Source organism: Podarcis melisellensis, assembly GCF_964234715.1.
Source record: "Podarcis melisellensis genome assembly, chromosome: 13".
Classification (NCBI taxonomy): domain Eukaryota; kingdom Metazoa; phylum Chordata; class Lepidosauria; order Squamata; family Lacertidae; genus Podarcis; species Podarcis melisellensis.
In genome coordinates this window covers 14,095,998-14,219,185 of record NC_138545.1, presented here as the reverse complement: position 1 = coordinate 14,219,185, position 123,188 = coordinate 14,095,998, and the positions used below count along the sequence as shown (strand labels likewise).

At 46.8% G+C, this 123,188-nt stretch overlaps 5 protein-coding genes across 13 annotated transcripts; 1 reads left to right on the top strand and 4 right to left on the bottom strand.

Moving 5' to 3' along the window:
* Positions 1-1,548: 1,548 nt before the first annotated feature.
* TEP1 (telomerase associated protein 1) lies at positions 1,549-52,874 on the top strand. 5 transcript variants are annotated; one of them, XM_081883566.1, is made up of 55 exons: positions 1,549-1,713; positions 4,792-5,070; positions 6,050-6,370; positions 7,681-7,833; positions 9,300-9,434; positions 10,804-10,965; positions 11,085-11,240; positions 11,950-12,036; positions 12,192-12,322; positions 13,350-13,507; positions 14,131-14,240; positions 14,719-14,809; positions 16,225-16,402; positions 17,409-17,628; positions 19,039-19,185; positions 20,547-20,621; positions 21,810-21,931; positions 23,127-23,189; positions 23,504-23,647; positions 24,263-24,439; positions 25,162-25,282; positions 26,345-26,469; positions 28,832-28,948; positions 29,046-29,163; positions 29,603-29,797; positions 31,004-31,194; positions 31,301-31,454; positions 31,594-31,773; positions 32,584-32,676; positions 32,821-32,953; positions 34,018-34,168; positions 34,413-34,552; positions 34,788-34,873; positions 35,488-35,602; positions 35,875-36,100; positions 36,210-36,327; positions 36,643-36,767; positions 37,764-37,863; positions 38,307-38,462; positions 39,050-39,259; positions 40,551-40,704; positions 41,013-41,225; positions 42,118-42,284; positions 43,025-43,141; positions 43,796-43,903; positions 45,036-45,162; positions 45,824-45,891; positions 46,813-46,945; positions 47,630-47,772; positions 48,126-48,238; positions 48,459-48,608; positions 48,718-48,844; positions 50,115-50,220; positions 50,856-51,877; positions 52,678-52,874. In XM_081883566.1, the coding sequence occupies exons 2-54, from the start codon at positions 4,828-4,830 to the stop codon at positions 50,990-50,992; spliced, it is 7,590 nt and encodes a 2,529-aa protein (XP_081739692.1). In that variant the 5' UTR covers positions 1,549-1,713; positions 4,792-4,827; the 3' UTR covers positions 50,993-51,877; positions 52,678-52,874. The 5 variants fall into 5 exon arrangements, with proteins under 5 accessions (XP_081739692.1, XP_081739690.1, XP_081739691.1 ...); XM_081883564.1 differs by lacking the exon at positions 1,549-1,713 and adding an exon at positions 1,779-1,878; XM_081883565.1 differs by lacking the exon at positions 1,549-1,713 and adding an exon at positions 1,815-1,920.
* A 366-nt stretch (positions 52,875-53,240) lies between these two features.
* PARP2 (poly(ADP-ribose) polymerase 2) lies at positions 53,241-74,450 on the bottom strand. Of its 2 annotated transcripts, none has more exons than XM_081883632.1 (19): positions 74,294-74,450; positions 72,523-72,731; positions 71,819-71,940; positions 70,319-70,531; positions 68,939-69,070; positions 68,516-68,586; positions 67,397-67,447; positions 66,726-66,822; positions 65,780-65,855; positions 65,579-65,681; positions 65,327-65,486; positions 64,565-64,703; positions 63,869-63,932; positions 63,205-63,339; positions 62,943-63,076; positions 62,148-62,247; positions 61,947-62,045; positions 54,886-55,010; positions 53,241-54,514 (listed from the first exon to the last, which is right to left on the bottom strand). In XM_081883632.1, the coding sequence occupies exons 2-19, from the start codon at positions 72,672-72,674 to the stop codon at positions 54,355-54,357; spliced, it is 2,133 nt and encodes a 710-aa protein (XP_081739758.1). In that variant the 5' UTR covers positions 72,675-72,731; positions 74,294-74,450; the 3' UTR covers positions 53,241-54,354. The 2 variants fall into 2 exon arrangements, with proteins under 2 accessions (XP_081739758.1, XP_081739759.1); XM_081883633.1 differs by lacking the exon at positions 74,294-74,450 and adding an exon at positions 73,794-74,043.
* A 1,006-nt stretch (positions 74,451-75,456) lies between these two features.
* On the bottom strand, positions 75,457-83,984 carry LOC309354731 (perforin-1-like; the record flags this gene model as incomplete). The annotated part of the gene is made up of 4 exons (XM_081884994.1): positions 75,457-77,347; positions 79,379-79,888; positions 82,747-82,812; positions 83,947-83,984. The coding sequence occupies 4 exons, from the start codon at positions 83,982-83,984 to the stop codon at positions 76,252-76,254; spliced, it is 1,710 nt and encodes a 569-aa protein (XP_081741120.1). The 3' UTR covers positions 75,457-76,251.
* Positions 83,876-90,293, bottom strand: LOC309354503 (perforin-1-like). 4 transcript variants are annotated; one of them, XM_081884673.1, is made up of 3 exons: positions 89,968-90,293; positions 87,634-88,258; positions 83,876-86,651 (listed from the first exon to the last, which is right to left on the bottom strand). In XM_081884673.1, exons 2-3 carry the CDS (start codon positions 88,203-88,205, stop codon positions 85,556-85,558), a joined length of 1,668 nt encoding a protein of 555 aa, XP_081740799.1. In that variant the 5' UTR covers positions 88,206-88,258; positions 89,968-90,293; the 3' UTR covers positions 83,876-85,555. The 4 variants fall into 4 exon arrangements, with proteins under 4 accessions (XP_081740799.1, XP_081740797.1, XP_081740800.1 ...); XM_081884671.1 differs by lacking the exon at positions 89,968-90,293 and adding an exon at positions 89,533-89,749; XM_081884674.1 differs by lacking the exon at positions 89,968-90,293 and adding an exon at positions 89,572-89,749.
* Positions 90,294-95,136: 4,843 nt separating this feature from the next.
* Positions 95,137-99,348, bottom strand: LOC309355198 (perforin-1-like). The gene is made up of 3 exons (XM_081885784.1): positions 99,121-99,348; positions 98,227-98,818; positions 95,137-96,861 (listed from the first exon to the last, which is right to left on the bottom strand). The coding sequence occupies exons 2-3, from the start codon at positions 98,784-98,786 to the stop codon at positions 95,766-95,768; spliced, it is 1,656 nt and encodes a 551-aa protein (XP_081741910.1). The 5' UTR covers positions 98,787-98,818; positions 99,121-99,348; the 3' UTR covers positions 95,137-95,765.
* Positions 99,349-123,188: the final 23,840 nt, after the last annotated feature.

The following is a 123,188-nucleotide window of genomic DNA, read 5'->3' as shown; positions in this document are numbered from 1 at the left end:
TATAACACATGTTATCGTAGGCGGTGTTTTGCTTGTTTTAAAAAATCAAGGCTGTGATTAATCCTGCTCTTAAGGCACATTACTTCACTTTCCCATTGGGGTTGCCAGCTTTTCTTCCTGGATTTTATAATGCTATTGCAAGGCCCTTGCCAGATTTTCAAACAGGCCACTGCAGCTTTAAAGGCAGTCTGCAGACAATGCTTGTGTTCCTGCTGGTGGAAACCTTAACCTGCTGATTCATGCATATCAAACATCTGCTAAAGGGCCACCCTCTGCTATACATTTAAAGCAATATCATACCACTTTAAACAAGAATCTTCTGAAGTTTTCTCAGTGAGCCAGTACATAGATTCATTTATCAGTGAATTGTTACATTTGGTATTGTGCAGCAGCAAAGGCCCTTTGAATAGACAGGAAGAAACTGTGATGAAGTGTTTTGTGGGGACAAATCACAAAAGTCACAAAAGTGATTGTGCTGATTTTGGTAGTGGGTTGCATGTGCATGATATCTGCTGGAGGGGCAACCCCCCCCCAACCTATACATAAATTCCTGCAGCAAAGGCTTCTTTGTATTGATGAGATGAGAGTTTGTTTCAGATTAGACTGAATAAATAAATGAGTTTACCCTGCGAAAGCAAGCTCACACCTCTCATTGAGTCTGTATACATACCACTTAAGGGACATATGTAAGAGGCTTGTTTATATTTTGGCAATGTTTTCGCCAAATGTAGCTGCATTGTTGCATACTTTATGGATGTCCCACAATCATTATTGTTGTTGTTATTATTATTATTATTATTTTATAAAGTAGCTGTTTTTCTCTGCTACAAACCAAGCACTGCTAGGAGTTTTTTCTTTCTTTTTGTTTTCTAATGCATTACTTATCAATAAAAAAATCAGTGTGGTGTGAGCAAATTTTTTATTCTGAAAATGTGGCCCAGAGAAAAAGTGTGGGGAACTGTATACTATAATACGATTGAGAGGGAGGGGCCTCTCAAGTAAAGCTTCATGCCTCTGATACCTCACCCCCCCCAATTCTTTAATTGTGGGCTTAATTTTACAGGGCTCTCTTCCAATCAAGGTCTGATTATATCCCTTTCCTACTGACCTCTCCACACCTAACAAAGACTTAAAAAAAAAAGTTGGGGAAGAGGGGTTATTGGGCTGTTTTTGTTTTTATTATGTATTTTGTGTTTTTATATGGTGATTTTCTGTTGTAACCACCCTGAGACCTGGGGGTTCAAGGCTGTATACAAATTATTATTAATAATAATACAGCAACCCATTAGTTATATTAATTGGCATTTGATTTTATAGTCATAACTGATTCATTTTTTAAAATTATTTTTTGTATCCCATCTTTGTGAACTGCATGGACGCTCTTGCAGTCGAGTGATTTATAAACAAAACGACTAAGTCGAAGCTGGAGCCAGGACTCCCGCTTCCTCCCTTTCCAACTCCTTGAATGGTGAGTGCGCTCTCCGGATTCAAGAGCCAGGACTCCTGGGTTCTTCTCGTGCAACATGAACTCTAACGGGTTAAAAGCCGTGGCGCACCAGAGAGGTCAGGCTTCCCGGGTTTCCTTGCCCAAAGCCTCTTTCTGAAACGTGACGCCTTATAAGCCACCAACCGGGATCGCCTCCTTTCTCCGGGGGCTCTAGCGCGGACGCGTGGAACAAATCTGGTGACTTGGACACCTGGGTCCCTCCGGAGGTGCGTGGGATTTTGCTGCCGGGAGGGAGGCAGGGAGGGAGACGCTTCTTGGGCGCAGTCCAGGCTCCGCCTAGGCGGTGCTTACGCCGGCGGTGGTTTCTCCGCTTGAGCTTCCGCGTCCGGGAAGGGCTGGCTGGAGGCGTGCAGGCGACTCGGTTTTCTGGGGTGGGTGAGCACCGACCTCTCCAAGAAAACCGACAAAACAGGGTCTGTTGGTGGGGCTGACCTCCCACCCCGTACCACTCCAAAGGCGGTTAGGGGGTGGCGCCGGCTAATATTTCAAGGAAAGAGGCTGTAGGTTGCAGCAGAGGCGGACCTCGCCTTGAGAGTCCTTTTGCAAATTTCGCAGAAGAGGGGGGGGAATCCCTGATAGGAGGAAAGAGAAAGAGAAAGATTGTGGAATGCGAGAAAGAGAAAGATTGTGATCAGCTCAGGTGGTTGGTATAATAATAATAATAACTAAATGCAGGGAGGAAGCAGTTTATAGCGGTGGCTCTTTGGCCAACGTGTACCGAATTTGCAAGCCTGGATGAATTTGGGTGGAATTGGTTTCCTGCAACGCGCGCAAACCATGGTTTCTGGTTGCCGACTGGCAAGCGGCGATAAGGGGCTGCTGGGTGTGTGTGTGGCTCCTGTGCCTTTAACATTCATTGACTTAAAGCTTCTCCGAGCCATGGGTGTGGCTCAGTGGCATGTATAGGTTGCCAGGTTCAGTTGCAGGTATATCCGCTTTGGGGCTGCGGGAGAGAGATCGATCACTGCATGAAACCCGGAAGAGTCGCTGCAGGTCAGTGTATGTATTACTGAGCCAGATGGACCCAGTGGTCTGGCTTTGGTATATATGGCAGATCCCTATGGATGTTTGCCCAACGCGTTTGTTTGTTAAATGAGCAGAATAGGAGATAAGGGAGGGAGTTTCATTGTGGCGGGCGCCAATAATGCAGGGAAATACAGGAACTGAAAGCAGGAACCGAGAGACAGTGGCTTCAGATAAACAAGGGAATTAACTGAATTAACCAGGAGGCAGGAAGAGCCTGGGGGTTGCAGCTAGGGGTGGTTGTGCAAGGCTTTGTGACTCAGTGAACATTTGGATAGGGTGGAATGCTGTGACTGCAGCTATGAGTGGCACAGTGGGCCTGGGCCTTCGGACTTCTAGGGAATCTTCCAATTTCATTCCCTCAAATTTTCTGCTTTTCCAAAAAAATAAAATAAAAAAATAATGCTAGTTATTTTCACCATATTACGGTGCCACAAGGGGGTGCTGTGCTAAAAGGATGCATAACCCTAAACCTGGGGTCTTTTACACCCCAAGTGTTGAAAGGATACCGCCCCACAACTGCAATATTTCTCTCTGAGAGCCTGTGTGAAGCGTTTCCTCAGATCTGTTGAGACCCGACAACATTGGGAGAGCCATAGGTTTCTCGTTCCTGGATGAAACCCAGCAACGTTTGCTTAAAGAAGTGGCAGTATGGGGGTTTAAGAAATGCTTCATTAAAACACCAGCATGTTAAATTCACACTAACAGATGCCTAGTTTGTTCATTAACATGTGCAGCTGATTTGCAGAAAGCTTTCTAGGTGAGCTCCCGTTGCTCGGTCCCTGCTCCTGCCAACCTAGCAGTTCGAAAGCACGTCAAAATGCAAGTAGATAAATAGGTACCGCTCCGGCGGGAAGGTAAACGGCGTTTCTGTGCACTGCTCTGGTTTTCTGGTAAGAAGCGGCTTAGTCATGCTGCCCACATGACCCGGAAGCTGTACGCCGGCTCCCTTGGCCAATGAAGCGAGATGAGTGCCACAACTCCAAAGTCAGTCATGACTGGACCTAATGGTCAGGGGTCCCTTTACCTTTTTTCTACATGCTATGTGCAACTTAAAAGTACAAAGGTAGAAACACAGGAATTGGGAAAGCACCTCAGTGGTCATCTTAGCCCATGCAGGTATTCCACTTCTACAGCAGCCTTCATAAGGTGACCAGCCAGCCTTTTAATAAAAACTTTTGAGCAGCCACTGCAAATCTTGCCACTCTTATCTGACACAAATCTGTTGAAGAGTTGCAGAGCAAATACAGTGGGACCTCTGGTTACATACTTCATTTGTTCCGGAGGTCTGTTCTTAACCTGAAACCGTTCTTAACCTGAAGCACCACTTTAACTAATGGGGCTGCCGTGCCGCCGCAGCGCGATTTCTGTTCTTATCATGAAGCAAAGTTCTTAATCCGAGGTACTATTTCTGGGTTAGCAGTCTTGGTAACCTGAAGCGTATGTAACCCGAGGTACCACTGTATATGATTTTGCTTGATCGCCATTGGGTATCCTGCTTAACAAATTCAGAATAAACTTTCCCTTGGTTCAGAATGCCAAAAACAGTGTAATAAACAATGATAATGATCTTCCACTTATTGAGCACCAGAGATGCAGTTCTGCAAGAATTTTATGCCCCTCTAAGTATTCCGAAGGCATCGTCCGGAATTGCAAAGTCATGAAAACAATTACAAATCCAATACGGGTACTGAGTGGGCTGAAGATCTCCACTTAAGACAGCTGGTTAGAAAAGAAATTATTTTAAATACAATGAAGTTCCTGTCTAATAAATAATGGTGGGGTGGTGGTGGTTTTCCAACAAGTAGGTGCCACGACACCAAAGGCCCGATTATGACATAGTGTGGGGCTGACCCCCATGAGGTGGTGGCATGTGCAGCATAGCCTTCTCCTGCAGAGTAGTAATAATAATAATAATAATAATAATAATAATAATAATTTATGTCTTTCTTTAATGTGGTTTCCCCAATCACTCTGGGTGGCTTCCAACAAAAGATTAAAAATGCATTAAGAGTGTAGCATTCAGCTGGTTTTATAAGGGATGAGATGCAGTGGCGTAGCGTGGGTTGTCAGCACCCGGGGCAAGGCAAGTAATTTGCACCCCCTAACCCTAACCCCCAGATGTTGCGCCCAGTGCAGCCGGCCCCCCCTGCACCCCCCACGCTATGCCACTGATGAGATGCTCTTTCAGATATCCTGGTCTCAAATCTGCATAGGGCTTGTTCGTGTTGAGTTCCAAAGTCTATTCTTTCTCTTTGCAGACGTCCAAGCACCCAGCGGCCTTCCCAGTGAAGTCCATGGATTTCTCTGCCTCTCTCTTTGGGGAGAAGCCCTTGCTTCATGCTTGCGCCCCTGCTTCTCTCACCCTTCCAAAGCTGGAGGAAGTCCAGGCCCGACTCTTGCAGCCCATTACCCCGTCTGCTTCATGGCTAGCCTCGCTGAAGCCCCTCAGTGCCCAGAGCCAGGTCATGGCAGGCTCCTTGACAACGCCAAATGCTCTGGATGTCAAATGGCTCGACTCAGTCCTTGAGCAGACCCAGGTAAGCATGGCTGTGGTAATGCTAGTAGCAATAACACCACCACCAATAACTATTTCACAAGAGATGGTTTATTTGGATGCATGTCTGATCCATGATGGGGTTAATGGTCAAAGCAAAGCCCTCCCCACCCAAAGAATCCTGGGGAAGACACTTTTGTGACCATGCTAGAAAGGCAGGTTTTTCACAAAATGATAATTCTTAGGTGTGCTCTGAAGCGGAAGCCACAAGGCGTCGTCACTAGGAGTTGATTCAAACGTAGCTGGGTTTTTTCCCCCTTTCCCCCCTTTGGGTGCTCCCAGATGGGTGGGTGTTGTGGGATCAGTTCAGTTCCTGCACATCCCTACAGTGGGTGGGGAGATTTTGATGCAGGAAAAAGGTTTCGACATTTCAGAAGCAGCGTAGTACCAGGAAATAGGCCCTGTGTGATCTACACCTGAATGTGTAGATCTGCGCTGCAGGCCAGTGTGCTGCTGCTGCTATACCTCCTTTCCTTCCCCAGTGTACTGTCCCCAGCCAAGGGAAGTCAGAGTTGTATGGCAGATGTAAAGGCGAATGGGATTCTACTTGGTGTTAAGCTTGTTCATGTGTTACGCTGAACACAGGTGCAGGCTGCCTATATAGGTACATGTGTTTGTGCGAAAGAGTGTACACTTGCTGATTTGTACAGTGGTACTAATTCGTTCTGGAGGTCTGTACTTAACCTGAAACTGTTCTTAACCTGAAGCACCACTTTAGCTAATGGGGCCTCCTGCTGCTGCCGCGCTGCCGGAGCACGATTTCTGTTCTCATCCTGAAGCAAAGTTCTTAACCTGAAGCACTATTTCTGGGTTAGCGGAGTCTGTAGCCTGAAGCGTATGTAACCCGAGGTACCACTATACAGCCAAGTGTATTCCACACACTGTATATACACTTGTGGGTGGTATTGCATGAACACCCTCATTCCTGCCACTAATTGTTCCTTTATTGTTCCCTACTCCAGGCAAGGCAGCCTGCAGCATCCGAGGCGAAGAAACTTGTGTCGTATTCTGCCTTCTCTGAACCAAGGCTGCTCTGGTTGGAGAATTCCCTTCTGAAGCAGCCTGCCCACTTGGCTGTTCAGGGGCTGGAGGAATCCAAGGCTCGTCTGCTGCGCCCTATTTCCACCGATGTTGCTTTATCAAAGCCTTTGGACGTGCAGTTCTCTCCCCGATTGGATCCTCAGGAAAAAACCTGTGCCTCGACAGCCTTGGGGTTGCCACCGGGTTACACAGCTCAGGATGAGGCTTTTGGACCAAGCACTAAACTGGAACCACAGTTGCAAGTAAGACTTCAGTTGGACAAGGGCCTATGCAGGCTAGGCCCAGTTGCTGGAGTATTGTCATGGCAACAGGATATTGCATGAGAGAGGTTTCAGCAGGAACTTTGGCCTGCTGGAGAAGGTTGGGACTTGGCAAAGGGAATGGAGGAAAGTTTTATAGCAGAAAGAAAACACATCTAGGCAGTTAGGAAAACCTGAATTTTAAGAGTTTTCCTTCCGTAAGTTCGGGCCAGCAGCCAAAGCAGTGGCCCTCCACTGGACCACAAATCCCATCATCCCTGATCGTTTGCTGGGGTTGATGGGATTTGAAGTCCGAAAACATCTGCAGGGTCACAGGTTCCCCATCCCTGAGCTTGAGGGGGAATCCTCAGTCATAGTCCACACACGTTCATTGCTGTTTTTACTTCGGTGAAGGGTTCTTGGTAGTGGCGCTCGCCCTGTGGAACACCCTGCCACCAGATGTCAAAGGAAAAAACAACTACCAGACTTTTAGGAGACATCCGAAGGCAGCCCTGTTCAGGGAAGCTTTTAATATTTGAAGGACTATTGTATTTTAATATTTTGTTGGAAGCCACCCAGAGTGGCTGGGGAAACCCAGCCAGATGGGCAGGGTATAAATAAAAAAATATTATTATTATTATTTACAAACTACAGTGGTGCCCTGCAAGACGAACGCCTCGCAAGACGAAAAACCCGCTAGACGAAAGGGTTTTCCGTTTTGGAGGCGTTTCGCAAAACGAATGTCCTGGACCTCTTCTGAAGGCTGGCGGGGGGCAAAAGTCTTTGCTCCCCCCGCCTGCCTTCCCGGGAAAGCGGGAAGGCAGCGCTGCGTTTCTCCGCTCTCCCGGGAAGGCAGGCGGGGGGGAAGCAAAGACTTTTGCCCCCCGCTGGCCTTCAGAAGAGGTCGGGGGACAGACTGTCCCCGGACCTGGTCTGAAGGCGGTTTCCATAGGAACACATTAATTGATTTTTAATGCATTCCTATGGGAAACCGTGCTTCGCAAGACAAAAAACTCGCAAGACGAAAAGACTTGCGGAACAAATTAATTTCGTCTTGCGAGGCACCACTGTACATCTGAGGAGTGTAGCCAGATGTGGCCACAATTAATACACACTTTAACATTCCTGGTTGTGGACGCTTTTTTTTGTTTTCAGGGGTTTCAGATGAAGCATTTGCACGGGTCTTGTGCCTGAGAACTTTGCTGGTGTTTCTATACTCATTGGTAAAAGACACCTGGAAAATGAATATTGGATAATGCTTGTAGGGTGGTTACAACTTTGACTAAGGGACAGTGGGGTTTCTTCCCCTGCAGGAGGAAAGGGATGAGGCAGAAGCTGCTGGCGCCATCCCAGAGTATGTTCTGACTTTGCCTGAAGATGACCTGAAAGTGCAGTCGGAAGAGGACGATTCTTTGGCTGATGAGCTGCCTGTGGAGAGCAAAGAGCAGCAAGTGAAAGATCAAAAGGTGAGAGGTGTTGTGCTGGTAGGAACTAGGGATTGGGGAGACTTTGGATTCACCTTGCAATTAAAAACAAATTGCCTATTTTGCAATTTCCAAAGTGTTATGTGAACTGGAATACTGTATTTTTCCTTCTAAGTTCACTTTGCTCCAAATTTTGCAGTACAGTTCTCCAGCCAAATAACAGATTGGTATGGGTTGGGGGTCAGTCTGGATGACCATACACCCTTCCAAACCTGTGATTCTGTGCATCTGATTTTAGAATCTATCAGAGTTAACTTGCAGAACAAGTCAGACTAGCTCCTTTGTGGCAGCTTAGCTAATTTTACCCATCACTTGTTTCTTAGAGTGAGTTCTATTGCTATAGAGACAAATGGGTGGGTCTTCTTCCACCACGCTTGGCTGGATACTGGGTCATTCTGGGATGGAGAAGAATAGGCTAAACATGTACACGTGTGTGTGTGTGTGTGTGTGTGTGAATGAATGAATGAATGTGAAAGTGTGTGTGAGAGAGAGACAGAAGGTGTTATGCTGACCCTGGAGAGATGGAGACATGTCTTGTTCTGTGTTGGATCCAGAACTGAGTTTGCAACTTCCTTGGAAACGTAACGGGAAAGAAAGATCTGCTGGGATGTTAATGCTGTGTTGATCTCCTCCATCCTATGCTCGGGTTGTGTTGATAAAACCAAAATATCCCAAAGAAACTGCAGTTTCCATTGACCTTCATTTCAAGGGATCTAAACCCCAGGAAAGCAGAGGCCACCCCTCGAGTCTCTCACCACAAAGAGATTAGAGTGCACACAACCGTATATGAAAAAAGCATATAATAGGGTCAAGTTGCATAAAACTGCATATATTTGTGAAATTAACACGGAATGCATTTTTGTGTATGGAAATAATTGCTTTGCAAAAAAAATAATAATGTGTATGGTAGGTGAAACGGCATACAGACAGGTGTATATTAGGAGAAATTTGCACTGGAATGTATATGAACTTTCATGAGTGTTTTTTCTTAACTTGCAAACTGATGTTGGGAGCCGAGTTTGGAGAAACAAAAGAAACTGGAATGGAGAAAATTGGCTTGTTCCTAGTAGGAACACAGTGGTTTTGGATGGGCACTTGAAAATAGTGCACACAATACAACATGGGCCATGCAGCCGAGTGTTCCTAGATATAGAGGCGAAGATTTGCTGTTAGTATTAGGTTTCCGTTTCAACTGCTGAGTTGATAGGGGCTTCTTGTAATGGGCAAACTGGAACCAGCACCCACCCACCAAGCCCAAGGCAGTCACCTGCCCCTAAATCTAGCCCTAAGTGAATCCAGAGCTTCCAGATTTTCATCCAGTTCCAGTGGTGGATTCTTAGAAGCTTAAGAGTGTTGGTGTCCACTGGACTAGAACCTTGAAATTTGAAGGGAACTCACATAAGAGGCTTCCTAAGGCTTTCTCCTTTAACCCCTTCCCCCTTTTTTAGTTGATGTTGTTGAGCCTGGCCTGCTGTTCGCTGGTGGAAGGGCCGAAGTTTGGAAATCCTCCTGGTGAGCTTCAGCAGGCATTGATGCAAGTGTGTGAGAGCCTAGCAGAGCACGATCCTGAATTCATTCTCAAGGTACGAGGGGGCAGTTAACTGGGAGCCTGGATTTCTGGGGGTTGCACCCAAAAAGTCACAAGGGTGTGTGTGAGAGGCACTGAAGTGCAATCATTGGGCCAGAAAGAAAAGCTTGCCTGTTCTCAATGTGTGTTTAATATTTACCTAGATTGTTTTCATGAATGCCATTGAATTCCCCAAGTGCTGACGGCACTCTTGTTGCAAAATGTCATTATAATAATTCTTTCTCTAAAAAAACAAACAAACTGAGGATACTGTCAGTTATATAGTGGACTGGCTGTTAATTTGTTGGTGGCAATGTGACTGAATGCCAGTTGTTGAGAATTGCAAGTGGGAGAATTTCTTCCAATAGGGTACCTAAATTATTGCATAAGGATAAATGCGAATTAAAGTGCAGAAGAACGTGGCTCTTTTTATCTGTACGCTAGTCTCTTTTGTGTCCTTTTAATGTTGACTCTTATTTTATTATTTATTTTATTTTATTTTGTGTTTTTATGTTCTGTACTGTCTCCCCTAGGATCAGAGTGGCATGCAGCAGTTTTTCTAAATGTTGTTAGGCCACATCTCTGTAAACAGCAGTGGCTTCCCCCAAGGAATCTGGAGAACTCTGGTTTATTAAGTGTGCTGAAAGTTGATTGGAAACTTCTCTTGCCTTCGCAGAGCTACAATTCCCAGAGCAGTTAAACAACATTTTCCCCCAGGAACTCTGAGAATGTTAAAAGAAATTTTGCAGAGTTCATTTCATTTCTCTAGAGCTCTTCCCTGGAGGTAGATCTTCTTTCCTAGGCTCCCGGATGCTGTTCCTTTCCAGAAGCTACCATTGTCCTTGGCAAATTATCTGGTTGTAACAAATTAAAATAGACTGGTTCTGAAACTGTCTCCAGGTGGGAACTGGTACTTGAAAGATCTTGAGCTGCAGAAGGAATGTGGAAATTAAAGGACAGCAAAAAAAAAAAAATCCTCATATCGATTTGTGTCATTTTTGCTTTTGTTCCTTCTATCGTGTGATCACAGAGGGCTAGAAACTTGCATCTCCAAAAGCATGGAATCTGTGCTAAGAGCATTATCTGCATTGGAGCTTTCAGTGCTAACCTGGAATTGCTGGGTGCAGTTGCTTGCCCAACAAAAATGATGGTGTTCTATGTCAGATTTGGCACAGTAGTTGTGCCATTGTCCTTCTTGTGTCAGAACCTGAGAGGTGTGACAAACACAGGATACGAATGAGGTCTACCTTTCTAGGAAAAAGTCCAGACCAGCTGCCTCATCTTTGTGTAGTCGTGTCCTCATATTCACTTCAACATCTCTAGAAACCTCCCTGGGTTCTCCTTGACATACTTTTATGTGCACGTTCTCTCTCCCTCAATGACAGGTTGCCCTGTACACTCGCCAGGAACTGAATATCCGCAGTACGGCCAATTTTCTCCTGGCACTCTCTGCCCGCCTTTTGCCCTGCCGGCCACATCTGCGACGGTATTTCTGCCACACTGTGCAGCTTCCCTCTGACTGGAAGGAGGTGGCCAAACTCTATCAGGTAAGGAGAGAATGGCCGCACAAAATCCATTAGCAGAGAGTTCCGGTGGTAATCCAGGATGCAGCACTGTTTCTCGTCCTGGTGATCACACGGTGCTATTATTTTTCTCTTGCATGCAGAGCCTAGCAGGGGAAGGAAAAGCTCTGGCTCCAATGCCTTGCTGCCTTCGTGCTGCGATGGCTGATAAGTTCCGGCAGTTTGACATGTACCAGTTGGCCAAATACAATAACCGCAAGAGCCAGGGGAAGAGAAGCCGTCGGCCGAAACCCAGGAAGGTGGGTGCTTTGATTTCAGAGTTCCTGATCATCTTTGTACTTTCTAATATAGGCTAAACATGAGCTGACTTGATGTGATATTCAGAAACATTCTAACGGCTTGGAGGAAGGTTTCTGCAGCAGGGAATACTCTTAGTGTGAGGGAGGCATGCTGCAATTTTGATGGTTGGGTGGGGACAGAGCCTGCATCACTGGGCTGGAAGAGTTGAGAGGTTTTGAGCCCGGGGCCAGGAAGTGGCTATAGGGCTAAATATGCAAAGGTCTTGTTTTTTGCTTTTTTTGGTTTGGAAAGAACTAATCTATAGCTACTCCTATGTAAGATGCAGGAATCGCTCATTGAAAAAATCTTCATGTGGAACGTGACAAACACTTGTGCTGGAAAAATGTACAGAAATGTCTTGCTCCCTTGTACAGGTATCTAACCTGAGTACAAGGGTTCTTTCTTTCTTTCTTTCTTTCTTTCTTTCTTTCTTTCTTTCTTTCTTTCTTTCTTTCTTTCTTTCTTTCTTGGTGAAGGCTCCAATTGGGTATTTATCTTCTGCTTTGTGAGCTTTGAGCGCCAGAAACTGTAAAATGCAGACACCAGGCTTATAGAAGCTTATCCATATTGGGGCATATCTGTAGTACCAGGTGTATTTGTGATGTGTAGTTGGCCTAGGGACCCTGCACTTTTGTTTGTGGCTAATGCTTGTTCATTTCGTTTCTTCAGCAAGAGCCAAGAGCTTCTCACTGGGAAGAGCACTGGCCTGGTCGGAACACATTATTTGCAACAAAAGCCAGATTGCTCCAGAGCAAGGTAAGTCTCTAATTGTGTATAGCTCAGGGGGTAGGAAACTTTGAAGTGTTGTGTCGAGGTCTCCTGTCTTCAAAGAAAGGGCTTTCAAAACTTCCCTGAAGAAGTAAAGTGGCTTTTGAGATTTCTTAGTCCTCTTGTCAATTGCTTCCCACCAGTTTGAAGAGGAATTGAAAAAGGAAAAGGTGTGTCCAGCAGCCCCCAAGGACCTTTTCTCCCTAAAGGCTTTGATCCAGCGCCTTCACATCTCTGAGCCGGCCCAGCTTGTAATGAGTGTCCTGGGACGCAGGTGAGGCTTCCTGGGTAGCATTGAATCCCCCCTCCTCCTGGCCAATGGTAGCCTTTCGGTTTCTGAAGTGTGAGCAGGTAAGGTCTATGTATTCTCTACTCTGACTGGCAGTGGCTCTTGGAAGCTTTTGGGCAGGAGTTTCTTTCCACCTGATTTAAACGGCCTCGGGCCAGTATACCTGAAGGAGATTCTCCATCTCCATCGTTCTGCCCGGACACTGAGGTCCAGTGCCGAGGGCCTTCTGGTGGTTCCCTCGCTGCGAGAAGCCAAGTTACAGGGAACCAGGCAGAGGGCCTTCTCGGTAGTGGTGTCCTCCCTGTGGAATGCCCTCCCACCAGATGTCAAAGAGAAAAACTACCAGACTTTTAGAAGACATCTGAAGGCAGCCCTGTTTAGGGAAGCTTTTAATGTTTAATAGGTTATTGTATTTTAGTGTTCTGTTGGAACGCCCCGAGTGGCTGGGGAAACCCAGCCAGATGGGCGGGGGTATAAATAATAAATTATTATTATTATTATTATTATTATTATTATTATTATTATTATTATTACTTCATCTAGAGATGCCACGGATTGAACCTGTGGACCTTCCGAATGTTAAAAGGAATGCTCTGCCACTGAACCCACTCCTTCCGAAAGGAAGTATGTGGCTTGGACTGAACAGCAGGTTCCGAGGATGGGGCTTTTATAGGGCCTGGTGGGCAGGGATTGGCCCTTGGAGGGGGTCAGCTGACGGAATGCTTCAGCTGGTTGTTGAACTGCATCCTAGATGGCGCTGTTGAGCCCCAGAGCTGTGTCAAGCTTGCAGTGGAAGCAGAGGCATGCATGACAAATAAATAAACCTTGGTTTGACAAACCCACCTACCCTGTTAAATTTCACGGTTGAGCTAATAAAACATTTTGCAAGAATTCCAGCAATCAGCACATACTAAGTGATCCACATGGGCCATGATTCACCAGTGGGCTTCAAATCAGCCTTCAGCCAGCCCACCTTTGCCCTAAATCTCCTTCTCTTGCTTGAACTCTCCAGGTACCCTTCGGATTTAAGTGCCTTCTCTCGAAGTCGCCTCCCCGGGCCCTGGGACTCCAGCCTTGCTGGCACTCGCATGAGGCTGCCGAAGCCTCAGACCTGGGAGCGGGACCTTAGCCAATTGGGGAACAAGGCCAAGGCCTGGGAACAGCTGATTGGTAGGTGTGAGAGAGAAGATGATTTTTGTTGTGGTTGTTTCCCCATCTGCTGAAAGTGGTGCCCCAATATCCCAGTTCACACCTGTTGCGAGTGAGGAAAATAATTATTTTGTTCGCTGACATACGTTTTTGTGGGAGAAGCAGGACTCGGTTCAGTTGGGTCCCCTGAGCAGACCAGATCCATCTGGCTTTCCCCAGACCCTCAGTTGCTTCTGTTCCAGCCGGTCATGATACAGAAATACTATTTAACTTTCAAGAATCAGCAGCTGTTTCCCCCCCCCCTTGTCTTCTTTCCCCCCTTTTGCACGTTATTGATTGCTTACATGCTGTTCTGGGAACCATTTTGGTGGAACAGTGAGGTACAAATGCTTTAAGTATGTTGTGTTTCTGCTTACCACCAGACCCCTAGGATTCTGCCTGTAGAAGGAGCATGCCTTCCGCGATGTGAAAACTTTGGCCTGGTTTCAAAATTGGGGAACCCTCCAAATCTCGAATGTTAACTAGGCTCTAGGTTGCAGAAAATCTCTAGCTTCAGCATGAGAGGCAGGGGGTGTTGGTGCAGAGTTCTGACTTTGGCCCAAAGTTTGAGTCCCTTCCAAGCTTCAGTTGTTGGCCTTTTGCAGATGCAGGCAAGCTGCCTTTCATGGCCATGCTGCGGAATCTGCGCAACATCTTGCGGACCGGGGTCAGCGATCGACACCACATGCAACTGTTGAAGCGCCTGGAGGACAAGGTGAGGCCCTCGTACAGATTTTATTTTTTAACAGCAGCTTAGGAAGGTGCTCAGGGGATTTGTCTTTCTAACCCAGGATTATGGGGTTAAACTCTCCAGGTTCTTTCCTAGAGAAACGTCACTTGCTACCTGAATCTCAAGCTTCTAATCCCTTTTCTGCCACATTTTTAGACATAGGTATGTGCTTTAGAGCTCCGTGTCTGAGCGCTGTTTTATTTTTATTTTTGCCTTGGCGCTTTGACCATTCTTGTGTTGCAACAAGAGTATGGCTTCCATTTGCACCTATGGAAGAAATGTTGAAGTATTTTTTTTTGGGGGGGGGGCGGGAACTATTGGCACGACAGCAAAATCTGCCCCTGATGGACAGCCTTAATTTTCAGTACCTCGGTTGTAATAGCAACTTTAATGCGCAGTGCATTGATTTTATCTGCAAGCACTGCCCTTGCTTCCCCTGTTGACATTTTTCTGCCCCTCCCAGGAATCCATCATTCGCAGCAGGCAGCTCCCTTTCCGATTCCTTTCGGCCTTCAAGGTCCTGAAAGATCTGGAAAATGAACGCAGAGAGGCGGGTAAGGCCTGCACACTACCCAGGTTGCACTAGAGGGCATTTTTGAAAGGCACCAGTGGGAATTGGATAGAAAACAGGGGTGAGGATCCTTGGGCTTGGAACTACGTGTGGCCCTCCAGGCCTCTCTGTATGGCCCTCAGAGATCTCTCCAGGCCACACCCACCAGCAGCTCTGTCCTACACTCGTCTAGAGTGCATTTGCCTGACTGGAATGTGACCTTAGGCTATGCTGGTACCTCTTGCCTTGCCCAGGAGGGGTGTGTGTGTGTGTGTGTGTGTGTGTGTGTGTGTGTAAACCTGACTTCTGCATTGCTGTCATGTAGCGTACAGTACAAAAGTAACGGTCCTTTCCATTGCTCCTCCCACTTCTGCCTCTGCCACCAGGGGCCACTGGCATGTAGGCCCTGTAACAGGGCAGTCCAGCTTTGCATACCAAGCGGTCCACAACAGTACTTTGGCACGGAGCCCATGGCCTGCACACACTGCCTTGTTGCACTTGTGGGGTGGGTGGGAGAAAGCAAGCCCCAAATTTGATGCCCCTCCAGCTATTGTGCTGCCTTCCCAGAGCTGGATAAGTGAGGCACCCGACTATTCTAGGATCCTGTCAGAGCCCTCACGCCTCCTTCCCAAAGCCTAGCAGCTTGCTTACCTGGCTTTGGGAAGGCAGTGCAAGGGCTGGGTGTGTGTGAAATGTTGCTGAGGGCCGCCAGTGAAGTACTCAGGGCTGCATGCGGCCCTTGGGCTGTGTATTAGACTGTCCCTCGGCCTAAATAAGGCTTCCTCAATGGACTGCAAGAAGATCAAACCTATCCATTCTTAAGGAAATCAGCCCTGAGTGCTCACTGGGAGGACAGATTGTGAAGCTGAGGCTCCAATACTTTGGCCACCTCATGAGAAGAGAAGACTCCCTGGAAAAGACCCTGATGTTGGGAAAGATGGAGGGCACAAGGAGAAGGGGACGACAGAGGACAAGATGGTTGGACAGTGTTCTTGAAGCTACCAGCATGAGTTTGACCAAACTGCGGGAGGCAGTGGAAGCCTGGCGTGCTCTGGTCCATGGGGTCATGAAGAGTCGGACATGACTAAACAACAACACCCTAGATATGAAATGCAACACTGCTGGCCTCAGGTGTTGGTGATCTGACTGCGGCACAGGGAAAATAGCAGAGAGGGAAGGTTGATGGTGAGGGGGACTTCTATGAAAGTGAGAACAGCAGAAGGGATTGATGAAGGAGTTTGGCTGAGTGACTTTCAAGGCACCTGAGTGGGGTGGGTGAGTTAGTATGACAGCAAGGGCAGCTAGGTTTTCTGTAGGTTGTACAAATTTGCAGCAGCCTTCGGAGGGAGCGGGTGGGCTAGAAGTTGCTGGCTGGGATAAACACCTTACCAGCCCCCTCTCTTTCCCCCTTCCCTACAGAGACCCCCTTCCCTAGCAACAAAGACATCATCCTCAAGATCATACAGCGACATGGGCTGAACATCTCCTATGGGAGGTCATCGCTATCTTGGACACGGCGAAGCCTGCGTGGGTGTCTGGAGATCCCTGTTATCTTCAGTATGGTGAAGCGCGAGAAGAGGAAACTACTGAAGGCCAGGTATTGATGGGGTTGGCTGTGTGGTGAGAAGTGAGAGGCGGTCTGTTCACATCAGAAGTGCAGGGAAGCAAGAGGGGAAGTACGTGCTTCCACAAGGAGGCAAAATGTCACTCTTGCCCAGCATCCTGCCAACAGCAGCCAATCAAATGCTTCCGAGATGCTTGGAGGCGGGGCCTTCTGTCTCCAGCCTCTTTGACCCAGAGATGCATTGCAATGGAATATGGGAGTTTCATTTTTAGCTATCAACAGGATTAGACAAATCCTGGAGGGGGATAATGCTATGTTACTCCCTTCACTGTTGGAAGAAGTATACCTCTGGATATCAGTTGCTGGGAATTACAGGAGGGGAGAGGGGTTTTGTGCGTGGGTGGCACTGTGGTCTAAATCACTGAGCTTCTTGGGCTTGCTGATCGGAAGGTCGGCGGTTCAAATCCCCGTGATGGGTTGAGCTCCTGTTGCTCTGTCTCAGCTCCTGCCAACCTAGCAGTTCGAAAGCACACCAGTGCAAGTAGATAAATAGGTACCGCTGCAGCGGGAAGGTAAATGGCATTTCCATACGCTCTGGTTTCCGTCACAGTGTTCCGTTGCGCCAGAAGTGGTTTAGTCATGACCTGGAAAGCTGTCTGTGGACAAATGCCGGCTCCCTCGGCCTGAAAGCGAGATGAGCGCCGCAATCCCGTAGTCACCCTTGACTGGATTTAACCATCCAGTGGGCGTCTGTCTGGTCAGCCGCTGTGAGAAAAGGATGCTGGAATAGATGTGGATGTGAGGTCCGATATAGAGGGGTACTTGGAGTGAAGAGTACTGTGGCATAGCTATTGTCTTTTTTTTGTTAATAGACACATTCAAGGTTGTTTATACATTTCACCTACTCTTTTAAATAAAAAAAACCACTCCATCTCACTTTGCTGCAAAACACTACAGAGGAAGCTTCCATCATTGCAGTGGTGGCTCAGGTGTTGACTGGCATGTGTGTGTTCATTTGTTGGTCTGTCTTCCTTTACAGAGAGATTCGCTGCAGCCACGCTCTCCTGCAACGCTACCAGGAGGCTCTGGAGAAAGCAATCCACATTGCCGTTCGGCACAATCTGCCCCCCATCCCTGGCCGTACCCTCATCCTGATAAAAAACTCAGACATGTTTCAGCCCTACGTGAAGGCCCAGGGTCTCTGCTGCCCCAACACCAATGGGCAGGATGACACTGGACGGGCCTCTCTCCCCCTTACGGTTTGTTCATCTTAAAAGCAACCTTTCTCTCTGTTTTCCCTTCCCTGTTGACTCGTTCCACAACAGGAGCTGCGTTAGGGCAAATGGGACACTTCCTTGCCAACCTCGCTTGTCCCTCCCACTTGCCTATTTCCTTTCTTAAAACCAGCCTAGAGGGTGTCCCTGGCTGCCACCTTCCTTCTGAATTCTCTATATTGCCCTCGTAGAACTCAGGAGGGAGGGGAAACCTTTAACTAGTTGACTCTGCTTGTCGTTGGCTTCGGATCCACTGATTATTATTAATTCATTTGTATGCCGCTTTCATACCGAATGGCTTCTAAAGCGGTTTACAAATGTAAAATCAATCCTAAAACCCATACCTGATTGAAATGCATAATACTAATTCATCAGAGCATTAAAACATCTTTAGTTTAAAATGTGTAAATGAACTAGTTTAAAAGCATGACAAATCAGGTAAAACAATAAGAAATCCTAAGTTCGGGCAACTGCTTGGCTGAACAGGTGTGTCTCTCCCCCCCCCCCCCCCCGGTACTACCAGATTTCCAGCAAAATGTACCAGTTTTTTGCAGGAACTGTACATTCGATTCATTTAATCTTCAAATATTTATTATTTTAGTATTTGTACCCCCTCTGTTTGACTTAAAAATAATTGCAGATGGTGGCTTATAACCTAATTTTTAAAACAGCTGTAATCCTCAGTTGTTACATTTTTGTTGTTGTTTATCAATAAAAGAAAATAATAATTAAAAAATGAAACGGTACAGGAAAAGGTAATGTTGATTGATGAGTAATAAAATCCTCTGGTCAGTAAAAGAGAATTTTCAGCTTGGTAGGCCCAAAAACTTCTTATTTTTCACACAACACCAGCTCAGAGGCCAGTTTCTGCAGCAAAATGATTCCTGCCAGTCCCTTAATTTAAAAACCTGTGTCTGGAAGCTGCAAGATTATCACGTGTAAAACGGACTCCTGAAATTTCTTCCTGGCAAATCCACTGGCAATTTGAGCTTGCCTCTGGCAGATATAATTATATCTAGGATAATTGAGGGTTGCTTCCAGACTGCAGCTGCTTTTAGGTGGGATTCAGTCACGTGCCAATACCAGCAATTAAAGTAGGTTTGGAGTGTTGCAGACGTGCTTCACTCCCCTCCCCTCCCCCCAAAATCCTTGTGTGACAAGGGAAGTGTGGAATAAGGGCTCCTTAGTTGCTTGACACGACTTCGTCTTGTCAGACTCCCCAGAAGCAAATAAATGTGGGTGCTCAGTGAACAGATCTCCTGGAAGCCGTTTGGCTTTTTCCGCATTAGAGCCAAACGAATATTGGGCATGTTGAGGCGACTGCTTCTCCAGCCATAAGGGAGGCCTTCAAAAGGACCAGAGCTTTAAAGGAAAGACTTACTGTCTCTCCTCCAGAAGCTGGACGTGGCCATGCTGTTGGGTTCCATGGTGCATTTTGCGTCGGAGGAAGCCCAGATTCTCTTCAGCTACGAAGGACAAGAATTCAGGCCTGCTGCCATGACGGGCTCTGTGCTGACGGATGTGCAAGCTCTGCGAGATTTGGTAAGACCTGGAATTGGGGTCTGTGTGGAGTTCATTTTCCTGGTCCAAGGGTGTGACTCCCCAAGGCAGCCTTAATCCTCTTCCTTCCCCCAGGTCCTGAATCATAACAGATGAGGAAGATAGGAAACTGAGTCAGCCCATTGATCCACCTGCTGATTGGCAGATAGCAGTTCATAGAGGGTCCTCTCCTAGCCCTTCTGGGAGAGCCCAGGCTGGAACCTGGGACCTTCTGCATACCAAGCATGTGTTCTGCCACTGAGCTGCAATTGCCTCGTTGCAAAATAGAATTAAGCAAATCATAATATGGGAGAGAATCGGTCACATCTCCCTACCCCTTTCTGTACTTACCTGGCATTTTCAGTTTCTTAAGGGGATGTTCTTTACGAACTTTGCATCCCAGATCACAAGGGATAAGTTTAAAATGGAGCTGAGCTGTTTGCGTTTGAGCTTGCAAAGAGGAAGTGTTCCATATATTTATTTATTTTTTAAAAAAGGAGGGATGACAAACCTTAGGCCCCTGTTGCAGCCTCCCTTTTTTGTTTTGGCAAAATGCCACCACTGAGCATAGCACCTGAACAACATTTAAAAAAGAAAAAATAGATGCAAATTAGCTGAGAAAGAGGACAGTCTCTCTCTAGGTGTGTGTGTGTGCACGCACCTGGGTTTTTGTTTTTTGTTTTGGACACGACTGCTTTAGTGCAGCATGTAGAAGGTTGGCCAAGGGTGACCCTCTGACCCAACCAAAAGTTTAGTCAACTTCCCTCTCTCCCCACCTTTCTTCTCCCCCAACTTTGTACTGTATACAGCATCTTAAGCATTACAGCATTATTCAATATCTCACATTGAATGTAACTGATCTGTAGAAGCTCTTACGACCTGAAAATGGAGACAATGCACATACTTTTTAATAAAACTATTTTTTCAACAACAAAAACGTGCACAGGAGCCCTCAAAAAGCACTCCGTCTGTGCTGGTTTTGCAATGTATGTTTTTTTATTGCGCCCCCCCCCAAATTATAAAACATCATGGGAGTTTGTGCTTGCAGTATTTCCTGTGTGAGAGTCTTTTTCAACTGGGTTTCCCTTTTCTCACAAGGAAGGCTTGCCCGCTGCTTCTAGGCGCAACAGGCCTTACCTCAGGAACCCAAGAAGCATCTCTTAACACTGAGCCCCCAGACCGTTGTTCCATCTAGCTAAGGTTGTCCACAGTAGTGACTGGCAACAGCTCTCCAGGATTTCAGATGGGGAGCCGGGCCGGGGGGGGGGTGTGTCTCTCCCAGCCCTACCCAGAGATGCCAAGGCTTGAATCTGGGGCTTTCTGCACCTGCTCACTGTCCCTGTTTTGTTTGCTTCCACTGCTAGAATGCATACTACAACTACGAAGAGGATCACAGAGCCAGAGACGTCATCATGGACCTCATCGCTCGCCGCCAAAAGGTGAGTCTCTGGGCTTGCACTGTGGATGAATTAATTGACTACAACCTCTTTATTTGGGTGGCTACCTTAAGAATGAAAGGAAGGGGTTAGCTAATTGATTTGAATTTGAACACGACTCAATAGAGCAGTCCTTCATTTACTTTATAAGTGGTACGTATATCTGTTACAGCAAATACAGCATTGGAATTCATTTATATGCAGCCTTTCAGAGTGAAAATCTCTGAAAGGTGGCGCACATTGAAACCATAATGCACAGTATCTCTTCCAGGCAACAATACAAAGCTTTTAGTATTGCCAACAAATGAATCTTATTGGATGGAGTCTGCCATTTGCAATTTTTATAACATATATAATAAAACATGCTGCCTGCTTTAACGGCGGGTGCTTTTTAAATGGTTGCGTCTGAACCTACCTTGTACCACACCAGACATTAGTTTGTGCTTTTAGTGCTAGGTGAAGACCCATTTATTCACCTAGGCATTTAAAAATAATTTGGGATCCTCTTCATATGAGGACTTACATTTCTCTCTTTGGGTTAAAAAAGTGTCACACTTCCATTTATTGATCAAATTTATATCCTTCTTTCGAAAGGAGCTCCTTTTGGGCTTTGTTTTTTGCATTTTAAAGCTCTGCTTTATTCTTCTGTCACTTGTGATGTGCCCAGAGAACTATGTTGTTGGGCAGCCTGTATAAATGGGAGGAGGTGGGTTTATGAACAGTGCTGAGAGGGCAGCCCACTTCTGACTTCAGGAGTGATGCTGCCAAACAGCAACAGCCACTCCCCTTGTGCAGTGAGCCTCCCCAAGGCTGTCCTCTTTTGGAAGCAGCGTGCTGGGCTGTAGAATGATGACCCTTTGGGCAGTGACAGCGAGGGGGTGGTGTGGCCCTGATGCAATGAACCATAGACAATGCTCTTCTAGGGTAGTGTTAGCAGATCTGTGTATCTCCTTTGGCAACAGAGAGCCTTGGTGTGGTGTCCCAACTCCTCCGTGCTTTCCATGCTTTTGCAGAGCGCAGCTGCTGAATGATTTAATTTCAGTTCACCAGTGAACACTGCCGGTTAATGGGGAAGGCCCTGTGGAGATGAGTCATGCGCTCAGGCGATTTGCTTTGGGCTGCTGATGGGGTTTCTGGTTTCCTACAAGTTCCTGATTCCTGCTTGCTTGCTTCTCACTTCTCCCACGCCAGGTGGACAGAATTCTTCTTCTGAGCGCTGAGCCCCACGTCCCGCTCCTTGGCTCTGCCCTTTGGCTGTATCGCCACCATGTGTCCTCCGACTGCCTCTTTGTCAATGTCTGTGCGAATGCAGCGTAAGTGGGGGAGAAATCGCGGGGACTAGGAAAGCTGCCTTATACTGAACCGGAGCATATAATCAATCTTAGAACTGTAGGGTTGGATGGGGGGACCCTAAGAATTATCTAGTTCAATTCCCCCCCCCCTCCAATGCAGGAATCTCAACATGTGGTTCCCCCATCCATTTTGAAACCATAACATACCCTGCTTAGCTTTGGAAATCTGCTTCAGCTATTAGTCTTTCCCAATCCCATCCACTTAATCCAGTGCTCTTGGGAAGAGTGATAGCATCATGTTCTTAAGTAAATGTATCCAAGTTCTTCATGTACATTACTGGCCAATAGGAGCTTTCCCCCCCCCCCATATCACTGCCTCTCCCCTGCCCCCCGCCTTGGTAGAGAGAGCTGCAACCCTTCTTTGAAGATAATTATTATATATTTATTTTTTCCCCTGACGGGACTCAAGACATCTTACAGGAACTGCTAAAAACATAGAAAAATCAGTCATTTTTAATTGTATCATTTCATTCAGTTAATTAATCAATCAATCAGTCATTTAATTCTATCACTGTTTAATTGTATCTCAAACTATTTATTAACTAATGAGGTCATTTATTGAAATACTTTCTGCCCTTATGTAGTAGGCAGCTTCCCATTAATATACCGTATTTTTTCCGTGTATAACACGACCCCTATTTCTGGGGGAAGATTGCCCAGAGTTATTGAGCTTTTTTTGGGGGGGAGATTGCCCACAGTTGTTGAGCTTGGGGGGGGGGGATTGCAGACAATTGCTCACCCACCAAACCGCCGCTGCCAATCACACACATCCACGAAGCCAGTAGCCGCCAATCGCACGCCCGGTTGCCTCAGCAGCAGCAAATCGCAAACAGAGCTTGCCGCAGCCACCATTCACCCCCTTAAACACCGCTGACAATCTCCTGCTCGAGGCACCCACGAATCGCCTGTCCCATCCTTCACTATCCATGTATAAGACGACCCCAAATTTTTAGCATTTTTTTCTAATAAAATAACCTCGTCTTATACACGGAAATATACGGTACTTGCATTTCCCACTTTTATTTTTATTTTTTAAAGCTCTGCCTGGGTTTGGAGCATTAGAAAGAGTGGGGGGGGGGAAGCATGGGGGGGGGATCTGGTGGAACACACCCCATAAACTTTACTGAGTACTGTTCCTTCCCCTATTCAATTTTAGGAATCCAAGTACGTCCGGTTCCAGGAATGTTGTGATAAGCGGGTTCAATGAGCAAGTGCTCAGGTGAGTCTCAGAACTGAGCAAATGCAGAGGAAATGCTGGCTGGCAGGACACTATTTACCAATGTGTATTTACTGAGAGAACTTCAGCCGTCTTTGTTCCTTTGGATAGCTGAGGATTAATTCTGCTGAAAGCCAGAAAATGATTTTTTTAAAGTGTGTGTTTATGAGCATTGAAGGCTGGTGGCTACTAGCAGTTTGGCATGCAGCCAGCCATGGAAACAGAAACCTGAGAAGCACCTTGTTCATTTTGGGTTTTGTGGGGGGGGGTTTTTTGCATTTTGTGCTGGATTAATAACCCCTTTCTGTATTTTGCAGGTTTATGGCCGAATGTGGCAACTCCCGGTTCCTAGAGCACGTTGGGAAGGCCGACGAGCTCCATGGCCTGCCCAAGAAGCAGAGGGCGGTGGCGGCTGAGGTGGAAACTGGGGTTGCCTCCTTGATACCACCCCCCAAGAGCAGGTAACTGTGAACTGAGGTTTATGTATGGGTTGCCCTACAAGTGGAGCTTCGTAAAATTTATATACTGCTTGATTGTAAAAAAAACCAACAGCAACCTCGAAGCTGTTCACAGGAGGAATAGCAGGTTAAAAACAACTATTTAAAACATCCAAAAAATTTAAAATCAACTATAAGTTAAAATCCACATTAAATGCTAGTCCACATTCTACAAACTGAACAGGCTAAACAAAAATGTATTTAGCAGGCAGCAAAAACAGTACAGTCATACCTTGGTTTTCAAACAGCTTAGTTCTCAAATGTTTTGGCTCCCAAACGCCACAAACCTGGAAGTGACTGTTCTGGTTCGCGAACTATTTTTGGAAGCTGAACATCCAGCAGGGTTTCCATGGCTTCCAATTGGCAGCAGGAGCTTCCTGCAGCCAATCGGAAGCTGCGCCTTGGTTCCCGGATGTTTTTGAAGTCAAAAGGACGTCCAGAATGGATTTTGTTCGCCTTCCAAGGTACAACTGTACAGCAAAGGCACATGCCTGATCAAAATGGCTGAGTGGGCACTTGTGGTGTTTAGACCTCTCAGGGTTATAACTCCTTTTGTATCCTGAATCATTTCCCTCACAGGTGGCGCTCCATCAAGATTTTTGTCTCCTCCACCTTCCGCGACATGCACGGCGAACGGGACCTGCTGATCCGCTCCGTCTTCCCTGAGCTACGAGCCCGGGCAGCCCAGTTCTGCCTGGCGATAGAGGACATCGACCTCCGCTGGGGGATCACTGAGCATGAGAGCCAGCAGAACAAGTATGAGGAGAGGAGGGGAAAGACCAGGGTTATTTGGGGGTGCTCCAAACTTCCTCAGTTGTAAGTCAGCTTGTCTGATAGTTGAATTTTAGTTTAGCACAGGACCCTTTGACTACACTTGGAGAGTAGTAGCCTAGCTTACAGGGTAGAGGGCAGGCCATGTGGTACATACACAGTTCTACTCCTCCAGTCCTTCTTTCCTTCTGCCTGAGGCAGCTGCATCACTTTGCCTAATGTTTGGGCCGGAGCCTGATGCCCACCCCCAGTCTCATGTCCGTAATTTCTCTTGTGCAGTTGGGGAGATCTTTTTGAATTTGTTCTTTGGAAAAGTGACATGGGGAGCTGCCTTATACTGAGCCACACCTTTGGTCCTCTAACTTAGTACAGTCTACACTGACTTGGCAGCAGCTCTCCAGGGTTTGGGGCAGGAAGTCTCTCCAGCCCTCCCTGGAGATGCCAGGGTTGAACTTGGGACCTTCTGCACACAAAACTGGTGCCCTACCACTGGACTGTGGCCTTTCCCCTATTGACTGAGCGAATAAAGAAAACACAGCAGCAAAAATTTCTGTGCATCGGAAGCAAGGCAGCATGGGAGTTCTTTCAGAACACCTTGACCTGTTTTTCTTCCCTGTGTAACTGTCTCCTATAAATGCATTTAGGAAGGCGGCGGTGGGATTGGAGGTTCAGCAGACAGATGTTCTAAAGGTTCATTATCTCTCTAGGCAGCTGGAGCTCTGCTTGTCAGAAGTCTGTCGGAGTCAGCTGTTCATTGGGATCCTTGGGGAGCGGTACGGCCACGTCCCTACGGAGTATTCCTTGCCAGATGAAGCCCATTTTGAGTGGGTGAGTGAAGAGACTGTGAGTTAGCCAGTTCTAGTGCTGCTCAGTAGCACTTAGGGACCAGGAGGAAGCATTCTTTCCCAAACAAAATGGGCACAGGCTGGTTAGCAGTTTTCTCCTTTTCATACACAAGATAGAAATTTTGCTGCTTGTCCCATGAATAGCATTCTGGTATGTGCATGTCTGTTCCTGAAGGGTTTTCCCAGCATAGCTTACAGAACTGTGAAAAGAATACACTCCCTATTCTTAGCCTTGGAAAGGCATGGCACAGAAAGAATACTAATTGGGAGAGGGAGAAGGAACCACGTATTTTTCCATGTATAAGACTAGGTCCCCCCCCCTTAAAAATGTCGAAAATTAGGGGGCGTCTTATACTCTGGGTCATCTCCCCCCATTTTCTTAAATCTGAGTCCCCCAAAATAGAGGGCATCTTATACATGAGGGCATCTTATAGATGGAAAAATACAGTAAGTAAACTCTGGTATCAATTCTTAGTTTTCGAATGACCGTGTGGAATGGGAACAGTAAGCAAGGAAGTGGCAAAAGATGCTGATCTCTCTTGGCGTGTCCCTGCTTCCCTCATTCTGTTAGCAACCTTCTCAGTATTCCCTATCAAAGGGAATACTGTCCATGGATATAACACATTGCAGGATAAATATATATATATTTTAATGAATTTGCTGCCCCAGGAGACTTAGGGTTGTTTCTAATGCAGCTCTATATTAAAGTCACTTTGGGGGATACTTGTACCACCGTGAAAATGTTTTGCTCCAGTGGAACATTGTCACACGAGAGAATGCATAGTAGTCAGGTAGCTGGTAACTTTGCACAGCCTGTTGTTCGATTATTTCCTGCAAGCACAGCCGTTGCACATTAGAATCCACCCTTGCGCTAGCAGGCAGAGAATGTTGAATCCGACTAAACTTCAATGGGAAGGGGAAGAGGATGTGAGGGAGAACCTGACATTAAAAGAGCAAGAATGCAGTCAAAGAGAAGATGACCTCAAACTGGCTCTTAGGAGTCCTTCAGGTTGCGTGTTGCAAAGATTGTATGTTGTCTCTGCAGGTGAAGTCTTACCCAGTGGGCCGCTCCATCACTGAGCTGGAGGTGGTTCAGTTCCTGAACGGTTGTGAGAACCCTGCTGCACCGTCCAGGAGCTTCTTCTACCTCCGGCAGCCAGACTTTCTTGAGTAATGCATTTTGTTTTAAAATATTTCCATATGCCTGTAATGTAGTGTAGCTTAATGTTTGTTTTTTAAAAAATCAATTAACCTGCCATAACCTATGATAGTTATTGCTCAAAAGCACCATTAGTTTCGTTCTGCTTTATAGTTCAGTCGGCAGAGCATGACACTCTTAATCTCAGGGTCACGGGTTCGAGTTCCGTGTTGGGCAAAAGATTCCTGCATTGCAGAGCGGGTTGGACTCGATGACCCTCGTGGTACTTTCCAACTCTGGTTATTTGCTGATCCCAATGGAAATTGCACTTGGTTTTGGTGCAACATTTTCCAGATGCCACGTTGGGCTGAAATTTGGCATTCTGGAGGAGAATCGTGCATCCTGAAGATTCATGTGTTTCTTTTGAGTAAAGTAAGCCCGTCAGATCTCTAGTCTTCTTTGTTGGCTGTAGACAAAATGCTTTGAATTGTGTGAGCGTCTGGTGAAACTGTAGGATTGGGCTTGTGGATGGGGCTGTGTTCCATTGATCCCTCCCTTTTGGTCTTCCTGTGAGTTGTGCTTAACAGAATCTTGATTTTATTCATTTACTCTGTTTCTCTAAGGACATCGGGATTAGAGATGTGTAGACCTGTGGGGGAAGGGATCAGAAAAATTTTTGGGGGGATGTTAAGAGCAGTAGACTCGTAATGTGGTGAACTGGGTTCGCGTATCCGCTCCTCCACATGCAGCTGCTGGGTGACCTCACTCACTTCACAGAGTGTTTGTTGTGGAGGAGGAAGGGAAAGGAGATTGTTAGCCGCTTTGAGACTCCTTCGGGTAGTGATAAAGCGGGGTATCAAATCCAAATTCTTCTTATTATTCTTAGTAAGTTTTTGTGGGCCCCGCAGGCCTTCTCTTCTCTACTCTGGGTACCAAGTTCAAAATCTTCATAACAGCCCTGCAAAGTAGGTCTGGGCGAGAGATAGCAACTGGCTCAAGAGCATTGTGGTTGAGTGGGGATTTGAATCCCATGTTTCCCTGATCTTACTCTGTCTCCACTACAACACTCAAGCTTTACATCTGACATACATTATGGACATTAAAAACACACTTGTGCATATGTGCATACCATTTTTAGTGCTTCTGCTGGGAGGCAAGGAGCTGTCCAGGGTCCTGAAGCTCCACTCCCTACAGAGTACAGTACTGTACTGTGACAACACCTCTGCTCTAAACATACACTCTGGTTATAGCTATGCTGTTTGTGCTAGTCTCAGAGGATTGCAACTCTTGTGAGAGGTGCTGAGAATTTAATTCATTGGCTTTCTTGTCTCTTGGGTATCTCTTGTTTTGCATGTGCTTGCAGAATCACATTTTTCCAGTATCCCTTGGTATGCAACCATGATATGTACAAGCAAAGCTACAAAATGGTTTGGAAAGATGTTAAATCTGATTTGTAACATGGCCTGAGATTCCTCTAGCTGTAGGCCCACAAGAAGAGAATGAAAGACATCTGAAATAATTGGGGTGACAAATTTCCCTTCCATTGTTAAATTGCATATATGGTGTGACTGTAGAATTGCTGATCACAAGCAACTCCCATCATAAAAGGGAGATTGAACCGGTACATGTTTGTTGCAAAGCAAACTGTTTTCCTGACTGGTTCCTTTGAAGGAAGGCATGGCTTAGGAGGAACAATGGATTATAGTCATCATCATTATAATTTTGTTTGTATGCCGCCTTTCCATAGTTGCAACTGCGCTCAAGGCAGCTTACAACATGACAAGAGTTACATAATTACAAGATTACAAACATAACAGAAGTCATAAACAATAAAACACATCAAAACGTACACAACCAGATGGAAACAATTTCCATGTAAATCATAAGATCTAAAACTAAAGATACAACAATATCAATAACACCAACGAGCTCTCTCAACCCTCTATAACCCCCCCCCCCAATAAACATAGTCTTACCTCGGAAGTCGAATGGAATCAGTTCCAGAAGTCCATTTGACTTCCAAAGCGCAGCTTCTGGTTGGCTGCAGGAAGCTCCTGCAGCCAATCAGAAGCCGACGAAGTCCCATTGGACGGTCGGCTTCCCAAAGAAAGTTGAAAAGCCAGAACACGCACTTCCAATTTTCTATTGTTTGGGAGCCAAAACGTGCGAGTTCTGGGGCATTCAAGAACCAAGGTACGACTGTATATGCATATATGTATAACTCGTATCCAAACTTCTTGGTTGTCCAGCTTTGGATTTTCAACCAAAACACCCAGGTTCTTTTGAAAACATGCATCTTGAAAGCAAATCTCACAGAATGTGGGTTTCCCTTTGATTCAGAATTGTGGTCTGTCGTAATCTAGTGCCTCTTTGCTCCTCTGTCACTCTTGGCAGCTCCGTGCCAGAAACGTGGAGGGCGGATTTCGTGGCTGAGTCAGAGGAGGCCAAGCGCCGGCTGGGAGACCTGAAGGAGAGCATTGAGAATCATGGCAGCTTGGCTTCATGTAGCAGGTGATGGGAAGGTGATATTGGTGGGGGCAGTGAGAGATCCCATAACCCTTCCGCAAACGTTTTCATTATTTGTGGGTTCTCTCTTCTTCTGTTTTAGATACGTTTGTCAATGGGGCGGGGTAGCCCAGGGCAGGCCGTACGTCAAGGGGCTTGAGGATTTCGGTGTCAAGGTACTGCAGGATGTATGGGAATGCCTCCGGCGCCAGTTTATAGAGGTAAGGACTGAAAAAAGCAAAGACTGGGCAAGCGTGTTTGGTTTTTTTCTTAACGGACTTTTTGTGTAGAGGGAAGCTTGTTCCCAGCAGTTATGTCTACAAGCATCCTCTGTAATCGTGAGTTTATGGAGTGGGAAGAGTTCCCCAATATCCCCCTTCCCAACATCATCAACAACATGCCCAGCAAGAAATATAATATGTTTTGATCTCAAGGTCATGAGTTCCAGTCCATGTTAGCTGAAAGCTTCCTGCATTGCAGGGGGATGGACTAAATGAGTAAAGAGAGAAATATAATGGAGGCTTTTCAGAGGCACAGTGAAGAACATCAACCACTCTTGTAAATTTTTATTTTGAAGCCACAGGTGTTTGTTTTTAAACCAATCACCCTTGGGTGCCTGTCTGCCTTTCTTATCATTCCCATCCCTGCTTACCCCCTCAGGGAGATGGCTCCACTCTGGCCGATGACGAACCAGAAAAGGAGGAAGAAATTGGCCTGCAAGACTCTTTCCAGGAGTTGCAGCAGAGGAGGTTTTGTGCCCGGGCAAAACTCGTCCATGCTGTGGCTGCCCAGCTGCGTGGAGGAAAGCTCTGTATTGTGAGCGGAGAGCCTGGCCAAGGGAAGACTGTCTTCCTGGTAAGTAAAGGAAGCAAGATTTGGAGGTGGGAAGGAGTCACTAGATACTAATAGTGAACTCGATTCTCAAAGTGTGTAGGTAGCCAGAACACCATCCGTGCACCAAGAAGATACATTTGCAGGGTCGGGGAAATGCCTTGGTTTGCGGTAGTACAAAAAATGAGACTTTAAGAACAATAAACCAAAAAATGCTGGAGGGGAGGACCTCAATATGTCCTAACAGGAACTGAGCATGTTCATTGAATGCTGGGTAGGGGTTGGAGATGGAGTGGAGACTGGGTTGATAGAGGAACTGGAATGGAATGGCTGGCTAGAATCTGCTGGTGTGGTTAGCTACCTTTTAAATTAAATTAAATTTTTGTTTACTGGCATTGTCCCTGGGAATGACGGCATGCTATTTGCAGGATCATTCCACTGGGATGCTTGCAGTGGGGAATGTTAATTGCTGCTGGGCTTTACAGCTCTGCCACTCTTTTCAAGCAGCAGTAAAGTTTTCATCAAAAGTGGGTCAGTGTTGAAGAGGGTTTGACTAGGACCTCACAGACCAGAGTTCAAATCTTGCTCTTGGCCCTGAAAGTTCACTGGGTTGACTTTGGGTCAGTCATCCCCTTCTCCACCCTCTTGTCTTTCGGCCTAACCTCTACTTCACAGGGTTGTTGTGAGGATAAAGTAGGGAGGGGAAAACACATGTTTATCACCTTGAGCTGCTTGAAGGAAAGGTGAGATATAAATGAATTAAGAAACCTGAGAGCGGAGGGAATAGTGACTTCCTCAACCCATGGAAAGCACATATTTGTCATGACTAAGGGCAGAAACTACTAGAAAATACTGGAAGTTTATAGAAGATTCTGGACTGTACTGGAAGACTCTGGAAGCTTTATATTGTTTTGACTAACTCAGGGTCACGTGGAGCCAGGAGAGATAAATTCCTGGACTCAGCAAGCTGCTTTATCTCTTTGCTCTCTTACTCTGCTTGTGCATTGTATGGAACGAAGTTTTTGCCTCAATAAAGTTTTTCTTTTAAAATGGATCTTTGACTCTGCATGGTTCCTTTTCATTTACTGCATGACACTGCTGTTTGTCAATATTAGCAGGGACTAAAAACTAGGAGAATGAGTTATGGGGTTGACACTAGCCAGGTCTGATTTGGCTCGACTCGGACCTGTTGCTGAATCCTCCTCTCCTGCTGTCTTCCTTTTACCTCAGGCAGCCCTTTCCCAGGTGCTCAGAGCAAAGGCCCCGCAGCAGAAAGAAGACCCTGCTCCCAGTTACCATGTTGTGACCCACTTCACCCAAGCCCGGCCCGATCAGGCCGAAGCCCAGGTCATGTTGGGCCACCTGTGTGCCCAGCTGAGGAAATTGCTGGCGCATCCTCCAGCCCCGCCCAAAAGCTACAGGTTAGCATGGCGGCCATTTTGAGGAGCCTGGTTTATCAGGGGTGACGTTGCTTCAGCTGCAAGTTTCTGTGTAAGAGAATAAGAAGGCTGCTCTGTTTCCTTTCAGGGGGCTGGTTGGCCAGTTTGATTCCCTCCTCCATTCTGTGGCCCTGTCTTTGAAGCGACGCCAATCTCTGGTGGTTTTGGTGGATGGCGCTGACCTTACCTACACGGCCGGTGGGCAGCTGGTTTCTGATTGGCTGCCCGAGGAGCTGCCCCAGGTGAGCTTTATATCTAACCTCACCTGTGTGAATATAGCATGCATCCTTTCCCACCAGCCACATTCAGATGATGGCCCAAAGTTCCCTTGCACCTCCTCTTTGCATGAACCTTCTGTCTTTTCTCTGACTCTCCCTGCAGCGAGTCAGCCTTGTCCTCAGCATCTCTGAGGAATCTGTACTCCTTGGGTCTCTCAAGCGGCGGAAGGACGCCTTCTCCGTTCCCCTTGGACCTCTGGACCCCCCTGACCGAGTTGCCATGGTCCGCAAAGACCTGGCCTTGTATGGCAAAAAGTTGGAGGAGTCGGCTTTCAACAACCAAGTAAATGGAAAAATGAAATGTTGTGTTTGCACATAATTTCGCTCCTTGCACCGTGTTCACTCTTGAGCACCACCTATATCCCAGTGCAGGTTCCAGATCAGCTGTGAAGTGGTTGGTCTTTGCTTGTTGCTCCACCTGTGTTTCTTCCTGATTATTAATGAGAAAGAAGCAGGGAAGAAAAGGAGTGGTTTTCCTGGGCTATTCGGAGCCAGAGGATGGCTAGTAGTGGCTGGAGAACTACCGAGTCCTGGATTCAAATCCAGACCCTGCCGTGTAACTCTCTGGGTGACGTTGGGGCCAGCCACTGTCTCTCCTTGGCCTAACCTACCTTGCAAGGATGGTTGCGAGGATAAAAGGGGCCACCTTGAGCTTGGAGGAACGGTTGGGGTAAAACGTACTAAAATGTCGTGCCCATGCTTTCCCCCTCCAGTGATATATTATCCAGTGGTTAGAATGGAAATGGGGAGCCTTTTTTAGATTCAAGGGCTGCATCACTACCTGGTCAGTCTCCCGGGTCCCACATGACACTGGTGGGCGGGGAAAGTGGGCAGAGTGGACTGTACATGTTGTATAGTAGGCTGGTTCGTTCACACAATCACATGTTCCTTCTGTAGGCAAACAAAGGGCATTATTGGAGTTGAAGCACACATTTTAGCTAGGTAAAAACAGCCGGAGGGGCTGGTAAAGGCCCCAAGGGATAAATACAAAGGCTTGGGAGCTGCTTTTTTGGGGGGGGCTGGGGCCTGAGGTCGTCCCCCTGCCCAAGTAGAGGACTCTTTGAGACTCTTGATTCCGCCTGTTTCCCTACAGATGCGGCTGGTGCTCCTGAAACGAGGCTCGCGGCAACCTCTGTACCTGACCCTGCTGACTCAGGACCTGCGGCTCTTTGCCCTGTATGAGAAGGTGAGGCAGCTGTTGAGACGGATCATGGGTTGGGGAGGAGGAGGAGGAGTGACAAGGCATCACATAGCTCCAGACCTCACAGTTGGTCTTTCTGCACAGTTCGATCATATGTTTCTTCTCCTTCTTCCCCCCCTTATCCACAAGCTCTCGGAGAGGATCCAGAAACTGCCTGTGTCACTTCCTTTGCTGCTGCAGCATCTGCTGGGCTGCCTGGAGCAAGATCACGGGGAGGAGATGGTTTCTGTTGCCCTCGTGTGTCTCTGGGCCAGCAGAGACGGTAAGTCCTGTGCAAGGGGGAAATTCAACGGTGACATTGGGCACAGACCAGAGGCTATTGGGCCTGTGAGGGCCACACCAGATATCCTTTCCTTGGTGCCATTTGGGATGATTTGTGTTTGTGATGGTCTCTGGGCGATTGTCTGCTTTCGATAATTCCTCTACCTGTAAATATTTCAGGAAAGACACATTGCTTTGTTTCCAATCTGAAATCCTTTCAACTTTTCAAATACCACAGATGTGACAGGGGAGGCGGTGGGTTATTGTTTTTCTGTTGCACTATAGCACAAGAATACCCCTCCAGACTTCAGCAATGGATTCACCCTTGCTATCATTTGGCTGGGTTGTCCCAGCCATTCTGGACAGCTTCCAATGCATCAACATCTGATGGGAGGTTGTTCCACAGGGCGGGCACCACTACCCAGAAGGCCCTCTGCCTGGTTCCCTGTAACTTCACTTCTCGCAGTGAGGGAACCGCCAGAAGGCCCTCAGAGCTGGACCTCAGTGTCCAGGCTTGGGTAGCAATGTAGAATGACAAACAAAAGCAGGATGTTGTTTGGATGGTCTGGTGTAAATCACCACTAATGCACTATTATCAGCAAAATCCACCCGCAACACACACACACACACACACACACCAGTCTGCAGGGTCCTACTGTGATGTATCTGAGGCAGAGATGGCCAGTGTTTCTGATTATATTTATCTGATGGCCTGCCTTCCAGTTAAATGATTCTCAGAGTAGCTTACAGGCTACATAGTCCTCTGGTTGATGCATGAGGCCAGGCCATGCTTCTCTTCAGCTCTACAACCCCAGAGCAGGCAACCTCCAGTTGGATCTGAGTGTTCCTTCTAATGCAGGAATATGCAGCTGTCTCATACGGGGATCGACCTTGCAACCTTGGCATTACCAGCACCATGCTTTAACCAACTGAGCTATTCGGGTTCCAGTGGCACTTGCTCTACATCAGGCCAGTTGTTGGGGGATGCTGGGAATCATAGGCCTGGAAGGCGCAGATTCCCCCGCCTACTCTTAGATAGATGACTGTGGTCGTGACCTTCTGCAGGTCTCATGGAGCGAGATCTCTACGCCATCCTTGCTGACTTGAAGGACCTGAATGGGACTGACTTCACCATGGAGCACGCCATCTGTGTCGAAAGACAAGCCAGGAGCCAACCCATGGCCCCCTTCTTTGACTTCTTGCGGAGCCTGAGAGGGTGAGTAGTGATATTAAATTCCCCAGAATAATCTTTTGGAGAATTTTCTTGAGAAATGGATGCTTCTTTGAGGGGTGGGATAACAACAACAACAACAACAACAAATTTATTATTATTATTAATGTCATTGGGGAGTTGCAACTCAGGCTCCCATCCTTGGCCCTATGTAGTTTTTGAGAGCAAAAAATCCTGGCTCTGTTTTTGGGGAGCGCTGGGTTTATCACTCTCTGCTGTCACCCCACAGCTTGCTTGGGGCATGTGGCTCCCCCTCAGGGCCTTCAGGCTCTCGGCTGCATCTCTCCAGCGCCCCCTTGAGGATGGCAGTAGAACGGCGCTATCTGAAGAATTCAGGCTTGGACTACACAGCTCATATGCTCTTGGCAGGTAACCCTTCCCACCTTTTTGGTACTATGGAATTCTTGGTCTTTGGCTGCTTTTTCCTTTATTTTTTAATCAGCGGGTTGAAATGTGCCACCTTTCAGCAGACCTTGGTAGTACTCCAACCAATCTCTAGGTGGCAGCAGGCTCAATAGGTCAGCAAGGGGTGTTGCAGTTCAGCCAAGTGGCCTGTAGTGGGTGCTAACAGAGCTGTTGTCTCGCATCTCTTTTGTTCTTACAGCTCATTGGTGGAAACTGGTAGGCTTGGACGATTCCTGGAACCAGAACTGTGAGGCAGAGGCCTTGATGGCCCTCCCCTATCACATGGTAAGTGATGACTCTGCTAGCCATTGACGACTGGGGAACTAAGAGGCCATGTTGAATAATATTGAGACTGGAGAAGCCAGTATAAGTTGCATTTTCAGCTGAATTTAGGGAAGCCACTTGAAGCATCTGCTGTGTTGAGCTATTTCATTGATGCTTTTGTTTGATTTGCTCATTGCAAATAGCTCAGTCTGTAAATATTGATAATATTTGCAATGGGAGTTGAATAATTTTGATTGCAACTGTAGATCTCAAGATTACCAAGACGAAAATTGGGGACGGGGTGGAGAGACTTGAGAATAGAGCTGTTGTATGGCGGTGTGGATCTGAACTGTATCCTTCAGCGAAATGAACATCCTCCCGTTTATTTATCAAGATTATTTGTATGCCACGCTCTTGCAAAACCTGAGAGTGGTGTGCGGCAACATAAAAGCAATGTTTTATTTTTAAAAGCAATAATTGCTCTCCATTGTGGAAGGAATTTTGATCCTCAACCTACCTGTTCCAGTCACCCAGTCTTTTTATGTGCGGTTATTATTAGCTTACGGCCTAGAACTGTCAAGTAAATTTGTGAGCTCTGCAGATGCCTTCTTAAACCACACTCTTTTGTCCATTAGGCCCAAAGTGAAAACTTTGAAGTGCTGGGTTCTCTGCTGACGGACCTGAGCTTTGTGAGCGCTCATGTCCGGCTGGGTCTCCTCCACAGCCTCTCTGAGGCCTACGCACTCTATGGTGAGCCACTGATGCCCCCTAGTAGTTGGAATGGAGGTAGCAGTTCATAAAGTGCCATTGCCCCCTGTTGGATTAGAGGTTTGAAGACTAAGCTGCTCTCTTCCTGACCGAGATGAGAAATTTGCAGGCTGGGTATTGGCAAAGCTGCTCCTGGGCTGGGCCAGAATGCAAGGCAGCACTGCGGAAACGCAAAGGGTCGTTTCAGGTCAGATGGGCATACTGAGATGTGAATTCATCCAGTCCGTTGAAAAAGGATTCTTTGGCCTTTTCAGAGACTGCGTCTGACTTGGAGGTCGATGAGACTGTGAGGACCTTCCGGGCTTTCCTGCAAAGAAACATGGGGCTGCTTTCCCAGAATCCTCTGCTGCTTCTGCAGCAGGCAGCCAACGAACCACACGGCTCGTCGCTGTGTGTTCAGGCTATGAATGAGCTCATTGACAATGGGAGGCCTATCCTGAAATGGGCTAACAAGCCCCAGGAAGCTCAGAAGACCAATAGGTAATTCTGCAAAGTATTCTCTGTACTTCATCTTTTCCTTTTTCTGCAAGGCTCACGGATCTTATTTTGGTTCTCTCTCTCCCCCCCTCCCACCTCTGATGCCCATCAGCCTTGTCCTGAGCCTGCCTGCCACTCCTTCTTGTGTCTCCATTGCCCCTTCTGGAAAACTGGCTGCTGTGGGCACTGCTGATGGAATCCTGCACCTCCTGGATGTAGAGACTGGGCAGGTAAAAACCTGGTTTGATGTGTCCCACTTAATAGCACCCCCTCACATAACACACACCAAGTAGCTGCCAGGCCTAAATTGGCGCTTTGCGGAGAACATAAAAACCACTGGCCCATCTTGTCTGCACTTGATGGGCTGCAGTTATTCAGGGCTTCAGACAGTGGCATTCCCAGCCAGGGAATGCTGGGACCTTCTGCATTTTCTACCTGTGAGCCCAGGAGCTTGATTGACGTGTGTGTGGGTGTGGGTGTGTGATGGTTTACAAAGACTGTTCTGAAGTTCTGACGTGCTCCACATCCCTTCCCCAAATACCTAGGAACTGAAGTCCTTGCTGAGTGCTTGTGATGGGATCTCAGCCTGTGAGTTCCTGTCGGAGGTAACAGTCTGCCTCGGGGCCTTTAACGGACGCTTGGAGCTGTGGAGCCTGAGGGAAGGATGCAGGTAAGCCTCTCCAAAATGGTGGTCTGCGCCGGCTCCACAGCACAGATGGTGACGGCTGCTCATTATTTACCTGTGAGGCAAAATGAGCAGCGGTGGTCTGACATGAGGTTGGCTGGAGGGAAATGTCTCCCATGGATTTGTAGTGCTGGAACAGCAGGCAGGGCACCCAGATTTAGATGTTCCTGACAAGGATCTGGCAGTCCACGTACCAATTAATGGCAGACCCAGGAACAATGTATGCTGCAAGTTTCTTCCTCATGATGTTTATTTTCCTTTCCATTATCAACATCCAAATGGTGTTTAAAAACATTCCTGTTCACTCAAGGATTTGATGATGATGATAATTTTATTATACCCTGCCCACCAGGCTAGGTTTCCCCAGCCACTCTGGGTGGCTCCCAACAGAATATTAAAAACATGTTAAGACATCAAACATTAAAATCTTCCCTAAACAGGGCTTCCTTCAGATGTCTTCTAAAAGTCAGATAGTTGTTTGTTTCTTTGACATCTGATGGGAGGGCATTCCACAGGGCTGGCGCCACCACCGAGAAGGCCCTCTGCCTGGTTCCCTGTAACTTCGCTTCTCACAGTGAGGGAACCTCCAGAAGGCCCTTGGAGCTGGACCTCAGTGTCCAGGCTGAACAATGGTGGTGGAGATGCTCCTTCAGGGATACTGGGCTGAGGCTGTTTAAAATGTATTTTTATTTATTCATTCATTATAGTGGGATAGAAATTTTGAGGAGAGCATTCCTGGGTCAGGCCCGAGTCCAGCATCCTGTTCTCCACATTGACCAAATAGATGCATGGCTCTAGGAAGTTTGCAAGCAAGACCTGAGGATAATCGAATCCAAAATGGCTGCTGTAGCTAATTTGCTAATTCTTAATTTTTCCAGTATCTTCCATCCTGCTTCTTGCTTAATATTGCTTGACTAGCTCAGCTGGGTGCCAGCTTTAAGTGACATGTTCTTCTTTTCGTTTTGCTCGCGGGGTGTTTAGGCTGATGGGCACAGATGCCCATAAGACCCAGATCACGGATTGCTGCACCAACGCTGGCTGCAAGCTGCTCGCTACTGTCTCCCTGGATGGCCACCTCAAGGTATTTGCTCTCTTCCAAACTTTTCTTTCCAACTTATTTCTGTCCCAGCTTTGAGGGGGATGATGGCCATTTTGACAAAGGCCACATGCTAGAGCACTATTACACTGCTTTAAACAGTTTGAAAGGTTGAAGAATTCTGGAAACTGTAGTTTAAGAGTGCTGAGAGTTGTTAGGAAACCCCTACACACCTCACAGAGCTACAGTTTCCAGAGTCCCCTGGGAATGTGGATTGATTGATAAACCACTTTGGGGATTGTAGTTCTGCCAGCAGTTTACTTGCATAATCAGGGTATGTCGTGTGATAAGTAATTACAGAACGCTTCCTTAAGGGGATGGGAAAAACTTATGGATTGCCAGTAGTGACACACTTTTATTTTTTAACAGGGAAGGAATCCTTTTAGTATGCAGTAGTGATAATGCTTGTTTGTAATTTTCTTTTTCAGCTCTGGGAATCTACTCATGGTCAGCTGACACATGAACGAGACTGCTTGTGTCCTTTGAACTGTGTGGCCTTTCACCCCGAGGGTCAATTGGTCGCTACCGGAGGGTGGGACAGAACTGTCACTGTCCTGGATGCTAATGAGATGAGTGTGACCTCGGTGAGGAAGGGGGAAATATTCTAAATATTGTTGGTTAGGGGTGGGTTAAAGAGATCAAGACAATGAAAACAGAGGCAGCTTTCAGATTTAGTCTATTTCAGAGATGGGAGAATCTGTGATCTTCAGATGTTGCAGAACTCCTATTAGCAAAGTCATTTAAATAACACAGCTGGAGTCTGGAGAGAAAAGTCCTGATAACACTTGACTGAGGAAAATGAACAAAGCAGCATATAATTTGAGAAACAGAAAATAGGGAGATATTCAGCCAAATATACAGGGGAAAACTCTCTCAGAACTACACAGCCAATCAGAGCATGTGCTACCTCACTAGAAATCATGTCACCCTGCTAAGCCTCCTCCTTACCTGGTTAGCTGTCTTATTGATAACAGAATTAACCTTTAAGTTACAAATTGAAGCATCCCTGCTATTTCACTTCTGACAACCACAACTCCCCTGATTGCCTCTGCTGGCAGAAGGGGCAGATGAGAGTTGCACTCCAGCCACATCTGCTGAGTCACAGGTTCCCCATCTTGATGCACCTCCTACAGAACGGAGCAGCTTTTTTGACTCCTGTTTCCCCTTACAGGTGATGAAAGGCCACGATGCCTCTATCCATTCCATTTCCTTCTCCTCGGCTGGAAATGTTTTGGCAGCAGGAACCCTGATGGGATCTGTCCATCTCTGGTCGTGGCAGGAGGCTGTTGTCTTGAAAACATTCTCAAGTCACTCGGGTTGTGTCTCTGTTGCTCTGTTCCTCCCAGGGGGCGAACTGCTCACAGCAGGAGAAGATTGCAAGGTGGTATTATTATTATTATTATTATTAATACTGTATTGATTGGGAATGGGTGGAATGTTGGGAAGAAGTATACGGAGAATTGGGTGTATCATTTCCAGAATCTTGGGAATTGTAGCTCCATGGCGTGGTCACTCTTAACAAACTACAGTTCTCAAGATACTTCGGGATGGCAGCAGGGAAGCTATGACTGTTCATACAAGGTGTGACCGGAAAGTACGGTGAATGGTCACAAAAATCGGACAGCGAGAAATATTTGAACGTACATTCGGCATTGGAAACCCACAAAATGCTCACAATTGTGCATGGAGATGAAGCTGTAACTTGAAAGGCAGTGTGTGAGTGGTTTAAGCATTTCTGTGAAGGGCGGCAAACCATCAAAAATGACCCCCGGTCTGGCAGACCGTCGACGAGCAGAACCTCGGCAAACGTCGACAGAGTTTGTGGGTTATTGATGTGGGATCGGCGTTTGTCTGTTCAAATGATGGCGGAAGAATTGTATATTCTGTGTGAAATCATTACTGAGGTTACAGGGTTGTCCCACCCTCCATATTCTCCCCATCTGGCCCCAACAGATTTCTTTTCTCCCCAAACTGAAATCTGCACTGAAAGGGCACAGATTTTCCAACATTTCACACGTCCAAAGTGCTGTGACAAGGGAACTGAAAGCAGTACGAAAAGAGGACTTCTCCAGAAGCTTTCAACAGTTCTACGGACGTTGTCAATGGAGCATTGTATCAGAGGGGGGCTACATTGAAGGCCTGTAAGGCATGTACATTCGAATATTTCTCGCTGTCCGATTTCTGTGACCATTCACCGAATTTTCCGGTCACACCTTGTGGAATCACAGAATTACAGAGTTGGAAGGGACCCCTGAAGTGTTTAAGTGGGATAATAATGCTTTAAACAGTGTGGATGTGGCCACTGAAGAGAGAGAGAGTGTTAACATTGCAGGAGGGATCTCTTCTCAGTATGACGTGTGCATGTCTTTGTGCCTAGCTTAACTGACTTTGTGCGTTCTGAGTTGCACAGTGAGAGCCGGTGTGGTATAGTGGTTAAGAGTGGTGGACTCGTAATCTGGTGAACTGGGTTCGATTCCCCACTCCTCCACATGCAGCTGTTGGGTGACCTTGGGCTAATCGCACTTCTCTGGAGTCTCTCAGCCCCACTCACCTCACAGAGTGTTTGTTGTGGGGGAGGAAGGGAAAGGAGATTGTTAGCCGCTTTGAGACTCCTTCGGGTAGTGATAAAGCGGGATATCAAATCCAAACTCCTCCTCTTCTTCTTCTTGCAGGTCCAGCTTTGGGCAGGTCACCAGGGGCAACTGTGGAATACCTTGCGGTCAGGAGTCTCCTCCCCAGCTCTGTGCACTGCAGCCAATCCCGATTGCAGCCGCTTGGCTGTGGGGCACCATTCGGGAGACCTCCGGGTCTTCATAAATCTTTGGCGTACGTTTTGCATTTGTCTCCTTAAGCCATTTGAATCCTCGACGAAACCCTGCGGCCTCCCATATGTTGTTGGATTTCCGCTCCCATCAGCCTTGGCAAGAGCAGGGAATATGGGAGGTGCAGTCCAACAAAATCTGAAGGGCACCATATTGGCTGTTCCTGGTGTTAATAATAATAATAATGATGATGTATGTGCTGCCCATCTTACTTGGTTCCCCAGTAAGAATTGCTGCCCAGGTGCAATTCTATCCTGGAGGACTGGTCTTCAGCGCTCCCAAGTTCTTCCATTTTATTTCTGTCTCTCTTAGACACTCCACTGACCCACGGTGCTGCAACGGGGGTTGCTTTCTGTAGCCTGGCCTGGCTGGACAGCCTCCACCTGGTTGGGGGCAGCAGCGACGGGTCCCTGTACGTCACAAACACCTCCCAGTACAGCCGCCTTTGCCTCCGTAAGCTGCAAGGCCACAAAGGAGCCGTGACGGGCCTCGCCGTCTTCGAGAAGCTGGTGGCGTCGGTGTCAGGTGATTTGGAGAAGAAGCCCCTGGTGGGAGGCGTTACGTTGCTTGCCTTTCTCCATCCTTGCCTCTCCTTAGGGCTTCAGCCAGAAGCTGTAGATGAAAGGAAGGGAAAGTTTGCAGGGCTGGATAATGCAGGGGTTGATTTAGACGACCTAAGTAGCTTCTCTTTTGCCTTGCAAACTGCATGACAGTGGAAGGAGAGAGGGAAGCTTGTAGTAAGAGGCAGAGCTGATGCGGGCTTTGGGCTTAGGCTCCAGTTATCATGTGGGCCCATTGTGTTTCCCCCCCCCCCCCGTCTGAAAAACCTTGGCGACCCACTTTCAGTCATTGTAGGACTATATTGAGTTTAGATGGACCCAATACTCTTGGTAAGAGCTTCCTATCTTCCTTCCTTTTTTCTCCCTCTCCCTCTCTCATTGTATTCTGGCTATACCAGCCTACTCGAGAACCGCTTGTGTTGAGATTTCTCCAGAGCCTAGGAAGTGATTGGTGCCTCAGGGAAGGGTGCCCTTCCCTGGCTTGCTTCTGCACTTTCTAGAGTAGGCCTTCAAAAAGTTGGCTTTCTTTGCTGGTGCCCAGTGACTTGGCTGGTCATGAAAGTGGAGCAACTTCTATCATAGCAACTAGGGCCCTGCATTGTCAAAGTCTGTCGGAAGAGCAAAGGCCAGAGACCTAGACGGAAGCAGCTTGCTGCAGTCGCCATGTTGTTAGGGGTGTCCATGGCAAAGGAGAAGCTGGCTGCACAGCCCTGTCTTCCATCTGGGTCAGTGAGGACTGAGTAGAGTCCCGAGGGTCAGACATAGAGGCCTGGAGGCCTCCCCTCCTGATCCCTCAGTCTGAGGCATGCATTCTTTCACCAGAATTTTCCCCCTCATATTCTTTTTCTCTTTTCTAGAGGATTTCACTGTCCAGCTGTGGCTTTCAGAGACTCTGAGACCAACAGATCCTGCTGCAGATTCTGACATCCTGCCCCTTGCTGTCCTCCGGGGTCACACCGGGGGGGTTACATGCTGTGCCTTCAGCCTTGACGGCCGCTACCTTGCCACAGGAGGCAAAGACCGGGTGAGTAAGGCAGCCTTGTCTTGAGGAGAGGGCTCCTCCGCAAGGCCCAGCAGTGGTGGCACAGAGCAGCTTCCTTGATCTTCCCCTTGCAATGCACACCTTTGAATTGATGTTGATATGCTCTCAGAGCAATTGTGAGGCTCAGCTGGCCTAACTAATATCTCAGTGGGCAAGCCTGTGCACCAAACGAGATGCCCCAGAATCCTTTGCAACATACTTCTTGGCAGAGGAGATGCTGTGGCAGAGGCTGGAAACCTTTTTCAGCCTGAGGAGCTGCATTGCCTCTGGGGCAACCTTTTGAGGGACCCATGCCAGTAATGTGCAAGGCCTGAAGTAAGCAGAGCAACAGATGCGAATTTTGCCTCTTGTGCAGTGGGCAAGTGTCTGCACCCCACCCCTTCCTACATACAGGCAAGCAAGCAACCAACACTATCGGAGTTCAGTGACGCACATTCTAGCCAGGCAAAAGTATTCAAGGGATGGTGCAGAGCAGGGACATGTAGTGGGCATGGCCTGAGGAGAGTCCTGAGGGCCACACAGAAAAACCTAGAGGGCCACATTCAGCTTCCAAGCCAGAAGTTGGTCATCCCTGTGATATGAAAAGGCAGAAAGTGGGGGGGGGGGAATTAATGCTTTTGGAGGCAGAGCAGAGTAAGGAACAGGGCAAAAGACTGGTGTAATGTTAACAAAACGTAGATTCTTATTTTATTTTTTTCACTGTGTTCTGCTCCGGTTTTCAGGCCTTGTTTCTCTGGGATGTCAGGGACCCCTCCCAGAAGACCCCTTCCCTCTGGCGCTCCATGCTTTTCTGCCACCAAGACTGGATCTCCTGCTGCACCTGGGCAGGCCCCATGTTGGTGAGTTTGGACGGCCACTGCACGGAGTGGGTGGGTAGGTGGGCTTTTCATGCACGAAAAATCCCAGAAACGGAGGGGGGAGGACCAAACAGAGCCAGCTTATGGCCCTTCCCAAAGGGCAGGTCTGGACACCCACCTATTTAACCTAGTAGCTCTTTGCAGTACATAACTTACGTAACTTACATTCCTTTGAGTGTCAAGGTAACATCAAAACTACGGCAAAAAGTTGTCTATTACATATCCTTTGCGAACTTTCAAACAAATGAATCCCATTTGACTAATTTCTGTTCCTGACAACAGGCGGACATGTGAATTGCAGCATTTGTTCACTTCCTTTTCTACGTTCCTCTGAATTCTCTGGCATCCCCAGGCCCCGGAGCAGGCACCAGTGAAGGGCCCTTGTCAGGGTGTTGAGACGGTGGCAGCAGCAAGGATGCTATGTGCTGATACTGGCTTTGATGCATTTGGTACCCTGGTGATAACTTGCCAGTTGATTATTCGGAACATCAGATTCCTCCTGTCGTCTTCCAAACTGAGGTGGTTGGGAGTATCACTCACATCAGGCCTCCTAAATCTAGCAGCCTTTGCTGTCTTGTGACACACACCCCACCATTTCTAACCTCCTGCCTGTCCTTTGCATTGTTCCCCAAACAGCTCACTGGCTCCAACGACTGCACCGTCTGCCTCTGGGATCCCAAAACTGGCCAGCGCCTCCAGGAATTCCTGGGCCACCAAAGCCCAGTATGCAGTGTCATGAGTGAGGTAGGCAATGGAATCCTTCTGAGGCTTCGTCCTTCATTTTCCTACCTTGGCCCTAGACGCTTTCCTGAATTCTGCAAAGCACGCTACGTTGGGCTTTGCGGATTCTAAAATGAAGAGGCGGCAAGTCACAGAACATCCTCTTCTTCATCTGCCTGAAATGGCACCTGAGGGGACAAACCAGATGTCGCGTTAAAGACATGTTTGCTTTTAATGTGCATATTTTTCTGGGTGGGGCTGGAGGGAGTTGTACTCCAAAACCTCTGGGGAGCACCAGGGTGGGTGAAGGCTGCAAATAGCAACGGCGGTGGGTGGGAGAAAAACCTATCTAGGTTGCCTTCTCTTCCCCTCCTGAAGAGAATCCCTCCTTTTTTGGAAAATGCCATATTTGCATTGGGAGGAAATCTCCCACAGATACCAGCCGCCGCAGCGAATCCTTACATTAAATAGCGAAAACAAAGAAACACTGCTGTACAGGTTAAATCAGAGCATTGCAGAGTTGGAAGGCACCAGGAGCTGGTTTATCTAGTGCAGCCCCTGTCAGTGCAGGAATTTCTTGTCCAGCGTGGGCCTGAGCTATCCCAGCTGAGTACAGATACATCTTATCATCTTGCATAGTTTGGCCTTGAGTGTCTTATGGATGCCATTAAAAAAACCTCAGTGCTGTTCCCAGGTCCTCCCAGGTCTATTCTAGTCTCCCCAACTCTATTATTGACCTTGTGTCTGTGGCCTATCCTGCCTTGGCTCCCCTTTTTCATCCTGGGTACCACATTCCATTCTGGGCAGGCTTCCTGGGGCCACATGCCAGTGGTGGGTGGGGCCAGAGGCAAAAGTGGGTGGAGCAACAAATGTAAATGTTCCCTGCACAACGCCCTCTTCTCCATCCATGCAAGCAAGAAGCATTATCAGAATGCAAAGGCCTGTTCCATCCAGGCAAAACCACTTGGGGCAGTGAAGTGAGGCGTGCGGCCTGCAGGGAGGAATCCGACGGCCGGATGCGGCCCCTGGCCCGGAGGTTCCCCATCCTTGCCTTAACTCTGTGCATGGAACGCTTGTTGCAGTTGTCCTCTGGATAAATATGCATGGCCTTGGTTCATCCCTTGTTGACCGCTACTCTTTCTGGTTCCTGTGACAGAAAGAACACGTGTTCTCCGTGGGCAGGGATGGGATGCTGGTGGCGTGGAACCGACAGGGGCTGGAGATGACTCGCTTCCTGGCTCACCCTGACCGGGCCAACCACTGTGCAGGCTTCAGAGATCCACGTAAGATACTTCAGCCACCACTTTTTGAAAATCCAGGGAAGGGAAATGAGCTCTGAAATTCTGGTCTCTGTTACTTGACCATATGATACATATGATAAATGCATATTTGCATTTATTTTAGATGAGCATATGGTTAAGGTTCACATGAATATGTACAAGTTTAAATGCTCAAATTGTTCACTGTCCAAGTAAGGTATTGAAGCAGCCCTTTCAAGACTGTAGATCCGAGCTGTCTAGCAGATTTTGAGCTTGGTAATGTAAGAATACCAAGGTCTGAAATGGGGACTGTGGGTTGCTGAGCAGTTTGGCCTCGCTGAAGAAGCTTAGATTACCGGGTAATTACGTGACTGAAGACCTTTCTTTGCTTCCTGCAAAGTCACCTCCCGGTGAGAAAGTTGGCTGTTTTTAGTTGCCAGTTAGATGAGGAAGATTTTAGTGAATGTGGAAATAATAATAATTTTATTATTGGTCAGATATGATTTTATAAATAGGCAGAATTAAAGAAAAAAATGTGAAAACAGATTTTCAAAGTGGGGAAGTATTGCCCTTAAAGTTGGGGAGTGAGGGGTATTGTCACTTGGAACAGCTGACCTGCTTTTTGCCCTCTACCCTACCTTCATAAGCATTCTGTTAGTACATTTCTTTCTTTCTTTTTTCACAGGGGAAAAAGAGTTTATTTTGGCTGCAGCTGGCGGTGATGGCACAGTGAAACTTTGGAAGCCCCTGAAGGTGAGAGATGGGGAGAGTGTGTGTGTGTGTGTGTGTAGATTTAATGTACTAAACTAACATTCACCAACCTTGTTCTCTCCAGATGTTTTGACTACAACTCCCACCAGCCCCTAGCCAGTGCCCTGTGCTGTCTGATGGGAGTTGTAGTCCAGAACATCTGGGGAGAGCACCATGTTGGCAAAGGCTGCCCTAAACAAAAATGCCCTTGGAAATTTGGCTGGATGACTCAAAGACTCTGCAGTTACTTGCGTTAAGGGCAGCCTGTTATCCATAGTTGCCTAATAAATATCTTAACGTTTACCTGTTAGGCTCTATTCCCACCCACCCCAAAAAAAACAACCCACAACCTCTTGGCTACACTTCTAAGGCTGGGCAAACCAGCCACAGCAGCAATTTAAATGTCTCCTGAATGTTACACACATCACCTCTTCTGAGGCTGTGTACCCAATACAGCTTTTAAAGCACATTCCAAGCACACTCTTTCCCTCAAAGGATTCTGGGCACTGTAGTTTACCCCTTGCAGAGGGACAAGTCCCAGCAGCCCTTAAACTACAGGGCCCAGAATCCTCCGAGGGAAAGAGTGTTCTTGGCATGCGCTTCAAAGGTACAGCTTAGGCACACCCTGGGCTTGTCGGCCTCTCACAAATAGGGCATGCATGAGGGGGAAGTGACAAAAGTTGGCTGAACTTGAGAGCTGCTGGAACACTTACTGAGAACTTGGTTAAAATAGGGCTTGAGGTCTTCTTACCTGGTGGATCAACGTTTAGGTATCATTCTTGTTGTTAGTGGATAGGAGCCAACCTGGTCTGCCCTGGACCTACACCATAATAATCTCTCCCACATGGGCAACTCTTGGCACCTAGACCCAAGCCCTGTTCTGCCTCCCAGCTCCTTGCTCACTCGTTTCCCGTTTCCTCGCAGCTGGCAGAACCTGACGTCTTCCCTGGCCACTGCGCTGCCATCTGTGGGGCTGCTGCTTCCCCAGCATCTTCCTCTTTCCTGACAATATCCAAAGACAACACAGTCCGAGTGTGGGCCGTCCCTAAGGGAAAGGGTTAGTATCTGGGGGGGGGGGGGCGGGCCCTGCTCACGGCTCCCTGCTCTTCCTGCATTTGTGGGTCAAACCAAAAGGTGGGCTGGGTCAGAGGAACCCAGTTGCTTGTGTTTTCATCCGTTACCATCTGCCTTATACCGAGGGAGGCCATTGGTCACGTAGCTCATTATTGTCTATGTGGATTGGCTCTGGGCTCTCCAGAAATTCAGGCAGATTCTTCCTAGCCCTCCTTGGCAATTGAAACCGGGAGCCTTCTGCATGCAAGCCAGTTAAACTCTCCCACTGAGCTTACAGGCCTCCCCACGCTTAATGACCAATTTGGGTGTGTTCGTTTGTTGTCAGAATTTTGTGTCCACATGATTAAACCAGCTGTGTTTGGAGTGGAGGGTGGAGAGATTTCCAGCTGACCTCTCATGACGACACACTGTGGCTCCACCCTTTCCCCTCACTGTGCACATTAGGGTCGCACAAACACCATCCATTTCAAGCACACACCCCAAGAATCCTGCGAACTACCCCCTCACAGAGCTACAATTCCCAGTGCCCTAGACAAACTACGGTTCTCAGCATTCTTGGGGGAAAGTTGCATGTGTGCATGTGACCAAATATGCTTTTAAAAACTGCAAATTGGTTGGTCCCAGCTGATCGTTGTCTTGCTGAGCTGTTTCCCCCCTTGCTCACCAGCAGGAGCCACCAAAGACCTTCCCTCTCACCACGGTGCCGTCACGGCCTTGGCCTGGTCCCCCGATGGCGACTTCGTTGTGTCTGGTGGGGAACGCGGAGACCTGGTCCTCTGGCACAAAGCCAAGGCAGTGGAGAAAGTGAAGGTAAGCCCAAGGGTACTGGACTCCCCAACATCATCTGAAGGGCCACAGCTTCCTCACCCCTCACCTCTCCAGTGCCGGAAAGCAGGCTTGGAGGGAGAAGCCGCCACCTGGTGGCCAGAAGAGGGACTTGCAAACTGAGAATCATAGAGTTGGAATGGATTTTTGAGGGTCATTCGGTCCCAACCCCCTGCAGTACAAGGATCTTTTGCCCATCGTGGGGCTCGAACCCACGGCCCCAAGATTGAGAGTCTTGTGCTCTACCAACTGAGCTATCCAAATGCACCTTAGGCTTCGTCCGGCCCTTCGGTATAGCAAACCATTGCATGAGTGGCTTTGCTTCTTTCACCATCCAGGCTGGCCAGCGTTGCATCAGTGCCTTAGCCTTCACTTCCAGCCGCACCATCCTTGTGGCAGCTGATGGGATCAACCTCTGGTACATAAGCAGGCAGCGCGATGGAACCATCAGGTAAGTTTGCACAAACCGTCCCAGGACTGCTGGGTCTCCATTGTGAGCCACTCACCCTGGGAGTGCCTGACTGGACGATGGAGCTCTCAGTCCCACAACCAAGAGAGAGGTCCTCCGGGCCTCTGCTTCTCCACAGCTGTGTCTCCACAGCATGTCGCTGATCCTGAGCTTTTTTGTATTCTTCTCTCTCTGTGTATTTCTCCCTTTTCCCATTGCACAGCTTGACCCGCAGGAAGTGCCTGCGCCAAGCAGAGGAGTCTTCTGCGCTCTGCGTGGGGGTGCTCAGGCCCAGCGGCCCCATAGTCCTAGGAATGGCCGACGGAGACCTGCTGGTGCTGCAGCCTGGAGCCGAGAGCTTCCAGCAGAACCCGTGAGTTGGAGGAACGGCGGCCCTCGAGGGGCTGGGGGAAGACATCTCTGGTGGTGGAACAGTCTTCCTTCCATGGCTCCAATGCTGATCTTCTTCATCTCCATCCCAGATACACAGACAAAGTGTGGGATATCCAGCAGCATGTGAGCTTTGACATATCTGTGTCCGAGGAAGAGGAGGAGGGGCATATATTTCACATCTGGGACTCTGTACACAGCCCGACCTTGTTCAAGATGGTGAGTGGCCACTGAGGCAAGGCCCAGGTGGGAATCGCCACAGGATTTGGCCAATTGCTGAGCTCTGAGCCTGCCAGGCTGCATCTACCTGCATGTTGTTGTTGTTGTTTAGTCGTTTAGTCGGGTCCGACTCTTCGTGACCCCATGGACCAGAGCACACCAGGCACTCCTATCTTCCACTGCCTTCTGCAGTTTGGTCAAACTCATGCTGGTAGCTTCGAGAACACTGTCCAACCATCTCGTCCTCTGTCGTTCCCTTCTCCTTGTGCCCTCCATCTTTCCCAACATCAGGGTCTTTTCCAGGGAGTCCTCTCTTCTCATGAGGTGGCCAAAGTATTGGAGTCTCAGCTTCACAATCTGTCCTTCCAGTGAGCACTCAGGGCTGATTTCCTTAAGAATAGATACATTTGATCTTCTTGCATTCCATGGGACTCTCAAGAGTCTCCTCCAGCACCATAATTCAAAAGCATCAATTCTTCGGCGATCAGCCTTCTTGATGGTCCAGCTCTCACTTCCATACATCACTACTGGGAAAACCATAGCTTTAACTATACGGACCTTTGTTGGCAAGGTGATGTCTCTACTTTTAAGATGCTGTCTACCTGCATAACCCCCGCTTATTATTGGTGGATTGATTGCATTGACGTCCCATCTTTTTCTCAAAGGGGCTCAAAGTGACTTACGTGGTTCTCCCCCATTTCATCTCCACAGCAACCCTGTGAGGTAGGTTAGGGTGAAGGGGGAAGTGGCTGGCCCAGGGAGCTCCATGTGGGGGACTTGAGTCCAGATTTCCCAAGTCCTAGCGGAAACTATGTGCAAGTCTCCTGATCCCTTTGTAACATTTTGAAAGAAGTGCCCAGGGATAATATCAGCTCAGAAAGGAGCTCCATTGGTAGCTTTAAGCAAGCACATATGTGTCTCTGTGTGCAGGCCTCAGGCCTGGGGGTGGGCAAATGTGGCTCTGCAGGCCTCCCCAGATTGCTCATCCCACATCTGAGCTTCCTGCTACCCACCCTCATTCCAGTTACTTCCGGTGATGTCTGGTTTTTGCAGGAATTGTTCCACCTAGCTGTCCAGTCCAAAAGGAGATCCTGCAGATCAGTTGTCATTGTGGCATGGCTGCCTCAGTTGTTCTGTGATATTGTGCCCTTGGTCTGACCAGCTCAGAACTCCCAAGGCAGGTGGGACATGGGTCTTCTGCCAGGAGAGGCCTGCTAATTTCTTGAGTTGCCCTTTCCTCACCAGAGCCGTCTTCTGTTTGTTCCTTTAGAGGGTAACCGAATCTGGGAAGTTAGAGGACACAGACGCCCTGGAGAAGATACCATGGGTACCCAAAAGGCCCTCTGTCTGGGTCACTGTTGCCCGGCAGGTCAAAGGTGAGGCCGAGACCAGGTTCCTGCTTATCCCGGTCTCACTTTTATATTTTTTGGAGAGAGACTTTTGCTCAAGCAAAATGCCACTCTTGCACCCAGAAGCTTTTTGTTGCTCAGTGTTGTGTGGACATACTTGAAACTATAGGGGTGTCCCCTGCTTGGCAACCCCAGAGGAGCCCGTGTTGACGACCTGCCCCAGGAATGAAATCACATTTAATGGGCTTAAAACTTTTGATATCTAAGATTCCAACGAGGTGCAATAATTTTGTAGGCACAGATTGGCACAGTGTAGGGGTAGCCGAAGGTCACGCTCCCCAAAACTCCAGACTGCACTTCCCATAGGCCTTAGCAAGCATGGAAGTTGTAGTCAAATGAGATCTGGCAGGCACCATATTGGATACACCACCATAGAATATGAAAAGCCCTGTAAAAGACAGCAGAAATCAGCTTGCATTAGAAAGGTGGATGTGTAAGTGGTAGATTTTGGATACGGGCTTGTGGGCACCTGGTTGGCCACTGTGAAAACAGAATGCTGGACTATAGGCCTGATCTAGCAGAGCTCCAGCTGATTTGAAAGGAGTGGAGTTAGGGTTGGAGGGAGAGATGCACTCTTAATTCTGGCTTTTCCATTGGGGCAGGTAAACTCCTATTATGCGCAGACTCTGAAGGATGCCTCTGGACTCAGACCCGGCAGACTGAGGAGAGAGTGGATAAATGGAAGCCTGATGGGTGGCAGAGGAAAAAGGCAAGTCCTAGGGATGGGGGGAGAAGATAGGATGAATGGGGACCCACCTGAATCATCAGCCTGAGCAGCGAGCGGGATGCCTCCTGGGTGCAATTTTGAGTCACGTGCCTGTGGAAGTGACCGGGATTTTGAGCCCTTGCCTACCTCTGGGGCCTGATCCAGTTTGGAGATGCTTCCATAGAGTTCACCTGCAGTGCATCCACATCGAGGGGAACTGCAGTTCTGTAAAGGAAGGTGGTTTTAGGGCTCTTAGCAGGAAATTCTAAGCTTCCTCGACAAACCTACAATGCCCAAGGTTATGCAGTGTAAACCAAAAGAGCAGAAGTTGCTTACAAAACAATCTTATGTTTGTGGCATGGATACACTTTTGTTCTTCTGGTGGAGCAGGAAAATCCTGCCTTATGGGGAACAGTGAAAAAGTCCACTGGAATTCTGCCAACTTTGCTGTTTTTGTACCACAAACCAGACTCTTACTTTACATGCTATTTTTTAATGAGCTGAAATTGTCCTGAGTGCATTGCATACATTCATCATGCTGCATTTAGACTGGCTTGTTTTTAAAATGTGAAACACTTTGAGCACAGATACATTTTAGTAAATGCAGTGTAATAGTAGACTGTGAGTATGCAAAGTGACTTTAAAAATGCTCTCGGGGCTTGAGAACTGGGACTTCCTTAATTGGCCTGAATCCTCAGGGTCACAGAGAGGGTGGGGTAAGGCAGCATGATCTCCCCCCCCCCCATGGCCCCAGGGAAGCACATTCCAAGCCCTAGCAGACTTTAAAAATTCTTCTGGGTCTGTTGTTACTAGATTCACAGTGACAAAATCACAGCCCTGCATGTCCTCGGAGACAGGATTGTAACAGCATCACATGACCGAGATGTGAAGATTTGGGATGGCAACACTATGAAACTGGTGAGTAACTTCACACTCCCCTTCCTCTCCCAGTGGGGCATCTTACATCGCACTTTTAGTATGCACACAGACTTAGCCTTTATGTTCCAAAACTGGCACAGTTAGTATGTTTGGACTAGAGCTGTCCAGTATAGACACACTATAAAGCACATGGCTTCCGCCAAAGAATCCTGGGAAATACAGTAGAAGTGTTCTGGGAGTTGTAGCACTGTGAATGGTTAAACTACAGTTCCCAGGATACTTTTGGGGTAAGGAGTCCTATCTTGTATGCCTTTATGAATGTTTTTTTAAAAACTTGGCTGTCAATTTGCTTCAGGAAGTAAATAAAGCACTATTCTGTATATATATATATGAATTCAAGGGACGCGGCTGGTGTTGTGCATTAAACCACAGAGCCTAGGGCTTGCCAATCAGAAGGTCGGCGGTTCAAATCCCCGCGATGGGGTGGGCTCCCGTTGCTCGGTCCCAGCTCCTGCCAACCTAGCAGTTCGAAAGCACAAAGTGCAAGTAGATAAATAGGTACTGCTCCGGCGGGAAGGTAAACGGCGTTTCCGTGCGCTGCTCTGGTTCGCCTGAAGCGGCTTAGTCATGCTGGCCACATGACCCAGAAGCTGTACGCCAGCTCCCCTGGCCAATAAAGCGAGATGAGCGCCACTACCCCAGAGTCGGCCATGACTGGACCTAATGGTCAGGGGTCCCTTTACCTTTTTATATGAATTCAACAAACCCATCTTTCATTTCTGTATGCAAAGCTTTTCTCCTAACCCTTCCTTGTTCTCTATCCTGTTTCCTGTACACAGCTGGGCCAGTTCCGATGCCATGGGCCAGTTTCACAGCTCCAGCCTTGGATCGATGCAGACTCCTCCCTTTTTCTCTATGCGGGTGACACTCTGGGCAACGTTTACTCCTTAGAGTGGGGCTCCGTCTCTGCTTGAGGAACGTGTTTTCCTGGGGGGAGCTCCTGCCAGCAGCCTCTTAAGCCTGGCACTTCTCCTTTCCAGACATGAATGCAGCTGTTTCACTGCTACCTCCTCAGCCTTGCCCCACCCTCTCAGCAGCTGGAATCTGCAGATCCCGCCTGGCTTCTTAGTTGCTGTGGAGGCCATGATTCTGTCACAGCCTATGCTTGCTTAGCAACTGTAGGCCACAGAGCTCCGATAACTGTGTGAGGAACCACCTTAGAAACCTGGCTGGAGTCTGGGTTTGAAGCCTTGTCAAGCTTTGTAGCTCCCCTCTACCTAACCACAGAGGTGAAAAATAAGTTTCAGAAGGGCTAAATCTATTGTGTGTACAGATTTCCCCTGCGCCCCCTTTGCCTTCAAAAATACTGTGATGTGATGACAAATTTGCAACCACTGATGCCTTCTGTATAGTGTTTTTATTTTGCTAGTGTGCCTTTCCTTATTTTACAAGTCAATTAAGAAATAAAATGAAGCAATGTCAATCATTTTTGTGTTCCTTTGTGCTAAAGAACCTGTACTTAGTAAACAGTGAGAAGCAGCAGGGCTGGGAAATGGCAACGAGGGCTGGCGCTGCGCTTTGAAGCCCGGATATTGGGCCTTCAAGGCGCAGCATAGGGGCATCTTTGAAAGTCCCTGTGATTTGTGGCAAGACTTCAGAAGCTCCTTTTGGCTTGGCCAGGTCACCTTTTTTACTTGTCCCCCTGTGACATCCTATGCAGTTGATAAAAGGGTTTGTGTGACCAAAATTGCCTTTTGGGTAATAAGAGAGACCTCCTGGACTGAAAATCTGCTTTAAGGCATGGAATAGGGAAGCTTTCTGAGACAAGAGGGCCCCCATTCTTTCATTGCATGCCTACCTGGGAGGAAGAGAACATGCCAGTAGAGACTGAGACCACCGCTCCACAACCAGTCTCTCACACCTTTCTTCACTATTGAAGAAGGGGGAAGGGACATATAGCAAGAAGGGGAGTCCTGTACCCCCCTGACACTCAGCAAAGGAGGCACCTGTGCCTTTGCAACCCACTGTTTCAAGGTCCTTGAGGCATCACCTTCCTTCACCCTCTGTCTTGCTTCAAGGTGATTCCAGAGCACATTCCAAGCATCCAAAAAGGCGTGTTACTACTGACCGATCTGCAGAAACAGCAGTTGTGGGCTTAGAAGGGTGAGGAAATGGGTGACGCACCTTAAACCCAAGGGTGGGAAGGGCTTTTGAAACGACTTGAGAAAGGCTTTGCAGGCCTACAGCCCACTGCTGCTCCAAGGCCTTAGTTGTTCCACAGTCTTCCTAACACAACACCATAGCCTGTTTTCTACAAAAGGGGTGCCTTCGTCAACTCCCTTAACAAGGCCAGTGTATTAAATCAAGTTTTAATCAACTGCACTCTAGGAATAAAATTCTATGGAAGGAGGTCAAGTTCTTAAGTCTCTCAGCTTGAAGGCACTTGAGACGTCAGCTTGGGAAAAAACGAGGCCTGTGGTTTTTCTGCTGCCGTCCTCTGCGTCGCCTGCTGAACTTCACCAGAGCTGGGTGAAATTGAAGCGCACCTTGAGGAGATACTTCATGCGCACCTGCCGTGGGTCATAGACAATGAACTCGTTGTAGTTCAGGGTGTAGCCGTTGGGGTTCACCACCCCGGTTTCTGCAGCAGGGCCCAGGGGGACCAGAGCCCCATGGCTGCCAGGGAAGGAAAAAGAGAACACAGTGTTTAGAAATTCATGTTGCACACAAGCACCCATGTTCCTTGCCTGCGCCAGGAGTTTTTTTAATCAGAGATCTTGTTACAGGTAGGTAGCCGTGTTGGTCTGCCGTAGTCGAAACAAAATTAAAAAATTCCTTCCGGTAGCACCTTAGAGACCAACTAAGTTTGTTATTGGTATGAACTTTCATGTGCAAACTTAGTTGGTCTCTAAGGTGCTACCGGAAGGAATCTTTTTATTTATTCAGAGATGTATGGAAACGCCCTGGTCCACAAATCTCTCTGTTGCCTTAAGGACAGCCTTTGAATTTTCAGCCAGATAGGCTTCCTCCACCCAGCCCAAACTCACAGTGTCGTGCTGTTGGCCGGGGCCGGCGCCATCTTGCCAAGCCCTTTGGTGCAATGTTTGCTGGTCAGCAGTTTCTCCGCTTCAGGGTTTGCCTCCAACAGTTCGTTGCATTCACCCAGAGCTACCTGCGGAGGCGGGAGAGCAGAACTTCATCCCCAGCTCATGCATACATCACTTCAATATTTAAAACACTGTAGCTGAACTCCTGTAAATGGCCTCTAATTTGAGAAGCGATCAGAAGGAGGAGGAATATGTGGCGGTGATGGGTTCTGGGGATACTGGTTTTAAAAGATTGAGCCCCAGGTCTGGCCCAGGCACACCTCCCCCTTTCCCTTGCGCTTTTTAAAAGTTATTTTAACATTTTGTTTGGTGTTTTTTTAATGTAATATGTCCAGTTGTCCTGTAAGCAATGTATGGGGTAGTGCCATCTCAGCTCACTGCCATCTTAACTGCACAGAGGCACTTGTTTTAATATTACGGTAGTTATCAATTCTTGCATTTGGATCCCAAAGAGCTCAGAGTGGGGGACAGTGTTCTCCCCCATCTCACTTACAACCCTGTGAGGTAGGTTAGGCCGAGAGGCAGTGACTTGGTCCAAGTGAGGATTTGAACCCTGGTCTCTCCCAGGTCCTAGTCAGATGCTCTAACCACTATGGCTAATTTGTACTGAACCAGCAGTTCTTGCCAGTAAGCTAAAGGCTAGTCAGAGGGTTCAATCCATCCCCCGTCTACAGAGCCCATAACACCCCACTGTCACTCCTCAACTCAGGAACAAGTCCTGCCAGCCAAAGTCTCTCTTCCCTTCTGAAAGTCAGCCTAAACTGGGCCTATACTCTGCAAATTTGAATCACGGGGCTGCCCCACCCTGAGTCCTTTATGTACTTATTTACACTCCAGGAAAGGCTAGAGCTGGGGCAAGCAGTTATTTTGGACTACAGTCCCCTTCTGTGATGGGACGATGAGCTGCTTGTGCGTAAAATGCAAGTCCCTCAGAGTTTGATCAGGCTTTCAAACCTCTGCCTGTGACGGAGCCCCTCCAGCATGGCTGCGTCAATCACTAGTAGAATCCGAAAGTGGCTGCTTTCGGAAACGTTTCCAACATAAAAGCTCCTTAACGGAAACACGTCGTCTGGCCTCTCGGCGTGACAGTTTCCGTCGAGGTGTGGGTGTCCCTATAGGAGGTCCTGAGACCTCCCCACTGGTTTCGCTTGAAGCGTCTCTGAGCCATCCCTCCGACTCACTTTCCCTTGGAGTTCTTGCTCGCCCTCTACTGGTTCCCTCTTCCGCTGCTACTGCTCTCTCACCCTCAGTGAGCCTTTGCGCCTCCGGCGCTTTAGATGTCAGTTCCCTGACATCCACCTCCCCTCCAGGGCCCCCTTCACCCCCTCCCGTCTCCTCTCCTACTGGCGGTGAGGAGGTAAAACCCTTGAAAGAACCTCCCTCATCTTCCGACGTCGCGAACACTTCCTTCCACTTGTTGCTGTTCCTACTCTCTAGGTACTCTTCGTCATCAGAGTCCACTCCCTCTTCCAACTCCGACTCCGCGAACCCTTCCATTTCCTCTTCCTCATCGGTGGTGCCGAAATACTCCCTCCTAAACCTTGCTATCGGCTGAGGTTTCCTCGGGAACCTTTGATGGAACGTTTCTGTTAAAACCTCGTCATTGACTTCCTGCGCACTTACCCAGGTGTTTTCTGACTCCGGTTCCCCTTCCCACGCCACTAAATACTCCACCTGATTTCCCTTCCACCTGGAATCGAGGATTTCCGCTACATGGTTGCGGCGTTCCCTCTCTTCCAAGGCTGGTCCCCTGACGTGCTCCCCTTCACCTCCTCCCCTGTATGGTGACAGTAACGACCTGTGGAACACTGGGTGCAATTTCATGTGATTGGGTAATCGGAGTTTGAAAGCTACCGGGTTGACCTGCTGAATCACCTCAAAGGGTCCCAATCTTCTGGGCCTCAGTTTCTTACAACCCCCTTTGAACGGCAACCCTTGGGTTGACAACCACACTTGATCCCCCACCCTTATGGTTTCACCTTCCCTTCTGTTCTTGTCTGCCTGCTTCTTATATTGTGCCTTAGCCCTTTCTAAGTTGAGCTGGAGCTGCTGATGGATGGCTTCCATCTCTTCTACAAAATGTTCAGCCGCTGGGACGCTCCATCTCTCCCCTCCTTCCCCTGGAAATGCCCTGGGGTGACACCCGTAATTAGCCAAAAAGGGACTCATCCCTGTGGACACATTCTCCGCATTATTGTAGGCAAATTCTGCCAACGCCAACTTTTCGACCCAATCGTTCTCTCTGTCATTGACATAACACCTAAGATATTGTTGAAGAATGCCATTTGCCCTTTCCGCCTGCCCGTTGGTTTCAGGGTGCCGGGCAGTTGAAAAATTGACTTCCACGTGTAACAAGCTCATGAGCTTCCTCCAGAACCTGGAAGTAAATTGTTTGCCTCGATCTGAGATCACCCTCGAGGGAGCCCCGTGCAACCTAAAGATATGTTCCACAAACAACTTCGCCGTTTCTTCCGCTGTGACTGCATGTGAGCATGCTACAAAGTGGCACATCTTAGTTAACAGGTCTACTACTACCATGATGGCTGTTTTCCCCTTGGACCTTGGCAGATCCGTCATAAAATCTATTGATATCGCTTCCCAAGGCCGTTCTGGTGTGGGTAAAGGTTCTAATAACCCTGCCGGCGCCCTTCTTTCCCCTTTGGCTCGCTGACATTGGTCACACCCTCTTACATACTCCCTTACATCTTCCCTCACCTTAGGCCACCAAAATTCCCTGGTAACCAACCACATGGTCTTGTGTTGCCCAAAATGTCCCGCCGTGGGGCTATCATGCAACTGCTTGAGTACTCTCCCCCTCAATTCACCTTCGGGTATATACAGTGCCCCTTTGTAATACAATGCCCCATTTCTTTCCTCAAAACCTCCGGGGCTCTCGCCCTCCCCCCTGAGACCTCTGAGCTTATCCTGGGCATATTCATCATTTTCCGTTTCCTCCACCAGTTCTCGTTGCCCCACCATCGCCGCCCCACACACCCAGCGGTCCTCCGGGATGACATGTCTCTCTTCGATCACCCCCTCCCCTTCCCAATATTCTGGTTTGCGTGAGAGCGCGTCCGCCCTGACGTTTTCTGGGCCTGGCACATAACAAATCTCAAAGTTAAATTTGGAGAATTCCTGTGCCTATCTCACTTGTCGTTGGTTGAGCACTCGAGCTGTTCTCCAATACTCTAAATTTTTGTGGTCGGTGCACACTTGCACCTTGTGTTGTGCCCCAATTAATAAATGTCTCCACCTCCGGAATGCTTCGTGAATGGCAAGTAGTTCCCTGTCATACACCGTGTAATTCCTCTCGGACTTATTCAGCTTCCGCGAGAAGAAGGCACACGGTCTCCACTCCGACGCACTCCTCCCCGGTTGAAGAAGGACCGCCCCTACCGCCCGGTCGGATGCATCTGTTTCCACTCTCATGGGTTTTCGTAAATCCACATGCAGAAGTTGTTCTTCCGAGGCGAAAGCCCTTTTCAGTTCTTCAAAGGCTCGATCCGCCTCTGCCGTCCAAACAAATTTCTTCTTGCTGCTGAGACAGTCGGTGATGGGCGCCGTCAAGTGGGCAAAGTTCTTGATGAACTTCCGATAAAAGTTCCCAAATCCCAAGAATCTTTGCACGTCCTTCTTGGTCTTCGGTGTCTTCCATTCCAGTACCGCTTGGACCTTGCCTGGATCCATGGCCAATCCCTTGTCTGACAAGCGGTACCCCAGGAATTCCACCTCCTTGGTATGAAACTGGCACTTCTCCAGTTTCACCCACAGCTGGTTGGCTTGCAGCCTGCCCAACACTTCTCGAACGTCCCTCACATGCTGTTCCTCATTTTCCGAATACACCAACACGTCGTCTAAAAAGGCCACACAATTCTTGTAGAGCAAAGGTCCCAGAACGTGGTTTATAAAAGCTTGAAAACACGCGGAGCCCCCTTGTAGACCGAAGGGCATAACGAGGTATTCAAAGGCTCCCAACGGGGTAAACATGGTGGTCTTCCATTCATCTCCCTTCCTTATGCGTATCAGATTGTACGCCCCCCGCAGGTCCAGTTTTGTAAAAATCTTTCCCTTCCTTACTCTGGTCAAAATGTCATCAATTCGGGGCATAGGGAAAGCCAGGGGCTCCGACACTGCATTGAGGGCCCTGAAGTCACACACCAGTCTCGGTTTGTCTGTGTTCTTTTTGTCCACAAAGAACACTGGGCTGCCCCCCACCGCTCGGGACTCTCTGATGAAACCTCGCTTCAAGTTTTTGTCAATGAACTCCCTCAGCTCCTGCATCTCCCTGTCTGACATGGCGTACAGCTTGCCTACTGGGAGTTGGGCCCCTGGGAGTAGGTTGATTTGACAGTCAAAGGGTCTATGCGGTGGCAGTTTGTCTGCTTCCCTTTCGCTGAATACGTTGCTCAGATCTGCGTATTGCGGGGGCACCTTCCCTTTGTCCATCACTTCCATCCCCGCTAGGGTGACTCTGTCTCCTCCCGAAACCTTCCCCTCCTTGCAGTGTTCTAGGCAATGCGCTGACCCAAAGGAGACCACCCTCTGATGCCAGCCCACTAGCGGATCGTGTAGCGCCAGCCAGCTCATCCCCAAAATGATGGGCGCTCCTCCCAGGATGGCCACATTAAACGCTATCTGTTCGGTGTGCCTTGCCACTCTCATTATCATCGGGACAGTCTGTTGGCTAACTTCTCCCCCCAACAGCTCTCTGCCGTCAATCGTAGTCACCTGCAAGGGGTTACTTAAAGGGATAGTCTGTATCTGGTGCTCAGCTGCAAACTCCTTACTCATGAAATTACAGGAGCTGCCTGAATCCAAAAGCGCCTTGACCTTTAGTGGGTGTCCGTTTGGCAGTTCTAGTAACACCTCTATCACTAAAGCGGGTCTGGGGGGTTCTGGCATGGGCACTTTCATTGCTCTTTGGCCTGGCTGCTGTGCCCCAACGGTGGCAGCCAGGCGTTGGCTTTTACTTGCTCCTTGCCTTCCTCTTCCTTTCCCCCAACAGCTCCTGCCATCCCTTGCCATTCCTTTCTTTGTGGGCAAACTCTGGCAAAGTGCCCTGGCTGTTGGCAGAGATAACATCTCTTGGCGCTCTTTCCCTCCTTTTTCCGCCCTTCACTGGGATTTGAAACTGCGCGCGCCCGCGCTGTTCCAACTTCCATCGGCTCTGCCGGCGGGAAAGGTGGCTCTGGAATGTCTGGAATGCGGAACTCCCTCCAACGGTCTCCTTTCCCTTCCCGCTTTTCCATAGCCCTCGCCTCCTGGCGCGCTCCTATGGCCAGCGCAGATTTGGTTAACTGGTCCATAGACTCCGCCCTGGGGCCCCGGGAAAGCTCATCTTTGACGGTTGAAGAAAGCCCCTCTTCGAAAAGCATTTGGATGGGCTCCGCCGATAGGTCCCACCCCAATTTGTGAATCAACATGGTAAATTCAGTCCAGTACTCACGGACAGATCTGCTTCCTTGCTGGCAAGCCATTAACTGCCTTCGCACCACCCCCTGCTCAATATCGCTGGAAAACATCAGGTCCATGGCACGAAAAAACTTCCTCGTGTCCTTTAAGATCTCATTATTCGCTGCCATCAGGGGTCTAACCCAATCTTTCGCCCCGGATTCGAGATGGCCAATCACATACGCCACTCGCGATTCCTCATCGGGGAAGTCATCAAACTGCAAGTTTAGAGCGTATTGCATCTCTGTTCTAAAGGCATGATAGTTCCTGGGATCCCCCCCGAATTTCTGCACCAATCCTGGCACCTTTCTGGCGAGCGGGGTGGTTTTCTCCTTTCCCTTTTCTGCATCCTGAGCCCTCCTCTCCTCAAGCCTCGCCGTTTGCAGCGCCAACTGGATCTCCAACGCCCTGTACCTTTCTTCCAGGCTTGGACCTCCTCCAGCTGCTCCTGCTTCCCCGGTTCCGGCTGGATTGCTCATGATGCTTCTCCCTGCACAAGCTGGCTTTCGGAGACTTTCGGATTGCTGTGATGGGACGATGAGCTGCTTGTGCGTAAAATGCAAGTCCCTCAGAGTTTGATCAGGCTTTCAAACCTCTGCCTGTGACGGAGCCCCTCCAGCATGGCTGCGTCAATCACTAGTAGAATCCGAAAGTGGCTGCTTTCGGAAACGTTTCCAACATAAAAGCTCCTTAACGGAAACACGTCGTCTGGCCTCTCGGCGTGACAGTTTCCGTCGAGGTGTGGGTGTCCCTATAGGAGGTCCTGAGACCTCCCCACTGGTTTCGCTTGAAGCGTCTCTGAGCCATCCCTCCGACTCACTTTCCCTTGGAGTTCTTGCTCGCCCTCTACTGGTTCCCTCTTCCGCTGCTACTGCTCTCTCACCCTCAGTGAGCCTTTGCGCCTCCGGCGCTTTAGATGTCAGTTCCCTGACACCTTCATTCCCCTTTTTTCTTTTGATATATTTTTATTAATTTTTACATAAAGTTTCCAAAAAACATACAACATATTTTCTTATCTTATACAATGTTTTGGACTTCCACCCACCACATCTGAAGATTTTTCAGTCTTTATCACTTAATCTGCATTTCATTAGTTTTACTATTACTTTTAATAGTCCTTCATTAATAATTCTCTTCATGCTTTTCTCTGCAATATTTCGCATAGACCTCCCTACAAAACTTTTTGCAGTCCTACTAGCGTAATGTGCTGATTGTTTTTCAAATAATTCACATATTTACTCCAGTCCTCTGAGAATCTCTGATCCTGCAGGTTTCGATTCTTTCCTGTCATTTTATCTAATTCTGCATAGTCCGTTAATTTCGTCTGCCCTTTTTTTGTGTGCATATAAATTGTGATTTTTTTTATTACTTAGTTTTAAAACACCTCTAAGCAGTGCACACACAAAAAAACTGTAAAGAAACAAAAGACAACTTAAAATGAAATATTACAAAAACACAGTTACATATAAAACCCGTAGCTGATGGGACTTGTAGTCTACATGTGCAGGCGCTCTTTGCCCCCTCCCCCCAAAATGGGATGCAGATCTCACCTCCGACAGCAACAACAGGCCGACGTCTTTCTCACGGGTGGCAAAGCAGTAGTTGGCACTCTTGGAGGACATGTCAGCAAAGTAGATCCCTTTCCCAAACTTGAAGGGAGTGAAAGGAAGGTCAGTAAGTCAGCCCTGCCGTGAGGTGAGCCAGGAGCAACAGGCCAAGAGCTCAGCAGAGGACAAAGTGGGGAGACTCACCATGTAGCCAGTGACGGGGGCTTCCGGGGGGGCCACCCGCAACCCGTGACTCAATATCCCTGCCCAGTTTCCCAGGCGCGATCCGTGCCACAGCAGTGTCCTGAGAAAGGGGAAGAAGCCCAGAAGAGAATCACAATGGGGATCTCTAGGCTGAGAGCCAGCATGGTGTCTCAATCTGTGGGTCCCCAGATGATGTTGGACTACAACTCCCATCATCCCTGAGCTCTGGCCTTGCTAGCTAGGGGTGATGGGAGTTGTAGTTCAACAACATCTGGGGACCCACAGGTTGAGAAAGTCTGGATTAGAGGTTACAGTGCTGGGCTAGGATTTCTGGGGGTTGGACTAGATGAGCCTTGGGGGTCCCCTTCCAACTCTACAATTCAAGAATGATATGACTCATGAGAGCCAGGTTCGAATCCCCACTCGAGTCACGAAACCCACTGCAAGACCTTGGGCCAGTTGCTCGCTCTCAGGCTAATGTACCTCGCAGGGTTGTTGTTGTTGTTGTGAGAAGAGAATCATAGCACTGTAGAGTTCAAAAGGACCCTGAGGGCCATCTAAGTCCAGCCCCCTGCAATGCAGGAATACGCAGCTGTCCCATACGGGGATCAAACCTGCAGCCTTCGGGTTAGCAACACCATGCTCTAACCGACTGAGCTATCCAGGATGGGTATGTAGGCCACACTTTTGAGCTACTTGGATGAAAGGTGGCCTATATAAATGCAATAAATAAATAAAAACAGGCTCAAGTGGGGTGTCTCTCTCCTCGCCCCCCACCCCGCTCCTTCCACTTACCGGTTGGGGAGGTCGGAGCGGAAGGTCGAGTCTGGATCGGAGCCCTCCTTGTTCAGCACAAAGGCCTCCAGCAGCGTCATGGTGTAATCTTGGTGGGTGGGAGCATGAGTGGACAACAGGTAGCGCTCTAAGACCTGAGAAGGAGTAGGGAACTATCAGAGGAGAAGCAACAACTCCCCAAATATTTTTATTTTTTTAAAGCATGGGCAGAGTTTTCCTGGGAATTCTCCCCCCCCCGGCCCAGTCCCCTTCCCCCACATACTGGGAAGTCAGGGCTATCCCTCTCCAAAGGTTGAATCTCACAGCTGAGGCCGCGATAGTTCCGGTCCAGCGGGTGCTCCTTGTCCAGCTGCTCTGACCGCACCAGTTTAATGGCAGCACGGATCTCGCCAAGAGCCTTGAGGGGCAAAAGGAAAGCAGGCGGGAGTGGCAGGAGCGTTTTCACAGGACAGCAGGACCACCAGCACTACCTAAATTGATCCATCCATGGTGGGCATCTTCTGTCCGTTTGATTGATTGATTGATTGATTGGGATAGTCTCAACCAGTTCCTTCTCCCACCCACCCCCCATCTGGAATGAGGGGAGTTAAGAGGCTTGAGGCCCAGTCACTCATTGCTCCAAATTTGCATGGGGCGGAAATTCAATTTCCTTTAAAAAGATATATTTACAATTTTGTTGAGATTATTAGTAAAGTAAATAAGAATGAAGAATAAAGAAAGAATATGTTATGTCATAGCCTTAATTATATCTTATGGGTTATTTTGTTATTGCGGTTCTTCCTTGCATATATATATATATATATATATATATATATATATATATATATATATAAAATGAAATTCCCTTTCCTAGCATGATCTTGGCCAGATACTTGGGGAATCCCATTCATTCCCCCCACTTCAGTTGCGCATTTGAGCGCTCTTACCTCCAGCAGCTGGGCCTTCTCCTGCAGCTCCTCTTCTGTGCTGATCAGTGGAGGAGTCCTCAGTCTGCAAAAGGGGATCGGGGTGGGGGCACAGACTTTAGGAAAGGTTGCAGAAACGAAGGGGAGGGGTATATACATGCATTGGGTTTTGCACTCCATAAACACTGTTCTGCACTTGCAAAGAATTGGTCCTTTCGTGTGGCAGCAACTGCTCTCTGCAACTCCCCAGTTATGAAATATTAGGCAGGTACCTTCACGGTTGATGTTTTCAACAGCTGCTACGAACCTTGTTAAGGAATGCCTATCCACGCTGGGAATTTTACCATATATACTTGGTTTAAAACTGTTGAGTTTATCTATATTTTGGGACACCTTATTCTAGTTTCTAATGCTTGATTTGATCAATATTTTCTTATGTGCCTATGTAAAGCACGCAGAAGATTGTTGTTGTTGACAACATAAAAAGAGCCTGGTGGATGAGGCAATTGTTCCTTCTGCATCCACATCGTGGCAGAAAGGTGTGGGGGAGGCATATATTGCATGATCACGAATGACTTGGAAAGGGGGCTGAGAAGCACCAAATATTTGTGCACAGTGCTGTATGGAATTTTGAGTATAGAGAGACAACAGAGTCCCATCCCTGAGCCACTGGGAGCCCAAGGTAAGGAGGGTTGCCCCTGACCCGGCAGCACTAACCCGAAATCATGGGGAATCCGCGTGTAGAATTCATTGCAGGCCTCCACCAGGGCACGGCCGGTCTGCTTCCGCTTGAGACACGCCTCTACCTTTTGCAGCGATTGGTACCCTGCGCTGATCTGTTCAGCCGTCAGCTTTCCTGGAGGGGACATGGGAGAGAGAGGAACTCAGCCCAAGGTATTTCTGTCTGCCCCCCAAAAGTTACTGGGCTTTATGCCTTAACTTGCCCAGGCATGCAGCCCATTTGAAATGAAATGGAAAGCAACAATTCTCCCAATGGTGTAGAGCAGTGGAATTAAAACAACAACTACTAGGGGCTCCCACCCCTGCGCATCCCACTCACCTACATGACCCCCCCCTTGCCTAAACCACAACTATTCACCCCTCCCTTTACACTTTGCTGCCGCCGCTATTGTAGGGGAAGGAGAAAGAAAGGGCCAAAGTCTACTGGCAGCCATGAGAACTGTAGCGTGACGACATCCTTAGGGTTTTATTATATAGTATGAGACATTTGCTTCCAGGTTTCACTCCAAACGTAAGAACACAAGAAGAGCCTGCTGGATCAGGCCAATGGCCCATCCAGTACCCAGTAGTCAACCAGATGCCTGTGGGAAACTCACAAGCTGGATTCGAGCATGAGAACACTCTCCCCTCTTGTGGTTTCCGGATTTCTGTATTAAAAGATTTCCTCCTTGCCGCTCTTCTCTCTTTAGAGCTCCTGAACTAAGTTAGATATAAAAGTGACAAGTTAGGGCCACTTGCCTAGAGGAGCCTTCTTGGTGTCATACTTCATCTCCACCACCATTTCCTCCATGGTACGGATGCTGCAAATCAGCTCCACCAAGGCCTGAACTCGTGGGTCCAGCTGTGACACAGGCTTGGGGCACGAGGCTGTCTTCTGCGAGGCAGCTTTCTCCTCCTTCTGGAAAGAATGTAAAGCAAAAGATTATGAGGCAGAGCATCCTTCAGCCACAAGACCTCCCCTCCCTGCTCTTTCCCTCCCTGAAGTCTCACTGCATCATTGGCTTCATAGTCCAGGTGGAGAATATCATATTTGCCAGGAACCTTCTGGAAGCTGCAACGCTTGGTCCACTCATTCTTGGTTTTGTCCAAAAACCTAAAAGAGGTAGAGGAAAGAAGACGCGAGACCAGTTCAAGGAGGGCAGGCATTGGATGGGATGGGGGAATACCTCCAAAATTCCCAATGTGACTCACTTTTTGGTGAAGATGTCTTTGGCTTTAGCTAAATCTCCAGCACAACTCACAAGCGAGTGCTGACCCGGCTTGCCAACTGAGAAGGAAAGAGACAAAGAGAGAATGGGGGAAGGCTAAGAAAAAAACACCATTATAGAGTGTGGGACAGTGGAAGAGACGACGTGTTGCTTTCTGGAGCTGTGAAGGAAGTCCAAGAGTCGTGGCTCCAAAGGATGGTTTCTACAGAGCCACAACCACACACTTTGGAATGGGGGAAGCAGATAAGAACTGCTTGGCTATACGGGGCCAATCCAATGCTCTGTCTCCGACAGTGGTCAACCAGATTGCTGGGGCAAAGCTCACAAACAAGACTTGAAAGTGAGATTTCCCATCTTGTTGCAAGCCATCATGAGCAACCAGAGGTTCAACTTTGAGCACACCCTTTGAAATCAATGCAAGTAAGAAAGCCATGTCTATTGATTTCCATGGGGCTACTCTGAGTATAGGGACGCGGGTGCCGCTGTGGGTTAAACCACAGAGCCTAGGGCTTGCTGATCAGAAGGTCGGTGGTTCGAATCCCCGTGACGGGGTGAGCTCCCATTGCTTGGTCCCAGCTCCTGCCAACCTAGCAGTTCAAAAGCACATCAAAGTGCAAGTAGATAAATAGGTACCGCTCTGGTGGGAAGGTAAACGACATTTCCGTGTGCTGCTCTGGTTCGCCAGAAGCGGCTTAGTCATGCTGGCCACATGAGCCGGAAGCTATACGCCGGCTCCCTCGGCCAATAAAGCGAGATGAGCGCCGCAACCGCAGAGTCGGTCACGACTGGACTGAGTGGTCAGGGGCCCCTTTACCTTTACCTACTCTTAATATGACTAACTTTGGATACAACTCCAAATGTTATACAGCCTCTAGGGGCTCCATCCTCAGCGACTGTGTCATACGATCGCCCCCACGTTCCCGACTCACCACGCCCCCAACGCATCCAGACGCTGTAGTTCCGGGCTCTGTCATCCTCCAACAACTGGATTAGGTAGTATTTGTTGTTGTTGAACTGGAGGTTTGTCTGGGAGGAACCAAGGAGAAGGAAGACGGTGAGAGCAGATCAGTGGCAGCAGCACCACATTTATTGAATACCCCTCCCTGGAAAAGTTCATCTGGTGCATATGTTATAGTCATGCCTAGCCCTGACCTGCTACAGGGTCCTTGGAGGATAAAGCAGATACTCCACAGATTGAGGAACTTGAGGAGCAAGCAGGGTCCCCTAGAACCACAGTTGGGAATCTGCTGAAGAACACTTGCGGCTGTCAGAGGAAGAGGTGAAGCCACTTCCTGATCTCAAATAACTCCAGAGCCCCCAAAGCTCCGGATCTGGGCTGTTGTGCAATTTGAGAAAAGTGTCTCCTCGTGAGCAAGTGATGCCCTCCCTCCCCAAGCAAAGTATATATACCTCCCCTCCCCGCAACTGTTTAATCTTCACACCAACCCTGCAATGGTAGGTTAGGCAGAGAGACTGGCTCAAGGTTTATGGGATTTGAACACGAGTCTCCCCGTTTGCTTCCATCACCCTGTGCTATACAGGCATCAAGTTTAACGATCCATTAAAATACAGGCGAAAAGTAGCCTACAAGCCCACTCACCTGATTCAACATCACATCGTAAACGTCGTCTCCCTCACAATAAACATGGGCCTTGTTTGGGAAGGAAGAGCAGCAGAAAAGAGAGAAGAAAAAAGATGGTTATTTTCAGAGTGAAATGATTAGAAAATAGCGTAAGGAGGGGTGGCTAACCTTTAAAAAAAAAAAATTAGCCCAGCGGCATCGAGTTACCGAGCTAGATTGACCAGCCAACTGTTGTGGCCCAACATGCCTGTTCTTAAGTCCTTGGTAAACTTTGACTTCAGAATGGAGGTACTTGTCGTCATCCCCCACCACTGACCTTGTTGTTGGGCTCCAACTGTCAACAGCCCTGGGGCAATATGTGGGAATTTGTAGACTGGAACATCTGAAAGGCCATAAGGAAGGCCCATCCCTGTTACTCAAAGAGTAGTACAATACAGTAGTATCTTGGTTCTCATACATCTTGGAACCCGAACACTGGAAACCCAGAAGTAAGTGTTCTAGTTTGCGAACTTTTTCCAGAAGCTCAACCTGCTCTGTTTGAGTGCCACGCTTCTGTTTTGAGTGTTACACTAAGGTCTGTCTGTTTTTGCTATTTATTTTGCCTTTTGGTGGCTCTTTTTGGTTTGTTATTCTGACTGTGTAGTACCCAGTTCAGCTACACAGGTTGTACAATGACAATAAAGGTATTATTAATTATTATTATTATTATTATTATTATTATTATTATTATTAATTGCGTGACTGCAGTATATTGTTTATTGCTTTCAATTTAGGGTCTTGTTAGTAAAATTCATGTTAAACTGCTGTTTTAGGGGTTGTTTTTAAAAATCTGGAACGGATTAATCCATTTTGCAGTACTTTCTAAGGGAAAGTGTCCCTTGGTTTTAGAACGCTTTGGTTTTGGAACAGAGTTTGAGAACCAAGCTACAGCTGTAAATTAAAAACCACCTCCCTTCTGTTTTTGAACGTGCGTTTTACATGTTTTCAGTCAGGAGGGGCTGCTATTATGAGGCTTAGCCAAGGTGGTACTCGCCTCCCAATCCCTTCAGCCCCAGACTGACAGGCCGAAGGTCAGGAATGGTAGTCTCAGCAAACTAGAGGCCAACGGTTTTCCATTCATGCCAGTAGGTGCCTTACATTGCCCAGCTTGGCAGAGCATTCTGGATCCACGGGTGCTTTTCCCTTCACTATCAGCGTCCTCACGGCCTCTGCGGGGGGAAAGGAGGAGGTGGGTTGGAGCACAGATGTGCCGATTAAATTCACCCCATCCCTCACAAACTTGGCATCTACGACGCTACTAGCTAGCCTCTTAAGAACCTCGGCATTTCTTTAAAAATACACACGGTTCTAGTTCCTGAGAGCATTAATCCCGAGCTGCTTAAAAGCAGGCAGTACGTTCCGGCAATAAACACAGCCAGCAGCCTCCTGGGAGAGGTGCTTCAGTTCATGCTATAAATCACCACCTGCTTATATCCCCAAGGTCTGAGCTGCTAGGCTCAAGTTGTTGGGGGATTTGGCTGACAGGCCGATCCACTAAGACCTGTTCCATTTGGCTGTTACCCTTGTTATCTGCGTCTCCTTGAGATGCTGCGGTATCTCCTCCGCCCCGGGCCTTCTTAGCAGGAACGGGGCTTTCGGTCCCTGAGATGCTGTTGCTTGGCTGGGATCCTCCGTCCTCAGTCTCTGCAGCGTCTGAAAGAGAGAGAAAAGTCCAGAGTGGAGCAGGCCTGCTGGTTGCAGGTTCTGAAAAGTATAAAAGAGATTTTGGGAGGCTATGAACTAGTTCTACCTTGGCATAAATATATCCCCATCTATATATCTCCCAGGGATGCGGGTGGTGCTGTGGGTTAAACCACAGAGCCTAGGACTTGCTGATCAGAAGGCATTTTTATGAAGTTTCCAAAAATATTTCAAAACATTTATCATCATATACATTTTTAAACAAAGTTTCCTCTTGACTTCCCACCCCTCCTTTCCTCATTATTGATTTTTTAAACTTCTTTTTATTAGCTGTTTTATAACACATACCGTATTTTTCGCCCTATAGGGCACACTTTTCCCCCTCCAAAAATGAAGGGGAAATGTGTGTGCATCCTATGGGGCGAACGCAAGCTTTCGCTGAAGCCTGGAGAGTGAGAGGGGTCAGTGTGCACCGACCCCTCTCGCTCTCCAGGCTTCAGGAAGCTATCCGCACGCCTTGGGAGTTCCCACTGGGCTCCCAAGGCTTGCAGACAGCAGCCTGCAGCCCGAAACCCGGGGAGCGCAGCGGAGCGCGCCCCGGGCTTCGGGCAGCTCTCCGCAAGCCTGGGGAGCCCGGCGGGAGTTCCCGCTGGGCTCCCTAGGCTTGGGGATAGCAGCCTGTTCTGGGGGCTGGGGTCGGGGGAAGCTGGGCCTTGGAGGGGGAAATAATTTTTTCCCCTTTATTCCTCCCCCCCCCGAAAACTAGGTGCACCCTATGGGCCGGTGCGCCCTATAGGGCGAAAAATATGGTATATTGTTGTTGTCTAAACCCTGCTACCGTTAATTATTTCAGTAATCCATTGCTTATTTTTCAAATCCTGCCAGTGACTTCATATATGGGTGATAATTTGATGGATAATCCATCAGTTGTTTCCATTCTTCCTTAAACACTCTGTCAACATGTCCTCCTGATTTCACTGTTAATTTTGCCATTTCAGCCCCGCCTCCTCTCCGTTCTGCACCCGGGCAATGAAAAGGCATTATTGGAAGGGAATATTTTGGCCTGGCAAAAACATTCAAGGTGGGTGCAACGCAGGGCTGTGGCACAGGGAGATTCCTACGGGCATGCTAGCTAGGTCCACAGGCCTGAGATTCCCAACCTTTCTTGCTGGCCTTTCTTGCAACGCTGCTCTGAAGCCTCATTGAGGACTGGAAGAATGCAAAGTATTATCACCAACGTAAAACCCTACATCCTTGTACCTGACTCCCTGCGTTCCATCAGACGTTCAAACCCGGTCCGGCTGTTGGTCTGCACCATGCGACCTGTGTCCAGCTTGTAGCGTGTCCGCCCAACCATCACTTCCACTGTGGGTTCTCCATGGCCATTCCTGGCTGCCTGCAGGGCCAGGCAGGTGTCCACAGGGTAAGGAAGCCACTCACCTTCTTCATCTCCTTGCCAGCACCAAACAAAATCTGGACCAGCACAGTGGCAGGCAGAAAGCAGGAGGAGAGAAGATATCTTGGTCAAAACCTGGCAAAGCAAATCCTAAGGGACTAGAGGCATTTTCTAGCAATCCTTCAGTGGGGAGAAATGGGCAAATGAACATGTGCCCAGAGGAACCCCTGCCTTCAGGGCAAAGGGCACAAGAGGGGTGGTTTTGATGGTGCTGGACTCCAACTCCCATCAGCCCCAGGCAGCATGGTCAGGTATGATGAACATTGTAGTCCAACACGGTCTGGAGGGCCACATGTTCCCCATCCCTGTGCTAAGGGCCAAAACCTGCAGTAATGCCCCCACACTGCCCAATGAGGCTTTGCCACCCAACATGGGCTGCATTTAACCTGCTGACACGTCCCTGTCTGCACTGAGCAGCAAACCTGTCTCGCATTTGGAGTGTGACGCTGTAGGTGGTGCTGCAGCCAGGGAAAGCGCCATGAAAAGCACTTTGCATTTTATTCCAGGAACTCATGGTGGGATCCATGGAGGTTCCCAGGCTGTCTCTCATCCATGTGCCGACCAGACGGACCGACCTACTCAGCTTCCTCACAGCAGTTGCATCACTGCATGACTTCAGACCAGACCCCTGGAAGCTTTCAGTGTTTAAACTGTAAATGGACTTCATAGCAAACCCCTTTGAAGGCGTGTACTGTGGCCTTTCTGAAGTTTTGCCTGATGTCATAAGTGTTAGAATTCCAGCTCCATGATTGCAGTCATGGGATTGTTGTCTATCACATGACGGTGTATGTTTTGACTCCACAAAGTGGGAAGCGACGGAGACAGGATGTTTGTGTTACTGTGTTCCGTGAAGTGGGACTATTGTCCTTTGTTTTTTCTCTTTGCTGTCTGATGCTAGAGAGAGAGGGAGCCATGTTGCAGTGCTCTCTGTGTGTTTATATGTAAATAAAGTAGATTAGCCAAAATGCTGAGTTGCTGAGGTCTGTTACGCAAGATGCGAAGACTCTGCAGATCCCTAAGTGTGCAGATATCTGTTGGCATCGGTTGCTGTGATGTTTGGGCAGAAGAAAGCTTTTGAAGCTCCCGAACGATTGACCAGGATGGAGGGAACATGCCAGTCAGGCATGTGTCTCTGCCAAGGTCCTACTCGAGAGTAGGAATAGCTCCTGACAATAAGGACATCAGGCGACTGACAGGTGTGTGGCCTTGCTCATCTGTCAAAGTTGGCCCATGGGAAAGGAAAGAATCTTGGTCTACTGGCGGGATCCACTAAGAAAATGCAAGAAAATTAAAAGTTTGCTCACAGGAATCCTGATCCCGCACAGCTGCAGCCACACGCGATTCCAGCCCCGTCTGTTTGTTCCGTTGCAGCATCTTGCGCAGGTCCACACAGGACTCCCCAATGTCCGCAGAGAGCTTCTCGGCTCTGTAGGAAATGCAGAAGCCTCCAATGTCATCGCCCTGACTCAATTTGGCCTGCCTTCTCCATGTGTGGGGGTCAACAATGGGAGCACTAATGTGGTGAAGGGGCCTGGCTCAGAGGGAGAGCATCTGCTCCACATGCTGAGAGTCCAGGTTCGATTCCTGGCATCTCCAAATAGAGATTTTTTTGGGGGGGGGGTAGGGGGATCCTTTCTGCCAGTCAATGAAAACAACACTGACTTAGATGGACCAATGGTCTGGCTTGGTATAAGGGAACTTCCCAGGTGAGGAATGATGGGAGTTGTCATCCAGCATCCAGAGCAGCCTTTCTCAACCACCGCCCCCTCCCAAATGTTGTAGGACTACAACTCCCATCATCCCTAGCTACTGGTCAGGGGTTATGGGAGCTGTAGTCTAGCAGCATCTGCAGACCCAAGGTTGAGAAAGGTTGATCTGGAGTGCCACAATCCCCAGAATCTCCAAATAGGGTTGGGGACCCTCAACCCCTGGAGAGATGCTGCCAGCCAATGTCTAGGGACCCAGTGATCCGACTCCCAATATTAAGCAGCTTCCTGTGCCAACTCACCGGGCTGCCTGGCTTAGGATCTCGCTCTGCTCAGGCAAGAACTGCTGCCACCTGTTGCCAGGGGTCTCCCACTCCCAGCGCAGCTCCAACTCAGCCCCGGCAGTGCTGGGCTCCCCATTCTGGCGCCCGGGGGCCTTCCGCTTCCGTCTCATCCCTGCGGCGGCATCAGAGCATGCAAAGAAGGCTGAGTCGACACCTCACACAATCACCTAAACAAGGAAGCCGAAGTGTCACTGGGGATCATTGCAGATGACCTCTACAGCAAGAAGCTCAGTTGGTTAGCGTGTGGTGCTGATAGCACCAAGGTTGCAGGTTTGATCCCCATATGAGACAGTTGCATTGCAGGGGTTGGGACTAAGGTCCCTTCCAACTTTACAAGTCTATGATTCTTCAAGCACAGGCTTCAGAACTACATGCCTTACTATGGCAAATACTTACTAAGAGTTTTGTGGCACCTTATACAGGTATAGACCAAAAAAAATATTGCAACAGAAGCCACTGAGAGCCCACTTGGCCGTATGTGTGGAAAGTTGTAACATCACTTCCTGCTTGGGGGGGGGGGGCGTTCAGGCCGGGCACAGCCAATGGGGCTGTTCTGTCTGAGTGGGCACACCTTTGTGCCACGGACTGCCTTTCTGCCAAGGCTTACCAGGCAGGATGCAATTTTAAAATACTAAATCAAATGATGCAAAGTCCTCTCAGGTTGATGGCAGACTTAAGGAACCCTAGGGAAGCAGGGTGGGCTGCCCCAACAGATCTCTTAAGCCACTGGCATTTCTGTCAGGAGCCGGTGGTATTTACTCCCTGGCTGCACTGGGTCAGGCCCTCCTTCTGCCTTCCCTCAGACCTTTATGAAGCCACAACAGGGAAGTCTGTGGCTACTCCCCTCTCTCTGGGTCCCATTCCCACTCGGGAGAGGACAAGGAAGAGGAGAAGATTAGCAGAGGGGCCCTTCCTGGGCTTGGCAGATGCCCAACAAGGCTGGCACCCAATGCTGCTCATGTTTACAATTCCTGCACAGGAACAGGAATTGTAAACATGGTGGCCAAAAGGTACCGAAATGAAGCAAACACAGAAATGTCACCAGCCGTAACTCTTGCACATCACTGCCTTTATGGCCCCGATGTTCACAATTCTTATGTACAAGCACACACAAGCAAACCACTGCTGTTATGTTCACACGAGAAGGCGTTTCATGCACCCAATGAAAAAGCTCCTGCTGCAATCATCACGCTGGTCTTTCTGCCGGGTTTCACCTGTGCTTTACCTACCGAACTTCACCAACATTTATCTGGCCCAGGAGGACTGTTTCAAATCAACTGCGGTGAAATGCATTCGTCACATGCCCTCGAGACACCATTTCCGCCCCACTGTGATCCCGCAGATAGAAACCCGACTTCGGGGAAGTCCGGATTCCTCAGCCACCGCGGTGATGCCGACCCCCCAGCGTGACCAAACCTTGCTAATCGTAATAAAAACTAAAGATATGGTGATAATCAGTCAATCAACTGGTGTGTATTATTTCCCAGGACCCACCCCTGGCTCTTCTGGGGCTGAGCTCTTGATCTGAATTGCCCTGCCCGACCTGGCCTCTTAACCCCCTCCAGCCCACTTCCCTAATTCCTTGATCCTGAACATCTGAGCCTGCAAGCAAGCTGGTGATCTGCCTCCCGCTTCTTATTTATTTATTTTTTGAATCTACCGCTCTGTGCAATATTTTCCATCGATTTCCCTTCCTATTTTTATGCATTAACCCGCTTTTCCAACCAACCTGTTCCGCGTTGCCTTCTCTTTTTTTGCAGCTATTACGCGGCTGCAAACAGCGCCTTTTTCCTGCTCCCGGGGAACGTTCCACGGGCCAACCCCTTTTTATTTCATTTGCATACGTCTGTTTTGCATGCTACGCCTCCGGCGAATCGATAAAAAGCAACCTGCGCGCGCACGCGTAGGGGACCTCCAGCGTGTTTGACGCTTTTGCACCATTGAGGAGGCGGGGAAATGCAAATTTAGAAGCGTTGCATGATGGTCGCAGCTCACAGTTTAGCATTTCCCTCCCTGGTGTTTCCTTTATCTCACTATTATTATTATTATTATTTGTTACAGTTCCGAGATTGAGGTCAGGAAGGACCGGACCAATATATGGATTCCAATATAATGGATTCTCCACACCATGACCTTGTTGGCGACTAAACTCCGGACACTATATATTGGAATAAGGCTTCACTTCCCGTTGGCTGGGCGGAAGCTCTCCGAAGAGGCCACGTGCTGGGTGTCTGTCACCCTTGTTGCGCCTCTGGGAAGGTCTGAGAGAAGGGCCGAGCATCACCCTAGCAGGGTGCCGCCTCCTGGAGGTGGGTGAGTCCCCAGCGATACGGGTCCCGGCGAAGTCCGAGATTGGGCAGGAGAAGCCGGAAACGGGGGAACTCCGCCCCCCTCCCGCGGATGCCTCCGTGGCTCGCTAGGGATTTGGGAATGACTCACGGCCAGCAATCTTGAGTACAATGGGAAGAGGTGAAGCGTTAAGCGAACAGCGGCTTCATAACCCAATTCAGACTAGTCTCCATCCAGCATTTTCCAGTTTCCAGCATCACCATTATTTTTATAGCAAAAGAATCCTGAACCAACTCTGACGGTGGAGGTTGAATGGTTCTCCTTGTTTGCTCCACAGACAAGGAGAAACTAGTCCCAGCCGAGGCTACGGTGTGCAATTCCACTCCTATTTCTACAGTTCTTAAAACAGTTCTTAAAACAGTTCTACAGTGGGCCTTTATCATGTCCTGCAGAAAGTAATCTCTTAGCCAGAACGGAGTGCGAGAGGTGGGGGGGAGGGAGGGGCACTGAGTTGCACTGAGTCGAACAGGACGCTGCTGAAATATGAGAGCACAAAGTCCACCATGGATAGATAGATATTATTTGTTTGTTTGTTTGTTTGTTTGTTTGTTATATACTGCCCTTAATCATAAGTCTGCAAGGGCAGTTCGCAGAATATTGGCTCCCTAGCAATATGTTTATTTTTCTAGAATACCACATTTCAAATCTGGAATATCCTTAACCAGTTAAGGATTTGCAAGGTTGAAAGCAGCACATATGTAAACACAAATATGTATTTGTAACATAGGAGTTGGAGAGAAAGAAACTGGCGGCTTACCCTGTTTCAAAAAAACACACAGCAAAGATAGGAAAGGAAGCAGGCTTGGATATGATCTCTGAGTGGTCCTGAGAGCCTGGCCTTTGCCAGTATTGGGTAAGATGAGCCAGTGGTCTAACTCTATATAAAGATGCTTTGTATGATTATAAGAACCTTTGGCATGGTTGGGGAAGTTTAAACAATTATGTGGTTGCTGTCAAGGGGCCTCAAGAGCTAGAGCTCACCTGATAAAAGCATCTTTGCTCCTTGTGACCACCTGTGGACCAACTAGGCCCCAACCCCAGAACTGCCAGATTACATCTGAATCTGTCTCAACAGGATCTGTCCCAACTCTGCCCCTTGATTTATCTCAGGGGAGGTAACCAGTGGCGTTTCAGCCATTGCTGGACTACAAATCCCATCACCACTAATCATAGGCCGTACTGGCTGGGAGTGCTGGGAGCTTCAGTACAGCAAGAAACATCAGTTAGGCCACCGGATGCCCTGATACTACTTTTCCATGCACCTGCTCCCACCTATTCAGCATAAGGTCCTCAAATATAGAAGGACATAGCTTTGGTTTGGATGGGCGGATGGGAACACTAGTTAAAATAAGTTGGCAGCTGGAGTGGGACATATTCTTGACAGGTGGGGCCACTCAACGTGTGGCCACATTCCAGGAAGTAATAAAACTCAATGTATCCATATTGTGGAGAACATGTGTACCATTGAGCACCAGCCCTGGCCTCCAGATTGTGGGTACACCTCTGCAAAAGTTCATTACCACGCCAGCCATCATTGTCCCAGACTTCTATGTGAATGGGGTTTTCATGATTCAGCATGACAGTCCCAAAGCCCAGGGTTTCATACCACCAGGGGTCGTTATCAGATGGGACGATGCTGGTCCTCAGCGCTCGACCTTGGAAGACAACTCTGACATAAGCATCGGTGGCTGTGAAGTGGTCGCCCCAAAGGTTGGATCCTCTGGTCACAACAAAGGTGAGGTGTGCCCTACCCCGCTGTCGGGCACAGCACACGTTGTTGTTGAGGCGATCCTCCTGACAAAGGCAGGTGCATCGCTCAACTGAGCTCTGGGAGCTCCAACGTGGACACCGCTGCGGACACTCTCTCTTCAGGGCCTTCCGGTTTATATGACTCGCAATGGCTTGCTTCAGCAAATCCCTCCTTGGGTCCTGGTGGTTCAGCAACATGTGCAAGGGCTGGAGGGAATAGGAAACCAGCCCAGGCTGTGCTTTTGCACTGTTTTCCCATTCCGAGAAGAGTTGAGCTCCTCTGGCTTTTGAGAAGAGAATCTCGATCTGCTTATCTCCTCCCTCAACTTCAATTTGCTGCTTGGCATAGTTTTCATGCGAGACTCCACGACTGTAGAACTTCTGGATCGCTTCACACCTGGCATTTTGGGAAGTGGACCCAAATACCTCATTGTTTCCCAAAGAAAACCTCCGCTTTAAGCAATCCTCGATGCTGGAAGCTGTAACCCCCCACAAGGCCATCTTGCATGTCTGCACAGCCAGCAGGTGGCGAACTCGGCCCCCAAGGTCTACCTGGCTGATGTAGTGGGTGCCATAGCTGTCGATAAAATGCTGGTATTCCTCAGAGTTGTTCTTTATTGGCAGTTCGGCCACATGCTGGGCAAAGTGAGAGGACAGCGGTGAGGGTCTATGGGGGAGTCTCAGCCTGCTCAAGAAGAGAAAAAGAGGAGCAGGATATTAGAAGCAAAAAAAATGAGAGGCACAAATACAAGATGGGTGACACCTGGCTTGAGAGCAGTACATGTGAAAAGGATCTAGGAGTCTTGGTTGACTCCATGCCACAAATTTGACATGAGCCAACAGTGTGACGCGGCAGCTAAAAAAGCCAATGCAATTCTGGGCTGCATCAATAGGAGTATAGCATCTAGATCAAGGGAAGTAATAGTGCCACTGTATTCTGCTCTGGTCAGACCTCACCTGGAGTACTGTGTCCAGTTCTGGGCACCACAGTTCAAGAAGGACACTGACAAACTGGAACGTGTTCAGAGGAGGGCAACCAAAATGGTCAAAAGCCTGGAAACGATGCCTTATGAGGAACGGCTAAGGGAGCTGGGCATGTTTAGCCTGGAGAAGAGGAGGTTAAGGGGTGATATGATAGCCATGTTCAAATATATAAAAGGATGTCATATAGAGGAGGGAGAAAGGTTGTTTTCTGCTGCTCCAGAGAAGCAGACATGGAGTAATGGATCCAAACTACAAGAAAGAAGACTCCACCTAAACATTAGGAAGAACTTCCTGACAGTAAGAGCTGTTCGACAGTGCAATTTGCTGCCAAGGAGTGTGGTGGAGTCTCCTTCTTTGGAGGTCTTTAAGCAGAGGCTTGACAACCATATGTCAGGAGTGCTCTGATGGTGTTTCCTGCTTGGCAGGGGGTTGGACTCGATGGCCCTTGTGGTCTCTTCCAACTCTATGATTCTATTCTATTTTCTATTCTATTCTATTCTATTCTAGAAGCAAAGTTTATAGTTTTACCCACACCACACCACCCACACCCATAATCCTCCATCTTTTTGAGGGAAGGGAAGCCTGCAAAGTTTCAGGGATCTTCTTCCTCTTCAACATGTTATCCCTCCCCTGTAAAGGCCCACAGAGTTTCCTGCGAATCAGAAGAGAGGAAGCGTACACATACAAGAGGACTTTAAACACAAATTTGAGCATCTTGAATTGGAACTGGAAACGAACTGGCAACCAATGCAGCTGCTTTAAAATGTAGTGGGGTATATGTTAGAGCTAAACCAGGCATGTCCAATGTCTGTTTCGGGGGCCTAATCCGCCCCGCTGGTCGATTTAATCTGGCCCTTGTGGCGGTTTATCTCCTGGGGTAAAATCCTAAAAAAACCAAAACCTTCAATATTAAAAAAGCTCAGCCTCAACCCTAAAAAAACCAACTTTGGTCATCCCTCACGCATGGTCATGTCATCAAATCTGGCCCTCTTTGAAAAAATCCCAGCCAGTAAGCTGGCTGCAGCATTTTAGACCAGCTGAAGTTTCTAAATGTTCTTCAAGGACAGCCCCATGTAGAATGCATTGCAGTAATCCAACCTGGGAGTTACCAGAGCATGGAAGACAGACAAATAATTTCTCTCCAAAGGGGCCCAGAACTGGTGAAGCAGGCAGTGCTGGGGCAAAATACTGCTAGCCACCAAGGTTACCTGAGCCTCCAGTGACAGTGTTGACTAAAGATACGGTGACAATCAGTCAATCAACTGGTGCACATTATTTCCCAGGACTCACCCCTGGCTCTTCTGGGGCTGAGCTCTTGATCTGAATCACCCTGCCCGACCTGGCCACTTAACCACCTCCAGCCCACTTCCCTAATTCCTGAACATCTGAGCCTGCAACCAACCTGATGATCTGCCTACTGCTTCCTATTATCCTTTCTTTCTATTGGCTCTCCCCAAAACAAGAAGAAAGCTTCCCTTCCTCCTTTGTTTGAGTCTTCAGTAACTCTATGTATAAGAGCTTTGTGGAGTTTTGTTGAATGCTATCTGATTTGAGAGAGAAGTCTAACAATGGAATAGTAAGAACGAATGAATAACTGAACCCTGTGGGGGCAGTACACAGTTCACTAGAAACCTCTGCTGGAATTGCTATATCTGTTTGATCCAACTTCCCGCTGAGGACGCCCGCTCATCATTTACTTTGATTGTATCTCTAAAGGGATACCGATGCTCACCTGTAGTGTGTGCAGTAGACCTCTTGCCTCACAAAGCTGTAACTGTCATGATGGGATTTCTCATGTGCATAAATAGCCATCCGGGAGTGAGATCCAGCAAGGGCCACCCGCATCTTAGGCAGCTCCAGCCCTAATTTGCTCAGCACTGTGCCAAACCCCAGCCCTATGTCCAATCCCAAACCTGCTTTCCAGTCATTCTTCACCTCCGTGGCCATTGCATTGGCAACATCCATATCCAAATCCTCCACGGAGCTGCTGACTTGCCGACGGCACGAGCGGACCACCTGCCAGTCCGCAACAGCTAAAGGGAGTTTCTGCAGCTGCCCGTTCATCAAGTGATTCCGACAGAGGATGCACGTCCCGTTGGGGCCCTGCCATTGGCTGGTGTCCACCACAAACGCTCCCTTTCTCTCCAGAGTGGTGATGTCAACCCCCTGACCAATATAGGTGTGGCCAGGCACAAAGGTGTCCTGCTTTATGCAGATGGAGGTGGGGTGCCGATGGCAGTCGCTGGGAGTTGTTGGTGGAAGTTGGAAGAGAAATAGGAGGAAGGCTGCTAGGAAGAGGTGTTGTTTGGACATGATTGTTCTGGTATGATCCTTCCCCCCAGTGGGGCAGATGGCTTCAAATTACCATGGGAAATAAAACAGAGAAGACTTATTTGACCATTCAAGCATTTCCCACATTTGAGAGTCCCTCTTTTCACGTCACCTGTTGCTAACCGACCCTTTCTAACTGGAGGGACCAGGAACTGAACCTGTTGGCTTCTACAAAGTAGATGCTCTACCACTGGGCCATGGCTACTCCTTTTTTTATATATAATATTTTTATTGAATTTATAAAATACGGAAATAAGAGAATAAAATAAAAAAAGTTACAAATTTCCATGTTCTTTTCCCCCCCCAGCAAATCTAATGGACTTCCCCGCATCCTCCAAACCCTGCGTTCTCTGTAATACAGAACATCAGCAATTTGTTAAATTATTTCAAAACTTATTGTATCTTTCATTTTATCGTGTTACCTAGTTTCAAAAATGTTGTAACCCAAATCTTAAAGATTTTAATTTAAACACAATAAAGTTGTTTCAATATTCCACCTCTAACTTCTTGTACCTTAATTTCCATTTCATTAACTTACAATTGCTGAAGCTGTAGTTTCCTAAAAAGTGCATTTTTTAACATTCATACAGCTTGTAGTGTTTTTTCAAATAGTCCTTAAATTTTTTCCAGTCCTCCTCAATTGTTTCTTCTCCCGAGTCTCGGATTCTGCCAGTCATTTCGGCCAATTCCATATAGTCCATCAACTGCGTCTGCCATTCTTCCAGCGTGGGTAAATCTTGTGTCTTCCAGTGCTTTGCAATCAGGATCCTTGCTGCTGTAGTAGCATACATAAAAAAAATTCTATCTTTCTTAAGCACTCTCTGGTCCACAATGCCCAGAAGGAAGGCCTCCGGTTTCTTAGGTAAGTACCTTTTTTAGTTCATTATGAATCATCTCCCAAAAGGCCTTCACTTTCGGGCAAGTCCACCAGAGGTGAAAGAATGTCCCTTCCACCTCTTTACATTTTTTTTATTTATTTTTTTTAATAATATTTTTATTGAATTTATAAAATACGGAAATAAGAGAATAAAATAAAAAAGTGGGCCATGGCTACTCCTAATGGTATATGCTGGGCCAGGTGTGGGGAACCGTTGGCCTTGCAGATGTTGCTGAGCTAAAGCTCTCACCAGCCCTAGCAACCATGGCTCAATTGCCAAGAATGTAGGACCTATTGTTTAGCAACAGCCTGGAGGACCACAGGCTGGGTCATGGGTCACCAGCATGGAGCTCATCATCATCATCATCATCATCATATTTTATTTATACCCCCTTCCTGGTTCAGAAAACTGGGCTCAGGGCGGCTAACAACAAATTTAAACACTTAATTGATGCAACAAAAAACAGCATAAAATAAAGTATAAAACATGAATAACAATAAATTCAGAATTCAAAAATCAATTTAGGGGGGAAATCCATCCAATAAACAGTAGATGATCACCAGAGCTAGCTGCTAAATTAGTCCTATTTGGGCCAGCAAGGAGACCAGGGGAGAATTAGCTGTGGGATCCCAGAGCGGGTAATCTTCATAAAAAGGGGAGGGGGAGGGAAGGAAGGGGAATAAAAGATCAGGCTAAGTTCAAATTGAAATCAGATGTTGCTGGACTCACAACTCCCATCAACCCCAGCCAGGGCTGTCAATGGTCAGGGATGTTGCTTTAGTTGAGCAATGTCTGAACATTGGCTATTCCATAATTAGACTGAAGTTCTAATGTTGGCCACCCAGTGAACTTCATGGCTGAGGAGGCGACTGAATGTACAGCAGGAAGATAAATATGAAGAGGAAGCCTTGGGACTAACCAAAGAAGTCCCGATTTCCATCTAAAAACAGGCATGTATAATCTGGGCACCAGATGTTCTCCCTGACCTAGCACTGTTGCCTTTTCTTTCCAAGCTTGGTGACAAGTAGAAGACCAATATATGTCACTTCCTCCAGGATAGAGCAAGGAGGAAAGCTTTAACTGTTGCATCTCTTCACATCTTTGGAACACAGAACATCAGTCTGGTGTAAGCCCAGATACACTCTGCATCTTAAATCTTTTATGCTGGGAGTGTCTGTGGGGTGGGGGCTTCCAGCTTGTGGGTGTCATTAGGAGTACATGGTGGAATATAAACTCATTTACAATAATAAATAATGAATATAGTAGCAAGCTTACCCGCTCTGTAATTTCCGAACTGCTTTGCCTTCTCAGTGTAGTACGTGGCACCACAACAGCTGCCTTTCGGTTTCTGTTCCCACCAGTTCCCTCCCTTGCCAACCGATCTGCTTTGTCTTTTGCATGTCTCTAAACCAAGATTGGATTGGTGGACACTCACTCACCCCTCCACCCCTGAACGGACAGGACCGCACCCCGTCGCATTCTCAGAAAATTGGATTCTTCTCTTCTTTCCCACTTTATCAAATTCTCGTGTTAATAGTGTGAATTACAGGAGTCACAAACACCAGTGTATTTTTGTGTGTATGTGTGAGAGATAGGGGTGGTGGTGGATGCAGGGGTTTCCTGGTCTCTGTCTCTGTCTCTGTCTCTCTCTCTCTCTCTCTCTCTCTATATATATATATGGCAAGAAGAGGGATGAACCCCATCTCAAACCCTCTTATCACCCAATTCTTTATCCACTCCATACCTTTGTAAATACCAAAAGCAGTCTGCCATTCCAATCTGCCATTCCCAATTCGAATCAGTGACTGCTACAGTCATGGAGTCAAGAAGGAAGGCCTTCTTTTGCGCATAATAAATAAATAATTTTTTGGGAAGGATTGTCCTTTCTTACCTTTGGCAGAGAGCTCCAGTGGCAAGGAAAGATTCTGCAGGTTGGTGAGCCTGAGAGGACCACTTTCTTTTGAGGTTGAAAATTCAAGGCAAAACTGAAACCATCATACCAGGATAGTGAGTGGCCACTAAATGGACCGTTTGCTTTTGTGAGGAAATTCCTTATAAGGAAGACTCCCCCCCCCCATGCAAAAAGTTTGGCATAGGCCTCATAAAATTGTTCTAGGGAGTGGGGGAACATTTTTGCTCCACAGGCCAGATCCTTATTCTTATTAGATCTAGCCTTGTGGGGCAAATGTGACAAAGGGGCGGGGACACCCATCTGTCAGTCACCACAATGATGTCAGGTGATTGGGCATGTTGGGACTTCAAAGCTCCATGTAGAGCGATACTGCCAAAGCCTGCTTTCCACTGACCTTGGCTCAACTGATGGGCTGTGGACCCAACACCTGCTTTCTCTTGCCTCTGCATGTTCTGGAGCATACTATAATGTTCCCGATTATGCACTGGAAGTCGTGTCTACCTGTCCCATAGATCAACATCACATATATAGTGGGGGACTGGCATGTTAAGTACAATTGTTTAATTATGATGATGATTCTCATCAGCTCCAGCCAGCATAGCCAATGGCCTGGGATGCAGCCTAACAAATTATTATTGCCAGTTATAGTTTTCAGGTTAAATGTACATAGAGTGGTACCTCGGGTTAAGTACTTAATTCGTTCTGGAGGTCTGTTCTTAATACGAAACTGTTCTTAACCTGAAGCACCACTTTAGCTAATGGGGCCTCCCGCTGCCGCCACGCCGCCACTACACGATTTCTGTTCTCATCCTGAAGCAAAGTTCTTAACCCGAGGTAATATTTCTGGGTTAGCAGAGTGTAACCTGAAGCGTATGCAACCCGAGGTACCACTGTATTGGTTGGTTTATATCTACTGATCTGACAAGCTTTATTCCTGGAGAAAACATGGTTGACTTGATCCAAAGGGCACTCAATGTGACACAGAATCTGACTTGGGGTGGGGTGGGGAATTGTCTCTCTAGACACATTCAGAGATTTTGACTATGTGGAGTGGGTGTTTCCGAAAAGGTGTTTTTTTAAAAAACAAACAAAACAAAACACACCTAAATTTAGAAATGATTTTATCTTTAATTGATCTTGGGGTTGTCTGCAACAACAGCCACAAATGGATTCTCTTACCTGTGTGCACATCTTAAGACAGGACCTAAGTAGGACATCCTTTGTTCCCACTGCTATTTGCATTGATCATTGAAACTTTGGAGAATAAAATTAGATTGTATTTATCCAGGAGGCATTCGGGGAGTGGAACACTCCATCAATTTATTTTCCCAACAACTTCCTTTTACGTCCAATCATAAAAGAAGCACTAGGACATGTGCAAAAGGTAAAGGGACCCCTGACCGTTAAGTCCAGTCATGGACGACTTGGGTTGTGGCGCTCATCTCGCTTTACTGGCCGAGGGAGCCGGCGTTTGTCCTCAGACAGCTTGTAAAATGCTGTAAAACATCTGTAAAATGCTGGTGACTTTATAACATAATATGCTGCAAAGAAGAAGGAAATCAACTGAGGGTACTCATCTCTTTCCCTGCTCTGATCATTGTCACTTGCAAGCTGTTCCCCCCATCCAATTCCCACCCTCTCCCACAGACCTCCTTTCCTTTTGTATTATTACACAGCACCCCAGTCTTTGAGCAGTGCAAAATTCCAGGGGTACCAAGCGTGCTTATCTGGTGTACCATATGGTGCTTATCAAAACATCCCAATTACAGGTGGGAAAACCACTAAGATGATTGCTAAGGACACAAGGCACAAAGAAAAGCGCATAAAACACCATAAACCATGCCCGTAGGAAGGCCGGAAGCAGGTCCTGAGCTCAATAGCAGTGTTCCCACCTCTGGCAGTGGAGGTAGAATCTAGCCATCATGCCTAGTAGTCATTGATAACCTTCACCTCCATGAATTTATCTGATTCTCTTTCAAAGCCTCTTTTAAAAGCCATAGCTTCGTCTCTTGGGAGCAAATTGTTCCAGAAGAGGAGCAACTGGACCCAGCTGAGCCTGTGGTGTGGAATTCCACCTCTTCCTCTACAGGTCTAAAAACAAATTCACTTTTGTTACTCTGGGCATTTGTATCAAGAGAGGTGGGATAGACAGGTTTGTCTAGGGAGTTTGCTGTGGGCCTTTATCATGTCCCACAGAAGCTAGTATTTTCATCACCACTATAATGAATAGAGCTCATTATATCTGCTCCCTTGCAACATATTTATTTTTTCAAAATACCAAATTTCTAACCCGGAATGTCTGTAATCCATGGAGGATTTTGCAGGGTGAGGTGCATAAAAGCAACGCATGTGTAAACATAAATATGTATTTGTAACGCAGGAGTTGGAGAGAAAGAAACTGGTGATTCAGCCACTCTTGTGGGGTTGGGAATCTCCAGACGCTGACTCATAGCTGCAGGAAAACAGCAGAGATAGGAAACAGTCTTAGAGATGATCTCTGCCTGAGGAATCCTGAAAGCTTGGCCTCTTCCAGGCAGAGTATAAGGCCAGACAAACAAGTGGTCTCACTCTGCATGAAGATGCTTTGTATGTTTATAACAATGTGGACCAGCTAGGCCCCAGCCCCAGATCTGCCAGATTCCTTCTGACTCTGTCTCAATAGAGTCTGTCCCAACTCTGCCCCTCAGTGGTGGGGGAACCTGTGGCCTTCTGGCCATTGTTGGACTACAAATCCCATCATCCTGAAATGAATGGAACAAGAAAAAAGCACTGAATTAGCAGGGGGTGACTAGTTGAAATGAGAAGTTGGCAGTCGTAGGGGGACATAATTTTGACAGCTAGGGCCACCCAACGTGCGGCCACATTCCAGCAAGTAATAATACTCGACGTATCCATGAGGCGCATAACATCTGTGCCGGATAGTCCCAGCCCCGGCCTCCAGCCGGTGGAAACAGCCCTGCAGAAGGTCATCTCGCCAGACGTCTTTGTCCCAGAGCTGAACCTCAAAAGAATTGTGGTCTGCCAATGTGACCGTCCCAAAGTCCAGGGTTTCCGACCACTGAGGGTTGTTGTCGTTTCTGACGACGCTGGTTCTCATTTCTTGACCTTGGAAGAAAATCCTGACATAAGCATCGGTGGCCGTGAAGTGGTCGCCCCAAAGCTTGGATCCGTTGACCACAACAAACGTGAGGCGGGCCCTGCCTCGCTGCCAGGCACAGCACATATCGTTGTTGAGGCCGTCCTGCTGACACAGGCAGGTGCATTGCTCACCTGAGCTCTGAGAGCTCCAGCGTGGACACTGTTGTGGACAGTCCCTCTTGAGGGCTCTCTGGTTGATATGGCCCACAATGGCTTGCTTCAGCAAATCCCTCCTTGGGTCTCTCTGGTTCAACAAGGTGTGTAAGGGTAGGAGGGAGTAGGAAACCATCCCAGGCTTTGTTTTTGCACTCTCCATCCATGCAGAGAAGAGTTGGGCTTCTCCAGCTTTGGAGAAGAGCATCTCCACCTGCTTATCTCCTCCCACAACTTCGATGTGCTGCTTGGCATCAGCGTCCTCGAGGATTCCACGGGAGTAGGCCCTCTTGAGATCTTCACACTTGGAGCTCAGGGAAGCGGAGCCGAACAGCCAGTCAACTCCAAGAGAAGCACCCCAATTCAAGCAGCGCTGGATGGTGGAAGCGGTAATCCCCCACAAGGCCATCTTGCAGGTTTGCACAGCCAGCAGGTGGCGCAGTCGCCCACCCAGTTGCACATGGCTGATGTAGTGGGTGCCATAGATGTTGATAAAATGCTGGTATTCCTCGGAGTTATTATTCCTTGGCAGCCTGGCCACAGCGCGGGAGAAGTGTGAGGCCAGCAGCGAGGGTTTCTGGAGGAGTCTCAGCCTGCACAGGCAGAGAAAAAGTGGAGCAGAATCTTGTAAGCAAAGTTTATAGAAAGTTTATAGCATTCTGTGCCGAAGGAGCAAAGATTGTTATTATTTTATTGTCTGCTCTTCATCCTGGAATGGTTACAATTAAAACAGGATGCATAAAACAACAACCACAGAAACAAGGTGGGTCCTAAAAATGTACACAGCTAGTGTCAAAAGGCAGGGAAAGAAGAAAAAGAAGTCCCAGCAAAAGAACAACGGATACAAAAACTTACGGAATATGCAGAAATGGCGAAGCTTGCTGGAAAAATAAGAAATCAAGATAACAAACATTTGAAAAAGAATGAAAATGATTTATGGAATATTTACAAATAAACTGTAAACAGATAAGAACATTGGCAGGGTTATTGTAATAACCTGCAGTTTTATAAGAGTATATATTTAAAGTAGACGAATAAATGAGTAAATTGAGTTAATTTGGAATATGTATATATATATATATATATATATATATATATATATATATATATATAGGAACCGCAGAAAGAGGGGGAAGGAAGCCGTGTTTTGAAACGTTAAAATGATTGTAAAATCATTGAAATGTATAAAACTGGAAAAAAATGAATGAATGAATGAATGAATGGCAGGGTAAAGAGGTGTGTCTTCAGCATTCACTGAAAGCTGAATTATGAAGCTGCCAGACCCACCTCTGTGGGGAGGGATTCCACAGCGTAGGAGCTGCCACAGAGAATGTCTTCTCCTAGGCCATGCTTGTGAGAGTGGCGGAGAAACCAAGAGGGTCCCCTCTGCTGCTCATAACACCAGAGGGTGTCTATGGGGAAGGAGGCAGTCTTTCAGGTACTTAGGTCCTGAATCACTTAGAACTTTAAACACTAATTTGAGACCTTAAATTGGGCCCAGAAACGAACTGTCAACCAGGGCAGATGTTTTACCAGACTACGCAAGTCCCTCTTGAGAGGGCTACTGGTGCTCACCTGTAGTATGCGCAGGAAATCTCTTGCCTCACAAAGCTGTAACTGTCCTGACGGGATTTTTCATGCGCATAAATAGCCATCCGGGATCGAGACCCAGCAAAAGCCACGCGGGCCTTAGGCAGCCCCGGGTCTTCTTCCCTGTCGTTGTTCGTCTCCATCTCCAAACCCAGGTCTACTTTCCAGTCATTCTTCACCTCCGTGGCCATCGCGTTGGCGACATCCACATCCAAATTCTCCACGGAGCTGCTGACTTGCCGATGGCACGAGCGGACCACCTGCCAGTCCACGCCAGCCAAGGGGAGTTTCTGCAGCTGCCCGTTCATCAAGGGATTCCGGCAGAGTTTGCACGTCCCATTGGGGCCCTGCCATCGGCCGGTGTCCACCACATACGCTCCCTTTCTCTCCAGAGAGGTGATGTCCACCCCCTCGCCAATATAGTTATGGCCAGGCACAAAGGTCTCCTGCTTCATGCAGATGGATCTGTGGAACGTCTGGCAGTGGCTGGAAGTTGTTGGTGGAAGTAGGAAGAGAAATGGGAGGAGGGCTGCTAGGAAAAGGTGCTGTTGGAACATGATTGCTCTGGTGGGATCCTTCACTCCAGGAGGCAGGAGGTTTGTAAATAACCCTGCAGAACAAAACAGAGAGGGCTTCTTTGCACCATTCAGGCATTTCCCACATCTGTGAGCCCCTCTTTTCAAACAAAACACTCATCCTTGCTTAAATGAACTTTTATCTCATCGTACTGGGCGTCAGGGAGCTGTGTTTTACCAAGTCACACTATTTGTCTATCTAACCCAAGACTGTCCACTCTGGCAGAAGCTCTCCAGGGTCTCATGCAGAGGGTGTTTCTCATCACCTGTTCCTACCTGATCCTTCTGAACTGGAACTACCAGCAGGTGAGCCTGGGACATTATATATGCCAAGTAGGTCCCGTCCCCCCCAACCCATGGCCACTGCTAATGTACCTGAGGCCCAGTGTGGGGAACCTTTGGCCCTATACTTTGGTTCATGACAGCTCCCATTAGCCCCAACAAGAATGTCGCAATGGCTAGGGATGATGGGAATCTGGAGGGCCACAGCTTATCCACAGTGGTTTAAGGGCATGGGTGACCAGCATAGTGCTCTTCAGATGTTGCTGGACTCGCAATTCCCTTTAGCCCCATCCAGCACCGTCAAGGGTCAGGGATGTGGCTGTAGTCTAGCAATGTCTGAAGAGCACCACATGGGCTATTCCCTCATTAGGATGAAGTTCAGCAACTTGCCCAAGGACTGGCCACCCAGTGAACTTCATGGCTGAGGAGGCCACCAACCATACAGCAGGAACGTAAACATTAAGAGGAAGCCCTGGAACTAAGCATGGACGTTCCAACTGCAATCCAAAAACAGGCATGTACCACCTGGGCACCAGAAGCTCTTCCTGACCTGGCACCATCTCCTATCCTGCCCTCTATCTTTAATAGCTTGGTGATGGGCAGAAACCCAACAGATGTCACTTCCTATGCCATAGAGTTGCAACAAGGAGTAAAGCTTTAAGTGTTACATATATTTGCATCTTGGGAATGCAGAACGTCAATTCAGTGTAAACCCAAATATACTCTGCATGATATTCATTTGGGCAGGGGGGAGGCTTCCAGCCTGTGGGTTTAATTAAGGGTATACAGTGCAATATAAACTCATTCATAATAAAAAATATATGAATGCAGTGGCAAACCTTACCCGTTCTGTCATTTCCAAACTGCTTTGCCTCTCAGTGTACATTACATGGCGCTACAACGAATTGTCTTTCCATCTCTGTTCCCACCCGCAGGCTATTTTTCCAATTCCCTCCCTCTCCCACTGACCTACTTTCTCTTTCATATTCTTGCTAAACAGAGATTGGACGGGTATAAACTCACTCACCCCCCTGCCCCGAAAACAAACAGGACAGTTTCCAATCACGTTCTTAGCAAATAGGATGCTTCTTTGGCCTTCCCGCTTTCTTCCTTTCCAGCTGCTTCCAATTCTGTCACACATGTCTTGGATTATAGGAAAATAACAAAAGCCAGTGTGTTGTGTGTTTCTGTGTCTGTGTGAGAGGGAGGGGTTTCCTGGCGGCTTTCCTGAAAAGTGGTTTGTGTGTGAGAGAGAGGGAGGAGGAGGAGGAGGAGAAGGGTGAACCCCATTCTCAAACCGTCTTAACACCCCATCTTTTCATCTGTCCCACTTCTGCAGACACTAAAGGCCTCTTCTGGGTGTGATTTAATGTTTCCAGCCTGCCATTCAAGGACTGCTACAGTCACAAAGCTTTTGCACATTAAAAAAATAAGAGAGTTTCGAAGGGTGGTTTTTTCTTACCTTTGGCAGAGTCCAGTGGAAAGGAGAAGCTTTCTACATGGGTGAGCCTGAGAGAACCGCTTTAAACTCTTGTCTATTTGAGGTTTAAAATTTAAGACAAAACAGGAACAATCATACCAGGATAATGAGCGGCCACTACTGGGGAAAAGGGACTATTTATTTTTGTGAGGAAAATCCTTATAAGGAAGCCAATTTTTTTAAAAAATAAAACAAAACCCAAAATGTCTGGAGGGGACCTCATAAAAAGAGTTGCAATGGTGCCAGGAAGTGGAGAAACCATTTGGCTCCAAGAAGCCATATCTTTATTTATCCTTATCACAGCTAGCCTCATGGGCCAAATATGACAAGTGGGCAAGTCTGCCAGTCACCACAATGCTGTCAAGTGATTGGGCGCCTTGAAGTCCTAAAGTCGGGACTTCAAAACACAATGCATAGCTGCATCGCCAAAGCCTGCTTTCTGCTGACCTTCGCTCAATCACCCATCAATCCCACAGCATGCATGATAAGAAGCCTAATGTAAGGCTCCTGATTATGCACTGGCAGCCACATCTCTGTCTGCCCCGTACTGATATCACATATACTGTACAGTATATAGTGGGACGGGTGTGTATGGTTTTGGGGGAATGGCCCTGCAGGCCAAATTTGAACCCCTGGTGACTCACATTTGACTCACAGGTCAGAGATACCCCCACCTGTTCTGCATGCAATGCAAACTAAAAAAATATAATTCCATGGTGAAGAGAGGGACTCAGGTTGGATGCTAAGCTTATCATACCAGATATCTTTGTCCCAGACCTCTAGCTTGACCTCATTGTAGCCTGTCAGCATTAAAGTCCCAAATCCAGGGTTTCAAGGGTTGTCATTATTTTCAATGAGTCTGGCCCTCCTTTCTTGACCTTGGGAGAAAATTTTGATGTAGCCATCAGTGCCACTGAAGATGTCACCCCTAAGGTCGTATCCTCTGTGCACAATAAATGTGAGGTGTGCTTTGCCCCGCCCCCAGGCACAGTCCTTGTTTGATTTGATCCAGTGGTAAAATGTGGGCTTCTCCAAGGAGGTTGTATCTGCTCTCATGTGCAAGCCATAGCTAGGTTACACATAATATATGGACAGCTAACCTCTACTGAGCATATTCCAGGAGTTTCTTAAGCCAATGAATTGAAAAGTGCCTTTTCAAGAGCGAAGGGAGAAGCTAGAAAAAAACATTGTAGTTTCATCTTGCAGAGTAATTCAAATCCATCTTCTAGGGGTGTCCTTCAAACCCCTTATGGACTCATGAGGTAAGTATTTATTTCAAATGGCAGCAATTCAGAAGTGCCAACTGCCCTTTTAAATGTTTCCACAAATAGGAGCCTCTATATCTTGCTCTGCTTTTCTTTGGACCATATCAGCAAGGCCGAGAGTGGAGCCCTGTCATCTGGGCATACACACTGCCCAGGCTTGCACACTATAGAATATCACTTCAGTGCTGCTAACACAGCAGTTTGACTTCACCCCCGGAAGCACACTCCATTGTCTCTTAAGACAGATGGATGCCGACAACAACAACTCCCTGCCCCTAGGGTGAAGAACATTTTGATCCTGAAATTCTAGTGCCTTCATAGTGGAGGGGGAAAGCAGGGAAACTTCTCAGCTAGGAGATTATTCCCATACCTCTACCGCGTTCGCTCACCTCCATGTTTCTTTTGAGAATTGTCCAACCTCTCATAAACATAACATAAACAATATCAGAGCTTATTAAATTCCTCACCACACATCTCACCCCTTAAGTCTCTAGAAGGAGGACCTGGCAGAGATAACCTCAAGGTTTGAGGAAACTGCTTTGTTTTTGTAACAACTCAAGATGGAGAAAAAATACTGGATGTTCTGATAAAGATATTCTCTCTCTCTCTCTCTCTCTCTCTCTCTCTCTCTCTCTCTCTCTCTCTCTCTCTCACACACACACACACACACACACACACACACACACACTGTAGCAATATTTCATTTTGGTGGTTTCAACTAAGAAAACAGAGCAGTTGTACAGCAGCAGAGAACTGGAATGTTTTCCCTTGTCCTTTATTATTTAAGCCAGGAATTTTCGTTTCATATCCAGAGAAACACATGACAAACCTGCTGAAGCAGGCTGTGTTGTGAACAGAGCTGAAACAGAGCCGAATATGCTCAGCAATTATTTGTAAACAAACCTTTTGGCTAAAAAGCCCAGCTATGCAATGACTTTATTGTGGATTTTGATAAAAGTTTCTAAATCTAATCACATTAGAAGCTAAAGGGGGGAAGGAGCACTTGCATCAGAGAGAGTGCAGTCACAGGATTTACCCTTTGCTGCATCCCACCTCAGATGTTGGTGGGACACCTAAAACAGCCTCCATAGGAAATCACCATTCATGGACCATGTCTGTATGGATGAAGCTCCTTCTTTAGGTATCCTGGTCCAAAGCCATATATAGCCTTGGAAATCACAACCGGCACTTCTGAGTTCCTCCCAGAAACTCAGGCATGTGTAACCATGACCAGAACTATATTCTCAAGGAACAGATGTAACTCTTGAAACATCCTCATTTGGGCGAAGAGCTCTCCTGACCATGGCTGTCCCTACATATTCAGGTTCAAAGCCAGATTCAGCAACATAACCCTGTCCACCTATCAAATTTGGTCTGTGAGGTTCAAACTGATAAACATCTGCAGAGCCAAAAGGCCCTTCACCCCTGGCATGGAGCATTCACATTGAAACTCTTTTTATGAGGCCGCCTCCAGATTTTAATTTTTTAACAATGGCTTCTTTATAAGGAACTCCTCACATAAACAAACGATTCCTTTTCTTCCTTCTGGGGGCCTTTATACCTGTATGATTGTTCCTGTTTTCTTGGTTTGACTGGGATTTTCAAACCCAAAAAGAAAAGGTTTGGGAGCGGTCCTCTCAGGCTTGCCAACTTGGCAAGTCTCTGTCCTTGCCACGGAGCTCTGCTAAGGGGAACAAAGAACAAACTGTCCAAAATCAATTTTGGAAAAAATGTGGAAAGGAAGGCATTCTTGATGCCATGATTTTAGCAGCCCTTGTTCCAAAATGGGGATGGCAGAATGGATAAGTTGCACCCAGATGCCTTTAGTGTTTGCAAAGTAGAATGGGTAAGGATAGGGGGCTGAGGGGACTCAACACTGGGGTTCACCACTCTTCGTCTTGTCTTCCATACACACACACACAAACTACATTTTCAGAGAAGCTGCCAATAAAGCTCTTCTTCCTTTCACCACCACATTCAGCCTTTGTGACTCACTTATAATTCAACCCTTGTTTTCCAGAATTGAAAACTGCTGGAAAGGAGGCAAGTACTAAGGCAGAAGAATCTTACTTGCTGAAAATGTCAGTGGGAACAATCCTGTTTGTTTAGGGGAGCCATTGTCCCCATTGTATCCCATCTAACTATCAAAGTTTTTGCTTGGGGTTTGAAACTGGAGATATGTGCTAGACCTGCCCTAGACCTCATGATTTCCAGAAGTCATGAGTTCAGCCCAAAGTCTTGTGCTCAAATCACACAGAGGTTAAGGCAGGGGTCCTTAAACTACGGGCCGCAGGCCGAATCTGGCCCACTAGGGTCCTAAATCCGGCCTGCCCAGCCATTGCAGAACCCGCCACGAAGCCGTTGAAAAGGAGACTCAACACGCTTTGGAGAGCTTGCACTGCGCTGCCTTTAAGCAGAGCAGGCAGGAGGGAAAGAGGCAGGTAAGGATTTCCCCCTCCTGGCCCTGCCCTGCCTTGCCTTCCAGCCTGTCTCTCCCACGTGTGTTTGCCTCCCTCAATCCCCAGCCACCATGCTGCTCGCTTGCGCCCTGCTCTTTGCCGCCCTCTCTGCCGTGGCACGCTGTCTAATCCAGCCCCAGCTGCTGTTGTTCTTGCAGCCCAGCTCGGTGGCCCCAGCCGCCATCATCCTAGCAAGTTTTTGTCCCAGGGAAAGTGCTTGGGGGTTGGGCTGCGATCTAAGGTGCACTTGCTCGCGAGGAATCCCCCTCAGCATCGGGCTGCTCACGAGTAAACATCTGCCTGCCATCCAAGAGGAGCCCAGGTGGAGGCAGGCTTGGGGGGGGGGGAGAAAGGGTATGGGTTCATCTGAATCCACCCCCCAGAAGTGGGACTGAGCAGTTACTGAATTTCCATCCCACATTTTTTCTCCCAGGAGCTCAAGGTCTGTGGTTTTCGCCCTCCGCATTTATTCCTCACAAACCCCAATGAGACGCATTCAAATCAAGCAGCCTTACTAATTTCTATGCATCTCTCCCCTTTGAGACGTATCTTAATCTCAGGAACCATGCACTCAGAATTGCAACCCTCTTTGGCAGCACCTATGTCTGTGAACAGACTTTTCCCTGAATAAAACATCTGAAATCTCCAACCAGATCGAAACTAACTGACGAGCACTTGCATCACTTGTTACGATTAGCAGTGACAAATATGGAACCGGATATTGACCACCTCATTAGTCAAAAGCAGGTCCATATTTCCCATTGAAATACTTATAAGTTTATGATTCAAGTAGGTAGCCATGTTGGTCTGACGCAGTCAAAATAATGTTTTTATTTTTTATTTTAAAAAATACTGTATAAGTTTTTGTGGATTTAAATTGTTCTTCATTTTAAATATTGTATTGTTTTTCCTGTTTTTTGTGCACTACAAATAAAACATGTGCAGTGTGCATGGGAATTTGTTCATATTTTTTTCAAACTATAGTCCAGCCCCCAACAGTGTCTGAGGGTCAGTGAACCAGCCCCCTGTTTTAAAAGTTTGAGAACCCCTGGGTTAAGGGGTTCTGCCCTCCTTGCCATCTGTCCACCACTATTCATTCTTGCATATTGCATTAGGTCCATATTTGCTTGCATTGTTGAATCTGTTTTTCAAAAATCCTTAATGTACTCTATCCTAAGCACTTCGGTAACCATGATAAATTAAAGGCCATATTTACTGTTCCTTTCTGTTGGGGATAATTCAGACTGAAATTCTCAGGTGTCAAAAAAAGGCTATTTATGTATACTACTACTGCAGCCCGTGTTTTGTTAGCCCATAATTGGAAAACGAGAGAGGTCCCAACTAAAGAAGAATCGCAACTTAAGTTGACAGAATATGCACAACTCGCAGACTTAACATATAGAATAAGAGAACAAGAAGAACATACGTTTAAAGAAGATTGGATAACGTTTATTGAATATCTGGGAAATAATTGTGTATAGTTGAAAACACTGGCCAGCAGTAAGATAAATTCAATGCCGTAAACAAGTTTTGATAGATGCAATAATGGAATACAGTGGTGCCTCTGGTTATGAACGCAGTTCGTTCTGGTGGTCCGTTCTTAAGCTGAAACTGTTCTTATCCTAAGGTGCGCTTTTGCTAATGGTGCTTCCTTGCATCCTGGGGCAAAGTTCGCAACCAGGAGCAACTACTTCCAGGTTAGTGGAGCTCGTAACCCGAAGCACACGTAACCAGAAGCGTTCATAAACCAGTGTACTGAATGGCATAGTTTTTGTAAAATATGCAGGGATTTATGATATGTAAAATGAACCATGGAAAGAGAAGAAGGGAAGTCATTGATATTTTAAGAATGTAAAATGAGTATTTTAAATTGTAAAACTATATATATATATCTACATATTTACTGTTGTTCATCTTCACAACAGATTGCAGTAAGCTGCTGTGGAATGCAGATAGGGTAGCTGTTAAGTAACTTTGGCTGGTTTTTTTAATGAACCTGCCTACTTCTTCAACATAAGGTCCTGAAACATATGGAAAAGGATGGTTGGGGAGGGAACTAATTGAAATAAGAAGTGGGCAGCTGTAAGGGGACGTAATTATGACAGGAGGGGCCACTCAAAGTGTGAGCACACACCAGTGTATAATAATAATCGATGTGTCCATGCTTCGCGTGACATTTGTTCCAGACAGTACCAGCTCCAGCCTGCAGGTTATGGGTACAGCTGCATAACATTTCATCGTTCCACACGTTTTTGTTCCAGAGCTGCACTACAAAGGCATCATGGCCTGACAGCGTGACAGCCCCAAAATCGATAGGTTCAGTCCACCAGGGGTTATTGTTATGTGGGATAACGATGGTCCTCCTTTCCTGACCATGGAAGAAAATTTTGACATAACCATCAGTGATACCGAAGAAGTTACCCCTAAGGTTATATCCCCTGTTCACTTTAAATTTGAGGTGAGCTCTGCCCCGCTCCCAGGCACAGCACATATTGCTGTGGAAGCTGCCGTGATGACAGCGGCAGGTGCATTCCTCATCTGAGCTCTGATAGCTCCAGTGTGGACATGGTTGTGAACAGTTCCTCTTCAGGGCCCTCTGGTTTATATAGTTCACGATGGCTTGCTTCAGCAAATCCCTCCTTGGATTCCTTTCATTCAACAAGGTGTGCAAGGGTAGGAGAGAATAGGAAACCAGCCCAGGCTTTGTTTTTGCACTCTCCATCCATGCAGAGAAGTTCTGGGCTTCTCCGGGTTTTGAGAAGAGAATTTCCGCTCGCTTCTCTCCTCCCACAACTTCAGTGCGCTCCTCAGCATAAGCATCGTGGAGGAATCCACGGGTGTAGGTACTCTGGAGCTCCTTACACTTAGAACTCATGGAAGCGGACCCAAAGAACCACTTGGGTCCCAGAGAAATCTCCCAGCCCAAGCAGCTCTCAAAGCTGGTAGCGGTAATCCCCCACAAGGCCATCTTGCATGTCTGCACAGCCAGCAGGTGGCGAATTCGTCCACCCACCTGCACATTGCTGATGTAGTGGGTGCCATAGATGTCGATAAAATGCTGGTATTCCTCAGAGTTATTCCTCCTTGGCAGACTGGCCAGAGCACGGGAGAAATGGGAGGACAGCAGTGAGCGTCTGTGGCGGAGTCTCAGCCTGCTCAAGAGGGGAAAAGAACAGTATAAACAAAGATATATAGTGTTACCCACAACCATTCCATCTATACGACAGCTAAGGGAAGCCTGAGGAGTCCATATGTTGTCTTATTCTAGCTCCCATCAGCCCAAGCCAGCACAGCCATTGCTCAGAGATGCAACCTAATAAGTTGCTATTTGGCAGTTATAGTTTGCAGGATAAAATGCACATATTAGTTGATTTATATCTACTGATCAGACAGGCTTTATTCCTAGATGGAACATTGTTGACGTGATCCAAAGGGGAAAGATAAAGAATTTGGAAATTCTTTATCTCTCTAGACACATTCAAAGTTTGACAGTGTGTAATGGGTGTTTCTGAAAATGTTGTTTTTATTTCAGAAACCGTTTTATACTTAATTGACCAACAATACTTGGGGTTGTCATCAGAAACTGTCACAAATGGGTTCTCTACCTTAAGAGGAGACAGAGCAGCCTGTGTTCCCAGTGCTATTTGCATTCATCATAGAAACTCTGGATAACAGAATTAGATCCACTTCTAATATCAAGGGAGGTGTTTGTAACCCGAAGTACCACTGTATATGGTTTTTATGCCCCTGCTGGCTTTGAAATTAAGTGCTCCACATCTATTAAGCATTTGGATTTCCCCATATTAGAACAAAACATCTATTTGTCAATTCAGGGTTTCATCCTGAGCAATCCTGAGATTTGTTATTTATTAAGGGTGCTGGGCATTGTAGCTTTGTGAGGGGAAAATTACAGTTCCCTGGCTACTTTGGGGGAAGTCATGTGTTCTTCCTCCTCCCAAAGATACTTCTTCCCCTTGTAAAGGCTTTCCTGAAATTTTTCAACTCAGAAAACAGGAAACACAAAAATACTGATTTTACCTAAAACACATGTATCAATTTTCTGCTGTCAAATCCTGGTAGCTTTACAGCGTATTGTGCTGCAAAGAAACGGGTTGTCTCTATCAAGGACCCCTGTCTCATTACCTACTCTGAACAGCCAACCGTGGCTCTATAGGGTACTGATGCAGGGGTGGAGGAAGGGGGAATGCAGTGGGGGCGGAGTGCGCTGGGTGTCACCACTGAGGGGTGACAATATGCCAGGCAGCACTCACTGTGGGGCCTGCAGCACGCCTGAGTCACGCGTGTCTCCTGGGAGTGACGCAGTGACTTCGGTGCCCGCAGGCTCCGTGCTGCCCCAAACAGTTCGCCCGTTGCCTCCCCCTCAGCTGTAGTGTGGCTGAGTGGGAGGAGGCAGCCAGACTCCTTGGAGGCCCCTCAGAGCATCCTGCCCTGGCTGGCCCTGCCCCACGGTGCCCAGTTGCCCGATCGGCTTGCTCCACCACTGTACTGATGCTCACCTGTAGTATGCACAGGAGACCTCTTGCCTCACAAAAATATGGCTGTCCTGACGGGATTTCTCATGTGCATAAAGACCCATCCGGGAGTGAGATCCAGCAAAGGCCACCCGCATCTTAGGCAGCCCCAGCCCTGCTTTGCTCGCCACTGTGCCGAACCCCAGCTCTGCTTTCCAGTCGTTCTTCACTTCCTTGGCTATTGAATTTGCGACATCCACATCCAAATTCTCAATGGAACTGCTGACATCCTGATGGCACGTATGAAGTACTCGCCAGTCCACGCCAGCTAAGGGGAGTTTCTGCAGCTGCCCCTGCATCAAGGGATTCCGGCAGAGTTTGCACGTCCCGTTGGGGCCCTGCCATTGGCTGGTGTCCATCACAAATGCTCCCTTTCTCTCCAAAGAGGTGATGTCCACCCCCTCGCCAATGAAGCTGTGGCCGGGCACAAAGCTGTCCTGCTTCATGCAGATGGATCTTTGGAATATTTGGCAGGGGCTGGGAGTTGTTGGTGGAAGTTGGAGGAGGAAGAGGAAGGCTGCTAGGAAAAGGTGCTGTTTGGACATGATTGCTTCGATTGAAAAGCTTGTAACTTACCCTACGGAATAAAACAGAGAGGTCATGTTTGCACCTTGTGAGCATTTCTCACCTTTGTAAGGTCAGCTCATGAGGGACTTCCAGCCTGTGAGTCTCATCAGGAGTATTTCGTGAAGTACCGTATATATTCATTCATAAACAGCAGCAACAGCAGCAGTAGTGGAATTAGCAGCAGCAGCAGCAGCTGCAGCAGGAGGAAGAAGAAGAAGAAGAAGAAGAAGAAGAAGAAGAAGAAGAAGAAGAAGAAGAAGAAGAAGAAGAGTGGCAACCTTACCCGAAGAAGAAGAAGAGTGGCAACCTTACCCGTTCCCTCTTTTCCAAATTGCTTCTCCCTCTCAGTGTATTACACTGCACTACAAGTGGCTTTTATCCCATGTTCTTACTCACATGTTGGTGTTGTTTTTCAATTCCGAGCCTCTCCCACCGACCTTTCATTTTCTCTATGAACCAATACTGGATATGTGAACATTCACTCACCCCCCCCCTCCTCTAAACAAACAGGACATTCTCAACAAATAAGATTATTCTGCCTTGCTGCTTGTCTCCATTCTAGCTGTTTCCAATTCGGGACAAGGAGTGAGTCACAATGGCTGGATGTGGTGGTGAGAGGAAGGGCTTCCTTGGTGGCTTCTCTGAAAACACGTGTGCGTGTGTGTGTGTGTGTGTGTGTGTGTGTGTGTGTGTGTGTAAGACAAGATGAAGAATGGTGAACCCCAATGTTGAGCCACCTCAGCACCCTATCCTTATCCATTCTACTATTGCACTAAAGGCACCTGAGTGCAATTTAATGCTTCCAGGGTGCCATTCCTGGTTCAAAAGAAGGACTGTGAGAATCATGGAGTCAAGAACGCCTTCCTTTGCACATTAAAAAAACAAAACAAAAGATTTTGTAAGGGTTATTCTTTGTTTGCCTTACCAGATCCCAGTGACTAGGAAAGATTCCTTGGGCTAGCAAGTCTGAGAGGACCACTTCAAATTCTTCTCTTTTGGGGTTTAAAATTTAAGAAATCAAAAACAATAATACTGAAATAGAGAGAGGCCCCTGGTGTGAAAAAAAATCTTTTTGTGAGAAACTTCCTTATAAAAAGCCATTGTTTTTGTTTGTTTTTAATAGAAGAGGCGTCATATGCCTCATAAAAAGAGTGGCACTGCCAATGCTCCATGCCAGGGCGTGGGGAACATTTTTGGTTCCACAGGCTAAATTCTTATCAGATCTAGCCTCATGGGGGAAATTTGACATGGCAGGGCTGAAAGGAGCACTTCCTTTGAAAATGTTGTTTCACAGTCTAGGGATGCTGCTGATTCTGGCTTGGAACCTGACTGCTCAGGTGACAACCATGGTCAGGGAAACCCTTTACCCAAAGTTTCTGGGAGGAACTCAAAAGTGCAGGTTATGATTTCCAAGGCCATATATAGCTTTGGACCAGAACACCTTCCTCCATATTGACATGTCCATGAATGGGTGATTTCCTATGGAGGCCATTTTGTGTGTCCCACCAACATCTGTAATGTGTTTGAGTCAAATATTGGTTGGGATATTGTGCAGGACATTTCCTGTGACTGCAATCTCACTGGTGCAAGTTCTCCTTTTCCACCTCAGCTTCTAATGTGATTTGATTTAGAAGCCTATATCACAATCTAGAACGAAATCATTGCACAGCTGGACTTTTTAACCTGAAAGGTTTGTTTACAAATAATTGTCAGATGTATTCCGCTCTGTTTCAGCCATGCTCATAAAACTGCATAAACAGCACACAGCCTGCCTCAGCCCTATGGTTTGTCATGTGTTTCTGTGGACAATATGAAAGAGAAATTCCTGGCTTAAAAAATAAAAGACAGGAAGGCACATTCCAGTTCCCTGCTGATGCACAGTTGCTCTGTTTCCTTAGCCAAAATCAGCAAAATAAAAACTGCTACACACTGACCCACTATTAGGATTGTGGGTATCTGAACATCCAGGGTGTTCTGTCTGTGTTGGCGGGTTACAAAGAAATTCCTCTAAGCCTTCTGCCTGTCTATGTCTGTTCTCTCCTATCTCAGGGACTTAAAGGGTGAGATGTGAGGAATCTAAGAAGTTCCAGTGTTGTCTATGCGGAGAGATTATGGTTGCCATTATTTCAAAAAGTGAGAACGGTTGTTGAGCTTTTTTTGGCCAAGTTGTTGAGCTTTTCCAGATGTATGGTAACCCTATTTCCTCAGAACAAACAGGAATGGGAGCAAACTGGGCAGAGACATTGGGATTGTACTTTAGTTGAGGAGCCTTTCCACTTTCCTCCTCCACTATGAAGGTACAAAAATTTCTGAATCAAAATGTTTCTTTCAACAAGAGAGCTGCTTCTCTCTCTCTCTCTCTCTCTCTCTCTCTCTCTCTCTCTCTCTCTCTCTCTCTCTCTCTGTCTGTCTCAGATGTATTCCGCTCTGTTTCAGCCATGCTCATAAAACTGCATAAACAGCACACAGCCTGCCTCAGCCCTATGGTTTGTCATGTGTTTCTGTGAACAATATGAAAGAGAAATTCCTGGCTTAAAAAATAAAAGACAGGAAGGCACATTCCAGTTCCCTGCTGATGCACAGTTGCTCTGTTTCCTTAGCCAAAATCAGCAAAATAAAAACTGCCACACACCAACCCACTATTAGGATTGTGGTTATCTGAACATCCAGGGTGTTCTGTCTGTGTTGGGGGGTTACAAAGAGATTCCTCTAAGCCTGTCTATGTCTGTTCTCTCCTATCTCAGGGACTTAAAGGGTGAGATGTGAGGAATGTAAGAAGTTCCAGTGTTGTCTGGTTTTCACTCTCGGTCCCCTTCAGCAGCTCTGTTTGCATCCCAAATTCCCTTCCCAGAGAAGATGAGAATCCAGACCTGCAATGCAGTGAGCTGGAGCAGTGGTTCCTTCCTCAACACTTGTTTTGCAAAACGCAGGTGTTCTTTGAGGATTCAAAGGCAATAGCAACACAAGTGGAGGGAAGTTCAGTGCTTTTATTAAATAGGCAGCACGACCAAAACATTCTTTAAGCAAGATAACACACAGCACGAACAAGATGGGATACTTCCCCATTCATTTATCAGGAGCTCCAGGGATCGATAACAGAGAGACTCCAGCCACTGGAGTCTGGGCCTGCATCAAAGCACAAGGATCAGAGCCCATATGAGAAGTTTATCTTCCCTCATCCCGCTGCAACTGATCCCTGGAGCCCAAGCAGTAAATCCAATCCAAAAACGCTTGCCAGTTCCCAGGGTGATAATAAGCAGGGAGGAAGGTTAGTACAAACCAATACCTATCTCCTCGAGATACAAAAATTCTTCCTCATAGATTTCCCTATAATGGTGGTGCGGTGGATGGAGAGACCTCATATTACTTATTTGTTTATTTGTTTTTGTAGTAAAGTTTATTTTTTTTAAATATAAATTTTATTTAGTTTTTATTACAGTGGTACCTCGGGTTACATACACTTCAGGTTACAGACTCCGCTAACCCAGAAATAGTGCTTCAGGTTAAGAACTTTGCTTCAGAAATCATGAACAGAAATTGTGCTCCGGCGGCGCAGCAGCAGCAGGCGGCCCCATTAGCTAAAATGGTGCTTCAGGTTAAGAACAGTTTCAGGTTAAGAACGGACCTCCGGAATGAATTAAGTACTTAACCTGAGGTACCACTGTATTACAATTTCCAAAACCACATTCACATGAAAATAAGCATTTCCCCCATTCACATCTTTCTTTAAAATGAAACAATTTATATACCGCTTGACTGTAGAAAAAGCCTCAAGGCAGTTTATGAAAAAGATAAAATAATAAAATTTGCACTAAAGAATTTTCAACCATAATTTTAAACAGAAAGTTAAGGCCACAATAAGATAGTCTAAAACAGATTGCTTTCCCCTCCAAAATTAATAAATAAATTTTCTTGATTTGTTATCAAAGATGTGCAAACATAACAAAAAGAAAGGAAATGCAGAGTCAAAAAAATTAGAACATTAAAGCACAAGAGTCTGGAAAAGCAAAAGTACAAAGTTACAATGCAGCTCCAAAGGGATGACAAAGTAGTAACACATAAAAAATTTGCTTTCCAAATAGAAACATCAGCCCATGCTTTGTTTTTGCACTTTCTATCCATGCTGAGAAGTTCTGGGCTTCTCCGGGTTTTGAGAAGAGCATTTCCACCTGATTATCTCCTCCCGCAACTTCAGTGCGTTCTTGGCATAAGCCTCATGGAAGATTCCAAGGATGTAGTTCCTCTGGTATTCTGGGAAGTACACTCAAATAACCAGGTGTTTCCCAAAGAAACCTCCAAGCTCAGGCAGCTCTCTGCAACCCTCCCCTCACCATCTTGCATGTCTGCACAGCCAGTAGGTGGCACACTCAGCTGCACATCACTGATGTGTCATAAATGTTGATAAAATGCTGATATTCCTCAAAAATTTTCTTCCTTGGCAGCCTGGCTACATCCCAGGAAAAGTGGGAGACCAGAAGAGAATGTCTCTTGCAAAGTGGCAGCCTGCTCAATAAGAGAAAAAAGGGCAGAAGAATATTATAAGCAAAGACCGTAAGTGTTAAATCAAACCACTGACACTCACAAACCTCCATCTTTATAAGGGAAGGGAAGTCTGCGAAATCCTTATGTTGTGGGGCACTTAATTCCCATCAAACTCAGGCAGCATGGTCAATAGTGCGGGATGCAGACCCACAAACTGTTATCGGCTGTTATAGTTCGCAGGCTAAATGTATTGGTCAGCTTATATCTATTGATGAGACAGGAACTAAGCAGGGCATCCTTTGTTTTCACTGCTATTTGTATCGGTCACTGGAACTCTGGAGAATAAAACTAGACCCAGTTGTCATAAGAAGCAGGTAGGCATTCAGGTAGCAGAACATTCCATCAATTCATTGGCTGATGAGATGGTTTTTATGTTGTCTAATCTCAGGAAAGCAATTCCTCCACTTTGTGAAACATTAATTGTTCATGCAGTTGCCAGACTTGATAGTAATTTATTCGAGTCTGTTTTGTGCTTCAGTCTTCCTAAACTAATATTTGCTAATTCAGGGTTTCAGTCTGAAGAATTTTGGAAATCATAGCTTATTAAGAGTGCTGGGACTTGTATTATAGAGAGGCAGAAACTACAGTTCCCAGGATTCTTTGGGTGAAATAATGACCTTTAAATGTATAGTGTGTACCTAGGTGAGGGCACTTCCTCCTCCCAGAGATACTTGCTCCCCCGTAAAGACCTCCCTGAACTTCCTGCTACATTAAAAATGTGAAGGACAAAATACATGGAGATCCCCAATTTAACATGTCACCTAGAACACGTGCATTAATTTTTTTGCTACCTGATACTGGTAACCATCAAAATACTAGCTGCCATTCTAACCAGAGTTCTTGACAGCTTGATTGCATTCGCGTTAGATTCCATCCTTTGTGTTTTATAAACTGTTAAGTTGTGGGTGAACATATCAGACGACACAGCGATTCTTCAAACAGCTCTTGTTTATTCACAGGCCAGAACAGAAGTGACTGAAGGGTTCAGCCAACCTGCTTATATAGAGCTCCACTACAAAGCAACAGTAACAACTTTATGTAACTATCCAATCACTGAATGTCACTTTCAATTCCTTATTTGCATATGTGTACCTGAGTGAAAACTATCTACAGTATTCCCCTGCTGGCCCAGGGTGAGAACCTCAGTACATAACATAAACTGTGTGTGTGGAAGGCATGCCCAGAAAGGCAGATTGAAATGAATACACAACAAACACAACAACAACCACATGCTGCCTGTACATGGAGGGAAGCCAGTGAACTCACATTGGTGGGGGGACCTGCCACTCAAGACAGCTTCCTGTTTCCTTACAAAACAACATACATAATGCAGCTACAGCACACATCTACAGCCCACTCCTGCATGAACTCCTGGGGCACAGGCAGCAAAGACCCCAGCACTACAAGTCCTCGGGCATCTCATCAGGGTTCAAATCCCCCTTTCCCACTTACAGCTCACGATAAGTGGCAAAAGGAGGAAAGCAGATACCATGCAGCTCATCACCCACATATATCTCTCGGAAGATGGTCTGCAGAGAAGCCACATAGCCCGTCCTGGGACTAGACATGGGTGAATCTGTCAATTTTCAGGCTCTTTTCATGCATTCATAAACATGCATAATGAATGTGGTTGGCTCAGACCATCTTGGCGGCAGGCTCCATCCCTATCATAGATGCATGGAATTGTAGACTTGAAAGGGACCCATGTTGTTGTTGTTTAGTCGTTTAGTCGTGTCCAACTCTTCGTGACTCCATGGACCAGAGCACGCCAGGCCCTCCTGTCTTCCACTGCCTCCCACAGTTTGGTCAAACTCATGCTGGTAGCTTCAAGAACACTGTCCAACCATCTCGTCCTCTGTCGTCCCCTTCTCCTTGTGCCCTCCATCTTTCCCAACATCAGGGTCTTTCCCAGGGAGTCTTCTTTTCTCATGAGGTGGTCAAAGTATTGGAGCTTCAGCTTCACAATCTGTCCTTCCAGTGAGCACTCAGGGCTGATTTCCTTAAGAATGGATAGGTTTGATCTTCTTGCAGTCCATGGGACTCTCAAGAGTCTCCTCCAGCACCATAATTCAAAATGAAAGGGACCCATAGGGTATCCCACCCCCTGCAATGCACTCTGTCTTTAGTGACTCGCTACATGAGTGTTATGAGAAAAAAACTGCTCCTTTTCCCTTATGGGGTACCCAAGAGCCCATATAGAGTCCTTCTGTAGGTTCTCTGTCAGTGGGAGAAAATAACAGAGACCAACCAGAGAATATTAAGAAGCAAAGCCGCTAGTAAGCCTGAACTTTATTAAAGCTGCTGCAACAGCGTGCTCCCCTCACACGCAATAGGGGGGAAGGACCCAGAACAAAGGTGTGCCTGCCCTTATATAGACTTTTTAAGTTGCCCGCCCTCAAACTCTAGACCACCCCCAGAAACATCATACATATATCACAGAAGGGGCAGACTACAACAGAAATCGGAGTGTGTTGTTTTTCCCCTCTTGTCTGCTAGGTTGCTTGATTGGATTACCTGGGCATCCTGGCCACTCTTTTGTTACTCAATTCCTGAAGCCAGGTCACAGGCTCACACCCTATTCATATCTTAAATGTGCCCTTAAGGCAGGATTTGTGAAAGAGACAATGGGGAGATTTCCCATTTCCTTCGACCTTGCAGAGAAATGTTTGAGGTCATTTTGGGAGAGAGAAAATGGTTCCAGGACTTTTCTGTGGGTTTCAGACATGTGGTTTACATATTTGTATGTGTTTGCTTGGTACATTTATGAACATCTATTTTATATATATAAGACCTTAAAATTCTTATAACATGAGTGTCTGCAGGTTAGGAGCAGAGCCTACTTCAAAGAGACCATCCCTCATATTCCTGTTAATAGCCCATGTTATGTACTGAAGTTCTCACCCTGGGCCAGCAGGGGGATACTGTATATAGTCATGCAAATGAAGGATCGAAAGTGACGTTCAGTGATTGGATAGTTTTAGAAAGTTGTTACAGTAACATGGTACTGGAGCTCTATATAAGCAGGCTGACTGAGCCCTTCAGTTCAGTTCTGTCCTGGCCTGTGATTAAACAAGAGCTGTTTGAAGAATCGCTGTGTCGTCTGATATGTTCACCCACAACTTAACAGCCCACATCTAGAATGCCCCAAAAGAGCATCGGTGGAGTGTTCAGCTATGCTAGGCTTAGGGCATGATGACTCAGGCTGGGTGATGCGGTTTGTTGTTGTCATTTGGACTGTCCTCTCAACTTTCCATTCAGCAGCAGAAACAAACAGTACAAACTGTCTGTCTTCATTTGCAAAGCTGGCAGAACTGCATCGCAAGTGGTGGGCAGCATGAGGCATGACTGATCCCCGTGACTGCGATCATATCCGTGCATGCAAATTCGTCATGCACACGAACCTCTTGCATAAGTCAGGAAACGAAATTAAGAAAAGGCATTCAGAGCTGAACAAATGCAGGCGGGAAACACAGATAGCAACACCCGCCTAAGACATTTTGCTATCTGATGCAGAATAGCATATGGACACCCCACCCCCACCATTTCAAACACAGGTTACCCAGGACTGGCCATGTTACTGTGGCACCTGAAACAATATCCCACAAGCACCTCTCCCTTGGAGGAAAAACATAATAATAATAATAATAATAATAATTAGGTTAAGTACTTAATTCATTTCGGAGGTCCGTTCTTAACCTGAAACTGTTCTTAACCTGAAGCACCACTTTAACTTATGGGGCCTCCTGCTGCCGCTGCGCCACCACCGCGCAATTTCTGTTCTCATCCTGAAGCAAAGTTCTTAACCTGAGGCACTATTTCTGGGTTAGCAGAGTCTGTAACCTGAAGCGTATGTAACCTGAAGCGTATGTAATCCGAGGTATAATAATAATAATAATAATAATAATAATAATAGAAGCAAGCATTAAATTTCCTAATGCTCAGAATGAATTGTTAGAGGTGGCCTCCTCCCTTTACCTAATGGTAGGACTGTTCCTTCCCTGTTTTTAAGGTTAGACCCCAAATCGAAATTTGGGGCATTGAAAATACAAGACCAGCCAAACCAGTTTTTCCAGTCCAGGAAACTGCCTGGCAGAGGAACCATTAAGGAGAACAAAGTCTGCTGATGTGCATTAAAGATGAGTCATTAGCTGGGACAATGGAGGGTCTCTGTGCCAGAGGGCAAATGGGAGAGCCTCCCTCCTTCAACAGCTGGAAAGGAACAAAGGCCAGAAGGGAGGGTCAGAACTGCAGTGGGTGCAGATGCAAGCAGAAGAGGGGAAATAGCTGCATTTTGCAAGAGACAGCCAGGGAGGGGGGTTGGAGCACCATGGGGGCTGGCAGCTTTAGATCCAACTTGGCACCATGAGAGAAACAGGACCTGCTTGGGGCATAATGCTGGAAGCCCTTCCACTGTAGATCCAGGTTTGTTGTTGTTTAGTCGTGTCCGACTCTTCGTGACCCCATGGACCAGAGCATGCCATGCACTCCTGTCTTCCACTGCCCCCCGCAGTTTGGTCAGACTCATGTTCATAGCTTTGAAAACACTGTCCAACCATCTCGTCCCCTGTCGTCCCCTTCTCCTCAATCTTTCTCAACATCAGAGTCTTTTCCAGGGAGTCTTCTCTTCTAATGAGGTGGCCAAAGTATTGGAGCCTCAGCTTCACGATCTGTCCTTCCAGTGAGCACTCAGGGCTGATTTCCTTAAGAATGGATGGGTTTGATCTTCTTGCAGTCCATGGGACTTTCAAGAGTCTCCTCCAGCACCATAATTCAAAAGCATCAATTCTTTGGCGATCAGCCTTCTTTACAGTCCTGTTCTCATTTCCATACATCACTACTGGGAAAACCATAGCTTTAATTATACGGACCTTTGTTGGCAAGGTGATGTCTCTGCTTTTTAAGATGCTGTCTAGGTTTATCATCGCTTTTCTCCCAAGAAGCAGGAGTCTTTTAATTTCATGACTGCTGTCACCATCTGCAGTGATCATGGAGCCCAAGAAAGTAAAATCTCTGTGCCTCCATTTCTTCCCCTTCTATTTGCCAGGAGGTGATGGGCCCAGTGGCCATGATCTTGGTTTTTTTGATGTTGAACTTCAGACCATATTTTGCGCTCTCCTCTTTCACCCTCATTAAAAGGTTTTTTATCCCTTCATGGATCACTGCTTTGCCGTGGCGAAGGGGCTTGAATAACTCAGAGAAGCTATGAGCTATGCCGTGCAGGGCCACCCAAGATCCAGGTTACATATGTGTAAATAAACACACCACCATTTCCACTGTGCCTAATTTCCAAAGGACACATAGACCCTCAATAAGTGTCTGGAACTCCCTGGAGGTTGCCGGTGGCATGTAACACTATAGGTGGTTGAACTACTCAACAGCTTTATATGGAAGGACCTTCTCCACAGATGTTCCTGGACTCTGGATCTCCCTCCTTGCTGTCCTTCTGCTGGCAGGTATAGACCAGCAGGCTTGTAGGAACTGCCTGCTTTTAATCAAAGGGCTGGTGCCGTGGTGTTTTCCCATAAAATTTTATTAAGCTTTTTTTTCGTAATACAATACCATTAAAAACAGATTAATCTAAATAAAAACAGAGAAAGAAAAGAAAATGCAGAGTCCTCTTTCAAAGTTAGCTCTTAACCCTTATCTCACACAGAAAGTATGCATTAAACAGATTTTTTTATTTGTATGTTTTAAACAAATTTATATATCAAAATAGTTTAAATTTTATTGGTGTGTATTCCCCCCCCATTATTGTTTCCCCCCCTTGTTTTTATCTGGAAGCTGTCTTGAGTCCTGCCAGGGATAGAATAAATGTCACACAGGAAGAACAATGATACAGTATGAGATCCTCACTTGTAGTCTTGTAAATCATTTAAAGTGTCAACACTTATAAATATTGCAGTTTATAATATAAGGGATTATTATCATGACCGGAATGTAATTGAAATCAATAAGATTTTGGAACGCAGAAATAAAGAAAATCATCAAAACAATCAATTCCAGCATGTGGAATTATCCTAAATTATATAATTTTCTATTTGAATGATTGATATTAGTAATTGTATTTTAAACTGGCATTATGAGGCTATCATTGGATTATAATGGGAAAACTAATAAAAATTATTATATATTTTTAAAAGGAAGTGCATCTGTGTGCATTTCAAGTAGTGTAGTGGGATGCTAGAACTGAAGTTTCTGGGATCTATCATCAGTCTTGAAAATTTGGCAGGGTCAACACCCTTAGCAGAATCCCTGCATGCAGAAACGAAAGAGACGACATAAAACAGACCCCTGATAGTATACCTGCTCTATAAAGGCAAGGCGGGGAGAGGGGGGACGAGACTCTAGAATAGGATCTTTAAAACATGTTAATCTGAAGTATGTCTCTCTTCTAGGGGGAAGATTAAATCACTAACTGCTATAGGTAAGATCATGCAATAACTGTTGCCTCAACAGTGGGATTAAACATCCACTTACAGGTAGCTTCTTATGTTTATGAGCCATCTAAGGGCAGCTTGCTCTTACTACATTTGTACAGGTGTAGGAGACTTAATATGCAAGGAAGAAGGAGGGGGGAAACCAGCAAGATATACAACCCATGGTTTCTGATGGCTAATATACCAACCTGGTGCCCTCCAGATATTTTGGACTACAATGCCCATGTTTCCTGACCATTGCCTATGCTGCCTGGGGCTGATGGGAATTGTAGTCTGGAAAGGTTGGAGAATGCTGCTCCCCTTGCACAGTGGACGAGAAAGGATTGGGGAGGTGGGTTAGTGGTCCACTGTGCATAGCCAGCTTATGCTGATACCACACAGAGCACATGTCCTCTGAGCTTAATCCACACTAGAAAATGGAATGTTGCAATAATAAATGCTCCCATATTAGGATCATTGCTCAAGCTGTATATTTGCACAGAGCCAAAACTTTTTGTCTGCCTCCAGCCTAAAATGCATAGAGATTATGACAACATTTCTCCACTAAGCGTCAGTGTAGGCACATTTGTTGGCTCTTAATTGCGCAGATTGCAGAAAGGGAGAAGAATTGATTTGGGGAGAGGGAGCTCTTCAGTTTGCCGACAAGACTTCCAGGTTATACGTAACATTTTGGCTGTCTCTGATTAGACTGGTTAGAGTTATGCAGAACTCCACTGCAACCATATTGTTATATTATTTGCCAGCCTCCTGTCTCCCCATCCTAGAAAAGTAGACATGCTCTTTTGAATTTAGTACATCTTGTGTGAGGAGTCCCCCCCCAAAAGGTTTCCTTTCCGATTTTTGGTTTTAATGTTCACAACATTAAAAAATTGCCTGACAGCACACTATCTTGAAGGGGAAAAGCAATCTGTCCAGGTTTTATTTATTTATTTATTTATTTATTTATTTATTTATTTATTATTTTTATTTATTTAAACCCCCGCCCATCTGGTTGGGTTTCCCCAGCCGCTCTTCATTTAATTTGATTTGTATTACAGTAGTGTGACAGGTTGAGAAGCTCAGCAGATACAAAGCAAAATAAAGGCACAAGTTTGGCAAAGGGATATATGGGGACACGGAAATGGCAGCCTATCTAGAAGGTGTTCAGCTTGGGTCCCCTGAACTGTACACAAACTTGGACGTACTTTTCTAGATGCAGCCTAAAATAACCCCAGATGGAGAGCGTTCCTGATGACCTACCATATTTCATTTATTAGAAGGTGGCAAAGGAATATCTGTAGGTGGTGTAGAATCAGCCGTAAATTTAATATCACGGCAGAACAAGACCGCTTCCTTGCCCAGGCCCAGCTGGTATTGCTTTATGTACATCTTCTCATTGGGCTGTAGGGTCAAATTAAGAGATTCTTCAATCTCAGTTGCTTCATTCCAGTCTTCCTGCTCTGTGTTTTTTTTAAAAAATAAATTTAAAAAGAGGTGAAAAATGAAAATTAGTTTGGCCTGATCGAACACAGTATCACAGAGGAGGTGGGGGAACTATGGTTAGGTTACATAACTGTGCTTAAGTATTATGTAACTACAGTGGTACCTCGGGTTAAGAACTTAATTCGTTCTGGAGGTCCATTCTTAACCTGAAACTGTTCTTAACCTGAGGTACCACTTTAGCTAATGGGGCCTACCGCTGCTGCCGCATGATTTCTGTTCTCATCCAGAAGCAAAGTTCTTAACCCGAGGTACTATTTCTGCGTTAGTGGAGTCTGTAACCTGAAGCAGCTGTAACCCAAGTTACCACTGTACATGCTTAAGTATTGTTACACGCCATCCCAGTCTCTTATTCTCGTACTTCACAGTTGGAAAGGAGGAAAGAAAAAGAAGGTGATTCTGCCTCTTGGTCACATCATGGTCCCTGCAAGGTGTTTCAAGAAATCCAGATGGGAGTAAGTGCATTGGTACCAATCTGTAAAACTTAATGGAAGGCACCATGTCACTTCTATATAGCACAGAAAGCATCAATGTCATTAACATTTTTTAAGGTCATTAAGCAGACAGTAGTTAGGCTACAGGTCCACGAAGATACACCCACTCCCTTATACTCCAAAGCACAGTGTTCCAAACTGTGTTTTGTGACATGTTAGTGTGTCGGCTGCAATGTGTAGGTGAGTTGCACAAATGCTCCCCATGCTCCTCCTGGGGCTGGAAAGGAGTTAGTTTAACATCTGGTTTGCTAGTAAAACTGAATTACTGTGGCGCGAAATGATGCATGTCTAATAAATGTGTCGCCAACATGAAAAGTTTGGAAAGCTCTGCCCCAAAGTGGAAAGTAGTCATTCTTCCCTCTTGCCAGTGTCCCTCCAAGTTTTACCCATAATCACGTAGAGTAGGGTTAGCAGACATCCCCATTTCCTTGGGAAAGTCCCCAGATTTGTGAATAAGTCCCTGGACAAATTCCATCCCGGAATGTCCCCAGATTTTATCTCATGTCCCCGGGAAACGCAGCAGCGGCAGTCTCAGCAGCCTGGAGCAGTTGGCTCTGGCTGGCTTCAGGAGCTGCTCGGAAGTCCCCATATGATGGTGATGCAGCGGCTCCAAGTTGCAGCTTCCGGGCTGCCTCCACCTTCCCTGACCACAGCAACTAAGCTGTGAAGGGAGGCTTCATGCTGCCTATCGGAGCAGCCTCCCAACTTCTACCCCACCACCTCCACCACCACCAAAGATCAACAACTCAGGGGCTGCCCAGGCTCATGGAGAAAGGAGATAGAAGCCTCGGAGGAAAGGGAAACATGAACGTGTAGTATTGATTGATAGTGTCCCAGGATTCATTGAAAAATATCTGGTAACCTTAGCATAGAGGGCCTTGAAACAGATGACAGCAGGGTCTGTTGGTTCAGAATGCCATCTCCCTCATTTATAGGGGGGGGGCGGATTTGCCACACCCCTCCAACCGTGGAAGATGGCAAAAGGTTGTATCTCCCTGTGGGAGAATGACATGGGCCGATGGCGATTTCACCTCATGCAGAGAGGTGTTGATAGGTTATGTAAGCTGGCTCCGCCTGGCTCCACCCTGCTGTGTGAGAATTGCTCATATAATCTTTCTGTGTGTCCAAAAGTTGTTTTGAAATGCAGAACTGTCTGAAGTATGCACCAGAGAGAAGAGCTGGAGAGGGTGGAATATTATGAAACAATCCATTTCTTTTACCACAACACTAGAAAATTGTATATATTCCAAGTTCTGCTGATGCAATATTTTTGTTCCTGGCAAACTCTGCACTCAGATGAGTGGGAGGGTTTTCTTGTGGTTGTTATTTCTGTACATTGTCTGAAAAAAATAAATAAATTTTCTATTTGGTTCCAATGTAGGGGGAGCAGTGTGTAGTTCCTCCTTAATCCGTAGCCTCTTCTATCCTATTTAAATAGCCCTCTTCTTTATTTGGCCTTGGGGGGGACAGGGAGAGAGAGACGTTTGGGTTATCCAGAATGGGTGGGGATGGGCTGGCTCTGGAGAACATATGTGTGGCGTTTGCCTCCTAGGATAGGTCATAAGGAAATACTTAAAATGGGTGTGATGTGATTGGCCAGTGAGAATGCAAGGGGGCAGTAAAAGTTAAGAGTGGGAGCTGTTTGAGATTCAGTTGAGGTTTGGGAGTTGAGAGTTGAGGTTTGGGAGTTGAAGAAGGAAGAAGGAGGATTTGGTGTGGGTTGGTAGAGTTGTATTGTGAGAGAGTGAGAGGAATTGTTAGGTTGAGTCAGATAGATAGTTGGAGTAATCAGCTTGGAGTTGTTAGGAACTAAGATTAAGAAACTGACAAGATAAAAATAAACTGAAACCATACGCTTGTTCCTGCATTTAAAAATAAACTTGATTATTTGTTAATGTTAACAACTGTCTGGACTCCGTGTGTCCCCGTGAGAAGCGGGGTGGTGGCAGTGAAGAAGGCAATCAAAGTGGTGGCACAGGGTCAATAGACCGTCAAACGTCCGGGGGCCCTGTGTGATCGCCACAATATGTTCAAGCGGAGAGCCCGCCCCTCGTTTTGCTGCCATTGCAGCAGAGAGCAATGACAACCTCTCAGCATATGGCTAGTGCCTCCCCTCAAGACCCATTTAACAGGGAACCCCGGGAACACCACCGCAAAGGGGGCGTGGGTCACCGCTTCACGCACCCGCCTCCCATTTAGGAAGATAAAGGATTCTGCCCAAGGCCTGAAACCACCAAGGTTGTGACGTTTTACTAAAGGAAAGGCAAAAGCTGCCAATGCAGGAAAGTTCCTTTTCGGCCCTTCAACAGTGACCATGACGTAGCAGCACCCACATACCTGTGGAGAAGAGGTTGAAGGTTAACCTGCAAAAGGAGGCTAAACTGAGGGAGGGCAGAAGTTCTGGAGCCAACTGGAACTGCTTCGCAGGTAAGATTCACCTTCTGTTCTGTGGGCGGTCCTTCCCCCTACCTGGCCGATCCTCTGGCAACGCCTCACCAGGTGGGATTAGGCGATTGGCTGAGGTAGGCGGAGAACTCCAGGTATCCAGCCTGGGGAGGGCGAAGCCAGTCCCTACTACCGGGAGACGCACTGGGATGGGGGGGGCTGTGTGTGACCACGCAAAAGGCGCCCCCCATTTAATGTGTGGAGCGGTCACTGTATTATGTAAGTGACAGAAACGGATTTGAACATTTTGCCATCTCTTCTGGAAACCTGAATATTTATCTAGCTGAAGTGAACCAACTGATGTTTAGTAACTGAACTTTAAGAAGAGTTGTGCCTAAAGTGTTATGTTTAAACCTGAGACATCTTATAGTTAAAGTAAATAAGTTAAATTCTACCTGAAAGAGCTCGTTTCCTGACCCATTTTGTGTCATAAACTTCCTTTGCTTAATAAAACTTTCCTTGTTTGTTGGATCAACTCCTGCCTGAGTCTCTAAATCATTACGTTTTACCTCACAAAAGTCCCCCACTAGATAATCTGAGGTAAATTGTAGAAATTCATGTAACTGGTGTACCTTGAGGTGGTCACACTATATTTAATTGAGGGCTGGCCCAACATGAGGTTGAGAAAGTACTGTTGTCGCTCACTGCTGGTGGTTGCTTTTCTTTTCTGAGAGAGATACGTTAAATTGTTGAGGTTTTAAATTTTGGAAGTTAAAGTGATGTTTTAAATTGTGTATATGGTACATTTTATTGTTAAAGACAACCTGAGACCTATGATGTGGAAAGTAGGATATTATTTCTTAAAATAAATAAATAAATAAATGGAATGGAAAAAGATTGCATCCATACAAAGAATCTGAAGCCTGGAGAAAAAATGTATTTGCCTGGCATTCAAAAGCTAATAACATCAGCGGTGGGCAAGCCTGATGAGGGAGAGCACTACACAACCAGGGGCTACCACTGGCAAGGCCTCTTCTCTTGCTGCCCCCCTTGGCACCTCTCTTGGAGGGGGTGCACAGACAAGGGCTTCAAGTGATCACTGCAGAGCTCAGGCAGGTTGATATAAGATGTCCTTGAGGTACTGAGATTTTGAACCACATGAGTCAAAACCAGCATTTGAATTAGGGCTAGTAATCAAATGGCAACCAGAGTTGAAGAGAAATGTTCCTTCTTGTGCCTCTAGGACAGTGATGGGGCAGGGCTAAAAGAGCTATTGCTTTTTAGCTATAAGGGCACATTCAACCTTAGGAAGCTCTCCAGGACCAGCATGCCATTGGTGAGTGACCCAAAGTGGCTGTGGTCACCTCACACTCTCATGCCTGTGAACACAGGACACATGCATAAATCTCTCTGACCACCTGAACACTGTCTGATCTTTAGACTGGTTTTGCTGCTGCCGAATTCGGGGGATTTTTTATTTGGTTGGGAAGGCGACATAAAAATGTGCTTGTGGTGCTGGATCAGGCCCCTGGACCCATCTCTGAATGAAGCCAACCCTCAAAATTAGTGCCAGCTAACAACTATGATGAAAAAAAGTGAGGGTTTCTGACGGCACACCAGCATGAAATTGTAAACAGAGGTCCCCACTTTCTCAATACCCTCTGGAAAAAGCTTCTGGAAAAGGAAGAAGGTATTTGTGTCTTCTGGAAAATATATGTTGAAAATCATTTTGTACACAAGTGTGAAAAGTGCGCGGAACACATTTTTAATCCATTGATTATTCATTTTATTTGATTTGTATAACAGTGGGACAGATTCCAGAGTTCAGCAGGTACAAATTAAGATGAAGGCACAAATTTGGCAAAGGGATTCATAGGCACCAGGGAAATAGTAGCTTATCTGAAAGGCATTCAGCTTGGGTCACCTGCATCATGCACAAACTAGGATATGCTTTTCTAACTGTAGCCTAGCAGGATGTGTATGTCCATATGAGAGTATATAATAGTAATCATAGCGTATGCATGTTTATATCCTACTCCGCTAACTCCCCATTACAAGAGCTCTAGATTGTCTAAATATTAGCCCATAGTAATCAATTAAATGTTATAAAAGAAAGGAAGCCTTTGAAGATGCCTTTTGGCCTAACACTTTTCTTTTCACTTATTGGAAGGTGGCAAAGGAATATCTGTAGGTGGAGTAGAATCACTCGAAAATTTCATATCACGACAAAACAAGACCGTTTCCTTGCCCAAACCCAGCTGGTATTGCCATATGTACATCTTCTCATTGGGCTGCAGGGTCAAATTAATAGCTTCTTCGATCTCCGTGGCTTCATTCCAGTCTTCCTGCTCTGTGTTGACACTCTTTCCACCATACTCAGCAGTGAGAGAGAACTGGTACTTGGCAATGGCCTCAGTGAGTGCGCCTGACTGATATGAGGCAGTCATGGAAATCTTCCAGTTGTGCTCCACACTGCTCATCTCCTTCTTGTTGTATCCCACTTTCTTGGTGATCTTCTTATTCCATACAATGGGAGTGTTGGAGTCATTGGAGATGGTCTTGATAGCTTCCCACTTACCATAAGCTGGGCCTCGGCTAACAGCCATTCCTCCAGGGAGCATGTTCACAACATCTCTATGGAAGGAGTATGTAACAGCATCCACATTTTCATGGAAGTTGGTGCATCTATAGTACTGGACCCCCCATTCATCATGGGGTTTTACAAAGTAATAGTAATCCTTGATGCCCCAGTAATAGAGACCATCCTTGCAAGCTGGGTGAAGTGTGTATTCAACTGCATCTGTATCTTCATGCATATTACTGATCCGACGGTAAACACCTCTTTTCTGGAAAATGATATAGAAGGATCCAAAGGCTGAGAGGTAATGGTCCCCTCCGCGGCAGTTGGGATGGAGGCTGTATACTACAGAACCTAAGTCTTTATTCATGTTGCTGACACGGCGATAGTTGTCTCCTTTGATGATGTAGAATAGGTCATCTTCATGGGCTAAGTAGTGATCTCCTCCCGTGCAGGAACTGTGCAGGCTAAACACTTCAAGGTCTTTGCCCTCATGGAAATTGGTGGACCTCATGTAGCAGCCCAGGTCCGAGCGGACAATGTAGTAATATTTATCTACCCCACAGAAATCAACCCCTGGGGCTTTGTTCTTAGGGACTATCTCTGGCATGGTGCTTGATTCTAGGAAAAGAAAGCAATGTATTCAGTTAGATCAGAAGATTTCACAAATTGATCATTTATTTACGCTTTGTAATTACTTTTTTCATTTATTTGTATTATTTTTGATAATGAAAGAATTAACAGAATTTGCTGGCCTCTTGGAAAACAGTCTCAGTGCTTGTGTTAAATATACCTGCCAGTGCCAAATATGATGCCAAAGGTTAATGATGACTAATTAATTGTGATGTGCTTTGAAAGACAAACCAAACATCTTCTGCTTGTCAAGACATATTTCTCTATCCATTTCTCTCTCCATTTGATAGGAGACCCACCCACCCCTTCCAGGGAATATAACTTGTGTTTAACAGGCTGATCACTTTTAAAAGCAGTTTGCCTTGTGATTTTAGGGAATGGCTGTTTGGGAAATGAAAGATCCAGATTTTGCAGAAAACCAATGCTTGTTTGAAGGCTCAGTGTGGCTAAAACACCAACATCCATCACTGCTGTGCTTGTTCACAAAGAGAAGCTCTTTGCATCTCTCCCTTGTTCAGAACATATTAAAGAGGGGGCCTTCAATACTGAAGCCCCATTAAATGGAGAGGCTGAGCCAGTTGATATTGAGGGGATATTAGGACTTCCGGAGGCGGCGCGAAGGGTAATGGCTGCCCTTTCCTAACCGGGAAGGGAGCTCCGTCCGATAACGGGTCGTCCGCTACGGCGAAGCGGAGACCCACACTGGAAAACTGCAGGCGGCAGAAGCCTGCAGTCTTGGGACCCGGCGGGCGCCAGGAGCTGCCCCCGAAACGTTGAAGGAACCCCGTAAGGGGCTCCGGATCGCGGAGGAGGCAGCGGCGCTGAGGGTCGTTCCGCGATCGGCGGAGAGAAGCCGCGAAGCCGTTACCGTTGAGCGCTGACCTTTCTTCCTGGATTTGGCACTCTGAAAGAACAGCAACCCGTGAGTAACAGAGACTTTTAATCAATTTGAGACCAAAAAGCAACGGAATTTGGCTGAAAGCGGAGGACAAAAGAAAAAGGAAGTCCGTCTTCCGCTGCCATTGAACTTCAAAGCAAAGAGCTGGAGGAGTGGAGGCTGTAAGTGAATCTTTTTTGTTGATTGGATCTGAGCATTTATTGAACTGTACCTAAAGGCAGAAAAGGAGTGTAAGCATTGGATTTATGTGTTAGCATGGACTGTGAAATCTTCCTCTGCTGAAGTTACAATTTAAAGAAGGAAACCAGGGTCTGGAACTGCCTGGTAACAGTAGCAATCAGTTTGCAGACCCCAGCATCTTGATACAAAAACTGGAAAAATTTGAGAGGTTTGGACTTTGTTACTTTATAATAGCAATTGAAGTACCAGCAAGCACTGTTTTGAGACATTGTGCTTTTATAACACCAACTCTGCTAAAAACATAGTATTTGAAGGCTTTTGGACATTAATTTTTTATTGTTGGATAATCCTTCCCGAAAGACATTTTAAGCTCCCCCTAGAGGTTTTTGGACTTAACAGCAGTGATACTGTTTTACTTTCTATTTCTTGGCCTGCTGGCTGAGTGCTGCACCTGGGCCGTCTTTTTCTCATGGGAACAACTCAGCTTGACCTTGACTACCAGATAAGTTTGGAATGAGTGGCGCAAAGAAAAAGGAGACTAAGGAAAAAGAACAAAGACCAAGAACAAGACAAACAACTCTAGCCTCAACTTTACAGCAACGCAGATCGTCTGTGCCTATTTTGCACTCTGAGGAAGAAGCTGTCTCCTTGCCACAGGCAGGGGGAGGAGAGACAGAGGATTTACAATTGGAGGACATGGCTACAGGATCAGCTTCATCCATTTTAGAAAAAATCTATGAAAAATTGGAATCTTTGGACAAGAGAGTGGAATCTTTGGACAAAAAGGCTGATGAGCAAACTGCGAAAATAGACCAGAACACAGAATGTCTAAATAGAATAACTGGGCAAGTGGCACAGAACACTCAATCGATTGCAAAATTGGAGGAGGCTTCAGGGGAAAACAGGAAACTGGTTGAAGACACTAGCCAAAGACTTGGAAAGTTAGAAAAAGAGGTAAGACCACTCAACAAACAAGTAGGTGAACACCAGACCTATCTTTCGATGATTGAATTGAAAAATAGGGAGACCAATTTAAGGATAAGATCTGTATCTGAAGTAGAAGAAGATAACCTGGCTGAGTTCCTGACTAAAATATTTTCTGAGCAGTGGAAACTTGAGGAAAAAGACTTTAAAATTACATCAGCTTTTAGACTGGGAAGACTGATAAGAAAAGACAAGCCCAGAGATTGCCTGATAACAGTGAGATCAAAGGAGGAAAGGGACAAGATTTTGGGCCTACATTACAGAAAATCACTGGACATTTTGGGCAAAAGAATTGAAATTTACAAGGATATTCCTAGACAGCTTTTGGATTTGAGATCTGAATACTTGGAACTAGCAAAATTACTGAGGAGCAACTCAATCATCTTTAGGTGGGACTTCCCTCAAGGACTATCTTTTACTTTTAGAGGGAGGAAGATTAAAATTAGAACATTGGAAGACAGAGACAAATTTCTGAATCAGTACGGAGAAGACCTTCATAAAGGACTTGGATCATTGCCGGAGCCTGGAGCACCAAAGGAACCGGCACCCTTGGATTCTGAAGACAAAGTACCACCCCCTGAAAAATAACCAGATTTATACAGGATGTCTCTGCAACTTCTGAGCTGGAACATAAATGGCTGCAATATTCCGGAAAAAAGGAAGAAAATCTTTCATATATTAAAAAAGGAACAATTGGACATTATTTGCTTGCAAGAAACACATGTGACTAGGCTCCATAGAAAAGTTTTGGTAAACAAAAGACTCGGCCAGGAATTTATATCTTCAGACAAAGTAGAGAGGGGTGGTGATATATGCAAAGGAGAGCCTTTCACCTAAATTATTATTTAAAGATGAACATGGCAGAATTTTGGCAGTTGAAATACAACATCAAGGAGAAAAAATTATGTTATTAGGAATTTATGCACCGAACGAAGGGAAATCGGAATTTTACAAGAAGTTGCATGAGAGCATGCTGGAATATCTGGACTTTGACAACATCATTATGATGGGAGATATGAACGGGATCGTATCAACTAACATGGATAAGTCGCAAAGTCAAAAAGTTACTAAAGATGGCAGACTACCAAAGACCTTTTTTGAAATGACAGACAATATGGACTGGATTGACATTTGGAGAATGAGAAACCCCTTGGGAAAGGAAGGAACATTCTTCTCTGAAGCCCATCTGACTTGGACAAGAATCGACCAAATATGGATTACTAGAGGTCTGGCACCTAAGGTCAGAAAAGTGGAAATCTGCCCAAAGACCTGCTCCGACCATAACGCTTTGAAAATGGATTTGACATTGTTACCAACCGGCTCCTTTCGATGGAAGATGAATGACAACTTATTCAGAGATCAGGAGATTACTAAAAAGGCCCAAAAAGTTTTGAAAGACTATTTTGAAATAAATTTGAACACAACGGTGGAAAAGAGAATAATTTGGGACGCAAGTAAAGCTGTGATGAGAGGGTTCTTAATACAACAGAATGCTATTAAGAAAAGGAAACAAAATGAGAAGAAAGATAAGATCTTGGAGAAAATAAAAGAATTAGAGAAGAAGCTAAGAGCAAATCCGAAGTCACAGCCGATTCTGAGAGAAATTAAACTTCATCAGGCACAATATTCTAAACTGATAAATCAGGAAATAGAATGGAAGATTAAGTCAATGAAACAAAAAACATTTGAATCGGCAAATAAATGTGGGAAACTGCTGGCGTGGCAGTTGAAGAAGAGACAAAAGTTGAATATAGTAACAAATTTGGAAATTGAAGGAAGAAATATTCAGAACCCCGTGGAAATCAGAAAATCTTTCCAGAAATATTTCAAGAAACTATATACTCAAGGGCCGCAAAATGAGGTTGAGATTGAACAATTTCTGAAAAAAAAATAGTCTTAAAAAACTTACACAAGAAAACAGACTACTCCTGAATAGTCAAATAACACGACAAGAAATTGAACATGCCATTCAGAACATGAAGCTGGGCAAATCTCCAGGGCCAGACGGCTTGACCTCCAAGTATTATAAGATAATGAGTGACTATTTGATTCAACCTTTGATGGAGGTCAGCAATGAAATTCTGGAGGGAAAGAAGGCGCCGGAATCGTGGAAGGAAGCTTTTATCACGTTGATACCAAAATCAGAAACTGAAAAGACACAACTTAAGAACTACCGCCCCATCTCCCTTTTAAATGTGGATTACAAAATATTTGCTGATGTTTTAGCAGGCAGACTTAAAAGAGTTTTGAATGAAGTAATTCACAAGGACCAGGCCGGCTTTCTCCCAGGTAGACATATGTTTGCAAACACAAGGAATATTATCGACATTTTGGAACTTTGGCAAACAGACATAAATACTAAAGCAGTGCTGATTTTTATAGACGCGGAGAAGGCCTTTGACAATATCTCTTGGAAATTTATGAAGGGAAATCTAAAAGAAATGGGAGTGGGGCGGGGTTTTCAAAATGGGATTGATGCAATATATTCAGAACAGAAAGCTAAATTGATAGTTAACAATGTGGTAACGGAAGAATTTAAAATTGAAAAAGGAACACGACCAGGCTGCCCGATTTCCCCTCTGTTATTTATTTCAGTTCTGGAGGTGCTCTTGAACTTGATAAGAGGTGACCGGCTGGTGCAGGGGATTCAGGTCGGAGCGAAACAATATAAACTTAAAGCTTTTGCAGATGACCTAGTCTTGACACTGCAGGAGCCAGAATCTAGTACGAAAAGAGTATTACAACTGATACATGATTTTGGTCAGGTGGCGGGATTTAAGCTAAATAAACAAAAAACGAAGGTGTTAGGGAAAAATATGACAGACACAGAGTCAGAACGGTTTCAGAGAGAAACAGAATTATCATTGGTGAAAAAGGTAAAGTACCTAGGGGTCAACATAACAGCCAAAAATCTGAGTCTATTTAAGGATAATTATGAAAAATGTTGGTCTGAAATTAAGAGAGACTTGGATAGCTGGGCAAAACTGAAACTTTCTTTGTTAGGCCGAATTGCTGCCATTAAGATGAATGTGCTGCCAAAGATGTTGTTTTTGTTTCAAACATTACAAATTGTGGACAAAACGGAGTGTTTTCGGAGGTGGCAGAGAGATATTTCCAAATTTGTCTGGCAGGGCAAAAAGCCCAGAATCAAGTTTAAGATATTAACAGATGCAAAGGAAAGAGGGGGCTTTGCCCTGCCAGACCTAAGGTTGTACTATGAAGCCGCAGCTTTCTGCTGGCTAAAAGATTGGCTACTTCTCGAAGACACCGATGTGTTAGATCTGGAAGGTTATAATAATGCTTTTGGCTGGCACACATATCTGTGGTATGATAAAGCTAAGATCAATAAGGCCTTTAAGAACCATACTGTCAGAAAAGCAGTGTTTAATGTCTGGACAAAATACAAAGACTTACTGGAAAATAAAACTCCAAGGTGGCTCTCACCTTTGGAAGCCAAGGCTTGGAAAAGACCCAATATGGAAGCCTACTGGCCAAAATATTGGGAACTGTTAGAAAAAGATGGAGATAATTGGAAATTGCAGAGTATGGAGAAAATGAAGGATAAAGTGCGAGACTGGTTACATTACGCTCAGATTAAAGAAATTTTTAAAAGTGACAAAAAGTTAGGATTCCAGGTGGAGAAATCGAAGTTGGAAACAGAACTGTTAGAACCTAAGACTAAAGTACTTTCAAGAATGTATAACTTGCTGTTGAAATGGAACACACAAGACGAAATGGTTAAGTCGGCTATGATAAAATGGGCTCAAGAT

Excerpts from the sequence above, each read along its gene's own strand:
- TEP1 (XM_081883566.1), top strand. The coding sequence starts at position 4,828 with ATGGATTTCTCTGCCTCTCTCTTTGGGGAGAAGCCCTTGCTTCATGCT. Across the intron at positions 13,508-14,130 it reads GGCCTGGGAACAGCTGATTG|ATGCAGGCAAGCTGCCTTTC; the intron begins GTAGGTGTGAGA and ends GGCCTTTTGCAG. Across the intron at positions 48,609-48,717 it reads GAGAGCTTCCAGCAGAACCC|ATACACAGACAAAGTGTGGG; the intron begins GTGAGTTGGAGG and ends TCTCCATCCCAG.
- PARP2 (XM_081883632.1), bottom strand. The coding sequence starts at position 72,674 with ATGAGACGGAAGCGGAAGGCCCCCGGGCGCCAGAATGGGGAGCCCAGC. Across the intron at positions 65,487-65,578 it reads ACTATGAAGCCAATGATGCA|AAGGAGGAGAAAGCTGCCTC; the intron begins GTGAGACTTCAG and ends CATTCTTTCCAG. Across the intron at positions 64,704-65,326 it reads CACCAAGAAGGCTCCTCTAG|GAAAGCTGACGGCTGAACAG; the intron begins GCAAGTGGCCCT and ends TGTCCCCTCCAG.
- LOC309354503 (XM_081884673.1), bottom strand. The coding sequence starts at position 88,205 with ATGTTCCAACAGCACCTTTTCCTAGCAGCCCTCCTCCCATTTCTCTTC. Across the intron at positions 86,652-87,633 it reads ATTTCCTGCGCATACTACAG|GCTGAGACTCCTCCAGAAAC; the intron begins GTGAGCACCAGT and ends CTGCCTGTGCAG.
- LOC309355198 (XM_081885784.1), bottom strand. The coding sequence starts at position 98,786 with ATGTCCAAACAGCACCTTTTCCTAGCAGCCTTCCTCTTCCTCCTCCAA. Across the intron at positions 96,862-98,226 it reads GTCTCCTGTGCATACTACAG|GCTGAGACTCCGCCACAGAC; the intron begins GTGAGCATCAGT and ends CCTCTTGAGCAG.